We start from the raw sequence: 140,470 nt of genomic DNA, 5'->3' as shown, positions 1-140,470 counted from the left end.
GGAGAGCCGGGCAGAGCCTGGCAGAGAAGAGCCGGGGCAGAGCCTGGCTGGGTTCAGGCCTCCTGGGTCCATGGGCATGACTTGCGGTCGTGGGCGCCAGGTTCAGACCTCTCTGGTCCATGACGGACTTACCCGGCCCGGAGCCTTCAGTGGCGAGCGCCCTCAGGGCTCTTACACGCTCATCCTGCGGGGAGAGCGGCAGCCCACAGAGAAAGGGAAACCCGGACGACAGGAAGGTGCGAGAAGGAAGGAAACAGTCAGTCCTTCAGGCCATGGCGGTGAGGACGCAGTCCAAGCATCACACCATCATGCTGGCACAGAGGTTGGCCCAGGGGTCAGGCCGGGCCTTGGTTCAGCAGCCTGGGCACTTGAGTTCTGGCTGGAAAAGACTCCAGAGCCGGTGAAGGTGGCATCCCTGAGGGAAGGGGGGGGGGGGGGGGGGGAGGGGAAGGAGAAAGGGCAAAGCACCTGCAGGCTCCAGTGCTGCCACAGGGGGTGCCATTTCAGTGGCCAGACAATGTTCCCAAAGAGGGGACCTGCGCCCAGCTCGGTGGCTCAGAGGCTGAGCGTTGTCCCAAGAGCCAAGAGGTCCCAGGTTCGATCCCCAGTCAGGGCATATGCACGGGTTTCAGGCTTGATCCCCTGTAGAAAGCGTGCAGGAGGCACCAATCAATGGTTTTCTCTCATCGTTGATGTTTCTATCTCTCCCTGTCCCTACTTCTCTGAAATCGGTGAAAACATATTTTTAAAAGGGGGAAAGGGACCGGCTCTGAACGAGTCTGCCCGGGGCCCGCATGTGTGGCTGCCGTGGTGCCGGGAAGATTTCACCCGTGAGTCCAGGTGACTTTGCCGGATGCTGACTGGAGACAGGAAGGGCCGGGCAGAGGCAGCAGGAGAGCTGGGACGGGGGGGGAGGGGGGGGGCCTCACTGGGCTGCTGGGGCTCTCTGAGAAGTTGGAGAAAAGGGGGTCCTGTGGACAGGGCTGGGGTCAGTGCAGAATGAGCGGCCACTGCCCTTGCTCCCTGGGCCTTAGAATCCAGGAGAAGCGTGTTTGGGGGGAGAAGAGGCACAGCACTTGCCAGGCCCTTTGTCCTGAGGCTTTTCTCTCTCTCCCCAGGAGGTGGGGGTTTTAGGGGAGGTCCCAGGGGAGGGTCTTAAATATTCACCAGCTTTCCAGGGCTGTCCCTTCAGGGTCGGGGTCTCCACGGACTGGTAGGCGCCAGGGCAGGGGTCGCTGGTCACGGCTGCTGGCCCTGGTGCCGCCCCTGGATTCGCTGCTCTTCTGGGCCTGGAGCTGACATGCAGCTGAGGCCTCGCTGTGATCTCCAGGGAGGCGGCTTCCGTGTCCTGTGTCCTGCTGGCAGTGCGCTCAGCTCTGTCTCACTTTCCTCTTCCACTTCGCCTGTAAGCAGTGTGCCGTGTCCTCCCCCCGGCTCAGGCTCAGGCGTTTGCCTGGGAGAGCGTGCAGGCTCAGAACCAGCCAACCAAGACGTGCTCCTGTGTGTGCAGACTGCTCTGAGCTACTTTAGCTGCAGGCTCTCCCAGAAACTCTGTGCCCCTCCCTCAACTCCCCAGCTACCCAAGAGAACTTGAATCAGGGGCCTTGCCCATAATAAGAGACTGTCAGAGATTACTGTTTTGACCTGCCTACAGGGCAGGGCAAGCTTCTATTTACTCAGCATCTACTCTACTTTTTCTCAATGCTTTTAAAAAATATTTTATTCCCCAGCTGGTTTGGTTCAGTGGCTAGAGTGTTGCCCTGGGGCAATTCTGGTCAAGGGCACATGCCTGTGTTGTGGGCTAGATCCCCAGTAGAGGGCGTGTAGGAGGCAGTGATCAGTGATTCTCATCATTGATGTTTTTCTCTCTCTCCTTCTCCCTTCCTCTCTGAAATCAATAAAAATATTTTAAAGGTTTAAAAATATATATATTTTTAAATTTCATCTCCTCCTCTTGTTTTCCTGCCATTGTGGGGGCAGCAGGAATGGCACCAGGTGTCAGATCGGTGGTTCAGACCAGACCTGCATTCAGCAGCTTTGGTTCTTGAATTCAGAGCCAAGACTCAAGCTATAAGGAACATTTATTTATGAAATCATGGAGGTAGAAGTAATTAATAGAAGAAATGGGCTTAGGGAACAAGTTATAGCGGCAGAGGAAGGGCCCTTGGAGCTTAGAAGTGAGGAAGGGGGTGGGGGAGGGGAAGGGAAAGGCATGGGTGCTCCTGGGCTGAGGGGGTGGGAGGGAGAGAGTGGAGAGTGCACTGGGTTCACCATCCTAAGGGTTTTTTGTTTGTTTTTGTTTTTGTTTTTTGTTAATCCTCACCCAAGGATATTTTCCCCATTGAGTTTTAGAGAGTGAACGAGAGGGGAAGAGACAGAGAGAGAAACATCGATGTGAGAGAGACATTAATTGGTTGCCTCTCACATGCTGGGGATTGAGTGGCAACCAAGGTATGTGTCATTGACCAGAATCAAACCTGAGACCCTCCAGTCCTCTGGGCGAGACTCTAACCACTGGGCAACCCAGCTAGGGCCTAAGGATTTTAAGGATGGAGATTTTAGGGAGCGATCACAATCGAATATTCATCAGCTTCCCAGGTGTGTCCTCGCAGGGTAGGGGTCTCCACTGATTGATGATTGATGGATTGATTGGCACCATGGCAGGGGGGTCGTCATCCGGGGCAGCTGGGTGTGAGGTCAGCATGGGGCTGCTCATCTGGTTTTGCTGTTTTTCTGGGCCTGGGGCTGAGTACAGTTGAGACCTAGATGTCATCTCTGGAGAGGAAAGGTCGCCTGGGGTGGGGGCAGGGTCCCTCCCTGCAGCTGACTGTCCTTTGCCAGGCGCTGGGCTTCTACCTGTGACCTTCTGTTCCTGCCCGTCCTCGCTCTGCTCTGTCTGTCTAACTGCCCGCCACACAAGGACTCCGAAGCCCCGAGGTGCATTGCCTCATCCCTGGTTCAGAAGGACTCACATACCCATGTTCCCTGTCTGTCTCTGAATCTCTCCTGCATGCCTGCAGGGTTCCCAAACATATGTATGTGCTGAATGCGCTTATTTTTCCTGGTTAGCTGCCTCCTGTCTATTTGGTTATGAGATCAGCCACAGGAACACTGAAGGCAGAAGGAAGCTTTTCCACCCCCGCAATAAAAACCAGCCATGAGCCGAAACCGGTTTGGCTCAGTGGGTAGAGCGTTGGCCTGTGGACTGAAAGGTCCCGGGTTCGATTCCAGTCAAAGGCATGTACCTTGGTTGCGGGCACATCCCCAATAGGGGTGTGCAAGAGGCAGCTGATTGATGCTTCTCTTTTATCGATGTTTCTAACTCTTTATCCCTCTCTCTTCCTCTCTGTAAAAAATCAACAAAATACATATTTTAAAAAAACACACAAAAAAAAACAACAGTCATGAAACAGCCCCTGCTCGCTGCCGAAGGAACTGCCCTCACTGGAAGCAGAGACTGAGGAGTTCGAGCCTCGAGGTGTCCTCAAGGAGCGTGAGCTTCCTGAGACAGGCAACCCAGAGATCCCAGCGTCAGGCCGAGCTGCTGGCTACGCTCGCTGGCAGGAAAGCAAAGGACGTGGAGCCTCTGGGGTCAGAGCTGAAATCACATGGAGCCCACACAGCCTTCCAAGCAGCAGGGAGGGGCGGTTAGTGTGTAGAGCAGGTCATGCCCAGGGCATGGTTAAAAACCCAGTAGAGATCTCCCAGAAAACGGAGCGTAGGTGGGTGTGGCCAGGGAAGGCCAGAAGCCTTCCCAAATTAGCCCGTCCGGGGGAGTGGGTGCCCACCTAGTGCGGGGTCTCCCCGAGAAACACACAGAGGCTGCACCCTGCGGCTGGAGCGGCTGGAGCGGCTTTCCTAAAACACCCCTAAACAAATAAACAAGAAAACAAAAATAAAAGCCCCAGCATAGGGAAACTCACTCCCTTCGTTGCCACAATTTTTATCTGAAATGCCAATTTCTCACCAATCAGTATATGTTTGTGACATGCAAACACACACACACACACACACACACACACACACACACACACACACACACCAGCCCTAGCTGGTCTGGCTCAATGGATAGAGAATCGGCCTGCAGACTAAAGAGTCCCAGGTTCGGTTCCGGTCAAGGGCACATGCCTGGGCTGGGGTTCTCCATCCCCAGCAGGGGGTGTGCAAGAGGCAACTGATCAATGATTCCCTGTCATCATTGATGTTTCTATCTCTCTCTCCCTCTCCCTTCTTCCCTGAAATCAATAAAAACGTATTTAAGAAAAAAAACACACACACACAATAAACGGGAAACAGGACCCATATGCTAGAGGGGGGAATCAGGCAACCGAGACTGCCTGTGAGAGAGGCAGATATCAGAAAAAGACTTTTATGAAAAGTATTGGTTGATTTGAGAGAGCGAGAAACCAAATGTTCTACCAACAATTCTACCAAATGTTCAAAGAAGGTTTAAAGCTATCCTTCTCAAACTCATCAAAAAATTGAAGAGGAGGCAATACTTCCTAACACATTCTATGAGGCCAATATAACCCTGATACCAAAGCATGGCAAAGATAAGACAAAAAAAGAAAACTATAGATCAATGTCTCTGATGAATACAGATGCAAAAATCCTAAGCTAATCACTAGGAAATCTGATACAACAGTACATTCACCATTTCATACGTCACAACCAAGTGGGGTTCATTCCAGGGGCACCAGGATGGTTCAACACACACAAGTCAATCAATGTGATACACCACATCAACCAAAGGAAGGATAAAGTTTATGTGATCTTATCAAAAGATACAGAAAAAGCATTTGATAACATGCAACATCCATTTATGATTAAAACACTCAAAAAAATAGGAATAGAAGGAAAGTACCTCAACATAATAAAGGCCGTCTATATAAGAAAGAGGTAATATGCTAACTGTGTCACAGTCCCCACCAGGCTGCGAGCGCACAGGAGCTGGTGGTGGGGATGGGGGCGGGAACTTGCACCACAGGACATGAGCCTGCTGCAGGAGGCACCCCCCCTCCTCCCCGTGAAGGCATGTGCAAGCCCTCGGTACTGCCCGGGGGGCGGGGGGGGGGGGACATCAGGACAGAAATGGGTCCTCTGCAGAGAGCTCTCAGCACTCCTGTGCTGGGGTCTGAAGGTGCGGAGAACAGATGGGCAGTTAGGGGGATCAGGCCAGGAGGAGAGAGCAGATAGGCAGTTAGGGGGATCAGGCCAGGAGGAGAGAGCAGATAGGCAGTTAGGGGGGTCAGGCCAGGAGGGGAGAGCAGATGGGCAGTTAGGGGGGTCAGGCCAGGAGGAGAGAGCAGATGGGCAGTTAGGGGGATCAGACTGTGCCACACCAGCACAGCCAAGGGTGAACCTGAGTGGGGGCAGTGAAGGACTGAGAAAAGACAGACAAAAGAATGAAAGTCGCCAAAACCGGTTTGGCTCAATGGATAGAGCATCGGCTTGGGTACTGAAGGGACCTGGGTTCGATTCCGGTCAAGGGCATGTACCTTGGTTGCAGGCACATCCCCAGTAGGGGATGTGCAAGAGGCAGCTGATCGATGACTCTCTCTCATCGATGTTTCTAGCTCTCTATCTCTCTCCCTTCCTCTCTGTACAAAATCAATAAAATATATTTAAAAAAAAAAGAAAGAATGAAAGTCATTAACTGTACACAGAAAAAAATATAGCATGGCTCTGGCCGGTGTGTCTCGTTGGTTGAGCACCGAAGGGTCATCAGTTCGATTCCCTGTCAGGGCACATGCTGGGGTTGTGGGTTCTATCCCCATCAGGATGTGTGTGGGCGCAGCTGATGGATGTTTCTCTTTCTCTCCCTCTCCTCTTCTCTCTCTCAAATCAATTTCAAAAAATAGCATGGATCATGATCCCAGTCTTAATAATCACATCTGACAAGATGAGGCTGTGGACATAAAATTCTATAATGACGTTCATGAAATATAAAATCCTATTTATGATGATGACTTATTTTCTTCGTATTTTCTAAATTGCTTGGATTTTTGAGCATGCATTACATATATATAGTCATTATTTAAAGTAAAAAAAGTTTAATGAAGTAATACAACATTTCTTGCACCCCCAAGTTTGTGGGCAAATATTCACATCTTTATATTTGGGGCGGGGGGCGGGGGGGGGGCCGGGGCGGGGAAGACTGCAAAGCTCTCTCCCCCTTATTTTTAATCATACCATTTCACTGTTCACAAGCTTTCCACATCACGCACCTGCTACATAAAAATTCATTAACTTCTGGCTCATTACATGGCCCACAGCCCTGTGGGAGGTCCACACCCCATCCCTGGCGTTAGGGAAAACGAGCTTATAAACCAGGGATGTGAGAAGCACGTTGTTGCCGGGGAGGGTTAAGGGGCCGCCCAGGACGTGGACGATGCGGGTTGGGACCACGTGGCTGCAGCGCAGGACTTGAGGTTCTTCCCTGGGGCTCCACATCCCCGCAGCGCTCCTCGCCGCCTCTCAGGTGCGGCCGCCGCTGCCCCCCCGCGGCATCTCTCGGAACTACAGTCTCCATCCACTGGCCCTCATGGGAGGAAGACTGACTCCCCGGAGCCTGTCAGGCCAGGGCGCAGCCTCTCCCTCTTTTTCTTCTCTTGCCCATCTTGGATCTTCCCTCAGCTCCCTGAACTGTTACTACTTAATAAAGCTTAAAACTGTTCTACAGACAGGTGACATTTTTAAGGACGTCTTTTAAAATGCCAATAAGTGTATTAAAAGGGAACTGGCATATCACTTCTCTTCAGTGGAAAATCTGTCACTTTATACACAACAATGAAACTAAGAGAAACACAGGACGGTGTTGCCCTGCCGGCCTGGCTCGGTGGTTGAGCACTGACCTATGGACCAGGAGGTCACGGTTCGATTCCCGGTCAGGGAACATGCCCAGGTTGCAGGGTTTTTCCCCAGTGTGGTGCGGGCAGGAGGCAGCCAATCAATGATTATCTCTCATCACTGATGTTTCTATCTCTCTCCCTCTCCCTTCCTCTCTGAAATCAATACAAACATCTATAATCAAAAAAGCTAATTAGACCGGACGACCTTCCGGATGAAGCCAGAGCTGCAAGGGAAGCCTGGGTCCAGGGTGCCAACAGCTGGGGGAAGGAAGGCCTACTCTTGCATGAATTTTGTGCACTGGGCCACTAGTGTGTGTGTGTGTGTGTGTGTGTGTGTGTGTGTATAAAACAGGTGTTGGTAAGTGCTGTCCTGGATGGCAGGTCTGCTCCTATGGAGGGCGCATAGCAGAGGGCTGTCAAACACATTTACGTTCCTACCCAGGAGACAGAGAAATGAAACAGAATTTTCACAAGATAATATCCTTATTTTTTCTATTCTATTTTATTCCATCTATTTTGTTTTATTATTTTGTGAGATATCAAAGGCAGGTAGATGTAGAAATATGAAAACTGCGTGTGGGGCCCGTTTGGCTCAGTGGATAGAGTGTCAGCCCAATGACTGAACACTCCTGGTTCGACTCTGGTAGGTCAAGGCAGGTACCTGGGTCGCAGGCCTTGGTCTGGGCCCATGTGGGAGGCAACCATCAACGTGTCACTTTCTCTCTGTCTTGCCCCTCCACTCTCTAAAAATCAATGGGAAAACATCCCCAGGTGCCGATTAACAAAGCAGAAGCCCAAACACACCCCGTGGGGCTGAGGCTGAGCGGTGCTCCCTGGCCTTGCACTCTTTGCTGTTGTTTTGTTTGTTTGTTTTCTTTTTCCTGCCTTGCACTCTTTCTGGAGCTCAGAAATGGCAAATTAAAGGAAAACTGTTTGAAAAGCCACTGATGTGGACTCAGCACAGACTTTACAACTCCCCCGGGGCACCTCACAGCGAGAAACGTGGGAAGTTTCAGCTGCCCTGACCCCTGCCGGTTTCTCCCGGACACACGGTGGCTGCAGGACAGCGAAGAAGGAACGGCCTTCGCACTGCCGCTGACTCTCCCTCCACCAGTTCCTCCCCCTCCGCACGCCAGGGTGAGGCACTCCCCACGCGAGAAGGGCTTGCCCAGGCCAACGAAACAGACACACGTCACGTCCTGGGATTCTGAGTCAAGAACGGGAAGTTGAGTCCTGTGTTTTTCAGCAAGACACGTGAGCAGACCAAGGACATAGGCCCGGTGCAGGGTCACCAGGCGGGAGGCAAAGGACAGTTGTAGGAGGGACCTCACCGGGGTGCCCTTCCCCCTGGCATACATACGGCTGGTCATGGTGCGGACCCTGGCCTCTCCTCCCAGGATAACATCAGGCCTCGGTGTGTCTCAGCTCCAGGCCCAGAAAAGCAGCCAAACCAGACCAGTGACCAGTGGCCGCCTCAGGACCAGCTGCCCTGACTGATGACCCTGCCCTGGGCCGCCAATCAATCAGTATAGACCTAGACCCTGTGAGGACACCCCAGAGAGCGGCTGGATATTCACTGAGATCTTCCCCTGGACCCCCCCTAAACCCCACCCCTAAACCCCTTAGGACGGAGGGCCCAGTGGGCTCTCCCTCCAGGGAGCACTCCCAAGCCCCCTCCCTCTCCCCTTCTCCTCTCCCCTCTCTCTCCCCTCCCCCTCTATCCTCCCCCTCTCCCAGGCTGTCATCTTTACCTTCTTCACTTCGAAGCTCCAAGGGCCCTTCCTTCGCCTCTATAATTCGTTTTCTAAGCCCATTTCTGCTATGAGTTATTGCTGCCCCTGTGGTTTTGTAAGTAAGTGTTCTCTTACAGTTTGGGTCTTGGCTCTGAATTCTCTCCTAGTCAGAACCCAAGTACCGAGGTTGCTGACTGAGGTCCAGTCCGACCCGCTGGTCAGACACCTGGCCATCCTGCCGCCCACAGCACCGCCTCCTCAGTGCTGCTTCCTGGGTGAACTGCCTGCTGGGAGGGAGCACAGGAAAGACCATGGAGGAAGGGAGGCAGCTAGGAACAGCCAGCCCAGCCAGCGCCGGCTCAGGGCTCCCATCGCAAAAGGTTGCCAGGTAACCACAGGACACCCAGATGAGCTTGGTTTTCAGATAAACCGTGAGTCGGTTTCAGATATTGCCTGGGGCATGCGGACACTGAAAGTTATTCTTCATTAGCCAGGAGTTCAAGTTCAATGGGGAGCCCGGCTTCAGGCGCATGCTCAGCCCAGGTGAGGCCAAAGGCGCAAACTTCAACTCGTGAGGCCAAAGGCCACCTTCCCAGCCCCCACAGACAGCTCTGGGGGTGCTCTCCTGGCTCCTGGGCCCCAGTGGGGGGACCTGCTTTCTTTGCTCTCCTCCTATCCCTATCCACAACCCCACCCCCACCCCCCCGAACCCTGAGAGTCAGTCCCAAAGAAACGCCTTGCACCCGAACTCTGGTCTCAGGGCCATCGGCACCCAACTGAACAGCAGCAGCCAGTGAATGCTAACCACAACAGCAGTTACAGATCCCCCCCGAATTCCTCCCCCGGTGGAGGGGAGTGACCCAAATGGAACCATCCAGCTAATATTTCTGCAGCACTCACTGGATACATGTTTCCTCACCAGCACCCTCTGTCAGTAAGCCCATTTTACAGGTGGGAAAACTGAGGCATGGGGTGGTAAAGTTATTTATTCAACATCTCACTACTGGGAAGCAGCAGAAGCAGGATTCCCACCCCAGAGGTGGGGTTTAGTGCCCACGAGCTAACCACTGCCTCAATGTCTCCCCAAGCCCCTGCCTAGCCACACCCCTGTCACTTGCCTGTCTTCTCTATCTACCTCAAACCACTTGGCGAGCCCCAGGGTTCGTGCCTTCGCACTGCTGTTCCTTCACCGGGAGCAGCCTTCCTCCCTGCCGCTGTCACTTCTCAAGTCCCCGACCCATGTGCACTGCTCCCTCCGGACGGCCTGGTCCCATTCCTCGGGGCTCCATGGCTCCCAGGCAGCCCCCTGAGCACATGGGATGGTTCTGTCTCGGAGGGTGGGGTCCCCCCAGGTGCTGGCGAGAGGATGGGCATGCGGCAGGAACACACAGACATTTGGGCATATTGGTGGAGGAGTGGACTGCTCAGTGAGAGGCACCTTCTTGCCCAGGCCTGGCACGGCGCGTGGCCAGCTGAGAAATCTGTAAAGCAGCACTCTTTGGGCACCTGCTGTCTGCACAGCCTGCTCTGATGACAGATTCCCGCACTCACAGGGGACCTTCTCCTGGGGCGGACAGACGGCAACACGTAAGTCAGGTGTGGAGCTTTGCAGGAGACAGTAAGTGCCATGGAAGGATGTAAAGCCAGAGCCCTGAGCAGAGGAGGGATTGGGGATGGGGGGCGGGGGGGGGGGGGGGAAGGTCAGCCTGGGACACAGGGGACAGAGAGCTGAGCCAGGTGGGCCTGTCCGTGGCCAGGACGCGGGCAGGGCTGTGGGTCCGAATCCAGAACATTCAGAGGTAGTCAACAAGATCTGCTGGCAAACCAGATGCAGGGAGTGAGAAGAGGAGGTCTCCTGCCCTCAGCAGGAGGGCTGTGCGGGAGCAGGAGAGGACGGGGTGCGATGGTCTGGGAGCCTGGGAGCTTGCTTTCAGATGGGGCGATGTGGGAGCCTGAGCCGGAGTTCAGGGCGCAGCTGGTGTTTAGCCTCTAGGTGGAGACCACCCGGGAGGGAGTCAGTGAAGACCAGAAGGCCAGGGTGGGCCCAGGGCGCTCTGAGGTCAGAGAGGAGGCCCCTCACGGAAGCCTCTGGAGATGGGGAGGAGGGAGTGTGTGCTGCACACCTTCATCCCGGGACGGCCACGTGGGCACTGCCCGGCCCTGCCGCAGCAGCAGCTCCCTGTCCCTCCGGCTCCCGCGGCGTCCGCAGGCGTCACCTCCGCAGCAGGACTGGCCTCGCACTTGGCATTGACCAGGCCGGTCCCTCCGCGCCCGCTGCCCGGTCACCGCAGGCCCAGCCCTGCGCAGGCCAGCACCCAGCAGGAACTCGGGAAAGGACTGGGGAACGCATTTCGCAGAAACGGAAAGGGAGGCTCAGAGGGAAGGCAGGAGAGGGATTCGGGCAAGATCTGTGGTCCCGGGGCCAGACGCCGCTGACGCCTTCCCGGGCCTCCTGGGTCACCTCGCCAGCGTCCTCCGACTGGACCGACGGGTGGAGCCTGCCTGGCGCCTACGCTAGAGGGCGCTGCGGACGCGCCAGTGGCGTGCGGGGCGGGGCCGGGCGGGGCGGGCGGAACCCCAAAGGGAGAGGGAAGAGGGTGGTCACTGGGGGAGGCAGGACCAGCTTGGGGGACGCAGGCCAGAGGGGGCGCTGCGGGGACCCTTGAAAACCCCGGGGAGGGAAGCGGGGGAAGGCAGGCTGCCCAGAGGCACCCTAACGGTCTCGGAACAATTGGGGCGGGGAGTTTGGGGAGGGCCGGGTCCGGTGTTGGAGCGGCAAAGAGCCAGCAGCCTCCAGGAATGGTTACTACACCTCGCCCTGCACTCAGCCTGCCCCTCCGGGGCCTCAGTCCTATCGCCTGCAGAATGGGTTTCAGGGGAAGACATGAAGCCCATTCCAGGTCCCTGCCTAAGGCCAACAGGAAGGACTGGCCCCCCTCCCAGCAAACTGTCCCTCCTGCTCCTGCTGCAAGATATTCCAGGGACGATGTCAGTAATAATAGTGATAATAATAATGGCTCTTTTTCTAATATATTTTATTGATTTTTTAATTTTTTTATTTTATTTTATTTTTTAAATATATTTTATTGATTTTTAACAGAGAGAAAGGGAGAGATAGAGAGCTAGAAACGTCGATGAGAGAGAAACATCGACCAGCTGCCTCTTGCACACCCCCTACCGGGGATGTGCCCGCAACCAAGGTACATGCCCTTGACCGGAATCGAACCTGGGACCTTTCAGTCCGAAGACCGACGCTCTACCACTGAGCCAAACCAGCTTCGGCTTATTGATTTTTTTTAATAGAGAGAAAGGGAGAGGGACAGAGAGCTAGAAATGTTAATCAGCTGCCTCCTGTACACCCCCCACTGAGGATGTGCCCGCAACCAAGGTACATGCCCTTAACCGGAATCGAACCTGGGACCCTTCAGTCCGCAAGCTGACGCTCTATCCACTGAGCCAAACTGGTCGTGGATCTTTGTTCTCTTTAGTTTTGCTATATTCCAGGACCCTTCCTAAGTGATTAATTTATTAGATCTATTAATCCCTAAACAGTACCATGATGAGCTGCTGTTGCTCCCCTTTTGCTGATGAAGAAGCAGGCCCAGAGAGGGGATGAGCAGTTTGGTCTCTCAGGCCAGGCGAGTGCCCCAGCCCCGCCAGGAAAGAAGACCCCAAACTTCAGCCTGCTCCGAGCACAGACACCGTGTGCTCCGACATCTCCCGAGGCAGCGTGACCTGGAGGCCCAGAGAGGATCCCTTCAGCCCGGCCGCTGAGCCCCGGAGCGGCCGGATGTGGGCAGTCCGCCTGGGGGCGGGGTGTCCGCCTCCGCCTCGGGCAGGGATGGTGCCCAGCTGCCTGGGTGCTGGCAGCTGTGGGTTAAAATTCCAACTGTACCACTCTGGGCTGCCAGCCCGGGCGCCTTGGCGCCCCCTTCAGGAGGCTGGGTAGCACGGCACCTGCCTTGGGAATTGTGAGGACCCACCAAGAGCGCTGGTGGCTGCTGTGCCATGGCCCCCTTGGCTCCCGTCTCCTCGTCCTCCAATGGCCTCCTGGGTTCAGCACGGTGGGCAGTGAGCCCCGCCTCCAAGCCTCAGCGGCGTCAGGAGCCAGAGCCTTGGACCCTCCCACGGGTGCTCTGGGGTTGGCATGGTAAGTCCCACTCCCTGAAGGAGGGCATGAGGCGCCCCCGCCAGAGAAAGGGATGAGGAAGGCATTGACAGGAAGTGACCTCCGACGTAGAAGCTGTAAATGGAAGAGGAAAGCCACGTGCAGAGCAATGTGTGGTGTGTTCTCACATGTGAGTTGGAAAGGGGGCAGAGAGAGAACATAGGTAGGTTGGCCGATATGTGCACAAAACTACTCTAAAATCTAAACGAGTGATTGGAGAGGGGCCTGGGTGCCTATACCGGGCTCCGGGGCCGCCCCAGGGCGTCTGGACCGGCCTCGGGGGAAACTGGATCCCGCCCCAGGCCCCACAGGTCCCCCCGGCCCAGGCCCCACCTCCGGCCCCTCTGCTCACCGGGTCCTCCACTGCCACAGGCCAAGGGCAGCGCCCGTCTCCTGGGTGGTGCTGTCAAGACTTCCCCCCACCTCGAACCTTCCGGTGTCTGTGCCCCTCTTTTCTTTCTCCAAGGCTACACCCTTTCCGGAAGAGACCAGCTGAGGGGCAGGGCTGGGGTCTGATAACGGGACTGCTGCTCCCAGGAGGCCAGGCCGCTGTGAGGTGGGGAAAGAGGGGGACAGTCTGGGAACCAGAACGGGAATCGGGGAGCCGTGTGGGGAGGCTGCCTGGCGCAGGGGACGGTCGGTGCGGAGGGGGCAGGGTGTGACCGAGGACCAGTGTTACAGAGAGGAAGACATTTGTTCAGCAAACTCAGTCAAACCAAGTGTGCTGAGCACCTGCTTGGCCCGGCCCTGTCTGGGCCTGGGTCTGGGAAGAGGCAGCATAAGTGCGTGCTCTGGTGCGTTTTGCAGGGGGAGTCGGAGGGGAGGGCAGAGGCAGACATCACCTCCCCCACGGGGCTCCGCTCCTGAGGGAGAGCACCATCGGGGCTGGCGGAGGGGAGGGCCTGTGCTGGGCCGAGGGAGGCGGTCAGCAGAGCCTCCTCCCGGGAGAGGGTGAGAGGGCTGTGGCAGGACCGCGGAGCCGAGAGGCCGAGGGCTGGGACTGCCTGAGCCGAGCAGGCGGGCCATGCATGTAGCCCCGTGCCGCTGAGGGCCCGAGGGAACCGGCAGTGAGGGGCGTGTCCAGGGGCTCGCCGGTGGAGCTCCAGCTGCTGCCGTCCCATCCCTCAGGGCGCAGCCTGTGGGGCAGTGCTGATGGCCACAGCCAGGGGTGGTGGAGGGGCTGCGGGGAGAGGCAGCAGCGGAAGGAAGTCTCTGGGGATGGTGAAGACTGTGGTGGCCGTGATGCGGTTCCGGGCCCTGTGACGCTGCTGGGCACTGTGCCCACCGCCTGCGGCTGCAGCCAGCGCCCTCTGGGGGCGTGTTCTTGTCCCCAGAGCTGGGGCTCGGCTGGAGACTGCGACACACTGACGGCTGCGAAAGCAATGGCCTCCCTCAGGCCGAAAGGGGATGGTGTGCAAGCAGACAGCTGGCCCGGAGTCCTTGTTCTCGCTGGCTTCGGGCAGCCTTCCCCGGGACTGAGCCCCCCAGCGCCCCCCAGGCAGGCTCTCCACTACCCAGCCCGCCTCGGAGCGGCTCCCGCCCAGGCCGCAGGCATGGCTGCCGGCGCTGGCTCAGACCCCGTCTCACACCGACGGGTGAGCGTGCGTCGCTGCGCCTGCCTGTGCCGCAGTCCCCTCGCCGTGGACCGGGGCGTGATGGCTCCTCACTGGCTCGGGGTGAAGGCTAAAGAAGATAACACAGGTGGTGCCAGGCGGTGCCAGGTGAGTGTCGTGTTGTCCCTGGGCACCTCCTATGCCCGCTGACCCTGCACAGGGGAGGCAGCCTCGGCCTGGCCGCTCCCTGCCTGGGCTGACCGGGTGGCTTCCGCCCGGGATGTCTTGTCTCAGTTCTTCACTCCACACGTAACATTACATTCTGGCCATGGTACAGAGAACCGGAGAAGAACCAAGCAACACTTGGAGGGATGGAGTTACATTTATTACACGCGGGCCCAGAGGAAAATGTCTCAAATTCTGGGCTGCAACATGGAGGAACTTTCCTGTTTATATGTTTTTACCTTCTTTGTCTCCCAACATGGGGTGTTTCCAGCCCCCTTTGCAAGTTCTTTTTTTTTTTTTTTTTTAATAAATCTTTATTGCTCAGATTATTACAATTGTTTCTCCTCCCCCTCCCCCCATAGCTCCCTTCCACCAGGTTCCCGCCACACCCTCTGCCCTTACCTCCCCACCCTCGCCATTGTCCTCATCCATAGGTTATAGGATTTTAATCCAGTCTCTTTCTGCACCCCCACACCCCTATCTCCCTGATAATTATCAATCCACCCCCTTTCTTTGACCCTGATTCTATTATATTCACCAGTTTATTTTGGTCTTCAGATTTTATTTATTTATTTATTTTGCCAATGCGAAAACTAAACCACATACATGTTATTTTCAAAACTTGAATGTCAAGAGCAAAACTCTGGCCGGGACCGGTTTGGCTCAGTGGATAGAACGTTGGCCTGCGGACTGAGAGGTCCGGGGTTCGATTCTGGGCAAGGGCATGTACCTTGGTTGCGAGCACATCCCCGGTGGAGGGTGCGCAAGAGGCAGCTGATCGATGATTCTCTCTCATCGATGTTTCTAACTCTCTATCCCTCTCTCTTCCTCTCTGTGAAAAATCAATAAAATATATTTTTTTTAAAAAAGAGCAAAACTCTGGCTATTAAATAACAACAATGCCAATGCAAAACAGCAAAATTAGAAATCAGATTTATGGACATATTAATATTTTTAGCTACTAAATGAGTCTCTTTTGTTGCTGGTGTAGATTTACTCAGAGTCCTTGGACTTGCTGCACAAGACTTTGCAGAAGACTGGAAGCTAACAGATGCTAGCAGGAACATGATTAAAGAAGCAGCTTCCACTTCAGTCTTTAAGTTCTTCAGATGACTCCATGTTGGCACCTCAGTCCCTTGCGTAGCCTTCAGTTTTCTTCTCCCACTTTGCTGTCGTCTGGGCAACTCTCAGTCCTTTTGGGTGAAAGGACACAGGAACTTCTCTGATTCCATTGTGATGACGGACATAACACTTTGTTACCCGAATTGGCTGCATTGCTCCTTCTTTCCTTTCATTTTGAACCCAAGGTTCGACCCCACAACACTCCGGACCTGGCTGCTCCGGGCCTGGATGCTGCTCCTCCAGGCCTGGCTGCTCTGGGCCTGCCACTTCTCCACTTCTCCAGTTGGTCACATTCCAAGAGCCCCATCAGTCCCTCACTGCTCTCATTATCATGTTAATTGTTGACTATCAACTACCCAGTACCTCCTTCCCGTGGTTTTGGACGATAGATGTCCCTCATATCAGTTTCAACTTTTAAATTGTTCTGGGAGCGGCAGGCCAGCCACTCACCTACGCCGCCATCTTTGTTTCTCCTTCAATCGGTACTCCCTTTGCAAGTTCTTAAAGAGCCCCTAGGTGCTGGGGCCTTGAGACCTCAGCCAAAGGCCTGGCCTGGTGCCAGCACTGATAACTTCCTGTGGGGAAGGTTTAATGGCCTTTTTGAAATGGGAGTAGTCTTATTTTCCTTAGTATTTAAGCAAGCAAGCATTTACAGAAGCCAAATAGCAGGGTTAAAATGTCAAGCAGCAGTTTTTATATAAGATGGAGTTTTCAGCCAGGGCCTTTTAGGCCTGAGGAGACACAGCTAAGGGCCAGTCCCGGCCCTCAGTCCAGAAGCTGCCGGACACGGTGGCAGAATCTTACCTGTCTGTCACCACCTGGGGGGCAGGTGCTAGGATGTTGAGAGGCCAGAGAAGGCCGTGAGCACAGCTCGTAGCCATCAGAGAGGCTTCTGACAGCTCCACCCGTGTGCCACGGCCCTCTCCCGGGGAGGAAGCTCTGCTGACCGCCGCCCTCCGCCCAGCACAGGCCCTCGGCCCACCCCACCCCATAAGGTGCTCTGCTTCAGAAGCGGAACCCAGTAGGGGCGATGATGTCTGTTCTGTCTTCCCCTCTGACTCCCCCTGTAAAACGCACCAGAGCACACACTTATGCTGCCTCTTCCCAAACCCAGGGCCTAAACAGGGAGGGGACAGCAGGTGCCAGCGCACTTGGTTTGACAGAGTTTGCTGAACAAATGACTTCCCATCTGGAACACTGGTCCTGCGAGCCTTTTAGCATTCAGCCGGCCGCCTGGGGGTGGAGAGGGCGCTGGGCCACAGGAGCAGCCCGGGGACAGGGAGCTCCGTGGAGAGCAGCCCCCTCCGGTGATTGGGGGCTGCGGCCGGGTGGTGGGGAGCAGTGCCAGCAGCAGAGCCAAGGAGGGCAGTGCCTCCCCGGAGCTCAGTGGTCACCAGGAAGGGTGAGACCAGGCAGGGGGGTGGGCAGGCGCGGGCTGCAGGGCAGGTTTCTGTTGGCTCGCTCCCACCTCCCGCCTTGGAGTGTGTGGGCGGCTGGAAGCAGCAGCCAGATAAAAGCAATGGAGATGCAATTTGTTCTCATCTTTCCTCTCTGTGCCTCTCAGATCTAAGTACATTTACAAAATGTATGACAATATGTGTTTCATGTCCTCAACTTATATTTCCTTTGGGTTAAAGAAAGAGAAAAATAAGAGGAGACAGGAATGGAGGGGAGGGGGAAATAAGGAAGAGGAGACAGAGGCCAGAGAGAGAGAGAGAGAGAGAGAGAGAGAGAGAGAGAGAGAGAGAGATTGGGGAAAATGTTCTTCTTGCCTTTTTCTAGACTGAGTGGCCCAGCCTTCACATTTTCTCTCTGCTGGGAGTCCCTGGCCTCTGTCCCCTTTTGGAACCCCCAGGTCTCGTCCTCTCACAGCTGTACCCGTGTCAGCCTCCCCTCGGCCTGGCCTGGCCCCGCGTCCGTCCTGTCAGCTCGTCTCCCAAAGCACGGATGCTCAGGACCCCGGGACTAAACGGCTGCTAGAGGCGTGGGAGGAGAAGGCAGCGGGAGAACCAGTCTGAATGTGTGTTCCCAGTCTCTGGATAGACTGGTAGATCCGGATACTCCATCCTGTCACCCTCGGCCTGGGCCCCTTCCAGAGCCAGGCTGGCCCTCCCGGGCTCCTCCCCCCTGAGGGAGGGGCATCGGCTCTGCCCCGGCCTGGGAGGTGTGCTTCCCGCCCTTCGTCCCAGGACCATGAAGTGGTCCTCCCGGTCTCGGTCTCGTTTCCCAGGCCACAGAAGAGCAGGGACTAGACTGAGGCCCCCAGCTGAGAAGTGGCCACGTCTGGATTCAAACCCAGGCCTCCTTGTGCCCAGGACCTGGATTTCCAGCCGCTGGTAGAGTCCCCAGGAGAGGCTTCGTCAAGGCAAGAGCATCCAATGGGAAGGCTGGGGCATTCAAGCACTTCTCCCAACACATTAGAAATCCTCCTTCTCTCCCCATCCAAAAAGCCCTGGATTCTCTTAAGGGCAGCAGTTTTCAACCTGTGCGCCTCGAGAATTGTTAAAACATGAAATACCTCACTGTTTAGTCAGGGCACTGGCCTCTATTCCCTTAGGTAGTCAAATAAAAAAGAGACAATAGCCAACATAGCCATCTGGTGTGAATGAATCAAAATTATACCTATTTTTTTTTTTTTGTCAGATCAACAAAAAATGTAAGGTATTTTTGGTATGTGCGGAATTTTAGGAATTAGTGTATGTGTGTCCTGTGATGGAAGAAGTTCACCTGGGAGCTGAGCGGCCACGGGGCTGGCCTCCGGCCTGTGTGAGAGCATGTGGGCAGCCAGCCTCAGAGCTCGGGTGCTCCCGCCCGGACCGGGGTGGAGAGCCTGGCTCGCTCCGCACAGCCACGTGGCTCAGGCACTCCTGCTAACAACACTCTCACCTCAGGGCCTCCTATCGCCATGTGACGTAGACCAGGCAGGAGTCAGTACCCCGTTCATTTCACAGCAGAGAAGACGCTCAGGACGGTGGGGTGGGGTGCCTAAGGCCACGGAGCTGCCAAGTGCGACCTTGCACCCTAGTCTTGATCATCTCGAATCTGTGTCTTTGCACACGGCACTAAACATGTCAGCTTCTTTGCAGTCTCAGCCCCTCAGGCTGCTCTGTAATTCCCAGGCTGCAGGCTCTCTGCTCCGGCCACCCACCCGTCTTTTTGCTTCTGGGGAGTAGGGAGAGGGATCGGACTCTGGAGACAGAGGGGATAGTGAAGGGCAGATCAACAGGGCAGCCACGCACCTCCCCCATCGCCCTCGCACAGTATTCGGGCTAAGAAACACACATGGCCCTGGCCGGTGGCTCAGTTGCATCATTCAATCCTCACGTGGGGGGTGTATGGGAGGCAATTGATGTATCTCTTTCACATAGATGTCTCTCTCTCTCTTTCTCTCTCTCTCAAAATCAATAAAATAAAATAAAATAAAATAAAATAAATATATCCTCCTGGGAGGATTAAAATCTCTATATATAGCCAGGACCGGTTTGGCTCAGTGGATAGAGCATCGGCCTGCGGACTGAAAGGTCCCAGGTTCGATTCCGGTTGAGGGCATATACCTTGGTTGCAGGCATATCCCCAGTAGGGTGTGTGCAAGAGGCAGCTGATCGGTGATTCTCTCTCATCGATGTTTCTAACTCTCTATCCCTCTCTCTTCCTCTCTGTGAAAAATCAATAAAATATATTTTTTTAAAATCTCTATATATAAAAGCCTAAGTGATCAAATGACCAGTTGATCAGTTGCTATGATGTGCACTGACCACCATGGGGCAGACGCTCAATGCAGGAGCTGCCCCCTGGTGATCAGTGCACTTCCACAACCAACCTCCTGTGGTTCCTCCCCCAGCTGGCCAGGCCTGGATTGCCCTGATCCCCGACCAGGCTGAGGGACCACACGCATGCATGAATCCCTGCACCGGGCCACTAGGATATAAATAAATAAATAAGAAACATACATGACAGGTTGGAAAACTTAGGTCTTCAAAAAGGTGAAATTGCTTCATGAGTGGAGGGGCCTTCTGAGTCTCAATTTTATGCCGTTGGCCTTAGGGGGACCACACACCTAGAGAGTGGACGCCATCTCAGTCTTGATTTGGACTTTTTGCCCAAGGTGACCAGCTGATGCTGACAGAAACGTGTGATGCAGCCAGGAGCGACCAGGGACATGTCCCAGTGTGGTCACAAGTCCTCTGATTCTGCCTTTGGTATCAAAGGCAGCAGCACCTTTAGCATACAAATAGAAAGAGGCGCACTATTATGCATGAAATATAGCTGGGAGGGCCTGGATGATAAAACTAACATTTAAGAATGACTTCAACAAATATTTATTCAGAGCTGCGTTGATATCAAGAGTGATAGAGAGCACTCAGAATGGGAAGAGTGCCACCACGGCCGGGAGTCTGTCACATTCCTTTATTAATGGAGGCACAGGGCGGACAGCTGTTTAGGAATCAGTGCATGATTTGAAATAGGGATGCAGCCCAAATTCTTCTCAAAAGTTTGGCTTTGTCCTACCTAGTCCATTTGCCTCAGTGGACAGAAAGTCGGCCTGTGGACTGAGGGTCCAGGTTCGATCCCAGTCAAGGGCACTTATCTCAGTTGCAGGCTGGATCCGGGTCTGGTCGGGGCATTGCAGGAGGCAAACCATTGATGTGTCTCTCTCACATCGATATTTCTTTCTGTCTCTCCACCCCCTCCCACTCTCTCTAAAAAAAAAAAAAAAAAAAATCAATGGAAAAATACCTTCAGGTGAGGATTAACAAAAACAAAAAGAAAAAAGACAAGAGAGAGAGAGAGAGAGAGAGAGAGAGAGAGAGAGAGAGAGAGAGAGAGAGAGAGAGAAAGAGAGAGGGTTTGGCTTTGGAATCAGACAGGTTTTCCACCGTTGCCAGTTTTTAGCTTTGTGGTCGTGGGCAATGAGTTGAATGTCTCTGAACACTGTCTGCAAGTTAAAGACGTTGTTGGTCTGAAACTCAGGGTTGTGATGAAGAGGAACTGAGCTAACCCAGGCAGACCATTCACACAGTGCTCACTGCTTCGTTGTTATTTCCTACTCCTAGTGCCCCCACTTCCAGAAAGTCTGAGCCAACCACTGCCTCCCCACAGACCAGAAGTCACCTCCGTGTCCAGCTCTCACCGCCCTTCCTCTATGGTTTCCTGTGTCATTTCAGCGCTTCTGCTTCCGCTCCTGTTCTGCTCTTTCAGACTCCCAGCACCCACAGGGCCACTCAGCTGCATCTTTTTTATTTTTTATTTTATTGATTTTTTACAGAGAGGAAGGGAGAGGGACAGAGAGCTAGAAACATTGACGAGGGAGAAACAATGACCAGCTGCCTCCTGCACACCCCCCACTGGGGATGTGCCCGCAACTAAGGTACATGCCCTTGACCGGAATCGAACCTGGGACCTTTCAGTCCGCAGGCCAACGCTCTATCCAATGAGCTAAACCGGTTTCGGCTGCATCTTGGTATCTTAATAAGAAGCACTGCCAGCACCTCTCTGGCGCTTTACCGTTTCCCAAGCATTTCTGTCTCTGTGTTTTCACTCTGAACTGAAATGCAGTCCTACAAGGTGTGAGGGTTATCATTCCCACTTCCAAGATGGAGAAGCCGAGGCCTGGAAGGAGTAGTGACATGGCCAAAGTCAGGCAACCAGTCAGTGGACTAGACTTTAGGTGTTTTTGGATTTCTAGCACAGAGAACAGTGCTGGCCAGAACCTCACACAGCCCACAAGGTGAGCATTCTTATTGCCCACACTCTACAGACCAAGAAATTGAGGCTTGGGGGGATGCTGGGTCTTGTCACCCAGGCTGATTTTGCTGGATTTAAAAATATATGTATGTTTTTATTGATTTCAGAGGGAGGAAGGAAGAGGGAGAGACAGATAGAAACATCAATGAGAAACATCAATCGGCTGCCTTCTGCATGCCCCTTACTGGGAATAGAACCTGCAACCCAGGCATGTGCCCTGATCAGGAATCGAACCGGTGACCTCTTGTTTCATGGGATGATGCTCAACCAGTTGGATATGGTTTTGACTGTAGGGTTCACCCCTGGGACCTCCTTCTGCACCTTTATCCAGTGATTCTTCTCACTCAGCACGTCCTCTCTCCCTGCCAGCAATCTCCCCCATTGACTCCTCCTCCCCCAGCTCTAGAGATACCCCGGCCACACAGCGACCTTCTGCTCTGAAGCAGAGCATTCAAGCCAGTCCCTCACTCTGCCTCAGGATGCACCTGGGCCAGCCTCCTGTCCTGGGAAGGGCAGGTGAGTGTCTGCTCTGGCTCTGTGCCCTGGGACTGCTCTGGGCTTGGCTCTCCTGCACCCTCCTCTGCAAGGCTGTTTGCATGCTGTGGACTGAGCAGAACCGGGTGTGAATCCCAGCACTTGCAGTGTGCTGCCTCTGACTTTTCATCGGTAAAATGAGAACAGAGCCGCTGACCTCAGGAGCTCCTCCTGAGAATGCAGAGAGGGAAGGGGGAGAGGGCGATGTGCTTCAAAGCTGGTGCAGGGCAGACGTGAAGCAATGCTCTCCGATCTTACACGTGGGCGGTGGTCCTCCAGCCTCTGGAGACCCTCCCTCACCCCAGCCCGGCTCAGTCTCATGTCCTCCAACTCACCTTCTGGGCTGTAGTTAGCTCATCACCGCTTTATCTGCGCCCAGTTCTCTTCCCAAAGCTTGCCTCTTATCCCGGTGACTCCACCGGTGGGGAAAGGAATGGCTCTGCATGCAGCTGGGTGACAAGACCCAGCACCCCCTCAAGCCGCAAGCTCTTGGTCTGTGAAGTGTGGGCAGTAAGAACAATCACCTTGTGGGGCTGTGTGAGGTTGTAGGCCAGAGCTGTTCTCTGGGGCAGCATCTAGCCGCATGTGGCTATTTAAGTGTACCACTTAAAGCTATATCAGGTCCGACACCTTCAGATCCTTGGTCACTGGCCACATTTCAGCGCTCACATGTGGCAGCATCTCTAGAGAACATGTCCCCCATCGCAGGGCGTGCAGCCAGCAGTGCTGGTTAGACAACCCATGTAAGGTGCTCAAGCCTGCACTGAGCTCCCAGCACGTGTTCTCCCTGAAGCTGCAAACTGTTTGAGGCCAGGAGCCATGATTCCGCGTGAAGCTCTGCTCTCCTGGGAGCTGGGAAGGCCCAGCAAAGAGCTGTGGCTTTCAGGGAGTGTTGGGCTGGTTGAGGGCCCTCTCTGGGACCAGGGGCCTGGTTCCTGCCACAAGGAGGCATAGAAAGTTCACTCACCCTCCGTGGAGCAGGGACACGGCAGTGGGAGGGACGTGGAGTCCTGTGAGGGCAGCCCACTGTTGGGAGGAGCTCCCAGCATCTTTACACAGGAAGAGTGGCCCTGTGGGTTTGCAAACGTGTTGGTTTCTCTCTCTTCTCCCTCCCCGCTCCTGGCCTCCCCTCTCTCCTCCCTCTTATATTTTTTGCCGGAGAAGGGAAGTCCAGTCTAGATCCCAGCTTGTGAGACGGAAGAGATGCCTCGGCCATCTGGCCCCTTCATAGGAGGAGTATGAAGCGACCTGCCCAGTCGCCTAGTGAGTGAGGGCAGAGTGATGGTTCTGGATACAGCCTCCCTGGCACCAGAGTCTGGCACAGTGCTGATATCGCCTAGCAACAGGGATGTCGCTGTCAGCCAATCTAGCAGCCCTGATCCAGCCCAGGCTCTGCTCTGAGGGGTCTATGCAGCGCCACCCTGACTGGGGCAGGTTAGTCAGCTGGCACGTCCTGAGAGCCTCCTCAGGGCCTGCCATTTCCCAGCTTTCTTTGTCTCCTTCGGGGCCAAGCACCATGCTGGGCACATGGCTGGTGCCTCGTGGGCACGGGTTTAATCAAAGGGAAGAGGCAGTTCCTGTTGTTCCTTTGAGAGTGTGAGGCCATGTGAAGGGGCAAGGCTGTACTGGGGGCGTCTAATAGCCTCTCACCTCGGGGTTTGGGGAGCTCAGAGGCCCCACCTTTTCAGGGCCACCGTCCCTCTGGCAGCCTAAGGAAGCCTAGCATCCCTTCCCGGAATAACTATTGTTAACGGAAAAACCAATGAAACCTGTAAAGAATTTCAGTGAGTTTATTTGAGTTTATATGTCGACCTATGCTGGGAATCAGAACCTCAATAAATTGAGATAATGCTCCGGAGAATGGCGGGTTACATTTCTATTTATACATTGCAATCAAAGGAGGGACATAGGTGGGTCACATGAAGTTCATTGGTGATGGAGTAAGGAGGCGGGATAAAAAGTAAAATGACGGACACAGACTTAGGTGGGTACAGGAACAATTAACATGATAAGGAAGGAATTTGAGGCATCTGTCCTGGCGCCCACCACATTTTGGTTGTGCCCCAGGGGCTCCAGAAAAAGGGAAGTTACAAGTTACTGTAACCAGACATCTCACAGATATGTTATCTTAGAGGCAGATAGGCCAATGGGCTCGATAAAGATCTAAGTTGACCTTTGTCAGGGAAAATATTGGCCTAGGACATGACTACCTACTATAACCTGTTTGTAGTTAAATATTTAATTTTCAAACCATCATTTGTGATTATTTTAGGTCTCTGAGTTTGCAAGACTGCCACGCAGGCCTCCCCTGAGCTTGTCAGGTTGGCACGTGGCTTCTTTCGCTCACACCATTGAGGATGTTTTATTGAAGTACAACACACACACATTAAAGTACACACATTTAAAGTATACACCAGCCGGGACCGGTTTGGCTCAGTGGTAGAGCGTCGGCCTGCGGACTGAAAGGTCCCGGGTTCGATTCCGGTCAAGGGCATGCCGTACCTTGGTTGCGGGTACATCCCCAGTAGGGGGTGTGCAGGAGGCAGCTGATCGATGATTCTCTCTCATCGATGTTTCTAACTCTCTATCCCTCTCTCTTCCTCTCTGTGAAAAATCAATAAAAATATATTAAAAAATAAATAAAATAAAATAAAAAATAAAAGATCTCTCTCTCTCTCTCTCTCTCTTTCTCTCTTAAAAAAAAAAAAAAAGTATACACCAGGGAATTTTCACAAAGTGAACACTTTTGACCCCTGCACCCAGCTCAAGAAACCAGCGTGACTAGCGCTCCAAGTAGCCACCTCCCCCCTTTCAAGCACCACCTCCCAAGAAATCTCTGTCCCAGTGTTTACTGGAAGGTCAGCGCCGGCGTTAGCTTAGGATGCCCAGGTCTGTGTGTGAGGGTGGTGGTGAGATGTGTGAGGAGTTGCAGGACGTGCATGGGTGTGGGGATTTGTGGGGAGTCTGAGTGCATGGTTTGGGGTATGAATTTGCAGGGTATGTGTGGCGCTTGGGATAGTCGGAACGCGTGAGTGGGGGTTGAGGGAGTTGTTGAGGGGATTCCGGCCAAGGTTCACGGGAGCTGTGACCACCAGGAAATCTGCGCCGGGTGATAGGAACGTGGGGGGTGGAGGCCGCAGGGGCGGGGCCTAGGGGCGTGGGGCGGGGCCTTGGCGACGGAGGGCGGGGCCGGCGCTCGGGGGCGGAGCCGGGAGACGGAGGGCGGGGCCGGCGCGCGCGCACACGCCGCCGGCGCGCCCCCTCCCGGCCGCCATGTTGGCTGGTGAGTGGGTGTCAAACGGAGCTGGACGTGCTGGCGGCGCCGGCGGCGGCTCCGCGGGCTCCGGTCGCTCCCGCCTCCACAGCGCTACTGGCGGTCGCGGCCGCGAACCGGGGCCGGCCCGAAGGAGCGGAGGTGAGCCGGGTTCGGGACCGGGGTGGGCCCCGGAGCGCGGAGCGTCCCCCTCCCCCAGGGGGCGGACGCCCCCAGGACACAGGCGTCCCCGAAGTCAGCCCCCACGCGTGCCACCCCGCCGCCCCGGAGGGTCTGCCCCTCCGGCGGGACCCCTTTCCTTCCACCCGGATCCGCCCCACAGGCTGGAGCGTGGCCCCCGCCCTGTCTCCCCGCTGCCAGGACCCGCTCCCCACCCGCGCGCACACGCTCCGTTTGCCATCGGCGCTCACGGTTCACGTCCCGGGAGGCCGGACCCTCTCGCCCGCGCCTCGGCCTCAGCCGGAGGGACCGCGCCCGCTCTCCGGCGCACTTTCCGCTCCGGGCGGGCGCCCCTTTTCTGCGGAGCCGGGTCAGGCTCCCTCCCGCCCCCTGGTGGAGCTCGGGCCCAGCCCTCCTGGAATCGGGAAGGCTTCTCTGGGTCCGGGATCCCGCCCGACCCCGCTCTTCTTCGGGCCAGAGCAGGGCCCCTGCCCCTCCCGAGGGACCAGGTTCCCCTCCCCACCCACCTCACCGCCTCCGCCGCACAGCGGGGCCGGGGGCGGCAGCCGGCTCCAGCTGCCTTTTGTTCCGCGTGGGATGGCAGGGACCCCCTCCCCGCGCGGCTCCCCGGGTGGGGGAACGGGTGCGTGGGGCCCCGCGCTTCCAGCAGTCTGTGTGCAGAGGCCCTTCCCCTCTCCCCTTTGGGTGGCTCCCCGGGAGCGAGCGCTGCGAAGGAGCTGGTCCTTCCCGGAGGAGTCCTTGCCCAAAGGTTTTGTCTGCGCCCCGGAGTTGGCCAAGTGGCTTTGGGGAAAGGGCAATTTGCTCTCCCCCAAACCCTAGCATTCCTCCGCCCAGGGGCTCCGTTTTGCAGTCTGTGTTTGGAGAGAAGATGGGGTTCAACCATCTGTGGGGTTCAGATGGGGAAAACTGAGGCCCAGAGAAGCAGTGATTCGCCCAAGGTCACATAGCGATTCTGTGTCAGTGCCAAACTGGAAGCTAGAAATTAAAAAAAAAATAATTTTAATTGATTTTTAGATGTTTCTCTCTGCAGATGTTTCTCCTGCAGAGAGAAACATCTGCACACCAATCAGCTGCCTCCTGTATGCACCCTACCGGGAGATCAAGCCCTGAGCCTGCAATCCAGGTGTCCAGGAATCTTACCCGCAGCCTTTTGGTGCACTGGATGGTGTCCAACCTACTGGGCAACACCGGCCAGAATTATCTTTCTCCTCTTAACATTTAAAAAAAATTAATCCTCATTTTCTCCATCGATTTTTAGAGAGAATGGAAAGGAGAGAGAGAGAGAGAGAGAGAGAGAGAGAGAGAGAGAGAGAGAGAGAAAGAAAAAGAAAGAGAGACCACGTGAGAGACACATGGATTGGTTGCCTCCTGCATGCCAGGGACCAGGGCAGATGGAACCTGTAACATGCCCTTGACTGGGAATTGAACCTGAGACCCTTTGGTCTGTTAGGCTATGCTCTAATCACAGAGCCAAACTGGCTAGGGCAGCCCCCTTCCCCCCATTATCTTTTACATTCACAGGAGAAAATGGCGAGGAGAAGATGAGAAGTATGATTTTTTTATTTCCACCTCCAGAATATCCCTTGGAAAGAAGGGATTGGACTGGGGGTTAGAATGGTTTTAAAAGATGAATTTTAATACCCATGCCCTCCTCTCCCTCTGCAACTGCCACCTCAATTACATGTGCATCTTGTAGCTCTGGATGCCAGATGGTAGTGCTGACAAAATCGAATACTGACTGAATCCTGCACAGCACCCATTGAGTTGGAACTGATAATTAAGTTTTCATTGTATTTAAAAATTGAAAAGGACTATCATTTATTTCTGAATGGTACTTGTTCTAGTGTTTGTGTTTGAAACAAGTGATTGTGTTGGAGAAACCACCAAAATCCTCTCATCTTTTACTTATTTGTATTTTTACATTTAGAAGCTAATTTTTTCTCTAGTTGTAATATTAGGCTCGTCATCCTTCCCAGTCTCGCTGGTCTAGTCTTTTGTGAGCATTGAATGTGATACTACTATTAAAGCGTTTGAGAAGTGCACACTACTGCGAGGCAGGATTCAGGATTGCATCCCACAAACGTCTGGACCAGCAGCAAGTTTGGGTTGTCCTGTGTTTACACCAGCTTTTTGCCCCTCTGGACCCTGAGCTTGGCAGATAGGGAGTTCTGTGGAGAATTCTCTCCCAGCAAGGTGTGTGCCAAGCACCTGTATGAGGTGTGAAGAAATGTAAACCTTTCAAGTAGAGGTACCAACCCAGCACAGTGACTGCAGTCTTGAAAAATGTCTTTCTACATTCTCTGCAGAAATACAGTTGTCTCTTAAGTCTTCCATAATAAGGCGTGGGTTTCCTGAGCGTTGGGATTCTGATCCTGCAAAAGTGTTTGAACTGTTTTGGGGACTGATTTGTTTTAATTGCTTGGCTTTTCCTAAATTTAAAGGGTAGATGGTGGCAGCTTCCTCTTCCTCTTCTTCTTCCCCTTCTGCTGCTTCTGCTTCTCCTCTTCCTCCTCCTCCTGCCCCTCCCTTCCTCCTTCCTTCTTCATTTCATTCAGAGGAGTGGCGCCTTTCAGTTCTTTGTGGACGAGGTGCTAAGAGATTGTCCTGTGTGGGGGTGTCATGGTTATACTGTTGGGAAGCACATTAAAGCTCTAGCTGGTTTGGCTCAGTGGATGGAGCATCGGCCTACAGACTGAGGGGTCCCACGTTTGATTCCTGTTGGGGGTGCATGCCGGGTTGTGAGCTTGATCCCTAGTGGTGGATGTGCAGGAACTGGCCCATCAATGATTATCTCTCATTATTGATGTTTCTGTCTCTCTATCCCTCTCCCTTCCTCTCTGAAATCAATACTAATATATATGTATTTATGGTGTGTGTGTATATATATATACATATATACACACATATATATACATATATATGCATATATACACATACATAGATGTATATATTCATCTTATACATATATATAAAACCTATATATATATAAGTTTCAGACGTCTTTGGCAATTGCTCTTATTGTTCCCCAGAACCTTCCTGTTGAATTGGTGGAGTATGGATGAGCGTGGTAGTTACCATTTTATGGCATGAATACCTGGTGACTGAGCCTTGGAGAAATAAAAGGGCTTCGATTTGGGGAATTTGAGATCAGAGATGATAAAAAGAATCATCTAGTCCTGCTCCCTGTTTTCTGTTGGACATTCAACCCATGCCTTCAGTTTAAATGTCTGTCAAGCCTTTGCCAGCCAACTCCATCAGTGTTTGGGCCCCTCTAAGCCTGCTCTCTCTGCCTCACCACCCCAGTCTGTTGGAGCACTTATCACAGTTTCTGTGTATCTGCGGCTCTAGTGACACTGACATCTTTGAAACCAGTGATTGTCCTCTTTTTGCTTCTCCAGCACACGGCTCCGTTTCTGGCACATGCATGGTAGGTGCTCAGTAAAGGTCTGGGTATGAGTAAATAGTCCTGGCGACAGGGGAATGACCTTTTATTGATTTTACTACAGACTCCACTGTTCTGTCTTGTTCTTGCAAAAACCATTACTGTTTGTCCAGCAGTCATATGTCAGTCAGGTGGGTATTATCCCCCTCTTGCAGATGTTGAAAATGAGACCCAGAGGCTCAAGGTCACCCAACCAGTAAGTGATGGAGCTGGGATTTGAACAGATCTGTTGGAATCCAAAATTTACTATTACTAGAGGCCCGGTGCACAAAATTCGTGCACTTGGCAGGGGGAGAGGGTTCAGCCTGGCCTGCACCCTCCCATGGTCTGGGAGCCCTCAGGGGATGTCCCACTGAGGGCTTAGGCCTGCTTCCTGAGGCAGTCTGACATCTTTAGTGCCACCGTGGAGGAAGGGGAGGCTCCCACCAACACTGAATTCAGGATTGCATCCCACAAACGTCTGGACCAGCAGCAAGTTTGGATTGTCCTGTGGTTTACACCAGCTTTTTGCCTCTCTGGACCCTGAGCTTGGCAGATAGGGAGTTCTGTGGAGAATTCTCTCCCAGCAAGGTGTGTGCCAAGCACCTGTGTGAGGTGTGAAGAAGTGTAAACAGTGCTAGCCAGCTGCGAACCCGGCTTCTGGCTGAGCGGCTCTCCCCCTGTGGGAGCGCACTGACCACCAGGGGCCAGCTCCTGCCTTGAGCATCTGCCCCCTGGTGGTCAGTGAGCATCATAGTGACCAGTTGTTCTCCTGTTTGGTCAATTTGCATACTAGCCTTTTATTATATAGGATTATTATTATGTTTTTATTGATTTCAGAGATAGGAAGGGAGAGGGAGAGAGATAGAAACATCAGTGATGTGAGAGAATCATTAATCAGCTTCCTCCTCAGTCCTCCTTTTGGGGATCGAGCCCAAAACCTGGGCATGTGCCCTGACCAGGAATCAAAACTTGGTTTCCTGGTTCATGGGTTGATGTTCAACCAGTGAGCTACAGTGGCTGGGCCCAAAATATTATTATTCCTGTTATTTCATTTGAAAAGTCCAGTCTCACAGGAACGAAGAGACTTGCTTAAAGCCCTACTGCAAATGGATAATGGACTGAGGACTGTGAGATGATGTAATTAAGATGGGTGAGGGTGGGAGAAAGCACATTTTATTTTTGCAAAATGCATTGTTGGAGTGACTGTTCATAGCCATCTGTTAAGTTTCTGAAAATTGACAAACTTTCTGATAAGTTCGTCAGTGGAATTTTCTTTGGTCTTAATTAGCTTGTTCAGGTTGTCTAAAACTAGAAACTGAGAAAACAAAAACAGTGAAATCAGTGTGCACGTAGTTAGTAAGTGTATTCAGGGTCCGCCATCCATGGACTTGTTTGGGCACACCTATTTTTCAGTCAGGCAGTTAAGTTTTTGATGTCTTAAAATACAAAGCCATTATAGTAGCTTTTGTGTGTGTGTGTGTGTGTTTCACATAAAATTTTATTTTGTGTTCACATGGACACACTGATTCATGAGTGGAAAATCTGAGGTCCAGAGGAGATGTAACCCTCTCCCCCCAACCCCATCATCAGTATTGAGCATTTATGGTGCACTAGGCACAATAGGACATACAGGAAAAACATTGTCCCTGCTCTGGGGGAAAAATACACCTCTTTCAAAATGGTATTTTTGTTTGGTGGTTTTGCAAGGTACTAAGGATATAGTCTGTTGGGTGAGCTTTGGGTATAACAGCCTTGTTATTTAAAAAGAGAGGAAGCCTTGCCGAAACCGGTTTGGCTCAGTGGATAAAGCGTAGGCCTATGGACTGAAGTGTCCCAGGTTCGATTCCGGTCAAGGGCATGTACCTTGGTTGCGGGCACATCCCCAGTAGGGGGTGTGCAAGAGGCAGCTGATCGATGTTTCTCTATCATCGATGTTTCTAACTCTTTATCCCTCTCTCTTCCTCTCTGTAAAAAAATCAATAAAATATATTTTAAAAAAGAGAGAGAGAGAGAGAGAGAGAGAGAGGGGAAGCTTGGCTGGTGTGGCTCGGTTGGTTGTGTTAGAGAGAGAGAGAGAGAGAGAGAGAGAGAGAGGAAGCTTGGCTGGTGTGGCTCGGTTGGTTGTGTTGTCCCCTGCCAGTTCTATTGCGGGTGGGCACATTCTCAGTTTTGGGCTTCACCCCAATGGGGTGCATGTGCAGGAGGCACCTGATCGATGTTTCGTTCTCACATTGATGTTTCTCTCTCTCTGTATCTTCTCTAAAATCAATAAAAACACATTTCAATCTTTTTAAAAATAAAGATGAGAGGAAGAGGAAGGATTTTAAAGGAATGACAGGCATTCGGGATAGGTGTAGTTCACAGGGAGGTAACACAATCTCATAAACAAAGAAGAGATTTGCTGCAGTAAATAGGACCAGGGAGATAGTGTGTGCCATGTGAGCAAAGGAAGCAGGGTGTGCTTAGGCACTGAGTGGAGCCATAAAGATCATGCAGCCTTTTTTCCAAGTGCAGGCCACCGGGCAGGGATGCTTGGTGACAGAACAGAAGGCTGGAAAAGGAAATCCTGTGCACCTGACAAGTAGGAAGAAGAAAGGACCAGAGCTGGAGGCAGGCTATAAGTGTATCAATAAATTTTTAAAAACAAAAATGATTTGGAAGCACAAAACTTAACAGTTAATGCTACCTGATGATATGATGGACCAAGAATATTGTGGCTTTCAAAATTAGAAAATGCCACATACTACAATTTTAAATGGAACATGTTCCTTTCTTCCAGTCAGTCCCCCACCTCTGAAAAGAGCAACAGCCAACACCCTTTTTTCATGGGGTTTCAGGTGGAGGAGTATGGGGCATGGTTGGAAACAGAGGTTATATTAGTAGTATTTTGTTGTTACGATAAACTTGGTATTTGGTTATTTAATTTATTGGAGTGACATTGGCTAACAGGATCATATAGGTTTCAAGTGAATAAACTTGGTAAAAGCCCATTAGCTGCCACAGGGGAAGAAGGAATAAATTTCCAAAAATGTACAATTTCCTTTAGAGAAATTTCAGAACCAAAACACTAATATACATGAAAAGCTGTAGAGAAGTAGTTGAGAAGTTCATTCATAAAGTTTTTATTTTTTATTTTTTATTTTTTTTTATTTTATTTTATTGGTTTTGTACAGAGAGGAAGGGAGAGAGATAGAGAGTTAGAAACATCGATGAGAGAGTCATCGATCAGCTGCCTCTTGCACACCCCCTACTGGGGATATGCCCGCAACCAAGGTACATGCCCTTGACCGGAATCGAACCCGGGACCTTTCAGTCCCCAAGCCGACGCTCTATCCATTGAGCCAAACCGGTCCCGGCTCATTCATAAAGTTTTTATTTCACTTACAGGAACTCAATACTATATTCTTAACCATTATGCTGGGATTGTTCATGAAAATTTCTTGACATTAAAAATAGCTAAAGCTATTTTTACAGCACATGCATGTTAGGCAAATATTTTTAAAAAATGACTAAAACAAAAACCTAAAAAAAAGAAAGTCAAATACATGGGCCTTTCTTTTTGTTTTACTGCTGTGCTTGCTATACGTGAAATAATGGACGTCAGGCAGTTCATTTTACTGCATCTTCACTTGTACATTTGTTGTTAGGTTGCCTAAAACATTTAAATACAAATAAAATGACTGCAGCAGAAATAATGAAAGCAAACAGCGGTAAATTGACAAATAATGAACGTAAATCATTTCTGCCCTTTTCCAGGGTAGGCTGGGTCACAGTGTCACCCCGAGACAGAGTGTCCACAGACACCCGCTCAGCATGGGCTGTCCTGGGAAATCCGCTTCAGCCCTCTGAGAGCCCCAGGAGGTTAGGTAACTTTTGAGGAATTGGAACAGCCAGGAGTCAAACCCAGGTCTGTGTGATTCCCAAACCTGGGTTCCTCCTAGCCCACCAGCTCCTGCGGAAAGCCCCGCAGTGAAGGAGCTCCCATTGTCTCTTCATGGCAACTCAGCTGGTAGACGGAGCAGGGAAAAGCAGGCAGATGCATGGTTCGGACTTAAAAGCATTTCTAGTTAATCACTTCTAAGTACAGGACTCATCTTCCCTCACTCCCACCCCTCTTCCGTTATAGAATCATTGCATCCTGGTGGCTCAGTAGCTGAGAGCACCAAATAGTACTGGCAGTTTGGCTACAAAGGCCATGCGACAACTAGCTTTGGAAGCTGGCGGGGTGCATGGCCTTCTCGCAGTGGCCTTTGGGCATTGTATCACTGAGCTGCGGTTTCCTCCTCTCTGACGTGGGCTAAGGGCCGTGGTGTTTCTCAGGCTCCCGTGCGCATCACAATTACCCAGAGGCTGGGAGGCACATTGCTGGGCCCCTCCCCAGAGTTTCTGGTTCTGTAGGTCTGGGCTGAGGCCTGAGAGTATGCACTCCAACCAGTTCCAGGTGTTACTGATGCTGAAGAGAAGTAAGGGGTCAGCATCAGCAGTTCCTTTTTGCCTCAGGTGTGCCCGAGCTGCTCAGAAGATGGTGACGTGGCACTGGGAACTTGGTTTCTCAGATGCTGTTTTCACCTTATTCCTGTGTGACTATAATTTGGACTGGTGGCACAGGCATCACCACTGTGTGGGTTAGTCGGGATGTTTTCCTTAATGAAAGGAATGTAAGATGTCGGTGCCGTGGAAGAGGCAGTAAATCTGATTGTTTAAAAATCCATTTCAGCCGGGACCGGTTTGGCTCAGTGGATAGAGCGTCGGCCTTCGGACTGAAAGGTCCCGGGCTCGATTCCGGTCAAGGGCATGTACCTTGGTTGCGGCCACATCCCCTGTGGGGGGTGTGCAAGAGGTGGCTGGTCGATGTTTCTCTCTCATCGACGTTTCTAACTCTCTGTCCCTCTCAATTCCTCTCTGTGTAAAATCAATAAAATATATTTTTTAAAAAAAAATCCATTTCATTCCCGCACTTCAAGCAAGATGTTCACTGTGGAGGCTTTTTAGATAAGCAGCTGGGAAAGGCTGGAGGAGTGGGCTGGGCACTGAGCAAACTCCCACAGGGTAATTAGGGATGGCTGCTGGCCTTACTGGAAGTCACTCCTTCCCCCTCCAACATTGCAGATTGATTTAATATTCTTTGGTGCTTAGAGTTTGCAGAAAAAATTGTTTTTCCTCCAGTAGTGATGTTAGGTTGTCCATGAAAACCAAACATGTGCCCTGATGGTTTTAGGATGTCTCCTGTGTGTTAGGCCTTATGCTACTCTGTTTATACACAATATTAATTTAGTTTTCATCCTGACTGTGCATGGCCCGTCACTGCTTCTCTTTTTTTTTTTTATTAAATATATTTTATTGACTTTATAGAGAGGAAGAGAGGGATAGAGAGCTAGAAACATCGACGAGAGAGAAACATCGACCACCTGCCTCCTGCATACCTTCCACCAGGGATATGCCCACAACCAATGTACATGCCCCTACCGGAATCGAACCTGGGACCCTTCAGTCCTTGAACCTGGGACCCTTCAGTCCGCAGACCAACGCTCTATCCACTGAGCCAAACCGGTTTCGGCTGTTTCTCTTTTTGCTATGCAAAAACGAAGGCTCGGAGGGGCTCAGCAGCCTGCCCCTGGCTACCCAGTCCTCAGTGCCCAGCTGGTATTTGCTGCCACCTGTGTGAGATTCAAAGCCACATTGTTTCCACTGCCGCAGTCCTACCCATTCCAGGCGCTTCCATTGCCTCATTGTCCCCTCTGCAGCCCTCAGAGGTAGGCATTTCACAGATGAGCAAGTTGAGGCTCAGAGGGGGTCAGGCTTGCTCATATGCATCCACTCCGAGTTCAGTCCCACACTTGTCTGATTTTGGAGCCTCATGAAGCTGTTTCTATGACAACACCTCACCTTCCTATTCAGGGCTACTGATGTAAGTTCTAAGCCCTAAAGCTGCTTAGATGAGCCCACCAGGGACCTGAGAGGAAGTCTTTGTGGGTTAGTGAAGATTTTTGTGTTTGTAAAGCTGTGTTAAAGTAATTGCCCGGATTGCTTTTTGAGGAAAGGGGCCATTTTTCAGCCTGTAACCCCGAAGCTCTGCCCATTGGTTCTGTAAACATGACACAGGGAAGTTAAGGACTGAAAACCCTCTGGTGATGCTATGGTTTAAATATGATGAAATTCATAAAGAAGAACTTGATAGTCTTAAACAGTTACATGTAAATAAAAATATACAGCATCTCCTTCCTCAGTAGGCTACTAATGCATGACTTCTAGTGAATGGGTCATTTTTCTGGTCTTACAGTGTGGGAGCAGACTGGGGTGTGATCACTTTCCCAGGGTTTGAAAATTGCCTGCAGTTCCCAAGCCAAGGATGATAAACAGCTATGTGTCCATACCTGCCCTGCACTCCTCGGAGGCCCTGGAGGTTTGGACTCGAATGCATTGTTTCGTAAACTCTTTAAGACTCTGCGGTGAATAAATCATGAGAGCTGAAATTACTCTTCGGAGTCTGCCCCCTCCTCCCCGCCCCACCCCTGTGGTCAGAGCAGTACAGGCTGGAGAGCCTCCTTGGAGAGCAGGTCCTCCCTGAGTGCCTGGTCCACGGACACCCAGAGCGGTCCTGGCATAATAACGGTACTCTGGGTCCAAACATTGGGGAAGCGTGAGCAGAGAAATAATTTTTATGCTACTTTATGAAAGGCAGTCTGATTGATGTAGAATTATGAGCATCAAATCAAAAGGCAATTTCATGACAGCAGGGCAGAATATTTGAGATCAGTGTCAGCCTGGAAAATATGCAACACCTGGTCTCAAGAGTCAACATGATGGGTGTGAAATGCCATGTTTCTTGCCACCAAGAACTTAGTCTGACCGCGAAGACAAAGGTAACAGGGAGCAGACAGGATTGGAGCTGCACCGCGAAGGACAGGGAGTGGTTTCAGGAGTGGAAGGCAGATGGGAAGGTACTTCAGATCGAGGGGACAGCAGAAGACAAAGCTTGCGTGGGTCTGGGCTGGTTCCTGCGTGCACGTGGGGTGTGTACTCGGTGGTGCCTGCTGGGAGCAGTGAGGACCAAGGTGGCTTTAGGGTGCTCGAGTGTTCGGGGAGGGACTTCTGGCAGGGGCCTTTCAAAGTGGCATAATTTCTGTGGTTGAGGGCCTGGCCAGGCTAGCTTTCTGAGACTGGAGACAGCACAGGGGGCGGTGTCAGAGTGAGGGGGGCCAAAGTCCACTTCCGTTTGGGGAGAGGTGAGGGCTTTAGGGCTGGGAAGTGTGGGTGTGACACTTGTAGTTCTTAAAAAAAATTGTTTTTTTTTTTGTTTTGTTTTTTTAAATTTCTTTCAGAGGGGAGGAGAGAGGGGAGAGAATTAGAAACATCAATGATGAGAGAGACTCATTGATTAGCTGCTCCTGTAGGTCACCCACAGGGGATTAAGCCTGCAACCTGGGTATGCGCCCTGACTTGGAATTGAACCACGACCTCCTGGTTTGTAAGTTGACACTCAACCACTGAGCCACACCTGCAGTTCTTATCCTTGGATGTACCTGGAAACCACAAGGCCCAAAAACTTTCTAAAAGTGGGATCTGTGATGGGGCCGCACTCAGACCATGGAGGCAGGACCCAGTAGTAATTCCTGAAGTTCTCCAAGTGATTCTAATGGCTCGTGTGGGCTGAGAAGCTGAACTGTGCTCGGCCGGGCCCCTGGGAATGTCACCGACTAGAAGTGGGAGAAAAGTGAGCCAGAGAGCACAGGAAGCCTAAGGAGAGTCACCGGCAGCTGGAGAAAGGAGGGAGGGGTGACAGAGGAGTGACATCAGATGGCTGCCTGGGCTGAAGTCTGCCTTAGCTAACAGTGTAAACATGGTGAGGACAGAGAAGAGACTGTGACCACCTGTTTGGTAGCCCTTCTGCAGCTTGACGAGCCAGGTCTATGGAGCAGGCACCACAGGTGCTTGTCTGCATTCAGGCCTGCAGCCAGGTCCCTTCCTAAGACAGACACTAGTAAAATTTAAACTAAGTAATTATATTAAGATAGTTGTAATTCAGAGTTCCTAATTTAAATAGATTAACTTTAGTAAAGATCAGAAATGAGATTTTATCTGGTGCATTTAATAAATATCACAATTTGTAGTAGTTACAGAAAAAATTAATTTATAGACCAATGTATTCAGTCTTTATTTACTGTTTACTGAGCCATGTATATATTATGTGTTACAGTCTGGGAATACATAGGTGATAAGTTCCTGCCCTCAGTAGCTTATGGTCTGCAGAGAGTGGCTCCTGGTAAAGGGACAGTAGCATCAGCTCCCGGGAGAGAGGAGTGCAGACGGTGGTCTCAGGCACCGAGAATGAGCCTGGGTGTCACAGAGGCTTCGGAGGAGTGATATGTAAGTCGAGTTTTAAAGGAAAACAGAGTCGGGGGCAGAGTTGGGAAGACTGCAGGCGGAGGGAACGGAGCTGTGTCCAGGCCTGAGGGAGAAGTGTCCAGTTGGGGCTGAGCAAGGAGGAAGGGCTGGACATGGGCAGAGGCGCAGCCACAGGCTGGCTGGCAGGTCAGGTGGAAAGCTTAGTGACATTTGAGTTGGGCCGTGGTTTTCACACAATCTTTTTGTGGTCAGTGTGCAGGGACCTGGGTTCTCTCTGCCCTAATCAGAGCAGCTCCGCTCTGATCTGAATGTGGGGAACTAAAATGAGCTTATTTGGAAAGTGTTCTCTGCTGTTGAAAAGAAATCAAAGTGATCTCATTGCAGTGGGTGCTGGGAGGCACTGGGCAGCAGAGTGCCCAGGGGAGCTGGGAGGCAGGGCGGGCGAGGCCTCCCCAGGGACCTGGAAAAGCTCTCCCTTCTTGCTGTTTGCAGGGGACAGGGAGTGGAAAAGGATTGTGTTCCATCCTCTGCTCCGAGCCAGTGTCTCGGGTCCTGTGCTGAGGCTTGGGAATAGAACTCCTTTCGGTAAGCATTTTTGTTTTCCAGAACCCCCTGGACGATTTTGTGACCAGATTGTAAAGGTGAGGGGCCTAGTCGTTAACTTGGAAGGCATGTCAGGCTCTGGGCTGGGTACCCAGGAGAGGGCCCAGCCTCAGATCTTTTCAGTGCGGACTAGTCAGAAGTTGTCCATGCCTCAGCCACCCCACAGGTGCATTTTGTTTGGGTTGTACTGAGCCCCTTTAAAAGTTAAACTTGGTTCCTGTGGCTGCTGTCACAAATTACCACAGACTCGTAGCTTGAACCAATGCAGTTCTGTAGGTTAGAAGTTCAGCACTGGTCACCTGGGCTAGCATCCTGGCGTAGCCAGGGCTGAGTTCCTGTGGAGGCTCTAGGGGAGCGTCTGTTTCCTTGCCTTTTCCAGTTCCTGGAGGCTGTCCATGTTCCTTGATTTGTGGCCCTTTCTTTTCTTTTTCTTTTTTAAAAAAATATATTTTATTGATATTTTACAGAGAGGAGGGAGGGAGAGAGATAGAGAGCTAGAAACGTCGATGAGAGAGAAACATCGGCCAGCTGCCTCTTGCATACCCCCCACCGAGGATGTGCCCGCAACCAATGTACGTGCCCTTGACCGGAATCGAACCTGGGACCTTTCAGTCTGCAGACCGACGCTCTACCACTGAGCCAAACCGGTTTCGGCGATTTGTGGCCCTTTCTTCCAAGCCAGCAGTAGCTAGTCCTATTCTCCCACTGATCACCTGCTGCCGGCTTTCTGCCTCCCACTTCCACTTTGAAGGACCCTTGTGATTACCTTGAGCGGACGGGATAATCCATGATCCTCTCCCTCTTATAAAATAAACTGATCAGAGACCTTAATTCCATCGGCTTCCTAAATTCCGCTTTGCCACGTAACAGGGGTACAAGGTGGACATCTTTACCACAGTTGCCAACATGAAAATCAGATCTTACATAGCAATTCAGACTTACAGTTTCATTGACAAATCAGAACACTTGGCAGCTGGGGGCCTGCACTGTTGCCTGGCAACACTGGGTCAGTGCCAGTGCTGGCCACTGTGTCTGGATAGGGTTGCATTTACCAGTTCTCCAGAGCCCCCACCCTCCCATGGTGCCCACTCATTTTTCTTCGTGGCCTGGGCCCTGCTTTGGGGACCCAGGACCGTACACAGAGACCAGTCATGGCAGCGACAGCGCTTAGGGTGGGGAACTTGTTTACCATCCTGTGCCGTGCCCTCCTTTTTGCCCGTGTGCCCCGTCCCTGCACCCAGACCCTTTTCACGAACTCCCTCTGCCTGGCATATATCAGCCCCTCCTCTCCATGCCCCTCTCACTCCCCAACCCAAGGCCCTACATTCTAGAACATCTCTGGTACTACTCTAGGTGGTATTGTTTGTACCATAACTTCTTGTTTCCTGTCCCCTCCTTTTCTGGGGAACAGAGCTCATACATTCTGTTATTTCCATTGACATTTGTAAAAAGCAAATCTTTGTAATAGACCTTTGGGGCAGTATCCATCAAGAATCAGGATCACACAACAGACATTGAGTCAAATATGTACCGTGAACCACATTTTCCTAGACAGTAGGGAATGAGCTAGAGACACCTGCCCTGTCCCCCGCCCCCCAAATCTAATTCTAGAAGAGGAAGGAGGAGAAACAATAGGCAATTGCAATATTAACCTCCTACGACATCTAGGAGGGGTCTGGCAGCACACTGCTTCCTCGGACCCTGGCCTGAAGGGCAGCTCTGTGTGCAGTGGTCAGGGATTCTAGGGGCTCTGTGAAAGGCACTTCGGTGAAAGGTTCCCTCGTTTCCAGGCATGGCCTAGACCCCAGGTGGTCGCTGGATTGGGGTGGGCGGCTCAGAGGCCGAGACAGCGGATTGGTTTGCTGTGTGAGGACTAGGCTGGACCCCTCCGTGTGCTGCTGCCTGGCGCTCTGAATGGGGCCGGTGACGTTCTGCGGGGCCTTGGCGTGGCCTCCCGCAGACGGCTGCCCTGGTGCACCTGCACTGTAAGTCAGAGGGTGAAAGTGTCAGTTCTTTATCCGTGTTAAAGACCTGTGCAAGCTTGCTTGAAAACAGAGCACAACGTTTCTCTGTGGAGGATTTCTAACATACACAAACAGAATAGTTCCATGAGCCCCATCACTCAGCTTCAACATTTTAACCCAGGCTCCCCCTTCTCCATTGGATTATTTCAGAGCAGATTCCAGACTTCAGTGGCAACTGCTTCAGTGTGAATCTCTACCAGATATGGACTCTTTGGAAACTTTTTTAAAAGTCAGACTGACTTCCAGCAGTCCTGATTCTGACTTAAAAAAAAAATTTATTGGGTGACATAGGTTTCATGTGTGGATTTCTAAGCTACAAAGTCTGTATACAGCACCAAGTGTCCACCCCCCAGAGCCAAGTCTTCTCCTGCCACCTCAATTTAGGACCCCCCTTCCCCCTGGCAACCACCTCACTGCTGTGTGTGTTCATGAGTTTCCGTTTTCTATCCCACATCTGAGTGAGATCATATGGTTCTTAGCTTTTTCTGACTGACATATTTCACTCAGCATAACGTTCTCAAGGTCCATCACGTTGTTGTGAATGGTGGTCCATCCTTTCTCGTGGCTCAGAAGTACTCCATTGTGCATATGGACCATGTCTTCTTTTCTCAGTCCTCTATTGTAGGGCCCTTTGGCTGTTTCCATTGTCTTGGCCACCGTGAACACTGCTGCAACGAACATAGGGGTGCATATATATTTGCATAATAATGATTTTGAGTTTTTTTTGGGTATATACCCAGAAGTGGGATTGCTGGGTTGTATGGTAGCTCTGTTCTTAATTTTTGAGGAATCGCCAGACTGCTTTCCATAGTGGTTGTACCAGCAGTGAATAAGGGTTCCCTTTTCCCCACAGCCTCTCCAACGCTTGTCATTGCTTGTCTTGTTGATAAGGGCACTCTACCCGGTGTGAGGTGGCATCTCACTGTAGTTTTGATTTGCATTTCCCTAATTGCCAGTGAGGTGGAACATCTTTTCGTGTATCTATTGGCTTTTTTTCTTTTTGGGAGAGATGTATTTTCAGGTCCCCTGCTCACTTTTTGATTGGATTGTTTATTTGTTTGATGTTAAGTCTTAACAAGTTCTTTATATATTTTGGAAATTAAACCTTTGTTGGAACTACTATTTGCAAATATCATCTTCCATCTAGTTGGCTGCCTGTTTTTTTGTTGTTGTTGTCTGTTTCTTTTGTTGTGCAGAAGCTTTTCAGTTTGATGTAGTCCCATTCATTTATTTTTGCCTTTACCTACCTTGCCTTTGGGGTCAAGTCTATAAAATGTTCTCTACCACTCAAGTCCATAAGTTTGGTTCCTGTATTTTCTTCTGTGTAACTTATTGGTTCGGGTCTTATATTTAGGACTTTGATCCATTTTGGATTAATTGTTGTACATGGGGACAAACTGTAATCCAGTTTCATGCGTTTGCATGTGGCTTTCTAGTTTTCTCAGCACCATTTTATTGAAGAGACTATCTTTACTCCAATGTGTGTTTCTGGCTCTTTCAATGATCTGTCCATATACATGTGGTTTTATTGCTGGGCTCTCTGTTCTGTTCCATTGATCTGTGTGTCTGTTTCTCTGGCACTATCATGCTGTTTTGATTATCGTAGCTCTGTAGTATAATTTGAAATTAGGTAGCATGATACCTACAGCTTTGTTCTTACTTTTTAGGATTGCTTTGGCTATTCTGGGTCTTTTGTGGTTCCATACAAATCTGGTAATTTCTCATTTAACTTTTTTTTTTAATGACATTGGGATTTTGATGGGGATTTCATTAAATCTGTGTATTTTTTTGGAAATATGGCCATTTTAACTGTTGTTTCTTCCAATCCATGAACATGGGATGTTTTACCATTTTGTTGTGTCTTTTTCAGTCTCTTTTAATACTGCTTTGTAATTTTCAGTATATAGGCCTTTCACATCCTTTGTTAAGTTTATTCCTACATATTTTACTTTTTTAAAAAAATATATATTTTATTGATTTTTTTACAGAGAGGAAGAAAGAGGGATAGAGAGTTAGAAACATCGATGAGAGAGAATCATCGATCAGCTGCCTCTTGCACACCCCCTACTGGGGGTGTGTCCGCAACCAAGGTACATGCCCTTGACCGGATTCAAACCCCGGGACCTTTCAGTCCGCAGGCTGACGCTCTATCCACTGAGCCAAACCGGTCTCAGCCATATTTTATTCTTTTGGTTGCTATTGCAAAAGGAATTTTTTTTCATTTCTTTTTCTGAAGTTTAGTTGTTAGCATACAGGAAGGCAATGGACTTTTGCACATTGGTTTTATGTCCTGTAAATTGACTATATTTATTATTTCTGATTTTAATATGTTCTGGGCTTGAGGCTGATTTTTTTTTAGTTGTGGAATAATCTTTACGCAAAATCTTGATTTAGGTTGAATTTTATTAGCATTTATGTTAGGGCAGAACAATGAAGGTTTTGCTCTTTTAAGTTTTTCTCTCTAATATATATATATATATATATATATATATATATATATATATATATATATATATAATTTTTATTTATTTATTTATTTATTTATTTTTTACTGTGGTAACCATTTTAAAGTTAAAAACCCAGAGGCATTAGTACATTTACAGTGTTGTGAAATCCCCTTCACTGTCTAGTTCTAGCACTTTTCATCACCCCACAAGGACACCTATTGCCCACTTAGCAGTCATTCCCTACACCCTCAGCCCCCAATCCCTGGCAACCACTCATCTGTTTTCGTCCCTCTGGCTTTGCCTGTGCTGACATTTCACCAAGTGGAATCATGCAGTGTGTGGCCCTTTGTGTCTGGTGTCTTTCACTTAGCAGAGTATTTTCCAGGCTCTTCTGTGTAGTACCAGGGTCAGGACTTCTTTTCTTTTCTTTTTTTTAAAAAAAATAAATCTTTATTATTCATATTATTACAAATGTTCCTCTTTTTTCTCCCCCCTCCATTGCTCCCTTCCACCAGGTTCCCACCCCACCCTCTGCCCTAGGACTTCCTTATTTTAATGGTTGATAATACCTGTGGTGTGGCTACACCACAATTGGTTTATCCATATATCTGTTGATGGATACTGGTGATTGTGAGTAGTTGCTATTTTAATTTAACTCATCAGTGCTTTGAAATGTGCTGATGTGGTTTGTGGTTCAAAAATAAAATGTTTAAAAAAGAATGAAATGTCACGTATGTGTAAGCAGGGGGTAATTTACTCTTGATTTCATAGATTTTAACACATTTAAAAAACTGATCAGTATGTACTGTATGCATAACAAAAGCACACAGCACATATTCTCAGGGTTGAAGTGCTCAGGGGTCTCTTCTGGTTGTTGTGTTTTGTTTTTGTTTTTAATTGTTTTTTTTCAATGTATTTTATTGATTTTTTACAGAGAGGAAGAGAGAGGGATAGAGAGTTAGAAACATCGATGAGAGAATCATCGATCAGCTGCCTCTTGCCCACCCCCCACCAGGGATGTGCCCGCAACCAAGGTACATGCCCTTGGCCGGAATCGAACCCGGGACCTTTCAGTCTGCAAGCTGATGCTCTATCCACTGAGCCATACCTGTTTCGGCTCTTCTGGTGGTTTTGTTTTTGGTGGCCATGAGGCCTGCTTAAGAGCCTGACTTCTGGGGGACAAGCCCTTTCTTAAGTCTGAGGGAGCCCCGCGGGTTTGAGGGTGGTCAGTGGCCTTTCTGAGCACTGGCATTGAGGGAAGTGCTGGGCAGGCTCTGGGGCTTTGCTCCCTTCTAAGTATGGGCACAGATCGGGTGTTCCTGGGCTGCCAGGACCCTCATGCGGGAAGAGCTTGTTTTCCAGAGCACCGAGCCGTGGCGTTCTTCACAAAGGCAGTGAAACGGAGGCTGGGCCCTGGTGTTTTCATCACAGCTTCCGGGCTCCGGCTGGCAGGTAGATACATCGTTACCAGTGAAAAACGAAGAGGATTTGATGGCATGTTTTATCAGCAGCATAGATTTTCTTTGGGGGCTTATTTCCAGCAGGGGGTTTGCAGCAGCCCTCAGTAGCCTGTGCTGACTGTGGGCACCCTCAGCACGGCCGCGACGTGGCCTGACCAGTGGCCTGTGCCACTTCTCAGTGGCTGTGGTCACGGTGTGGGGAGCGCACTCTCTTGGAGGGCGGGAGGGAGTGCATCTCCGTCCCAGGACAAGAAGAATCTGCTGCTGTTTATCCCTGCCTCGCACTCCAGTGGTTCCAACTGGTGTGCTCAAGCGTTTTTAAAACACGCAGTACCTACTGAGTCTGGGGACTGACCTTTTCCCTTAGAATAAATAAAAAAATACAGCCAACACAACAGTAGTCTTCCAGTGTGAATGAATCAAAATTATTCCTTTTTTTTCAGATCAGCAAAAAATATAATGTATTCTTTGGTATGCCGCAGAATTTTAGTAATGTATGTGTGCATGAGATGAAAAAGGGAGAAAGTCACTGTGTAGACAGTGAGTCCTCTTTGCTTTGACCACCAGGAAGCTCAGCTCAGAGCCAATAGTTCTAGCTCCAGTGTGGCCTGCACTTTGTATTCTAACCTTGTTTTCTGGCTTTGCTTTTCTATTTTCCCGGCTGTTTTCCTATTGCCTGTGTTTTCATTTCTTTGCTTTTCATTACTTAGCAATGCAGTGGATTTCTGTAAGCTCAGTAATTCTTATCTTGTCTACTTTACTTTAATCAGAATTACCTGGGGAGATTCATTTTTAAAGTGCCAGTGCCTCGTTCCCACCACCTTATGTTGTAATTGTTCTGGGATGCGGCCTGAGCATAAGTATGTTCCCAAAGCTCCCCAGAGATTCAGACCAGTGTCTAGGGTTGAGAACTGCTGCTTTAGGCCATTTCACATATTTTTAGCAACAAGCGAGTGACAAATAGATGGCAAAAAGGAGCCTGGTAGGATAGTCGACCCAAAGCACAGTGGTCTGAGTCCAGAGAAGCTGAGTAAAGAGGATTGTGTAGCTTCCAGTGGTTTTCTGGGCAGTGGAGCCCGTGGGAAACTCTGAACCACTGGAGCCTCAGCTCCTGGCCTGGCGTGGCAGGAACGGCTAGAGGTTTTGCTCTGAAGGTCTTGGGCCTGCTTAGTGGTAGTACAGCTTTGTAACAAGATCTTAACACCATTTGCTATAGAATGTAACTACAGAGAAGACCCAGTGTGTAAAGAAAATTTAATGCATCGTCTTAGCAACTAATCTAATACCACCTGCACTTAAAAAACAACAACACTCTCCCTGCTCGAAAGAGAAAGCAGGAAATTATGAAAGAAAACACATTCTTTCTTGATTTAAGAGCATGTATTTTATTGGTAGAAGAAAATGGCAATAATAAGCACAAGAAATCACTATGTAACCTGACTGCAAGTCTTTGGTCAGATTTCACCATTTGAAGGAAGCAAAAAAATGTTTCTTTAAGAAACAAAACCAAACCCACCCATCACCTCAAAAAACAAACCAGATTCTTGCCTGGCTGATGTGGCTCAGTGGTTGAGTGTCAACCAATAAACCAGGAGGTCACAGTTCGATTCCCAGTCAGGGCACATGCCCGGGTTGCAGGCTTGAATCCCCAGTGTGGGGCGTGCAGGAGGCAGCTGATCAACGATTTCTCTCATCGTTGATGTTTATTTCTTTCTTCCTCTCCCTTCTTAAAAACAAAAGCAAATGAGGACTCCAAATTGTTACAGTTTGGTTGGTCTGAAAGGCAATTTCCTGATGGGTCAGAATGGAGCTGCTCTGATTGGGCGGTGAAGACGTTGGTGGGGGAGGGGGATCCAGCCGCACAGCTCCAGTGGAATGGGGAAGTCTCAGTCCTGTGGGTAGAAACAGACCAGGATGCTTTATAAGGCTGGCTCCGATGGAAGGAACACAGGCAGCAGGGAGGCAGAGCAGGCTACTCCCACAAGTGCCTTTTTCCTGAGAGGCCTCTGGGTAGAAATGGCTGCCAGGCTATTTTTTAAAATTGGAGCCCAGCTAGCCAGCAGGAGCCCTTAATGAGTGTCTTTTTCCTCAGGGTCTATACTAGGGGTGTCGAACTCAATCAGAGAAGGGGTCAAAATCTAAAATCCAGCCTAAACCGCGGGCCGAATGGTTTACTGAACAGTCATAAACTGACAGCGGAGTGCAGTGATGACAGCGCGGTGCGGGCCACATTGCAAGGCCTGGCGGGCTGGATTTGGCCCGCGGGCCTTGTGTTTGACACATGTGGTCTATACCATGATACGTTAAAGTCTAGTAATTTCCTTCTGGAGCCCTTGGCCTCCCTGTGAGCAGTCTCTCCTGCTGGGGAAAGGTCCCTGATTCCCTGTGCATTGGTGTTAGGCCCACCTGGCTGGGCACAGAGTCAACTGCAGTTAAAAGATAGCAACCTTCCCACAAGCCCCCCGCCTTTCCTCCCAGCCCCCCGCACCCCCCCCCTCCGCCCCCCCGGCCAGGAGGGCAGTGGTCCTGCTGCTGTGTTCTGTGTTTGGTGCAGGGCCCGGTAGTGGTGAATGGCTGAGAACAGACTTGTTAAATGAGGTTTGTATATATGTACCTTCATTCACTACCAACTGGTGATTTTTAAGAAATCCTTTCAAATAGAAATTTAAAGGCCACTATGAAGGACCTTTTTTTCATCTGGAAGAAAAAATTAGTTTAAAACTAGAAAAGGGAAAACAGATGTCTTCTTTAAAAGAAAAAGCTCATTCTTTAACACATTAGCTTCTGAATCAACCTCTCAGAAATAAGAGATTTTTATTTTTATTTTTAAATGCTAATGTCATTCTCTTTTCCATATCAGAGCTTTCTTTTTTTTTTTTTAATATATTTTATTAATTTTTTTTACAGAGAGGAAGGGAGAGAGATAGAGAGTTAGAAACATCGATGAGAGAGTGTCATCGATCAGCTGCCTCTTGCACACCCCCTACTGGTACATGCCCTTGACTGGAATTGAAACCCGGGACCCTTCAGTCCCCAAGCCGACGCTCTATCCATTGAGCCAAACCGGTCCCGGCAGAAATAAGAGATTTTTAAAAAACAGACTATCTTGTGAGCTTTAGGAGTATAACTGGGACTTGGTCAGCTTAGTTCTCTCCTTTCAGCAGATGATGTGGAAATAATAGGGTCTGGCTGTTGTTTTGTTCAATGTGAACGCAGTGCCTCATTGTTTGGCATCTTTTGGGCACTGAGTCACAGCAGAGGGTGATTTCCAACAAATGAACATCACCTCTGAGGCCCACAGCCTTTCCTTTGGCTTGCAGCTTTTGTTTTTCCTCTCACACTTCTCTGTGTCCTGCTCCACAGAGGCCGGCAGGCCGGACCGCACCTGGCTAGGAGGGTGGCTCCCGGTGAACGGCGGAAGTGAGTCTGCAGCGAGACGACCGGATTGCCTCGCCTCCCGTCCCCCTGAGCGCAGGGAGGAAGAGTCAGTTCTCTCTTACTCCCTGTTGGGCCTGTTTTCTGGCTTCACCTCTCACCACTTTCTCTCTTCACTTGCCAAGCTGGGTATTGGAACACCTTTGCCTGCTGTTTACCCACCTTGGCTGTTTCTTTGCATGGCCTTGGCCTATATGTACCCTTTAGGCTTCCATTGTAGGGTACCATCCATCTGAGTTTTTCTGCTCCCCATGGACTGTGTCTGATGGTATTGTGCCGCTGTCCGCAGGTAGCAAGTGCTGAGCACATGCTGCTGCACAAGTGACTGCTCAGGGCTTCTTGTTCTCCTTGACCCTGCCCCTGATGATGGATTGGAGAGAAAGGCCTGCTCCGGGCTGCACTGGGGAGGGGGCGGGGAGGAGTTGTGCAGGGGAGAGAGGTCCTGGCAGGCCAGCTCACACCAGTGGGCAGAGGGTTAGATGGGTGTGTGGACAGCTGGGGAGCACCATTTGCTGCCTGCCAGGTGTGAAGTCTGGAAAGGCCACACATAGGACTGTCTGGTGGTTTCTGGCCTCTGGCTGTTGTGGAAGGCTTTGATGTAGATTGTCAGGAGAAAGGAAAGGCAGGGCTGACCCTGGCTGGCGGCTCAGTCTGTTAGAATGAGGGTGTGTGTGGGTTTGATCTTGGTCAGGGCATATATAAGAATCAACCAATGAAAGCAGAAGCAAGTGGAACAACAAAACGATGTTCTTTCTCTCTCTCACTCTACCCCCCCCCCCACTCCCATAATCAGTAAATAAAAAGTTAAAAAAAGAAAGAAAAGAAAGGCAGAGTTGGGCTGACAGCTCTGCCTGCGCTGCTCACAGCACTGTTGTCTGAGACTGTTTGCCAAAGGCTTTTATGTGGCTTTGGTATTTTTTTTTAATGAGCATGGGACTTTTTTAAGTAACGCTCTTTTTAAAAATATATATTTTATTGATTTTTTACAGAGAGGAATAGAGTTAGAAACATCGATGAGAGAGAAACATTGACCACCTCCTACTGGGGATGTGCCTGCAACCAAGATACATGCCCTTGACCAGAATCGAACCTGGGACCCTTTAGTCCACAGGCTGATGCTCTATCCACCGAGCCAAACCGGCTAGGGCTTAAATAATGCTCTTTGAATATGCACTGCATCCACATAGTTCCAAAATGAGAAGATATTAAAGTGTAGTTTGCAAAATCTTACCCCTGTTCTCATCTCTTCCATCCTCCCTTCTCCCTAATACTCCTTTTTTTAGTAGTTTGACTGGATTTCCAGTGTTTCTTTGTGCAAATTAAACACACAAATTTACATTCTTATTTCTTCCATTTTGTAAACTTAAAGACAGCACACTGTACATGTACATACTGTTCAACACCTTGCTTTTTTGCTTACTAATGTAGTCTAGATTTTCCATGTCAGTATGTGGAGAGTCACTGACACTCTCTTCAGCTATTAGTATTGTGAAGCTGTTCCTCATTTGGAGGAACAAAAGTTGTTCGTTTTTGTTTTATTTTATTTTTTTAAATGTTATTGTTTAAGGTATTACAAATAGTAGTACATATGTCTCTCCCCACACACACTGGCCTCCCCTTCCCGCCTCCCCCCCCCCCCCCACTTGCTTTTGTTTTAAATCCTATCGCCTCTACAGAGGCATTGGGCATGTTTCCTAGCATACCTGCGAGGAGTCACCTTACCCCGGCACTGCCCCCACAGCTGCAGGTGGACCTGTAGGTGGCTTCCCCCAGGGGCGTTGCTGGGTCCGAGGGGAAACACATTGGTAATTTTGATAGATTTTGCCAAATTGCACTCCACAGGGCGAGTCCATTTTGCACTTCCACCAGCAGGTGTGAGTGCCGTTTTCCCACAGCCTCACCACAGAAGGTGTGGTCAGCCTGACAGGTGTAAAGAGTATCTCAGAATAGTTTTATTTATTTATTTTTGTTAATTCTCACCCGGGGACATTTTTTCCATTGATATTTTAGAGAGAATGAGAGGGAGCAAGGAAGGGAGGAAGAAAGGGAGGGAAGGAGGAAAGAAGAGAGAAATGGAAAGAGAGAGAGAAAGAAATATCGGCTGCACGTGCCCCAAGCTGGGCCAGGGATCGAACCTGCAAACCAAGTACATGCCCTTGACTGGGAATTGAACCTGGAGCTCTTTGGTGCTCAGGCCGACACTCTAACCACCAAGCAACACCGGCCATGGCTCAATATAGTTTTAATTTGCATTTTTCTGAAGTGTGAGCTGATCGTGTTGTCCTATGTTTAGGGACCATTAATACTTTTCTATGGATTTTTCTCACTTTTCTCAGGTTGTTGGTTGCTTATTTCTCAATTTTTGTGAGTGATTCATATTTTTGGAAGATTAGTTCATTGTATTATGAGTTGTTGATATTTTTTCAGGCTAGGAATTATTCTCATCTAGTCAGATTCTTTTTATTTTTTAGTCAGGCTCTTTAGATTACTTACCCCCTCACTAGTTTCCTGTGTTTGAAGGTTCAGTTGTGGCCTTGGGACAGAGTCTGGTCCCGGTTGGGACAGAGCAACACCATGGCTTTCTTCCAGGATTTTAAGTTAATTGGCCACAGACATTTTCAACACGAGCGTACGGTTGCCTGGATGTGCTTGAGTTTGTGTTGTTACATGATGCTACGAATCTAGTGTGCGGTTATCATAGCCCTCCATGCATCCAGGAAGATGGAGGTTCCATCTTTTTTTGGTTGTTGTTAACCGCTTTATTAATATATAGTTTATGTACCATGAAGTTAATTTCACTGTTTTGAAATATGCAGTTCAGTAGTTTTTAGTATATTTAGAGTTTTTCACCCATCAGCCTAATTTTATTGTAGAGCATTTCATCACCCCAAAAAGAAATCTTGTGTCCATACAGCAGTCATTCCCTCGCCTCTTCTTCCCCCGCCTCTGGTAGCTATCAGTCTACTGTGTCTCCCTCTGGATTTGCCTAATGCTGGACACTTCACTTAGACAAAATCATATAGTGTGTGGCCTTTTGTGTCTGGCTTCTCTCAGCATACTGGTTTCAAGGTTCATTCATGTTGTAGCATGTATACATTCTCCATTCCTCTGTAAGGCTGAATGATATTCTATTGTATCGACTCATCACGTTGTATTTACCCCCTTTGTCTGTTGATGGACAGAGCTGTTCCCACTTTTTGGCTCTTGTAAATAATGCTGCTAAGAACACAAGTTTGTGTGTACGTGTGTTTTCTTTTCTCTTGGGTGGGTAAGGAGGCTTTCCTCATCACCACATTGGGAAGGAAATGTGGAGAATTGCACATTGGCTTTTAAAACGTTTGACAAAAAGTGACACGCTCGCTTCTATCTCATTTTTAAAAAATATATTTTATTGATTTTTCACAGAGAGGAAGGGAGAGAGACAGAGAGCCAGAAATGTTGATGAGAGAGAAACATCTACCAGCTGCCTCTTGCACACCCCCTACCGAGGACGTGCCCTCAACCAACGTACATGCCCCTGACCGGAATCGACCCTGGGACCTTCCAGTCCACAGACCGATGCTCTACCACTGAGCCAAACCGGTTTCGGCCGCTTCCATCTCATTTTATTGGCCAGTGCCATGACTGACTTCAGAGGGATGAGAAAATGCAGTTTTGTCACAGGCCTAAAAGGAGGTGAACTGGAAATACTTATTTGGTGACTAGAAGTAATTACTGCATAAGCGAGAAATGGATGTTCCTGGGACCCAACAGAGTGATTCTGTATGGACAGGTCACTGTGAAAGGTTCCCTCGTTCGTTAGTGAGGTGGGGATGCCAGGGTAGAAATTATCTGTTTGACCTAACTGTTCGACCTCGAGAGCTGGTTGGTGGAAAGACCTTGAATCTTTCAAGGAACAGCTTAGAAGTGTGTGAGGTGTTAGAGAGGAAAGGGGCAGCTCCATGGGGTAATGCTAGATTGACTTAGCCTGGGCTCCTCTGAGTTTTCACAGGGCTTTGTTCAAGAGGGAGCACAGACCTCACCCAGCTCTGCGACTTGTTCTGTCCTCCTCCTCTCTGTCACCTGCACACACCTCCCTGGGGAACTCAGCACATGGTCACAGGCGCTCAGCCTGGTCGCCGAGTGCAGGAGGCTCAGGGTTCCTGGCGGAGCACAAACGGCTGCCCCTGCCCTGTTCTCACGGCGCTTCTCCCCAGGGTGGCTGACCAGGAGGTGGTGGCACTGACGTGGCTGGTGACTATTCCAAGGCAAATAAACATTTTTCCTCAGCCAGTGGCACAGAATCTCTAAACTGGAGTGTTTTCTGGTCCGGAGACACTGAGCAGATGTGTACACGGCTTGGTCGGCAGTGCTGGAAACACAGCCCTTTGTTATTTTTCTAAACAAAGCAGGACAAGGCAATGTAAACATCGCTTGAACAAAAGCATTTGGCTATTGGAGATAAAACCAAAAGGAAAATAACAACTTCAGGTTTGAGGGGAGGGGGTGGGTTTTTATATTTAGCAGCATTCTCATTTTTTAAGAATTAAAAAATTATATGGTATGAGAACTTCTGTTTGTTTCTGCTTATTAAAGTCGGTGTGAAATACATTCAGAAATACCGTAACTCTCCCCCGCCCCCCCCCCCCCCACACACCTGTCAGCTGGCTCTTGTGTTCTTTTGTCCTTCTTTTGGAGGAAGTGGGGGGAGACAGCAGGGCCTGCTATTCAAAAGCATGAGGGCCAACGTGGACCCTACAGTGGAAGTAAAAGGCTGCACTCCAGTTTACCCAGCTATTTCACGTCTGTTATCCGCGTGCCCCACAGGCCACCGTTCCATTCCCAGAGGAGGGAACTGAGAGTCATCCAGGCGACGACAGAGTGGTGGGGAGAGCAGCCATCTTTACAGCGTCGTTTTAAACTACAGCAGTGTCTTTAGGCCGTGTTTTATATTCCACAGAGCATTATGGAAGCTGGTGAGAGCATGGAGAGGCGCCGAGAGATTAGGTTGGGGAGGGGATGCTTCTCACAGGTGGGGTGGCCGCGGTGCCCTGTGAGTCATTCATTCCTCTGGCAGATGTGTCCCAGGCGCCGGGCCAGGTCCTGGAAGGCAGGCAGCAGTTTAGAGACAGTTAGAGCCTCTGTCCTCCGAGAGCCTGCAGTCCAGAGCGGGGAGGAGGGAGAGGTGGAGAGAGAGCCGGAAGCCCCGGGGCAGCAGGTGGTGGCTCCTCCAGCAGAGGATCCTGGCGGGAAGGGGCTGGCAGGTTCAGTTTTGCCTGAGATTGGGGCAGAGCTGGTGGGCCACCGGGTGTGGCCATCATGCAGCAGTCTGTGAGGCCTCCCTGCAAGGCGCCTGTGCCGCCGGCTCATTGGCATCTTTAGGACAAGGCATGGTTCTCCAGCAACCCCTGCTGGGCACCTCGCCAGAGCCTCTGCTCTTCCTGTCCCTGTGATTGTCAGCGCTCCCACACCTCTCCACTCGCTCTTCCCCTGCTCGAATGCTTCTGTGTCTGTACCGCATGCCTGCTCCCGCCTGGCCTGCCCAGCACTTCCTGGACTTTGTTGATGGACACTGCGCCCATTCTCCTCTGCTGCCCACGGTCCTCCTGCTTTCTCCTGGAGGGACATGCTGGGCCCAGCACCCCTCTCCACCCTAACTGCCAGTGGCACTAGGCCAGGGGTCTTCAAACTACGGCCCGCGGGCCACATGCAGCCCCCAGGGGAGTCTGATCCTGCCCGCCAGGTTTTTTGGGCAGTGAGTGCAGCCAAGGTGTTACAGTAGGAATTAGTAGTTCATATAGTCCGGCCCTCCAGCTCTCTGAGGGACCGTGATCTGGCCCCCACTTTAAAAAGTTTGAGGACCCCTGCACTAGGCCGTCTCCATTCTCCATGCCTGTCTCCACTCATGTCTGTCTGAAAAAATACTGCTTATTCTGCCTCTTTCTCCTGAGATCTGCACACCCTCCCCACCTTTACTTTCTGTGAAGGAGCCTGTGTCCTGGCTGCTCCCACCCCGTCTTGCCCCATCTCGCATTGACATTTGGTGGTCAGGGGTGATTCTCGCTTTGTGTGTTTGTCTGTCTCCTGCCTTTCCCATCTCCTGCTGCACTTGGATTCAGCGCCTTGTCTCTTCTCATGACCTCAGTGAGGGCTTCCAGGTGGGCTCCCTGTCCTCCTCATCCTCCCTTTCCCACAGTCCTCGCCCTGCTGCTGCTCTGACAGCCTCCACCCTCTGCTCCTAAACTGAACAGAAACCAGCTTCAGAGGCCTCGCTTTCGCAGTAGTTCCTAAATAACGTTAAGTCCTACACTGCTGAATGTCACTCATTTTAATAGTTCTTTATCTTAAAAATGCCATAGTACTTTCAGTTCCTCAGAAAGCTAAACAGACTTATCCTATGACCTAACAATCCCACTGCTCAGTATCTACCCAGAAGAGCTGAAAGAATATGCCCACACAAAATCCCATATGTAAATGTCTGCAGCAGCGTTATTCATAATGGCTGAAAATGGAAACCACCAGATGTTCTCTACCTGATAGATGGATAAATAAAATGTGGTGTATCCATACAGTAGAAAGGGAATAGAGATGTGAAAAGGAATGAAGTATTGATATAGTATAACAACATGGATGGCCCTTTAAAATATGCTAAGCGAAATAGCGAGACACGAGACTATTGTATGATTTCATATATGTAAAATGTTCAGAGTAGGCAGAAAGATTCGTGGTTATCAGGAGCAGAGGGAAAGGGGCACAGGCAGTGACTGCTAGCAGACGCAGGGTTTTTTTTTTAGGGAGATGAAAATGGACAGTGCCTAGAACATAGGAAGTCCCTATAAGCGCTAGTTGTTATCATTTGGAGGCTATGGCACAAATCTTGCCAAATCCAAATTTCTTAGTGTGTGAGGGCGGCCCTTAACGTGCAGCCCAGCCAGACTCCTGTCCTGGCACTCCCATACACCTCGCTGACGGTGCTCTGCCGAGTGGTCTCCTCCCGGTACTGTACAGCCTCTCGTTCTTCAGTGGCGCTGCCTTGGAGGCACCTGACGCCCCGATATTCTCGAGAGCTGCCCGGAGCACCAGTGGGATCGACTTTCGATGTCCTGTGTGAGGTTGTTGTCCCCCAGGCCAGCCTTTCTGAAAGCCCCATCTTGTGTTTTCCTAAATCCCTGAGCCTGTTGGCATTGTTCTTTACTCACATTTAACAGCAACTAAACCATTGACATGTCTTTGCACTATAATGATAAAGTGGTGTTATAAAGCAGGACAGCAAAAACATTTTAAAATGCAGGGCAGGGCCTGGACAGTGTGGCTCAGTGGTTGAGTGTGGACCCCTGAACCAGGAGGTCACGGTTCTATTCCCGGTCAGGGCACATGCCCAGATTGCAGGCTGGATCCCAGTAAGGGGGCCTGCAGGAAGCAGCTGATCAATGATTTTCTCTCATTGTTGATGTTTTTCTCTCTTTCTCCCTTTCCCTTCCTGTCTGAAATTGATAAGAAAAAATATTTTTTAAAAAATGCAGGGCAGAGAGCATATATGTACTCCAAAAATGAGCAATTTTAGGAATGCACTCTAGAAAAACATGGTGCACGTGTTCCAAGACACACATGTACACACACCAGCACTACTTGTGATAGCATTCATCTGGAAATGGTCCAGACGTCCATCAGTGGGAGGATGAGGGGAAAGTTGTTAAATGTGAACATAGTAGGCAGCTGTTACACAGAAGTGACATAGGATGAGCCACAGCTGGCTGTACCTAGTAACATGGCCGAGACTCAGACACATGATATGGAACGACAGTGCAGTTGTAGAAAACCGTATATTGTTTAGTTTTACAATATTTTTTTTCTTTATTGATTAAGATATTACATATGTGTCCTTATACCCTCATTGCCCTCCCACCATCCCCCACATGTTTTCCAACCCCCCCCCCCGTGTCTGTGTCCATTGGTTAGGCTTATATGCACGTATGCAAGCCCCCTTACCCCCACCCTCCCCGGCCTTCACTTTCATAAAATTACTATTTTTAAAGCAAGGGACCAAAGAACCCTGAACTTGAGCCGTTTTCCTGGGGCGGATTCGGGGAGAGGACCTCTTGTATGTACTGTGGTCATGCTCTAGGTCTTGAGAGGGCCATGGGGTCACAGGTGCTCATTCTGTTTGTGCCTCTCATGTAGTTTGCACTTACTCTTTTGTATGTGCCCAGCGGAACATAACAGAGGGCAGAGACCGAGAAGCAGCAAGAAGACATTGGGCTGGGCATGCCTTTTCTGGGGCAGATTCTGACGTTTGAGAGTAAGAAGGAACATTTCCTGCTTATGTAGCCAGTCAGCGTTGCAGAGTAAATAAAACACGGGCATGCCTCCAGCAGAGGAGGAGGAGGGAAGTAATATTTTTATTCTGTACCAAAAAAGGAAGTTTACCTTTCAGCATGGAGACTCGTTTTTTCTGAGTGGTATTTCAGATGACAGCTATTTCCAAAGGAATGCAGGTTTCTTAGGTTCAAGTTGATGTGACTGATTTAGTAGAAGTGTGTGTTACAGCCAGAGAGACACCATTTCTTAAGGATGTGAGTTCTGAAGAACACATTTTAAAAATAGTTTGGGGTGTCTGTGGTGTTTCAGACTCCACCAGGCTGGTCTCATTGTATTTCCAGCCTGAGGATCGCACCCACTGAAGCTCTCTCTGAAGAGCATTATAGGCTCTTTCCTTTTGTCAGCCCCCCAGGCAGGCCAGGCTCTGGTCCCCGTACAGCACTAACCTCTCCAGGCCTCGGCGCCTGCACACAGGCGAGTCCTGGGCCCCGAGAGCTCCCTCATCGTGCCCCTGCCCACTTGATTCTGGGAACTGGCGGGCAGCGCTCGCCTGTGCAGCTGAGCCAGGCGGGCTTAGGACGACATTGCTTCTCTGCCACCTCCTGGCCTCTTACATGTCTAGGCAAGAAGGCCCTTCCTAAAGGCCTGCAGACTCAGCAAGGAAAGTTCACTGTTCTTAAGACTTTGAGTGCTGCTGGGTTTTTCTAAAGCCAGACAGAATAAGAAATAGGGATTAAGAGGATGGGACCAGAAGCCAGAGTCTGGGACCAAATCCTAGTTCTACCACTTGCTGGCAATGTACCTCCTCTGTAAAATAAAGATAAGAATAATAACTCCCTGTAGGATTGTTATGAACATTTAGTGAGTAGACTTGTGTGAAGTTCTTATGGTGTGCCTGGCACATCACCAGAGCTCAAGTAGTGCTGTCTAGCTTCTGGTTAGAGAGCCTCTTATGTTTTATACTAGAGGCCCGGTACACTGGAGGGGGTCCCTCAGCCTGGCCTGCCCCCTCTCACAGTCCAGGAGCCAGCCCTCAGGGGTGGGAGGAGACCCCATCACACCTCTGCAGGTGCCACTGCCAGCAGTGCAAGCCTCGGCCGGCCCTGGTTACCTGAGCCTTGGGCGGCCCTGGGTGGCTGGGCAGCCACCATCCAAGGCTTGCCTGGTGCCGCCATCTTGTGGCTGTGGGTGATGCCATCTTTGAGGGTGTGGCAGTCAATTAGCATATTCCCTCATTGGCTGTGGGCGCCGCCATATTTGTGAGGATCTGATGGTCAATAGCATATTCCCTCTTTATTAGATAGGATTACCTTCTAAGTCAGTCTTGTTACGTCACTAGTATCTGAGAACGTTCTTGGGAATTTCGGCTGTGAGGGAGAAGAGTGGACATGGTGACCATGTTTAACAGGTTGTATGTAGGTGCAAACTGGGAGGTGATTTCAGTCCAGCAGGCTCAGCAAAGCTCATGGCTTGCCTCAGGTCACCCAGCTGGAAAGTCAGGATGTAGACCTATGTGGTCAGAATAAGAAATATCCATGTGAGCCTTGTGTGCTGCCCAAGCGTGGCTGGTTTTGCTCCTGCGCCAGGCTGTTAGGGCTGTCCCGTGGTTTCTGCTCCATGGCACGTGTGCTGCCCGTGGGGCCGGGCTTTGGTGGCTCTTTGCTCCTGTGGGAGCATTTGTTAAGCAGCAGTATGGACAGTCAGACAGTGTGTACTGGGCAGGCGGTCGGTAAGTGGGTAGAGCAGCTGTTTAACTCAGTGGCTAGAGACCAAAGGGAAGCAGGAGCTGGGAGGAGAGCCCGCAGGCTGTTAACATGGTTGTTCTCTGAGAGGACAGGGTTAAGGAGAATTATTTTTTTGTCTTACTTTTTTGCCTCTGTGTCCATTCACTCAGCACATGTTTATTGAGTACTCGGTGTGCACCAGGCTCTGGCGATTTGATGGAGTGGTGGTGGTTGCCAGGACGTGCTATGTGAACTGAGACCTGCATGACAAAAAAGAGCCCGTTGGGGAGGTGACGCTGCCTGGGGAGCAGGCGCTCAGAGTGAGGCAGGGACAGTTGGTGTGCGGTCCCTCTGAGGTGGCAGGGAGGAGAAGGGGAGGGCAGCACGTTGGTGGCACATGAGCAGTTCACCTTCAGGCCTCTCCTTCCCGGGCACCCCGGCGCCCACAGGGCGGGTGACGTGGCTTATCCGTTGGCCTTTTGCTGCGGGGAGCCTGGCCTCTAGACCTGGGCTTGGCTCACACCCTGTGCTGCTCAGTGTGGGGGTGGGGACCAGGCCTCCCTGCGAGGACTACAGACAGCAGACATCACTATCTGAGTCCGTGGCAGTAACGCCCTCAGCTGCCCTGTTCCTCCACCACCGCCATCGGGAGGGCTATGCTTGGGCTTCACACTGTACACAGCGGAAGCACCTACAAGGTTCCTTTGGGCAGTGCCTTGCGCTCCTTTTGAGAAAAATGTTAGGTCATGGTGTGCCTGAAACCAAGTTCATGGGGTCCTGGCAGAGGGGATCGCGGCTCCCACCTCCCCTCAGCGCTCTCTGGCTCTTCGGGAGAGGCTGCCAGCCACCCTCAGCGCCCCGGAGGGACCAGCCACGTCTGGGTCACACAGAAATCATGGGCGGTCCAAATGTCCCCATGCAGCTCTGCAGTTTTTCAAATGCCTCGTGCTGGAAAGTTGTCCTGATCACAGTTCCATGCAGGGCCTGCCCCATGGGCGGGGTGTGTGAAGCCATCAGGGGCCCATTCCTTGGTTCCCAGTCCTGGGTGGCATTGCCATCTGTCATTAGTGGGCATTTCTAGTAGCTGAGCCTCAGGGTTAGAAATGGAGACGCCGGCCCAGGGTCACTCACAAGCTGCGGATCTTGGAGGAGGAAGGGTTCGGAGGGGTGCTCTTCATACTTCCCCAGCCTGAAGGAAGCTGCCCTTCGGCTCCCGTGGAGCCAGCCCCCGGGGCCGAGAGAATCAGCCACTAGGCTTGGAGTTCTCCTGTGGCGGGGCTGGTGCAAGGCTTGGGCCTTCCATGGCCCCTTGGAGATGGCAGAGAATTGAGCCATTTGTCAGAAAGGGGGTCTTGGGAATTAGGGATTTGGGGAGACCATCTGGTTTACCTCAGGATTTTAGGAGTAAAGAGCCTGGTCGCTGGCTGCCTGCTGTCTGGTCCAGCGGCCACATTGCTGGACTTGGACCCCTGGTCCTGTGTCCTGGTTCTGTGCACTCTACCACAACGCATTGTTTGCTTTTGAGCAGGGTTTGTTAAGAATGCGGTCCATGGCCAAAACCGGTTTGGCTCAGTGGTAGAGCGTCGGTCTTTGGACTGAGGGGTCCCAGGTTCGATTCCAGTCAAGGGCATGTATGTTGGTTGCGGGCACATCCGGGGGGTGTGCAGGAAGCGGCTGGTCGATGTTTCTCTCTCATCGACGTTTCTGGCTCTTGATCTCTCCCTTCCTCTCTGTAAAAAATCAATGAAATATATTTAAAAAAAAGAAAAGAAAAAAAGAATGTGGTCCATGGTTTGTCATTTGCAAAGCAACTTTGAGGAGAGGCAGAGAGGTGGGGTCATGAAAGAATTCTTTCCTTTATGACATGACATGGTTACGCACCACAGTCATCAGGGTGTTGGATCCTTGACCCAGCGAGGGAGGCATAGCCCATCGCACTCCCATTTCTGGGCTGGGGGCCTGAGGCTAAGTAACCACATTACATGGCAAGAGTGGAGCTGCAATGGCAGAACTAGGTCTTCTGGCCCTGGTGCTTGCTTTATGGAACCTTTAAAAATAACTTCACTTCAACACCCGTGTAGGCTGCTCTTCCGGAAACTAAGTGGCCGGATACGTTGGTAAAGAAAATTGGAATTCCTTATGTGTGTTTTCAGTCATGGATTTCCGCTTTTAGACAAGTTAAGAACAGGTACAGTTATAGCAGATGTCTGAAATCTGTTTTGAACTGCCCTGTGCTTGCTCCTGTGACTGCTGGGTCCTGGGAGGAGCTGCCCGGTGGCTCTTGGTGGGAAGCTCTGCCTTGTGTGAAGGGTGGCATTGTCAGCACGGGGGCAGGGTGCTTCCCACCTGGTCAGCCCCTCACAGTCCGGCCTCCGCATCTCCACTGACCACAGGCCAATTTTGACATGCCTCGGGGCTCTTCTGCCCCTGGAAGGGAGAGGAGAGTGATGGGCATTTACCTACTTTATTGTCTATAAGTCAAGTCTAAAATCCTGGGTTTTCTTTGACATTTTTAAAGCATGTACATGCAGTTTTTTAAAGCCCACTTTTTGGATAGTGATATACAGTTTGATTCTTTACCCAACAAGAAGTCATTGAAATTTGGATGCCCCATTCAGTTAGTGAAGAGGACATTTCTTTCTCTTTTTTTTGGCAGAATCTTACTGTTTTTCTGGTGTGTGTAAAGGATTTTCCCCCCTTCATTCTCTCGCCTGCATGAGTAGTTATAAGCTCTGTTATTGCTAGCTTGGCTGATGCAGAGTCATAATAGTCCTTTCTCTGGAGGCTGAAATGACCACTGTGGGGAAGAATGTGGCAACTGTCCATATTGTCCTGACTAGACTGTTGTCTTTTGGAGAGTCAGCTCAGGCTGGTCATGTGAGCTGAGGTCTCAGCCGCCCCTTGACTGAGCTTCCTTGTGATGGCCGTGGTACCCTTTTCTCCTGTGGGAAGATGGAGACGTGTCCTCACTCAGGGGCTGCATGCACAGGAAAATGAAAGCCAGCTAATCGAGGTTTGCAGAGTATTCTCAAACCTCATGTCGAAGTGTGTCCTATAGTGAGTGTGGTCCACACCTTGGTATGCCTACAAATCATGCGAGCTTGGTAAGAGTATTATGTTCCCTACATGCTATCCCCAGTTACTGTGAGTCTGGGGTTTTGAATAGTATCCCCAGGAGATTCTGTATGTGTGGTCAGTGGACCCAGTGCTGTAGGAAGCAGGAAGGGGGCCGTGTCCCCTCCCCACAGCTCTCCCTGTCACCTGCCTTGAGGAAAATGAAGTGTATGCGAAGTTATAAGAGGCTGCCAGAGAGTGAGTTTGAACTGCTATCTGGGCTGAAGTTTCAGTTCAATACATTCAGCAATATTTATTGATTATGATTGGGTTGTTACAGTCAGTATTGATTGACTTGTGACTTAGGTTTAGGAGGCAGGGAGAGATGATTATTGCTATTCCCTCATCACTGGTCTCGATCCTTGGTCCCTGAAAAGCTACTGTCAAAATGTCCTGTCGGGTAGGACGCACATCTTCGCAGCACACGACCTGGTGCCACAGAAGCTCGGCAACAGAGAGTCACGTGGGCTCTGCTCAGGGCCCATCTGTGCTGCTCTGAGCCAGAAAAGCCTCCTTTTTCTCCTGTTATGGGCACTCTGGGTTTACCAGGAATTTCCCAGCCAGCTCTGGAAGCATATTTTTTTAATGGAATTCTTCTTGTCTCAAGGCTAGGGGCCTCACTTTAGCCATGGAATTTTTTGTTTGTTTGTTTAGTTTTCTTCGGCTTGCTGATTTTTAGTCTATTTTCAGGCTCCACTGTCTTTTGAATTCTTGTATTTTAAAATATCCCAGAATTTTTCTTCCCCAGCTTGACCCTGCAGATGTTCCTTGATGGGGATTCAGCTGTTCCTTGATGGCATCATCATAAGCCACTCTCTCTCTTTTTTTTTTTCTTTTTCATATTTTTATTTATTTATTTAATCAATCTTTATTGTTCATATTATTACAAAGGTTCCTCATTTCTTCCCCCCTCCACCAGGTTCCCACCCCACCCTCTGCCCTTTCCCCACCTCCCATTGTCCTCATCCATAGGTGCACAGTTTATGTTCAGTCTCTTCCCGCATCCACCACTCCCCTCCTGTATCTCTGATTCTATTATAATCAACAGTTAATATTGTTCATCAGGTTTTTTAATTTCCTTGGTGTTTTTTTTTTTAATTAATAAACTTTTATATTTTTAAGAATAAATTTTAAAATCTAATAATTTTAAACCTTGTTTTTCTGCCCTGGGAACTGAAGAAGCAAACTTGTTTACATGTAAACTTGCCCTTAGGCTATCAAAAGGGGTAGCCATTCAAATGTAAATGGAACATTGTTTAAAGATAGCTGCTGGCTGGAATTGGATTACCTGTTCTGGGTGGGAAGGGCTTGTCCTCCCCTTTCTCCATTGAAATTAAGATGTTAGCTTTAAAAACTCTTTTTGGCAAGAGTCCTTAAACTTTCAGAACTTTAAATTTTTCAGGTAGTAAATCAATTACTTAGTATTTTCTCAAATCAATAATACCTCCACATGCCCAAGGATACACTTCACACAAAAGACACTTCCAAATAGATCAGAGGTTCCCAAACTTGTTTGTGCCATAGACCCCTTGCCATGTTTTTCGGTTTTGGGTAGACCCCCTACTTACCTGATATTGATTTTTTTGTAAATTTCTAACTGTAGTGACGTTTAGTGTTAAAATTTAATAAAAAATAATGTACCTACTTTTCTCCGGCATTCTCAAACAAAATAACACTGATTCACTATAATTTGTATGATAAACTACCAGTTTATATTTTTTTAAATATTTTCTCAGCACTTTCCTATTCAAGATTCAGGAAACGAATGAACGTATTTTTCTCACATTCATATTTATAGAGTGACGAATTGAACAAGTCGGTGCAAGTTCGCGAAGCTTTGAGACAAAAATTGGCAAGAATGTTTACTGCGCGTATGCTTGTAACAAGATGATACTGGTATATCATTATGTGCAGGTTTTTATCCTACAACTTACACAATTTTATAAACATATATAATAAATTTTTTACTTCATAGGTACTTTTATAAATAATTTATATGTTTTTATATTATAAGATAATATGATGTAAGTAAATAGGTACTATCAGTGTTGAGATCCACTATCGTGGACCCCCATTTTCATTTCATGGACCCCCAAATTTTTTTCCCGCTGACGTAGACCCCTTGCAGGTTGTCATAGACCCCTGGGGGTCGATATAGACCACTTTGGGAATCACTGAAATAGATCAACCAACCACATCCAGACCCCACACAAGGCACTCACAGATCAACACCCCAGCGCTATAATAACTCAACACCTCCAGATCTAAGCCTTCATCACTTGATTCAGCAGACCCTCAAGTTCCCCCAAAAGTTTCCAGCCATGTCTGAGAAGCTGCCCTGGGGCATGGGCAGGCAAGCAGCGAGCTGTTCTGGGCCCGGCTGCTTTGGGCCTGGCCTCTGTTGCTCTGGTCTGCTCCACAATCAGCTGCTCCGGGTCTGGCCGCTCTGCTGCTCCGGGCCTGGATGCTGCTGCCCCGGGCCTGGCTGTTCCGGGCCTGGCTGCTGCTGTTCTGGTTCTGGCTGCTGCTGCTCCGGGCTCGGCTGCCAATGCCCTGGGCCTGGCCACTGCTGCTCCAACATTCTGTCTTTTTTTTTTTTTTTTTTTTTTTAAACACATTTATGTTGCAATGTTGGCTGCTGAGTTGAGTTCTGTCTTAATCTTCGATTTTTCAGGATCTTCTTTTTATTCTTTCTTAAGTAATTTTACTATCTTTTGCTATAACTTGATTTCTTCACACTGAAAACTTCTTCGGTTTCTTCCTCCTCGTCCTGGAAGCTCAGCAGGTTGGCCTGCAGCGCCCCTTTGTTTTCCGCGGCCTTCTGCGCGGCTTCAGCCTGTTGCCGGGGTCGGCGCCGCCCGGGAAGCAGGCCCCGGCCTCGGCTCCGTGGCCCACGATCAGCGGTCGAGGGGCCAGCGGCGCCTCGCCCGCAGGGGCCCTGTCACCTGGCTCCTTGCTGGCGCCCAGCTTGCTGGTGCCAGGCAGCAGCTCCCGCTTCTCATCTCATTCTTCCCAGACTGGAGTTTTTGTCTCCTTCCTGCTAGGGCAGTCTAGCATCAGAGTCTGCGCGCAATGTGCGCGACTCCGGGGGCTCTGCTTTTCGTCGCTCCCCTGGGGTTTCTCCTCACAGCTCCGTCTCCCTCTGTTTGAGCCTGGGTCCCCAGGGTCTGGCCTAGAACTGGGGTTCAGCACTGTTGGTTCTGGGGTTCAGCCCAGTTCAGGGCTTTTATTTCCTTCCTGCTAGGGAACGCCAGCCAGGAACTCAGCCTCCTCCTCCTCTCTGGCTCCGTCCTCTTCGTGTGCGCGCAGCATGTCTCTGTACCTTAGGTTTTTACAGCTCCTCTGATTTTCTTTCTGGTTTTCTCTTTCCTTCTTGTTGTAGAATTTTCAGTCAGTCGACTTCCTGTAGCTCTGGGCAGTGTTCATTTTATATTTTAGTTGTATTTTATTGAAATTGTTGTGTGCGGCTGTGGTTAGGTGTTTACCTGTGCAGCCATCTTGGATCCTCCATAAGCCACTCTCAAAAAGAGCCATGATCCCAGGCTGAGCCTGGGGTGCCTGGGCCACGGGTAGGTGTGTCAGGAGAGCCTGGCTGCTCCCCTCACTTGTGCAGAGGCCGCTGGAGGCTCTGGGAGGCAGTCAGTGCTCCCGTTGTGTTTGTTGTTTGGCTGCTGCCCGCTTCCCTCCTCCCTGGGTGCTTTGCACAGAGCTCACGGTTGCAGGTGATAGAAAGATGCGTTACTACTGGTTACAGGTGGGCTTGTGCAGCTGAGAAGTCCAGGGAGAGGTTCACAAGGATGGTCTGTCTTGCTCCTTCTGGCTGCTTGCTTGCTTCTGTGTCTGCTTCAGACTTAGGTAAAGCCTGGCCCTGTAGTGGCTTCCAGCAGCCCAGCAACCCTGCGGGCTTCCTAGTAGTTTCAGAGCCCATCCAGAGAGGTAGGTCTGAAGGAGGTCCCGTCTGGATTGTCAGTCGGCCCTTGTTCTAGCCACTAAGGCTGGGGGCTCGTGATGCTCCAACTGATAGGGTCTGAGCGGGCCTGCTCCTGGTCATTTCCCCTCTGGAAGACCAAGGCTCTTTGTTTTTTGTTTTGTTTGTTTGTTTGTTTTTTAATATATTTTATTGATTTTTTACAGAGAGGAAGGGAGAGAGATAGAGAGCTAGAAACGTCGATGAAAGAGAAACATCATCGACCAGCTGCCTCCTGCACACCTCCCACTGGGGATGCGCCCGCAACCAATGTACATGCCCTTGACCGGAATCGAACCTGAGACCTTTCAGTCCTCTACCAGTGAGCCAAATCGGTTTCGGTGACCAAGGCTCTTTGAAGACAAGGCAAACGGATGCTGCACAGGCAGAAAGAACAGATTCCATTTCGAGTAAAGATTCTTTGGCTTAAAGAACCTTTCCGAGTCCTGGGGACTAACTGCAGAAGAGTGAGTGTCTATTCAGAACAGTCTGTGGCTTTGAGATGGAGTCTCCAGAGCTCTCAAGGCCTTTGGAAGACCCAGACCAGCTTCCCGCACCACCGAGAGATTCCTTCTTCGCCTTTGGCTAGATTGATCAAGCCATCGTGGTTACCAGTACTTATCTCATTTGTGTCAGTCATTTTGCTGCCTTCACTCAAAAAAATCTAAAGCTGTAACAATTGTGTAAACTCACTTGCTTCATTCACCACCTGTGGTAAAATCCTTCTAAGTAATCCTATATAATAAAGCGTAATATGCAAATTGTCCCCTTGACTAGGAGTTCCACCAAGGGGAGGGACTGGCCAGCCAACTGCCCATGGTCCCTCCACCCGGTTGGCCCCGCCCCGGCCGGCAACGGCAGCTGCTGTGGTGGCAGGCAGCCAGGGGAAGGGAGGCCCTGACCAGCAGCTGGCAGCCGGCAGCCACTAGGGACCCTACCTGTGCACGAATTTTGTGCACCGGGCCTCTAGTACCTGATAATAGCGTTAATGTAAAAACATTCAAACCTGTGAAGAGTTTTTATGAGTTTATTTGAGCCTAACTGTTGACAGTTGTCAAGAAACAGAATCTCAATGGATTGGAAGAGTGCTCCGGAGAATGGCAGGTTTTCACCTTGTTTTATGCATTGCAATCAGAAGAGGAGTTGTAAGTGGGTCACCTGAAATCCACTGGTGACAGGTTAGGGAAGCGGGAGAAAGCAAAGCCGAGAGGGGATAAAAAGTAAAACGATAGGCACATGCTTCCTTTACTTAGGGGTACAGGCTAGTTAACAGCCAACAATTAGCACAATAACAATGACAATGAAGGGATTTATCGTCTCTCTTCTGGCACCCAGGTACATTTGGTTGTACCCCAACGGAGGGGGGCGGGAGGGAGTTACAAGTTACTCTGACATTTCATAGGTATGTCATCTTAGATGCAAAAAGACAATAGGCTCAGGTAAGGTAAAAATTGACCTTGTCAGGGAAAATACAAGCCTAGGACATGACTACCCACCATAACTGCTTTTAGTTGAAGTTTTAATTCCAGACATCCTTGTGGTTACTTTAGGTCTTTAAGTTTGCAAGACTGCCACGCAGGCCTTCCCCGAGGCTGTCAGGTTAGCATGTGGCCCCTTTCCCCTACAATGGAAATATTTCTAAAGGCATTTCTAGTTCCTGATGTCCTAGTGGCATTTGTCCCTTCAATTGTCAGCATATGGTTTATGAAAATGAGTCCTGCCACTTTTTTTCTTCTAGTCTATATCTTACAAAGTTTATTTTCCTTCTTGTTTTAACAGTGTCCCCACTACCCTCCCATATCTGTCTTGGAGGTCCTCATAAATGGCTGCATGTTTGTGAACTTACCATATTGTCGCACGCTTGAGTGAAGAGCCCAGGAAGGTAACAAGTTACCCTCATTTTAGTTGCTTTTGCATATACATTAGTTCAGGCTCAGCAAGTTGGAGAAAAGAAACCTGGCAAATTGAGAAGGCAATTTGAACCAGGAGGTCAGGGTTCGATTCCTAGTCATTGGAATCACAGGGTTTGATTCCCAGTGGAGGCATTCATTCAAAAGAGAGTGAGAACAAGACACAATTCAGATTCTGGAAATAACACCATGTGTGTATTTGAGGATGGTGTGTTTGAGGCTGGCTTTGGGAGGAGGTACCTGGCAGATGTTTTTGGGGAGGGGGAGGGGTTTATTTACTGCCCAATCTGAGGTTGAGAGGACGATGCTTTAAAAATGGGAAAACCGAGGTCTGAGTAGGGACAAGTGCGACAGTCTTCAGGCTGGAGGAGCCTAGGAGAGCTGGGCTGGGCTGGCGCTGCTGTGTCCCCCAGCCTGCTCAGCTCACAGGTCCTCTTACAGATGGGCTTTTTGTTGTGTGTGTGTTGTTTTTTTTTAATTCTCACCTGAGGATATTTTTAAATTGATTTTTAGAGAGAGAGAAGACATGAATGTGAGAGAGAAACATCAATCGATTGCCTCCTGTACGTGCCCTTACTGGGAATTGAACCTGCCATCTAGGCATGTGACCTGATCTGGAATCAAACTCAAAACTTTTTTGGGGTACAGGATAACACTCATCAACTGAACCACCTGGCCAGTGTGGAATTGGTAGTTTTGATCTGCAAAGATTTGAATGAGATGGGTAACCCATTTGGCCATGAAAATAATTTCTCAAAGGTGCCTTTGGGTGTTTTATCCTATCAGGATTTTTTTTTTAATGTGTTTTTATTGATTTCAGAGAGGAAAGGAGAGGGGGAAAAAGATAGATACATCAATGATGAGAATCATTAATCAGCTGTCTCTTATGGAGGATGGAGCCAACAAGCCGGGCATGTGCCCTGACTGGGAATGAACCCTGACCTCCTGGTTTATAGGTTAAATACAATTCACTGAGCAGTGCCAGGCCTATCAGGAATTTCTTATCTCCACATCTCAGCCTTCCCACATTTGTTAGTCTGAAAATGGCTCTTGTCTGTAGCTTGAAGAAAATGGCAGGCAGCCATTCATATTACATAAACCTTATATATATCTTTTGAATATAACAAGCATTTTATTAGCTTTTTCCTTCTTGAGGCCTATTTCAGAGAATGCTAACAGATGTCTCTGAGGTGGAGCCTATGAGGGCCGCCCCTGCCTTGGTCTGTAGCCCATTTCTCTTCCCAGCCTGCACCTGTCAGCAGTTTCACCCTGACCTCGCTCACAGGAACTCTGCCCTCTCTCTGCTACCAAAGGCCTGGGAGACTGCATGGGTGCCCTGGCTGCCCCTCATGGCCTCTTCCTGGTCTTTCTGGGAGGACACCAGGTCCGGCCTTTCTGGCCCACCCCCCAAGGTGGCAGGACTAGAGAAGGACAGCAGAGCCCAGCATACCACGTCTCCCTCCGGGAATTGTGGTGTTTTGTGTGTGTTTTTTCATTATATTGTCAACCATTTGGGGCCTTTTTACCAGGATGGTTTGCTGTCATGCTTACCTGAAGCTGCTTTCAGACCTGGAGGAAGCTGATCCCAGGTCTCCCTGCTTCTTGAGAAGTGGGACAGTTTACCTGCTGCACGCCGGATGGAATAAAAAGGAAGTGCCATGTTCTTGGCACATCGCACAGCCCGGTACTGAGTGCCTCTGAACGTGTTACTGCCGGTTTTGACGAGTGTGCTTTAATCTGGGAGATGCTTATTAAAAATCAGAGTCTTTTTTTCTTTTCGAGGCCCAGCCCATCTCTGCCAGCACTGAGTGTTGCTGTAATGAAAACAGTTAAAATCAGGTGTGCAGGTCACTGGGAGGGTTTCCGTTCCTGGCCCTCTGACAGGCCTGAGCGAGCTCAGGGAGCCGCCAGGTAGTGGAGAGGCCGAACTTCCTGCTTTAGCGGGAGCTCTGTGCTGTGGAGGCAGAATGCGGACAAATTGGAGGGGCCGCGTTGGCCAGAGCAGAGGACTGGTGTCACCAGGATGAAATTACGAGCTGTCTTTCTCATTCGTATGGCAGCATGTGCTGCGTGGTCGCTGATTGCATATCCTGTGGCTTTCTCCGCCGAATACCTTTGGCTGACTTACTCTTTCGACTGCCCACTGCCTGCCGGGCTTTTGGTAAAGGGGGTCAGGCACTGTTTGTCTGGCAGAAGCCTTGCAGCAGCCTCACAGCAGCTTGATAGAGAGAAGGATACGTGGGGAGAAGGGAGGAGGCTAGCATGGTGGTGGCCTTAGACTGCTCAGGCTTCAGGTTCCTATCTGTAACGAGGAAGAATAATCTTTATCCAGAAGGTTTTCATGAGCTTTCAGTGAGACAGCCTGGCCTGAGAGACGCAGCAGGCATAGGCTGGGGATGTGGCAGTGGGTGGTTGGGGGCAGTAGGTGGTTGGGGGCGGGGCAGTGGGTGGTTGGGGACGGGGCAGTGGGTGGTTGGGGACGGGGCAATGGGTACAGGGCAGTGAGTGGTGGGCAGCTTTGTATCCAGACACCAGCTCTGCTGCTCTGTCTTTGGCAGTCCCTGGAGTCTCCTGGACTTTTCCTCACTTTATAAATGAGGAGTAACCTATGTCACTACTTCCTGTGTATCCCCTCAGGTCTCCTCAGCTTTGAAGACCACATTGAGGGTAATTTCTGGCAAAAGTTCTTCCCGTGCCTGCCTTTGCTGCCCCAACAGCCAGCTGAGCTGGCTTTGCATCTTCAGATCCGGCTGCTCCATCCCCTGGCAGACTGGCCTTCCCGAGGGAGGGGATTGCTTTCCGTCTGTTTCATAAGTTTATGCAACAGGATTTACATGATGTCAGGCCCAGCACTAGGTGCTGGTCTTCATCGATGAAAAGACTAATGGGTCACCACACCTGTGCACAGCGCCATTATCAGACACATGGCCTCCCTCTAGCTCAGTAGATGTTTCTTCTTGGAGAGGGAATGACGTGTTTGGGGAATAGGCTGGGTGAGCCAGCTAATGCACAGCCCGAGCCTCAGTGTCCTCCTCTGGAATGAGGGGCTGGGCTAGAACCACATTACTTCTGAGCTGTGTTATACAGCGCGGGCCAGGGGCTGGGGACTCGGAAGTCCAGCTGTGCTCCAGAAGGGGAGCTGGGAACCCTTATCCACAGTTCGAGGAAGGGTTGCTCATGGAGAAATCCGGGCAGTGTTAAGCATGAGGACCAACGCCCGGTGTTACAGGTGCAGATAGGGGTGAGATCTACTGAGAGGAGAGGCTTTCTTATTCCCAAAGATCATTTAAAACCAGTCAGGACCAGCCTTCCCCAGCGTGGCTTCAGTAGTTGCCTTTTGCTGTGCAATGAAGACAACCCATAGGAGAGCCGTTTCAATGGAAGCCTTTTGAAAATAGAAAATAGTGATAATGTTTACTTCTTTCTTTCCAAAGCCTTAAACTTTAATTTTTACTCACTATTAACCTGCCATACTGATCTTTTAGTTTGAAAGGAAGATGGAATCTCATCCTAAGGAGGCTGGAGTATGTCCAGTTTGCCCCCCTCTCACCCCCATGTCCCAATACCTGCTGTTCACAGAGTGTCTGCTCCGAAGCCGCCTGCTGTCGGAGGCGCTCATGCACAGTGAGTGTTTTTCTTTCTTTCTCCAGGTCATGGCTTCCAGCTTCTCAGAGCTGAGTCTCCAGCAGAGGAAAAAGAAATGACTGTCGGGGGCCTTGCTCCAGGTCTGTTACGGGGACTGAACCTTCGCTGGGTGCGAGCTTGCTCAGGACAGGAAAGCTTCTCTCTTTGAAGGGCTTTGCATTTGTTACAAAGAAAATAAAGATGACGACTTCGTCAATCAGACGGCAGATGAAAAACATTGTGAACAATTACTCAGAAGCAGAAATAAAAGTGCGGGAAGCCACCTCCAATGACCCCTGGGGCCCGTCCAGCTCCCTGATGACCGAGATCGCGGACCTGACCTACAACGTGGTGGCCTTCTCGGAGATCATGAGCATGGTGTGGAAGCGGCTCAACGACCACGGCAAGAACTGGCGGCACGTGTACAAGGCGCTGACGCTCCTGGACTACCTCATCAAGACGGGCTCGGAGCGGGTGGCTCAGCAGTGCCGGGAGAACATCTTCGCCATCCAGACCCTGAAGGACTTCCAGTACATCGACCGCGACGGCAAGGACCAGGGCATCAATGTGCGGGAGAAGTCGAAGCAGCTGGTGGCCCTGCTCAAGGACGACGAGCGGCTGAAGGCCGAGAGGGTCCAGGCCCTCAAAACCAAAGAGCGCATGGCCCAGGTGGCCACCGGGATGAGCAGCAACCAGATCACCTTTGGGCGCGGCTCCAGCCAGCCCAACCTCTCCACCACCTACTCAGAGCAGGAGTATGGCAAGGCCGGGGGATCGCCAGCCTCCTATCACGGCTGTGAGTAGTGGGAATGCGCCTCACCCCTTGCCAGGAGCGCTGGGCAGCAGCTGGGAGGTGCCCTCAGGCTGAGCGAGATGGTGCGTCATCTCAGCTTCGGGCCGCCTAGACAGCAGTGTTCCTTCGTCCGCTCTGAGTCACTGTCACAGAGGGCTTTCGGCCTGTGGCTGCTTTGCTCCAGTGTCTCAAGAGCCTCTGCTTCTGAGTTGCTGCCGCACATGTAGGCAGGACTGCCTCCGGGAGAAGGGGAGGAGGCAGGCCTCCCGGGTCCTGCTGGGAGGGCTGCGTGAAGGGCTGCCTGCCGCACACACGGGGAGGAGGCTGTGTTTGGTAGCTGGGAGGAAACAGGTGATTTTTCTGGATAATCTTGTTTCTTTAATCTCATATCATTGTTTTTTAATGATTGGGCTACAGGTTTCCTGACCGGCTCAGTGTACTTTCTGCTTTGGCATCACAGGGCACAAGGTGGTATGTCTCTGTGCACTGACACGGAGAAAGCAAGGCCTCCGCAGGTGTTCCTGTGGGCAAGGGCTCCTTTTCCCACCTGCACACGAGAGTTCGTGTGGTTTGCTGGCATGGCTGGGTCTGTGCGGGGGCTGCTGCTTCCTCATTTTGCTTCGGATCGCCCTTGGCCCAGTGTTCGGAAGAGGTGGCAGGATCAGAAGTGGCGTTGAGGCCTGATGGAAGCTGGCCTCTGTGCACAGCATGGCGTCCGGGCACTCCCTGAAAGGGGTCTCCGGGATCGCGCCTCGGCCTTCACAGGGCGGTGGAGAGAGGCGGCCATGGCCTGCGGTGGGCTGCAGTGGGGGATGCAAAGATAAAATATAGGTCCCTATGCTCTTTCTTTCTGGAATCAGTGACACTTGGGTCAGCATAACAAAAAACTTTTTCTAAAGGAAGCTTTAGCAGACCCTTGCTTAATCAGTGGTCTGCTAACATTTCCTGCTTTTGCAGGTTTCAGTTTGACATTGCACAGCCACCAGGAGCATTTTGAGACGTGTCAGATAGGAAATTTGCATAGTAAAGCCAAAGTCCCTGCCTCTAGAAATTGTAAAGTATTGCCAAGCTGGGAGAGGTTAGCATTTTCTTGTACCGTCAGTTCCTCACTTAGTTTGAACTCTGCTCAAGCAAAGGTTGTGACCTTCATGAAAGCCTGCATCTTGGAAAAAATATAACCTGCGTCTCCAGAGTCCAGGCGAGGTTGCCCAAAAAATACAGACTGCCCTTCAACAGTGAAGTTGCTTGTTTCTCTCAAGTTACCTCTCTCCATCCTCCAGAAAGGCCTCCTTGGGTTGACTTGGTCTCCAGGCCCTTGGCTTCCTCTTGGGAAGTGGCTGTAGTTGTGCTGTGTGGCCACCGGGAGCTGCCCCTCTTCCTACCTGCCCTTTGAGCCATTGTTCTCAAGAAGCCAGAGGCCACAGAGCGAGGGGCTGGAATATGCTTTTGTTGGTAGTGTGTAGGAGGCTCCAGTGGCAGGGAGGTCATGGAGGGTGCAGGTGGGTGCCTGGGCGGGGCCTCTCATCACAGGTCCTGCCGGCCTTACACTGGGCTGCCTGCTGCTGCCGTGTCCCAGCTGGACGGTTTCTGGTTCCCTCAGACCTTGAGCTTGAGCAGCAAGTTCAGGGTCAGAATGTGGTGGGTCAGCAGGCTGTTCACTGCCTCTGAGAACGCCAGGCAGGCACTGGCCTCCGCTGGAACCTCTGCCACTCCCACTTCCTCTAATGGCCTGTCTTTTTCTGTGTGTGTGTGTATGTCCCTGCCCAACAGCGCCCGAGACCTCGCTGTGCCCCCAGCACCGCCCGGGGGTCCCGCTGGGTCAGAGCGAGGAGCTGCAGCCGCTGAGCCAGCATCACCCCTTCCTGTCGCACCTGGGGCTGGCCTCCCACCCAAATGGTGACTGGGCCCAGCCCTGCCTCACTTGTGACTGCGCAGGCCGAGGTGGGATGGCAGTTTGCTTTTTCCTTCCTAGAAATGCTGGGCAGCTTGCTGGGGGGTGCGTGTCATGTCAGTACAGCCAACTCTCCCCGTGTCCTCTGGGCCTCATGGGCCAGACTCCAGAAGACCAAGGCCTTTCTTCCTCTCCCCAGGAGCTCAAGGCCTGGCCATGCTCCCCTCACACTGTCATGTCACTTCTAGAAGTTCTGCCTGAGGCCTAAGAGGGGAGCTGCTGTTGGGTCAGCCCGGGTCGCTGTCCATGCTGTCCTGTGTCCCCATGCCCTGAAAAACATGGAGGGGCCTTCCTGTCTGCCAGACCCAGGTGCGGTGGCGGACCAGACCACGCGGCTTGTTGAGCCGGAAAGGTGTGGCTTAAGCCTCCCAATGTGGTCAACCCGGGGAACGGGGAGGATGGTCCTTGGAAGCCACCGTCCTTGATGCAGTGATACGTGCCTGGCTGAGGACAGATGGGATTGTTTTTGCTTCTCAATTAACTGCTGTTCTTCCTAAAATCCCCATTACAGTGGTGAACAGAGAGTTAGCTGTACTGTCAATTCTAGGTCACACTGTTTGAAGATACCTAATTCAATGGGTAATTAAAAATGGGGCTTCTCTTTTGACTAATTAATAATGTATCCTGGTCAGAGACTACAACTGTTACAGGTTAAACCAAAAACAGATTGCTGTGTTGCCTACAGGAAAATGCTCTCAATCTACCTGCCTCAGGTCCCCCGTGGGGCCCCGCCACAGAGAAGAAAGCTTTATTAGAAGGGTGCCAACAAAGAGGCTTTGTGAGCCGCCCAGTAAGGTGTGGCCAGCCTGTATTCAGGCTGGAAATAGGGACTGTTTATTCCTGCTCATTAATTCTACAGGGTTTGGGATGTGGGCATTTGGTTGATCACTGTATTTAGCTCTGGGACATTTTCCTTTGTGCCCTGTCTTCCTCAAACAGTTTATAGAGGACTTTGTAAGGAGGGCCGGCTTTGCACCGTGTTCCCAAGGAGCTCCCAGAGTGCTGAGCTGCAGGTCTGCCTCCACCAGACCTTCGGGGTGCTCCCAGCAGGCCCCTCGCCCTCAGAACTCCAGGATCTCCCTTTCGTTTTCCAGGTTCTACCCTTTCAGTAACGGGCAGGGCCTATGGTGTGCTCAGTGGTCAGCTTGGTATTCACTGGCCCTCCAGCTCCTCTGTTGGCAGGCTGCCTCTCCTGGGACCTGGCATTACAGTCAGGTGACACGCCCCTCCACTCCTCCCACCATGCCGGGACCAGACACCCTGCTCCACCAGCCCCTCTGCCCCTCTGCCCGCAGTTCCTTCCACGTGGGGGCCTCCTCGCATATCTGGCAAGGTGGATTTCTCTTCTTCAGCTCTGGAAGGAATTAAGGATAAAAATGAGTTTTATTTATTTTTTTGAGGATTTCTCCCACCCTAGATGAGTTTTGGGCAAGCAAGTGTTTCACAGTGTCATGTGTCATGCTTCACCATGTGTTCATCCCTCTCTACACTTCGCACGCTCCAAGACCGGGGCTGCGGGGGCAGGGCCCTGTACCGTGACTCCTCTCTTCTTTCTCGGCACCTAGCAAAGTGCTGAGTGGAAGGTGAACGCTAACATAGGCATTTTGGCAGACTTGCTTTGGACACACTTGCTAGGAACCCAGCAGTGGAGAAGTCAGACTGACCCAGAACTTCATGGCAGGCTCCTGACATTTGTGAGAGGCACACTTGGGACCCAGACCCCTCAGGGAGGCCTGGGAGACACGGTGCAGACTCAGGCAGGGGGCAGGGAAGGCAGCTGTGAGAAGACCCCTTGTGTTCGCACCCACAGTAATGGTGGCGTTTGAGGAGAGCTTCCTCTTCCTTCCATACGCATGTACCCTTCTGTGCGGCCTCCCTCCCTCATCTCCTCAGACACCACAGGCCTCCTCCAGGAGCCTCTCCAGTGCTGCCCTTCAGCTCTAGCTCCTGCCCTCCGCTCCCTGCCAGCTTCTGGCTGGCTTCTTCCCCATTCTTACCCGCCCTCCCGCTTCGTATTGTACACCAGGTTCTGATCTCGGGTCGCAGAAGGCTCCCCTGGATCCAGGGGTCCCCAGAGGGCCCAGCTCAGAGCCTTCGGCGTGGCGGACAGTTCCCTCTCTGGTGGTCTTTGGTTGTCCCTGCCAGCTTGAGTCTGCCGAGGTCTGCCTTGGCTACCACTCTGGGTGAAGCCTGCCCCAGCTGCACTCGAGCTCCATGTTTCCTTGTTCATTCAGCAGATATGTATTCAGCTCCCACTGTGTGCCAGGCACTGTGCTAACACAAAGCAGGGCCCTGCCACTACTGGTGGAAGAGAGACAATACACATAAGACAGTATTCAGCATGTTACATGATGAGTGCTTTGTGAAACAGCAAACAAAACCCAGAGCAGCCCAGCCCTGGCTGCAGAATAGGGAAGGAGGTCTGGAGTGTTCAGGAGGGGGTCAGAACAAGCCTCTTTGGGAAAGTGATGCTGGAGCAAGGCTGAAGGAAGAGGAGGAATGAGCTGTTGAGATCTGGAAAAGCACTCCAGGCAGATGGCAGGAGCTGCAGTGCAAAGGCCCTGAGGTGGGAGCTGCTCAGGGTGTTTGTGGAGCAGGAAGGGAGACAGGAAGTGGCCAGTGTGGCTGGAGCTGGTGAGGGAGAGGGTGAGGTCAGGGTGGGAGTACAGCAGAGGGTGGGCCTGGAGAAGGGGTAGGTCCACTTCTCAGACTGACTCAGGCGAGGAGCAGTTCTTTCCAACCTCATCCATCTCAGACTGGTCCTTTTGTGTCAGCGTTTCGTTTGTAGCAATGTCAGGTGGCTTCTTTCTCTGCCTGTCCTTATGCTGTCCTGTGCCAGATGCTAACCAGACTGGCGGTGGGCTTTTGGGTCATTACAAACCCTTGGCTTTCACTCAGTGAGCTCGGGAGGTATGGGTGGGTTTGGCACCGAGGAGGGACTTGATCCGGTTTAGGGATGAGCAGGCTCAGGAGGACCCTCTGGCTATGTATGAAGCAGGGCGGGCCCAGAAAAGCCAATCAGGAGTCCACTGCCCTCCTGCAGGTGGGAGACGGCATGCCCAGACCTGACGGGGCTGTGGAGGTCTGGGTGAGAGTGACAAGGCTTGCTGGAGGACTGGACCAGGTGAGAGGAGTTTGGGACAGCTCTGATGACTGTCGTCCCTGGCGAGAGGGCGCCCGTGAGCAGAGCAGATGTGACAGGCGGGATTGTGTTCTGGACACGCTGGCGTGCCCAGCAGGCTCGCAGGTGGAGGCGTGGAGGAGGTCTGAGGAGTCCAGGGCGAAGGGAGCATCCAGGCTGGAAGGTGCCTTCTGCACTCAGACCTCCCCGCACTCACATGGTTTCCTCGTTCCCGGGGGGCTGGCTGCCCTCCCATCGAGGCTGGCTCCTGGGCCCGCCTGTGCCTTGGTCACGGGGAGTGGTCAGGACTGCTGTGTGCAGGTGGAGCTGTGGGGCCCTGAGGAGGGCTCTTGGGTTGTGAGGGGCTGGGTTTTGCTTAAGACGATCTAGACTGGGTAGACAGACAATCTAGACAAGGTAGCCAGCTTGTATGGAGTGAACAGGCCACTTGCCCCCCTGCCCAGGGCTCTGTCCACCCTCCCACATTCTGCAGAGCCACTCACGATGCTCAGCAGGCTGTGGGGAAAGTGTAGCTGTTCTGGGGTGGCGGGAACCCATATCAAAGGCACCACAGGGTTGGGAGAATTGTCCCTGTGAGTCACTGGAAGCCTAGAAGGAAAGATCGCTGCTGTCCTCTGACATCGATGCTCCAAGGTCCAGGGCTAGACCTCCCGCTCACCCCCCTCTGGGCCTCGGTTGGCCTCCACAGAGGGAGGGCTAGTGAAAGGAGAGAAGGCCCACTCCCTTTGTGGGGCTCCTGCGTCTGTGTCCGAGCCAGGCCCGCACTTGCCTTGCTGCAGTGTGACCGTGACCATGACCGTGTCCGTGTGGCTGGTGCTTTGGGTTTCTGGGTGTCAGCTTTCCCATTCTTAGGAAAGGGGAAAACGGAAGGAAGGGGGAGGATAGAAATCCTCATTGCTGCCTGATTCCTTCAGGTGGAGGAGAACCAACCTGAGGCCCCAGAACCCAGTGGGCAGTGGCGTGCTTTGCAAGGGGTGGGTGCTGCTGCCTGTGCCAGGTCTCGCAAGCTGTCCGATGAACCCTGCTGGTTGACACCTGCAGCACTCCGGCCGGTGCTGTCCTGTGCCATATGCCGCCTGTGGGGGTTCAGGTCTGTTCCCAGGGGGCGCCAGTGTTCCCGTCAGGCCAGCCTTTCCTTTGGCCTGGGCCGGGAGCCCTGCACACAGGGAGGTCCCCTTGCACACTGTGGGCAGTGATTCACCATATTCATTTCATGTATTTGCCCTGCTTCACTCTAGAAAGCATTGCAGTTGGCATTGTCAGAGGATTATATAGATACCAGAAGAAAATTGGGCGAAAGGAAAATAAGGATAAGAAAATGAGACAAGACAAGGGTCACACATAACTGCTGGAGATTTGGCTTTGAACTTCTCAGCCACCAGCACAGAGAGGACAGTTCCTCTTTGGTTGCTGAACAAGAGTCCCGGATGCAGCTGAGGTCCGGGAGGCCAAGTGCTCCCTGTGAGGAGAGGCAGGGCCGGAGCCCAGGCCTTTGCGGGAGCGCTGGGCGCTCTATCCTGGCTGCTCTCACGGTCTGCCGCAGTCTCTCGCCGGGAGTGGAGGGATGGATGGCCCTCCCACTCCCTCATGGAGATCAGACATTCTTAAACGTTGGAGAGATTCTGAAAGCTGTTGCATGCATGGTTTCTCACATGTGTTTGAGAAGGCCCTGGTAACAGCCTGCCCTCCAGGGCTCCAGGGAAGCTGGTCTCTGCAGCCCGGACGTCAGGGGTGCCTGACGCCGTGGCACCGGCTCTGCCAGCGCACTGCGGAGGAGAGCATGCACACATGCAAGAGAGCGTTTCCGGAGCACCGGGCAGCTGAGAAAGAGGCTTCTGTAATCTGTTTTGAAAATCAGAGGATGTGGGGGGAAATGTTAATTGCTTTAAAACAAAAATCAAACTTAGCCAGCATGTGGCTCAAGCCTTTCTGGGCCCTGGCTAGTGTGGTTAAGTGGTTAGAGCATCGGCCCAAGTGCTGAATGGTCTCGGGTTTAATTCCCAATCAAGGGCATGTATCTGAGTTGCAGATCTGATCCCTGGCCCGGTGAGGGCACATGCAGGAAGCAACCGATCCATGTGTCTCTCTCACGTTGATGTTTCTCTCTGTCATTCTCCCTTCTCCCCTTTCCTCCTTCCCCTTTCCTCTCTCTAAAAATCAATGGAGAGCCCTAGCTGGTTTGGTTCAGTGGATAGAGCATCGGTCTGCGGACTGAAGGGTCCTGGATTCGATTCCAGTCAAGGGCACATGCCCTGGTTGCGGGCTTGATCCCCAGTGGGGGATGTACAGGAGACAGCCAATCAATGATTCTCTCTGGTTATTGACGTTTCTATCTCTCTCTCACTCCCCATTCCTCTCTGAACTCAGTAAAAATTTCTTTTTAAATTAATTTCTTTATTGATTAAGGTATTACATATGTGTCCTCATCCCTCCATTAACCCCCAACACTTCCCTCCACCCACCCACTCATGCCCTCACCCCCCTGGTGTTCGAGAATAGGTATACTTTTGATTCATTCACACCGGGGGACTATTGCTGTGTTGGTGGTTGTCACTGTTTTCCTTGATAGTCGAAGAAGTCAGGTATTGCATGTTTTAAAAATTCTTGCTGCACACTTATTGAAAGTTGCTGCTGTAAGAAGCTGCTATAGGCATTTAGCGTCTTTAGGTTTTGGTTGAATTAAAACATAGATACTTGTGTCTTTGTTGAAATTCATGTCTTGCCCCGTGCCTCCTCACAAATGTGAGTGCCAGTGTTCAGAGCCCCACCTTCCCACTCCCTCCTCCCTCCCACCTGGAGAGCTGTGTGGCTCCCAGCTCCCCCCAGGAGCAGCTCTCACAGGGGTGGAGCGGCAGGAGCCACGGGGACCCCGGAGAAGCAGCAGTGAGGACAGTGGCTCCATGTTTTGGACAAGCCTCCCTCCACACCCCTCAGGCCCCCCCCCCCCCCCCCCCCCCCCACACACACACAGGTTTGTGGTCTTAGGATGCAGCCCAAGGAGAGAGCTTAGCCTTGCTCTTGGTTTCAGATGGAGGTGGGCTGTGACTCCTGCAGACAAGTAAAAGGGCTGCCTTTTATCTGTGAGTTCCTCCCCCCTCGCTACTTCCCCTGCCCCCATGGCTCTGGCTCTGCCTTCCTCCTCCCTGGGTGTCAGCTTCTGTGTCTGTAACCAGAGGTGGCAGCACCAATATGGTGACGAGTGTGTGAGGTGTGTCCTTGGAAGTCACAGCCACTGTTTCATTCTAATGCATGTGACAAGCAAGACTAAACTTGGAAATAAACTGACACGTGTTTGAACTCTGCTCTGTGCCTGGAACAGGGCTGCATGGCTCCTACCATCTTGGGGAGCTGGCTGCACCGCCAGCAGGTCCGTGGTGCAGAATGCATAAGTGCCAGGGGTGAGGGGCAGGCGAGGCCCCGAGGGACCCACGGAGCAGCTACCTCTGTGTGCTCACCGAGCACCGGCCTGCTCTTGGTGCCCAGGGGTGGGTGAGGGCATCTGGCGAGGGAAGCTGTCGGAGCCCCTGCCCTGTGGAGCATTCTGGTGGCACAGTTGGGGAAGGCTTTCTAGATGGATGCCAGCAGTGGAGCTGACACATGAGGAGAATGGACAGTCCCCAGGCAGAAGGAGCTAGGGAACTCTCAGAACTGAAAGTGGGCTGCTGGGACAGGTGCCCAGGGGCAGGTTGCACTCATGAGCAGGGCAGGGCCAGTAAAGAGCCGGGGTGGCGGTCCATTCCCTGCTGGGTGAGGGTGCCTGTGTGCAGGGAGGTGGGGGCACTGCGATGTGCCTGGGCAGGCTTTGACCAGTAGCTTCCCAGGAATGCTGCGGTAGTCAAACCCGGTGGCTTTAGGTTGTCCACCCTTCTGGCGCCAACCCTGTCTGCAGCCGTGCTCCCTCAGAAACCGGAGGGGAGGCTCGGCCCTGGCCTTCCCCGGCTCCTGTGGCGGCCACCGGCCCTGGCGCCTTGGCCAGCAGTTGCAGAGCTCTAGCCCCCGTCCCCATCAGATGCTGTCCTTGGGCATCTGTGCATGTGTCTCTTGTCTTGTAAGGACACCAGGGCCCACCCTGCTTCAGTGTGGCCTCATCTTACCGAATTACATCTGCAACATTTCCAAATACAGCTCCGTGCGGAGGTGAGGTCCTCAACCTCTCATCCGGGGGCCAGTGCTGAGGGCCCTGGTCAGAAGAAGCACTGCAGTGCCGAGTCCACTCGCCTGGCTGAGGTCACAGCTGCCCCTGTTGGTGGGGAAGCAGGGAGTCTTGCTGCTGAAGGTCATTGTGAGCCAGGCCTCTGACTGGATGGTCCGCAATGTCTCCAGGTGTCAGAACCTCAGTTAATCAGAACCTGGCCCCTTTTCAGCTCCTGCAAAGCTGCAGTCCTGGCCTGAGAGCCCACATTGCTCCTGGACGGGGCCTATTGCATCACTGCTCTGCATAGACCTTCCCAAAGCCTCCGGGGCCTCTGGAATGACCAAGGCTCTTCCATGTGACCCCTGGGGCTCCTTCTGCCCATACCAGCCTCAGAGCCCCACCCCCTGAGCAGAACTCCCACCTGCTCTATGTTTGGCCTCTGCTTCCCCCTCCTCTGCTCCAATAGCTCCTGTCAGAACAACTCCCTGACCTCTGAACTCAGAAGCCCCCTCTGTCCTGGCACTCCCTCCCCCTCGCCACTTAGGTAGGCACCTCCGTGTGGAATGCACATTTGCTCGGGAGAGGGGGGCATTGCCCAGGCCGAGTTTGTGTGGAAAGGACTGTGGTCTCCGAGCCCCGAAGGTGGTTAGGAGCAAGCGCGAGACCCGGCTCTAAGACTTGGCTTTGAGTTCTGCCAGCTGTGAGAGTCATTTAACCTTTTGGTCCTGTGGGAAGGGTTACTAATAAAGAGCAAGATCTTCAGGGTCAGACTTTCTCACTGGCTAGGTGACCTTGGGCAAGTTCCTCACAGCCCCTCAGCCATAGTCTATAAGTTAGGGCAGTGGCCGGCAAACTAGTCAACAGAGCCAAATAGCAACAGTACAACGATTGAAATTTCTTTGGAGAGCCAAATTTTTTAAACTTAAACTTCTTCTAATGCCACTTGTTCAAAATAGACTTGCCCAGACTAGACTTGCCCAGACCGTGGTATTTTGCAGAAGAGCCACACTCAAGGGGCCAAAGAGCCGCATGTGGCTCTCGAGTTGCAGTTTGCTGACCACGGAGTTAGGGGGTTTGAGAGCAGTATCCCCTCCTAGACTGAGGGTTCTTTGAGATGCTAGTGAGTATTGTATGGGTGAGGCGGTGGACTAAGGCCTGCTTGTCACATATTAACTCATTTAATCCTCACTGCCAGCCTACTACCACCTAGACCAAGGTCACGGATTGAGAAGTAGCAGGGCCCAAGTCTGAGCCCAGGTGTTTGGGCTTGCCCTCCACATTGGGCTGCCTCTCATGCTGAAAACACTCTGCCTAGGTCAGCCAAGGCAAGACACACACACACACACACACACACACACACACACACGGCATTACACACACAGGGAATGGACAAGGTTCCCTGCGGGGACATGCCAGAAAGGCACACCCACACATCCACACGTGGAGCGTGCATTAGAAAGCTTTCCTGGTGGAACCACAAGAAAGTGTCAGCAGTGTTTCCTCTGGGAGAGGAGTGGCTCTCGCTCCTTCGGTGCTGAGTGTTTAAGACGTTCTCTCAGCAACACTGCCGCTGCCTCCTGGAGGTGAGCCGCTGCCACCCACCAAAGTCTTCCGAACTGCGTCTGGCTGTATGCAAGTGCCTTCCAGCTGTTCTGTCTACCCAGACCACCGGGACCACGCGCTGCACTGCTCGTCCTGTCCCTTTAGGCGCATTGCGGCGAACTCCCTGTTCTCTCGAGCCTACTGCACAGGGGACCCGGCAGTTGCCTTGCAGCGTCCCTGGGTCGGGGTTGGTTCATGCGCTGCCTTGTGCAGTGCGTGGCTCAGTTCTCATTCTACACGGCTGTGAACTGGAAACAGATCCAGGGTCAGGATTGGAATCAAGTTAGAGGTGTTCCCAGGAGCATCATGGGTGGTGGGGTGATGTCATCTGGTAGGCAGGGATTGCCATAGCATCAGGTGCCTTCGGTGTGTCCCTCTGTTGTACAGTCAGACCTCCCTGGCAGCCTGAGAGAGCGCTGGTGATGGTGCTTTGCTACACTTCTCATCTTGTGCCTTGGGCCTTCCCCCGTGGGTTGATATCTTTTTTCTCTTTTCATTCTACCTCGGGCAATCTGAACTTACTTCTCGTAATTTGCCTCATTAAACTAAAAGCAGCCTTTCCTGCTCCTCCCTATGAAGTGGCAGTGCGGCCTGGAGCTTCTCCCAGGGGAGCGGATGTGAAGCCTCTGCTCAGGCCCAGCCGAGGGCGGGGTGTCCTCAGCACCCTCGGTACTGGCACAGGAAATGGCTGTGCAGCTGCCGGAAGGTGCTGCCCCTGGGGACAGACTGCCCGTGGGGACAGACTGCGCGGGCACTTGGCTGCCCTGTAGTCATGAAGAAGGAACTTGGCTGGACTGGGAACGGTTGCTGGAGGCAGATGCTGGCCCTGGGCTCGGTGTGGGCTCCCAGTCCCTCCCCTAAGGACCACAGCAGCGGAAAGAGGAGGTGGAGACCACAGCCTAGGTTCCCGTGCAGGCCTGGGCCACCACAGCTACCATTTATGGATCCACGATGTGAGATAGGAGTGCCCAGAGGAGCTCCATCCCAGGTCTGTGGTTATGGGTGGGACAGAGCGCAGGGCCGGGCCAGGTACATCCTCCCGGGAGAGCCCGCCGTGTCAGAGGCACTGCTGACCCTCCCGCAGCCCCACTGGGCTCCGTTTCACAGAGGAAGGAGTCCAGAGAGGTCGGGCCGTGTGCGGTGGTCTCCCTGCTAGTGAATGGTGGTGACAGGATTCGGACCCTGGTCAACTGAGTGGTGGCAGCAGTGCTTGAGCCCAGTGAGGTCTTCTTGGGCCCCTGAGGCCTGGTGAAATGTCTTGTGTGCCTGTGTGTCCAGCTTCCACTGGGGACACATGGACTTGAGCCCCTCAGCCTGCAGGAGGCCCACATGCCGGAGAACTTTACCCGAGTCATGCTGTCACCTCAAAGAGCCACTTGACAGTCAAGTCACGTCCCCCTGTGTGTGTTCCCGTCCATCAGCATGTGTGATTGTAGAAGCTGCAATCTTTCTAGGAAAATAGCAAAACCTAGCGATGCGAAGCAGCAGCTTTCTGTTTTTCTCTTACCTTGACTGCTTTGCCTTCTTTCTTCAGAATGACCCCATCCTGACCTGCTGAAGCATCTGTGAGGGCATCTCCCGGTCTCTGTTTGGGGAGCATGTTGGGGCACAAGGGCCTGCTCGCAGCACAGGGCCCACAGGCCCCGGGAGGGAGGCGGGAGGCCGGAGGTGCTGGCCTGCTGCGCTGGGGCCTCTGTGCCTGTGCTTCAGGGGAGTGTGGGCTTTCCCAGCTCCCAGGCTCACCTCTCCCGCAGGCTCTCCTAGGCAGGCACTGGAAGGGGAAGGACAGGGTGGGGCCAGAGTGGGGCCTGTGCTTATACCTCTGGCTTTGAGCTCTTCCGGTGGGATCTTAGCGGCAGGACAGGGCGGTGGTGTGCTCTCGCTCCTATCGTGATTCACTAACTGGGATGGCAAGTGCTGCTCTCCTTCCATAGGCGCAGGCTGAGCAAGCACTCGCTCACCCGAGGGCGGGCAGTTCTCAGCACTTGTCTTTCCCACTGGTCCCTCCCTGTGAGTTGTGGACCTTCAGAGCCTCGGAGTAGGCCCAGCCACACTCAGGTAGTCAGAGGGTCCATTCAGGCCATCAAACAACCATGTCTGTGTTCACCGTCATGTGCACGGCACAGAGGCCCTTTGTGGGGCCGAGATGCTGTCACTAATGCAGAAACATCTCTGTCAGGGTCCTCCTCACAGCTGAGACCTCTGTGAGCTCAGCTGATGCTCAGGGCTAGTGGCTGTGCATTCGGCCACCTGCGGAACTGAGAGCTTGTGCCTCATTCATAAAACCACAGCATTTAGGGGAATACCCTTTGTCTCTGTTTCCACATTGATGTGGGAAGCTGTTTCCGGTGGCGGCTGTGCGTTGCTCTCACAGCGTCCCTCGGTGGATAGAGCAGGTGCATTTGCATGTGAAGCCAGCCGGGCTCGCAGATGTGCGGAAAGGGCCGAGGACAGGGAGGCTCTTTGCTCTGGGAGTCAGTGTTCGGAGCCCTGGCCATTCATCCCGTGCTGAGCGGCCTGGGCGCCGCTGCCAAGGCCGCTTTCCCTGCCAAGACGGGGCTGTGCTCTGAGCTTTTTGGGATGTGAGGTAGGATATGAGGTCTTCTCTTTTCACTCGTCGTTTCCATGTGGTAGTAAATGCAGGGTGTCAGGTGCACTGTGTTGGTTTCAAATGGAGTGTTTTGTGAAGCAAGCTGAGAGACGCTTTATCAGGAAAGAGGCTGGGAACGGGCAGTCTGAATGGCTAGTGGTCTGGACAGAAGAGCTGCATTCAGTCCAGTAGAGTCCCCCAGACCTGTCTCCCAGACGCCTCCGGAACTGCCCCCCACAGGCGCCCCCTGAAACATCTGGCTCTGTGTCCACCGTTTGGATGGAAACGGCTCTGCTTCCAGAGCACAGTGAAGCCCTGACGCAAGTCCTGGGGTGGGCTAAGTGATGTTTGAGAGCAAAATAGGTGCTTTTCTTTGGTATGTTACTAAGAAATCAAATTATTAAGATGGACCTGACATTTGGATGCCATCTAGCTTTATTTCTAAAGAAATGCTTTGTAAAATTGTGGTGATGCACTAGGTGGGGATTTGACTTGATTTTATCCAGAAGAATATCTTTTTTTATAGTGGCAGCATTTTTTTGGATGGTTCTTTGGTTGATAATAAATCATAGCAAACACCACTGAATTGTTCTGAATGAAATCTTGCCGAAGTATGGTTTATGTGTTGTTGTTTTGTTTTGTTTTTAATTGTGTGACAAAGCAATGCCGCTTAGAGTCTCCTGTGCCCGGAGCAGCCCCGGCCTCACCTGGTTCTGAGAATTCCTCCCCGACCCCAGCTGTACCCAGCCCTCTTCTCCTGTCTAATGCACTACGGCCAGAACCCAGCCATCTAGAAACCTGATCTGTCAGAAATCACCCCCACTCTTACTTTCTCCCAGAGGCAGGTCCTAAGCGCTGAGTTAAAATTGGAGAGTTAGGCAAAAGCAGGGTTTTGGTGAGTCCTGATGATTGGGTTTGTTAGAGTGGACACAAGGAAAGCAGGAGCAAACTAATACACAGTTAAAGCATTTTCAAGCAGTTACCATCAGCCATGAAGTGAGTTCTCTACCTCTGTCTGTCCATCATGTGCGTGCAGCATCTGTCCGCTCAGTGGCTGTGTATTTGCCAGCTGCTCTGTCAACCTTGTTAGTGGATGTAATAGTGAGGAGGCTGGCCTGGGGCTTCCCCAAGAAGTGTGTCTTCTGGCATCCACCTTCCAAAGTGCAGGAGGGGGGTGGTGCCATGGGAGAGGAGGTGATGACCCAGCCCCAGCGGGAGGGCCTCCCTGGACTCCCTGGCACCGGGGAGCTGAGCTCTGAGACCAGGGGGAGCGTGTGTGTGGGGGGCGCTGAGGAACCGCATGCACGGAGGCCCAGAGGGAGGACAGGTGCAGAACCGTCTATGGCTGGGGTTCCAGTCCTCTCTCAAATGGCAGACCTCCCTGGAGAATTTCAGAGAAGTGTGGTCCGTCCTGGGGAGAGGGCAGAGATGGCTGCACACTTAGCACATGCTCCCAGAGCTTTATATCCAATTTCTGGAGGCACTGAGACGCCCTGACGCACAGACACTGTGATAGGCTGAGAGCCCAGCATGGCTTATTGACAGAGAGACGAGCCTCTCTTACGCTTCTTTCCCTGGGCTGTGCCACACCAGCCAGGAGCTGTCCCATCCCTTCAGTAAAAACTGTCTTTCTAGGAGCTGCTCACAGGAGTTTAAAGGAGCATATGCTTGTGTTGTTGTTTTTCAAGTCAGTGTACAGTTTCACTTAAAAACCCAACAGTCTTCAGGGTTACTGCAGAAACGTTTAGCTGTCATTGCCCATGACCCTTAAAGCCGTGAGTGCACAGGGAGATGCTCATGCTATGATGCATAGTGCCCTGCACGTGTTTGATGCTCTTTGATGCAGGTTTTCAGGAGCCATTCTGTCCATCTTCTACAAAGCGAGCTCCACTCTGGAGCAGGGCCGCTCTGCGATGCAGGCTGAGGGGCGGGTGCTTGGGGGCCCGAGGGCTGGGTGTGTGCCTGAAGCATCTTCTCTCGGTTGAGGCCGCGTGGCGGTTGTGAAACCACATTTGACATTACTTGATTTAAACCTTGAAATGTTCACAAACCTTTCAATCCCCATATTGCCGGGGCATTGCCAGGCCTGTGGGTGTGCGGTGGGAGCGGGCTGTGATTTGCCTGGGTACCTACTGAGCATGAACCTGTGCTTTACCTTTCCCACAGCCACTTCCCCTCGGGTGTCCTCCGAGCTGGAGCAGGCTCGGCCCCAGACTAGCGGAGAAGAGGAACTGCAGCTGCAGCTGGCGCTTGCCATGAGCAGAGAAGTAGCTGAGCAGGTTGTGCCCAAGCCCACTGTGCGCTGCCCTGTGCGGGGGGGCAGGGACCCCAGGGAAGACAGACACTTGCCCTGTCCCACACTCTGCAGATGACTTGTGTTGCCACCTGTGTGTTCTGTCACCTCCTGCCTCCAGTTAGGGCGGGGTCCTACACAAAGTACATTTAGGAAAGGTCTTCGGGGAAGGAAGGCTTTGCCAAGGGACAAACCAGTCAAAAGTGCTTCCCAGAAACCCTTTTGCCAACCTGGCCAAGCCTCACGGGCTCGCTCTGCGCAAGCTGAGTGTCCACGGCTCCCCGGCTGGTGTGTGGGCTCCCCGCCGGCTTAGCCCCGGGCAGTCTGTGAGGACCCAGCAGCATCTGGACACGGAGATACTCAGACAGGTAGATGGAGGCCAGGCGCATCCTCTGGGCCGCTTTAGTTCATAGCATGCCTATGATTTGTTATATTTACAATAAATGTAACGGATCTATTTACTAATATTTAATCATTATGTAATCATTTAATCATTAGGATGACCCAGTCTTTTGCATATGGTGGCTATAATGAATCATTTTTATTAGAAAGCGTAGAAAAGAAATAGTCATTTCTGGAGGAATGCACAGCGGAGGGGAACAATATGTGATTTTCCTCTTGAATTCCTTTCTGGGTTGTCGGATTTTCTACTTTTATAAACTGACCTATTGCTGCTATATTTAGGATTATAAAGCCATTTTCATTTTTATAAGAAACATTTGAGAATAAGTATCTTGTGGTGCCAATTTGTGGTGCCTGTGCCCCAGGCTCCTGGGACCCCAAGGCGGGTGTGGGGAGAGCAGGGAGTCACAGGAGAGTCTCTGTGTCCTGCAGGCTGTTTCCCAGTCCTCTTTTGAAATAGCACATGATACAATCTTGCGTTTCCTGGTTCTGGCCCGGTTGCTTTGTTCTGTAGAGTGATGTCATTGCAGTTACCCCAGCTTCAAGTGCATTGTCCTCTCCAGGAAGAGCGCCTCCGGCGGGGCGATGACCTCAGGCTGCAGATGGCGCTGGAGGAGAGCCGGAGAGACACCGGCAGGGTCCCGAAGAAGCAGGAGGTGAGTGCCGCGCCCGCCCGCCTGCCCCGGCAGCTGCTGAAGGGCCAGCTCACCCGCAGTGCCGTGCGCGCGCCCTGCCCTGTGGAGCGCTCCCACGGCGGCTTCTCTTCCTTCTGCAGGTAGTCCTGAGGCCTGGAACGAGCAAGAGCGAGGTGAGGATGGAACTGACAGTATGTTTTGGCCTCCTGAGACCACCCGAGAGAAATGGGCATGGCCAAGGGGACTAGGTGCCTAGGTTCCCATTCCCCGGGCTGGTCTGTATGTACCTCAGTCCCCCCGGTGACACAGCAGGGAGTAGAGCCCACCCCATGCAGTGATGGAGGCCGTTGGTTACATAGGCTTAATGTCAGGTGCTTCGGAACCATTTCCTGGCACAGGGTCAGCCCTCGTAGTGCAGGTCTTCCTTGCTGTCATCCTTTCTATGCCAGGCTTCCTGCTTCGTACTTCAAGGTGACCAGGACATGGCTCTGCTCCCAACAAGCTCCTCATCCAGCCAGGAGTCAGCCCCCCCCAACCACAGGGCCAGGGGCTCAGTGGCCAAGCATCCTGGCAGCTAGGGAGCAAGGCGGTGGGTGTGCGCTCTGGAAGGAGGAGGAAGCCTGGGTCATGCCGGAAAGCCCTCGGCCTATCTGAAAGTGGGCATATCGTTAGGCACATAGTAAATACCTCCGTGTGGCTGTGGTAATGCCGGGGCCAGAGGGACATGGGCAGGGCAGGGCATGGGGCTGCTCAATGCCAAGGCTTCATGCCCCTCAAGAGGGACTCTGCTCTAGTAAGAAGCACGGGCAGTGTTTTTGCTGACAGGTGGATGTTTGCTGGACCATAGCAAAGTAAAACTTCTTCTCCTTTTCTCAAAAGCCCAGCTCCTACCCACAGCAGACCACTCTGTTGGATTTAATGGACGCCCTCCCCAGCTCAGGCCCTGCTGCCCAGCAAGCTGAGCCCTGGGGCCCGTCAGCCTCAGCTAGCCAGACCAACCCCTGGAGCGGGCCCGCAGCCCCCGCCGGCACTTCGAGTCCCTGGCCGTGCGGTAAGGACCCCCTCCTCCCTCTCCTGCGTGCTGCTGACTGGGTGAGGGCAGCAGGGCAGAGCTGTTGCTCTCGCTCATCTGGCAGAGGTGAGGTGAGTCTGCCCCTGGTGGGGACCCAGGCTGCTGCTCTCCTCCTGAGGACTCTCCTTCTGCTTTGGATGCTCTCTGCTTTGGCGGAGGGAAAGTAGCCTTCCTCTCTGTTTCCCACGTGATCAGAAATGGCTGGTCCCACCACTGGGACCCGTCAGCGCTTTCAGCCTCAGAATTGCACTCAGCAGCCCAGGTTAACAAACTGAAATACACAGCACGAAATGTGGAAATCAAGTTGCTATGATGTACTTACGTGACTGCTAATGAAAAGGGATACATTTGCTGTAATTGTTCTTACTAGTTAATACAATAGTAAATCAGTTTACTAGGCGGCATGAACACTGTGAAGTTCTGTTTAATGCCAAATGTAAGCGAACGTGCAGGAAGAGCTCTGAAACCGAGTGCAGCGTGCTGGGTTTGACGTGGGTGCAGATCCTGGGCACGGGTTTGCAGATCGCTGGGCGCACGCTTGACCGGCAGGCGATGGCTTCCCAGCCCCCCTGCACTCTGGCCGGCAGCAGCACCTCACTCTAGGTGCCTGGGCCCCGCAGGCCACGGCGGTCTGTGCTTTTCTGCCTAGGAACTTGGAATTGTGTATTTTGTGGCAACTTGCCTATACCTGTTGGGATCTGTTTCCCCAACTAGAACCATCTTTGTACTCAGCTGGGATTCCTGGGTGCTTGCTGAAGTGTACCAAATGCCAGGCTCCATCCTGTCATGCAGGGGCCCAGACATAACCAAGGTTCCGGTCAGGTGTTGGCTGGGCCTTGGTGGCAGTGGAGAGCTCAGGCAGTGAGGGCAGGGCTGAGCTCAGAGGTGGGGCTTATCAGGAATTGGGGTGGGGGTGAGGCAGGCCTGTTGGAAGAATCTTCAAGGGAGAGCAGGATGGCCAGGCCAGGAAGAGGCCCGAGTGTTCCCAGCAGAAGGCTCCCTGTGCGGGGCAGGAGGGCATGCAGTGGTGTAGCTGGTGCAGGCATGGGGGCCTTCCTGGTGTACGTTAGGCAGCAGGGGGTTGAGGTGGGGATGCGGGGAATGAGGGCTGGAAGGCTGGGATGGTGGCTTCCTGGTTACTCAGGCCCTGGCAGCTTTGCCAAGTACTTGGACATGTCCAGAAGACAGTGTTGGCACCAGGTGTCCTTGGGTGATGTTGTTGGCTTCAAGGACTTAGACAGAGCCCCACCCTCCCTGGCAGGAGCCCTCTGGGCCTGGGGACAAACCCTAGGCCAAATGGTGCACAGTTCCTGCTCCCTGACGGCCAGCACCACGGCTGCCGGGAGCTTGGTTTGTGTGGTCCATGGTCGTGTGCGGTGCCCAGCCTGTGGTGGACTGTCTTCCTGAGTGCACGTGGGCAGCGAGGCGGGACTGCGGAGGTGCCACGTGGCACTGCCTGTGGGGACAGAGTGGTGGTGGCCACCCTAAGTTATGGACAAGGACATTCTTCAGGAAAGACTGTCAGTCCCTTTCAGAACGGGAACTGAGCATTGAACAAATGGGCGGTCTTCTCCCGAGGAGCCTGGGAGAGAGAGGCAACTGAATGGTGCTGAGTCAGCGGCTGATTCTGGGGCGGGGCTTGGAGACCTGTGGTTGGACGGAGGCAGCTTTCCCTTCTACCCTGTCTCTCCTGTTTGTGTCACCTGGTTGGAAGCGGTAGAATACACATCTCGTAAATGAACAAGTTTGCACAGCCCATCCTTTGGCAGGTGGACAGGGCCGTGTGCTGGAGCTGAAGGATTGAGCCAGGAAAGTGACCCTCACGGGGAACTGGGGAGTCTCCTGTTTGGGGGGACCATCTCTGGCAGTCTGGTTCTCACACTGCAGGAGCACAGACAGGCTGACAGAGGTGGGTGCAGTGGGGAAGGGCAGCTGGTGCCCAGAGGCAGATGTTTGCTCTTCCAGTTCACTTTTAATCAAGATAGAACTCATATAGCGTAAGATTCACTACTTTAACCATTGAGTGGCAGTTCCGTGGTTCTTAGCCAGTCATCAGCATTGATTGCAGAGCGTTTCTGACAGCCGGTCACTTTCAGCAGTCCCTCTCTCTTACCCCTCCCCCAACCGTCTCTGGATTTGCCCATTCTGGACATTTCTTATGTGTAATGGGATCACACATGTGGCTCTTGTGACTGGTTTCTTTCACTTCAAGTGTTTTCAAAGTTCACCCACATACTAGCATGTATTCCTACTGCATTCCTTTTTGTGGCTGAATAATACCCCATTTTGTAGATAATACCACATTTTGTTCAGCCATTTAGAAGTAGATGGATATTTGGGTCACTTCCACTTAGGGGCTGTTATGAATCTAATTTTTAAAAGAAACGATTGACCAAGTCTAGTCGAATAAGGCTGTCTCCTGGCATAGATACAGCTGATCCTCCCACCCTACCAACTCAGGGAAGCAGCGAAAATGCCGAGACAAGGAAGCAGATCACAAACGAAAGAAATGGAGGACAAAAAGTGACTGGATATAGAGTTCAAAACCATGCTTATAAGGTTTTTCAAGAATCTCCTAGAAAAGGCCGATAAAATAAACAAGACCTATGAAGATATGAAAAGGGATCAACTAGAAATAATAAAGGATCAACTAGAAATAATAAGGGATCAATAAGAAATAAAGAATACATTCTCCGAAATAAAAAATATTATACAGAGTCCTAAAAACAGAATGGAAGATCGCAAGAATCAAGTCAAAGACTTGGAACACAAAGAGCCAGAGGACACTCCTCCACAGAAGCAAGAAGACAAGAGAATCCAGAAAGTTGAAGATAGTGTAAGAAACCTCTGGGACAACTTCAAGCGAACCAACATCAGAATTATGGGCATTCCAGAAGATGACAGAGAGCAAGATACCAAAACATATTGAAAGAAATAGTGACAGAAAACTTTCCCCACCTGGGGAAAGAAATAGACTTGCAAGTCCAGGAAGCCTGCAGAACCCCAAACAAAAGGAATCCAAAGAGGACCACACCAAGACACATCATAATTAAAATGCCAAGAGCAAAAGACAAAGAGAGAATTTAAAAGCAGCAAGAGAAAAGCAGGTAGTTACTTATAAAGGAGCACCCATATGATTGTCAGCTGATTTCTCAACAGAAACCATGCAGGCCAGAAGGGAGTGGCAAGAAATATTCAAGGTGATGAATAGTAAGAACCTACAGCCAAAGATACTCTACCCAGCAAAGCTATCACTCAGAATTGAAGGCCAGATAAGAGCTTCACAAATAAAAAAAGCTAAAGGAGTTCATCACCACCAAACCAGAATTATATGAATTGCTGAAGGGGGTTCTTTAGGAAGAGGAAGAAAATAAAGATAAAAATTATGAACAACAAATATGTAACTATCAACAAGTGAATCTAAAAACCAAGGGAATTAAAAAAATCTGATGAGCAATATTAACTGGTGAATATAATAGAATCAGAGGTATGGAAGGAGAGTGGACTGACAATTCTCTGGGAAAAGAGGAGTGGAGAGTGCGGGAAGAGACTGAGCATAAACTGTGCACCTATGGATGAGGACAATGGGGGGGTGGGGAAAGGGTGGGTGGGGTGGGAATCTGGTGGAGGGGAAAATAATGAGGAGCTTTTGTAATAATATGAATAATAAAGATTTATTAAAAAAAAAAAAGATGAGATCATCAACATGAAAAAAAAAAAGAAACCATTGAAACCTGCATTTTTGAAATATATTAATATTTAAATGTTGACAATGTTTGGGGCTAATCAAAATATATCTGCAGGCACCCACAGGTGGTTCACGGACTGCCATCTGTCTCCTGCTTCCTGACCCCAGGCCTCTCTCTGGTTCTGACACATTTGGCATTTTCCCAGGGACTTGGGGAGAGAGGCTCTCTGTGCTGTGGGATCACACAGCGCGTTAGCGGCCGGCCCTGCTCTGGTCCTCGGTGCCCGGCTTGTCACATGGTCCGAGGCTGCTGCGAGGCCTCCTGGGGCAGGGCCTGGAGGCATCTCCGCCCCAGCGCTGGCCATGGCTGGGGAGATGCTGCTGCTCTGCCTCCTCTTTGCTCTGGGCACTGAGGTTTTGACGTGGTTGGGTCATAGTGTATGTACAATTGTGTGTGTGTGTGTGTGTGTGTGTGTGTACATGTATAATATATGTATGTATGGGGTGGGAGAGAGATGGAGAGAGAGAGATTGAGGTTTCCATTTGTACCACATGATGAGCATTTCCAGGCATGTGAACACCCTACACAGCGTGGCTCCAGGGGACCGTGCCGGGCTAGACCCGTGGACGGGGTGCTCTGCCCTCTCAGCACTCCGTTCCCATGGCGCTGCAGGAGAGGCTGGTGCCCCCGAGCATGGGAGCAGCCCCCTGACTTTCATCTCCCAAGACACAGACACAGCCGAGCGCCCTGCGAGGCAGGCTCACGGATTAGTCTCAGTGAAGGCTGCTGGTGTGTTTTCAGGGCCGCCCCACTGCCCTGGACACCCTCACAAATTAGGAAGATTAGAGGGTCTTTTTCAGACACTGTTAGTTGCATCCTCTGGATGAAAGAAACACTGTTTTGAAAGCCTCCGTTTGTAGCCAGCCCTGCATTCCCATTGCTTCCCCAGTAGCGTGGGGCAGCCTGGCCTTGGAGGAAATCCTGAGGACTGAGAGGAGGAAGCTGGAGCCTGCCAGGTCCGCGGGCACTTCCCCCACCTCCCACACAAAGCAGCCTGCCTGGCAGGAGGCGGGCGCACGCCTGTGACTGGGCCCTGCTGGCTCCTGCCAGTGGCAGGTGGTGCTGCTGGCTTCTCCGTGATGCCCTCCGCCCTCCGAGGGGGCTTAGCTCTTCCTGTGACTTCCCCCTGGCGCACATGAATATTCATGTGCGGGGCTGAGGCCGTGAAAGGGCCCTCAGAGAAGCCGGCTGGAGGCTGCTTGATCTTTCCGCCCTTGGTCCATCCCCCTTTCCTGCACTCACGGACTTGCCCAGCATTTACTTGTCAGGGGTGAGCACATGGAGGACAGCCGCCGCGCTGCGAATCCCTGGTGCCTCCAGGAGGAAGGCCGGCTGTCAGCAAGCCCTCCCGGGGACTGTGCCCCGCTGCCCGCTCTCAGCCCAGGTGGTGGAGGGCGGCGGGAACATGGTCGGAGCCAGGTTAGCTGAGGAGCGTGCGGTGCCTCCTGCAGGCACCTGTCTTCCCTCGGAGGAGGGCCTGGCCTGGGCCTGCTGGGTGCTCTCAGGTGCTCAGAAAGCGTGAGGAGACTCCACGGGTCACCTGTCTGGGCGGCAAGGCTGGACCCATAGCTGTCCCTCCATTCCGGCCTGTATGTCTGTGCTGTGGGCCTCGCGTCAGAGGAGGGCGTGACCCAAAGCGTGCGTGCTCCCGGAGCTCAGTGCTGCTCCCCATCCAGGCTCCCATTCCAGTCACCGGGCAGCTTCTAAAAACCCAAGTGCCCTGTGTTCCCATCACCCCAGTCAGACATCTACCTGGAACGCTGGAGGTGCTGCTGACCTCAGTATTCAAAGCTGCCTCTCTGGAGGGGGGATGGAGGCAGCATGCGGGCCTGTGGTTGCGTTCAGCTGTTCCCATCAGTGCCCGGGAGTTTCTGAGCTCCTGGGTGTCAGGCTCAGGGAAGCAGATGGCAGAGCAGAGCAGCCTGTTCCTGGGAACTCGGCTGTAGCTGGGGAGACAGGCAGACTCCCAGGAGGCAGGCAGGGGTGCATAGTCCTGTGAGGGCTCTGGCCTGAGTATAGACAGGAAAGTAAGTGTACCCTGTGGCAGACAGGATGGCATGGAGGCAGGCAGTAGGGTAGAAACCGTGCCTTCCCAGCAGGTCCCATGTGTGCACACATACATGTACTCATACATGCACACAATACACACACATACACACATACACGGAATGAGCTGGGATACAGCCTGGTCTGGACGCTGTGTTGTAAGCAGTTGAGCAGGATTCAGTGCTCAGATGATTACCAGGACTCCAGTCCCCGCTCCCTCCAGCCTCAGAGCTGGAGGTCCTGCTGCCTAAGGTGCCCGCCTCCTGTGCCAGGTCACAGCCCGGGGCCGGGGAGGGTGTCTCTGCGCTCTGTACTCCCCTAGGGTTTGCGTGAGGTTGGGGCTGGGGGCTTTGCAGGACTGTAGCTGGTGAAAAGCCGCCCCTGCTGCCAGGGCAGGTCAGCCCTCAGAGGGACTGGGAGTGGGCGGGGTCCTCCTGAGGAGAGTGGGCCAGCCCTCCAGGAGGGGATGGTGCTGGAGAGGACTGAGTGCCTCCTGAGGGAGGGCACGGAGGAAGGAGAGCAGCTGTCTGCAGGGGGTGTGGGCCCCATGGGGCCCCTCGGACCGAGCTCGTTCAGTTCATACTGCCGCGGGGAGCGAGGAGCGGGTGTGTCGATTCCTCTGGCTGCCTCCAGGCCGGGTCCGCCCCGTGTCATTGTGGGGCCTCTGAAGACACTGCCCAGCTCTGAGACTTGCTGTCCAGCTGCCACCACATCACTTCCTCCAGTCGAGTTGGAAACCAAGGCCTGTGAGGCTGCGGTTCCAGCTGGGACCAGGAGCCGTGACCTGACAGGCCCTTGGTGCACCCGCGAGGGGCCTGGGGAGAGGGGCTCCGTCCCGAGCTTGTCCTGCGGGGGCTGGGAGACCAGGAGGGGCTTCTGGAGGCTGGGCTTGGGCAGCGGATCACACAGGCCCGCGTGCCCTCGGGGCGGTGGGAATGAAGCTAGGAGGAGTATTTCCAGCTCGCAAGCTGGGAAGTAGTGAGAGCAGCGCACTCCTGCGCTCCCTCAGCGGCTTGGGGCTGCGTGGTGAGTGCTCCAGAGGAAGCCGGTGGAGAACCAGGAAGAAGGGAAAGGTGGAGGGACTCGGGCCCGAGGCGGCCGATACTGTGGGTGCCCTTCGGTGTGCTTGGGAACCAAAGGGAGGTCAGTGTGGCTGGAAGCGCGGAGGCAGAATGATCTCTGGCACACATCTGTGTGAGTTCCAGGAAAGTTAATATTTGACAAGATGTTGACACGGGCTTTTTAAGGTGCTGCTTCTCAGCTCCGGGAAGCCTAGCGAATCATAAGCAGGACAAGAGAAATCCCCAGAAAACCAGAGTAAGAGGACACCTTAAATGAACCCAGAGCGATGGCAGCCAGACGACGGCTGGCCTCCGAGCGACAGCAGGGCCCGAGGACCACGGGCGGAGCTCGCTGGGCGCTCCAGGAGCCTCTGTCATCTGGAATTCCATCCCGGCAACGCCGTCTGTCCTCCAAGAAGTCTGTTCTGTGCAGGTTTCCTTCACCGGTGACGGCGACAGTAACCTTCCGAGTGACGGAGCGAAGAGAGCCCGCTGCCAGCACGTCTGGGAGGCAGTGTGGGGCTGTTTGCCAGTGAGGGCAGAAAGCAGTGGGACAGGCGGGCATGGGGACCTCAGGATGGCAATCATGTGGAGGGACCTCTTTATTTATTCATTTTTTAATCCTCACCAGAGGACATGCTGCGGAGGAGAGAGAGAAACATCGGTCAGTTGCCTCTGCCCGCCCCCTGGAGAGCAAGCCCCAAACCCGGACATGTGCTCTGACTGGGAATCTTACCCCTGAGCCACACTGGCCAGAGGTGGGAAAAGGGTGTTACAGAACGTAAGAAAACATGAGCAGCGTGATTCCGAGCCTGTGCACTTGAAGAATACACATTATTTTCAGTTACATCTTTGCCTAGCGTATGAATCCGAACAAAAATTGATTATGGACTAGGCAAGGATGCTAGTTCCCACAAGTTTTAGAAGATAGGGATTACATAGGATGTATTTTCTGACCATAATACATTCAATTTAAAAGTCAGTAACAGATAACTAGAAAAACTCCATACACTTGACATTTTAAAACATTTCTAAATCCTTGGGTCAGAGAAGAAAATATGAAAATCAGAAATATTTAGAACCAAATAATATAAATATTTCCATATCAGAATTTGTGGGACAACTGGAGCAATAATACAAGGGAAATTTACTGCTTAAGGTGTTTACGTTCATCCAGAAGAAAGGCACAAAGTTAATGAGGTGACATTAGGGGTACATATCTACATGTACCCAAATGTGTGTGTGTGCACATGTGTCTACACTTGCACAAATGTGTGTGCACATGTGTTTACATGTGCCTGGATGTGTGTATATAGGTACACATGTACCCAAAATGGAGCCTCATGCAACAGGATTGACCCTTAGCTAGTTTGCTCAAGTGTTTTCTGTCCTGTCCTTCAAAACCCGAGGTGGGCGGGCTGTCGGTCGGTGTGACGGTGTTTCCGTGCACAGGCACCCTCACCTTGTGCTGCTCTCTCTGGGCAGTTCCCTCCTTCAAAGGCAGAAGCCACTCAAGCAGGTGGGACAGCGCTCCAGCAGAGCCTGGTCCGAGGCCTGTGCGCTCGGGGAGGTGGGCCTGCCTTCGCAGGAGGCCTCTGGCCCGGAGGGCAGCAGCTTCTTGGCTGGCCCCTTCCGGGGACGGGGATGTGCCGGTGGCCTTGCCGGGCTCTCGCAGCCCTGGCTTCGGCTCTGTCTGGCGTTGCTGGGATTGCTCCCTTTGGGCGTTCACGGGCACAGACCCTCGTGTGGCTACATGGCCCTCTCACCCCAACTGCCCAGAACTTTGTGAGGCCTCTCTGAGCCCTACCCGCCTTCCTCCAGGTGCCCAGCCAGCTTCCTCTGTGGACCCGTGGGGAGGGCCCCCCGGAACCAGCACACACTCCAGCTCCACGAGCTCGGATTCCTGGGCGGCCCCGCAGCAGCCTGTCCACGGTGCCGAGAGGGCAGCGGACGCCTGGGCAGCAGCCTCTGCCGCCAAGCCTGCGGCCGCCTCTGGTGAGCCCGCCCTCCTTCCTCCTGGGTCCCGGGAGCCCCTCGCACCCGCCACTCTCCCTCCTGCCTCCAGGGCAGGGGGCCCTCAATTTGCCTTCAGGCTACCTCCTCCCGCAGCCTCTGTCCAGTTCCCCAGCCACACCCCCGGTGCGCTCACAGGCTCTGCTCCGCACCTCCTCCAGGGGGAGCCCATGGGCGGTGCCAGCTCCACTGTGTCCGGGAGATGGTGGGCAGGCGAACACCCCCGCTCTGCACCGGAGGCCAAGTTCAGTCCAGCCCCCGTGACCCTGAACCGAGCAGCCCCTTGCTCTCAGCGTCTCCCCAGAAGGGACGTGGGACATGGAGAGCCCCAGGTGCTCACAGTCCTGGCCTTGTATTCACTCAGGGGCCTTCGATGTCTTCAGTAATGTGAATGGGACAATGAAAGATGACTTTTCCGAATTTGACAACCTCCGAACTTCAAAAAACACAGGTATGTGAGGTGGGGTGGTGCCAGAAAGTGCTGCCATTGGACGGGCCTGTGGACTGCAGAAATAACAGCAGCGTCCAGAGCCTGGCAACACCACGCACTCTCTGCGCTGCGATCTGGAGCCCGGGTGTCTGACCACAGGAAACCACACGCACAGTGGACAGTCCTAGCTGCGTTTCCTTTCTCCCTCTCCTTGTACTGGCCCATGCTTCCTCTGGTCACCTCCCCCTAAGGCTCATGACTGCCCTAGGACCCCCCTCCCCCCAGCCCAGAGTGGGCTCCCCACCTTCAGGGTCTAAGCCATGGTTTCCATTCACCTTCATCCTCCCAGCATCCCACACCCCATAGGGCCAGCTTTTCCAGGCTGCCCGCTCTGGGCATCCCCATGCCATCCCCAGCTTGCCCGTCAGAGCCCCACAGGAGACCCAGCATTAGGGCTGCAGGCCCAGCTCGTCCCCGGATGCCCGGCTGGGAGGGCCGGGAGGGGCAGAGCGGCCTGGACGCACTCTCCATACCCCTCGGCGTGGAGCCTCTCCGTGTCAGGGCTGCGCCTGTCACACAGCAACTTCTCTCCTCTCTCTCCTCCTCAGCTTCTCCCTATTCTCCACTCCTCCCTCCACCTCTCTGCCTCCCCCTGCGGCAGCCATAGGCCTGGCTGGCCTGGTCTAAGGTACGAGCAGCTGGCCCCTCGGCTCGGGTCAGAGGCAACGCAGAATGTGCGCTTCGTGGGGTCGGTCTTTGCTGCGCGCAGAAAGCTGCAGGCCCCATGTGTCTGGTGCAGCCAGAGTGCAGCCTCGCTGCCCTCGGCCGCCTCCGTGAGGCAGCGGCTGGGGCTGGGGCCTCCGTGGACTTGCAGAGCCCATCCCAGGCGCGTTCCCGTCGGAGGGAATTTGGAAAAGCTTATGGGGAGAAAATGAAAATCCCCTCTGATTCTTCCTGCCCTCAGCCACCGTTTCCTTCCAGTGCACCTCGGCTCTTAAATCCAGTTCGGCTCACGCTGTGCAGTGGAACCCCTCCCACCCCCTCTTGTGGGATAGCAGATTGAGAACACGTTCTCATGACATTGAGTCTGAGAAAAGATTTCTCATCTCGGTGCCCCTCCGCCCGCCAGCGGAGACGTCCATCTGCTTGGGGAGACCCTGGGTTGGCTGGTCTGGGGGGATAATGCTGCGGGAGGGTGCTCCCGCGCCCACGGCCATTGCTTCCCGCCGGCTTCCTGGAATGGGCCCCGCGCGCGGGTGCCCATTCTCAGCCCCTGCACCACAGCGCCACCTTGCACCCGGCCCAGCAGCACGTGCCCACGGCCTGTCTCCGCACACCCTCCGAGCAAAAGATAATTTGCTCCCTTCTAGCTATCAAGAAACCCATGCTCATTGTAGACGTTCACTAGTAGAAAACGAAAACATTACAGAACAAACGGCCCTGCCTCGGCGCCAGCCCAGAGCAGCGTCTTCCGGAGCTCGGAGGACTGAGCTGTCTGCACTGTGTGTCCCGCCTCATTGGACGCACGGAGTTGCTCTCCTCACCCGGGCCCCGTCCCTGCCTGGGGGCTGGTGCCCGGGAGGCAGGCTCTGACCAGCCGGTCTCCAGCTCGGGGCATTGGAAACAACCCTGCAATGAGCATCCCACCCGCAACCCCACGGGGAGCTGCGGGTCCGAGCACTGCGTGGCTCGGGGCTCCTGGCGGCTGCAGCGTGGGTGCGGGAGCCGCGGGACCTCCCTCCCCTCACCGCACTGTGCCTGTCATTTCTCGTAGCCGAGGCGGTGGCCTCTCTGCCTTCCCAAAAAAGCGGAACTACAAGCCCCGACCCCTTTGAGTCTCAGCCCCTGACCGTGACCGCGAGCAAGTCCAGCAGCGCCCGGAAGACCCCCGAGTCCTTCCTGGGCCCCAACGCGGCCCTGGTGAACCTGGACTCCCTGGTGACCAGGCCAGCCCCGCCGGCCCAGTCCCTCAACCCTTTCCTGGCACCAGGTAAGCGGCTTCCCAGCGCTCGCGGGCTGGCAGCTCCTCCCGAGAAGGGGCTGAGGGGGGTGAAACAGCAGAATCTGCCCCTGGCCTGTGCCCAGCCGGGGAGAGCCTAAAGCAGGCGCCCACCCGTGGTGCTGGGGGTGGGAGTGCAGTTTGCAATGTCACTGGGCCCTTAGCTGGACCATCCTTGGGGACCCAGGGACCCTCACGGCACCTGCTGCTGGGTTCTGTCTTCCCTGGGGCTGGGAACTCCGCCCTCCCTCCCCTCCATTCACTCTCCCTGCGGGGGGCGGGGGGCTGGGGGGGTGTCTGTGTAAAGACCTGCGCTGCCCCCACCCCTCCAGCGCTCAGGCCCTCAGCGCCCAGCTGCTGACACTCCTCATGCGGACACCCTGCCCCCCTCCTCCCATGGAAGTCCCGTCTGTCCCTCAGCCCATCCCAGACAACACTCCCGGGACTGCCCTCCCTCCCCACAGAGTTCCCAGCGGGCCTTGGGCTCCCCGAGGGCAAGAGCTTGTCACGTTCAAGGAGTTCAGCCCCTGACCTGTCCCATGGTGAAGGGATCTGAAGGCCGGACCGCAGCCCCCGATGGGACCTGCAGAGAAGGACCAGGACTTAGGGGCAGGGGTTGGGGGTCCTGGGCAGAAGTGGGGGGTGTGGGAGCCTTGTTCCCGCCCCCCTGCACCCCCCAGGAGGCGGTTCCAGGGCCCCTTGCTCCCTGGAGCCAGATCAGAACCCAGCTTCCTGAGCAGCATGAACTCTGTCCCTCCCCCAGAAGGCCTCCTGCCACCCCTGGCAGCTGTGGCACGCGTCTGCCAGGCTCTCGGGGAGGGCTTGCCGGGAAGAGCTGTGCTGTCGGCAAACAGGCCTGTCTCCGAGGCCCACAGGGGCCTGGGCTGTTGTCCTTGGTGGGGTCAGGCTCTAACCCTTCTAAGCTGAGCCTCAAGCGAGTCCGTCCTGTGCTGGAGTCTCGGTTCGGGGTCTCTCACGGGGGAGCTCCCCTGTAGTCACAGGGCGGGCTGATGCAGGGCGTGGGTGCCCTCCTGAGCAGGAGCCGGGCTGCCTGCGCTTGGGGCAGAGGATCAGCAGATGTTTTACTAAAGGGAAGAGGCTTTCTGTGTGAGACGAATTCCGGAAAGCCTGGGAGAGACAGCTGCATCAGTCTCTGGCCTGCAGGACTTCTCAGCCTTCGGAGAAGGGCACAGCGTGGGGAAGGCCACTCAGGCCACGCACTGTGGCTCCCGCCTCCCTCCGGGCTCTTCTCCCTCCCGGCACCCGTCGTCACAGGGCAGCCCAGTGGCTGGCTGCTGAGGAGTCCCGGCCAGCCCGGGCGGAGCTGGGCCTCCAGCCTGGCACATTCCCGGCTCTGCCTCGCTTAGGCTGTGACCTCGGACAAGGCGCTTGGCCTCTCCCGGTGACGGCCGCAGTCTCCTCGCCCCAACAGCGGGTCGTCCAGCAGGCGTGTCCCCGGGTGCCGGGCTGCCCAGCAGGGACCGGGGCGCCCAGCCCGGCCTCGGGGGCGGACGCTGCTCTGACCACTCCCTCTGCTCCCCCAGGTGCCGCTGCGGCTTCGGGCCCCGCCAACCCCTTCCAGGTGAACCAGCCCCAGCCGCTGACGCTGAACCAGCTGCGGGGGAGCCCCGTGCTGGGGACCAGCGCGTCCTTCGGGCCGGGCCCGAGTGCGGAGCCCACAGCTGTGGCCTCCGTGACCTCCACGGCCTCACTCCCAGCCCTGGGGGCCGGCGGTTCCGCCCTGGCGCCCCTGGGCCCTGCCACAATGAACATGGTGGGCAGCCTGGGCATCCCCCCGGCGGCAGCTCCGGCCACTGGCACGACCAACCCTTTCCTTCTCTAGTGCCCACGCGCCTGTGCCAGGACGCCGGCAGGACTCACTACAGAGCGGTGTCAGGCCAGGGGGTCGTTCCAGCCCGCTCCTGGTGGAAGGGTCTCCTGTCAGCCCTGTCCTCCGGCGGGAGCAGGCCGGGCGTGCGGAGCCTCGGATCGGGAGGGGCTCTGCGCACCTGCTGCCGCCTGCTCGCCCTGACCCCCCGCACCCCCCGCCTCCCGGGCAGGGTCCTGGCTCCTGGGTCCTCAGTGCTGCCCTTGCCGTTAGCCTCAGCCGGAGGGTCTCCGGGACGCGGCCTCGCCCAGGACCCGGGACGGCGCCTTGTCTCTGCCCTGCGCCCCGGCCCTGCCGCCAGGTCGGTGGGAGGACCTGCTGGCTCCACAGACAGACCTTTGGGGAAGTGGTTGTGCATCTTTGACTCGTGTGTGAGTTCAAAGGAGACGCCCTGGGACGACTCGCGTTCAGCCGCCAGAGCGAGCTTTAAACTAACCCGGCATAACCCGCCACGCGGCTCGAGGCTTGTGTACGTTTGCACATGTTTTGTTTAGTACCGTTTCATATTTGAGTTTGCAGAATTATCTAACAGTCCTTTTTGGCTAATATTTTTATAACGTGGTTCTTATTTAACTGTCTAGTTTTGATAGAATTTACCAGGTCTGGCTGAATTAAGATATTGGCACATGTTATGTTAGTAGTTTCAATTCTCTTATTTATGGTTTTAACTCTATAAGAAAATTTAAATAGGAAGAGTCAAAAAAATGCCTTATGGAAAACTAAAGCAAATTCTTTATAGGAAAAAAATGTGAGAGTTTGATTACACTTAAAAGATGATGTTTATTTAAAAAAAACACTACAACAGCAACAAAAAAACTCTAGCCTCCAGTTGCCTTTTCCTTTAATTCCCTTTTTTGGTAAATTACCAAACTGATTAACTTTCAGCCTTTTCGGCTAGATGCTAAGAAGAAACTATTTTTCTTACTGATACACCAGCATCAAGAAAGTTAAGAAAAAAGTCTACTGTCTGAATGTGACCCCCCGTGTTATCAGCCGACCCCCTTTAACTGGGCGGCCCGGCCAGCGGGACGTCCTCACGTGGGAGCGTGGAGGAGGAGACATCCGGACCACTGTCTGTGATCTCCTGTCTGATTCTCGCTCAGGTAGAGGGGGCGGGGGCGGAGATGGCAGGTGGCTGGGGCAGTGGCACCCTGGGGCTTGTGGCTGAGATGGGCGAGGGACCAGGGCTGGCCCTGACTCTAACTCCAGACACAGCACAGACTTAGAATCCGTCATCTCTTATTTTGGAGAAGAAAACCATCCTCACCCAGGATAGACGTTAACAAACGTGCCCTTAGGTCACCTCCCTCCCCCTCCCGCGCCCCTCACCCAGCCTCCACGATGAACAAGTATTAGGTCATAAACCACGGACCAGAACAGACTGCCTTTCCTAGGGGAGGGCATTCTCCCTCACATTCCACCGGGGGTGCCCTGGCCTCACCCCAGGGCAGCCACCGCCGCCAGCCCTCTGAGCAGGGCCTCGGCCCCTGCCTGCCTCTCGAGGGGTCTGCCCGGCCCTGGGTCTGGAGACACACAGGCCGCGTGACTGCCCTGGGCCCCTCGCGTTTCCTGCTTCCTGTCGCCAGTGCTGCTCCCTGAGGCTCCCGGGCTCAGGCCGGGCCTGGGGTGGGAGAGGCAGTGGCCTGGGGCAGGTGCTCCCCCAGGTGCGGCCTGGCTGCCTCCCAGCCCCCAGCACGGTGATGCCCCTGCAGTACGGCCCAGGACACCCGGACGTCTGCCCAGCACGGCTGTCACTCTGCCAGCTGCCTGCACTGATCATGCCACTGCCCGCCGCTGGCACGCGAGCTGCACACAGGCCCTCGCTCCCCCCTGAGGGCTCCGGGTGGGTCCCCCCGCCGTTTTCTCAGCCCCAGGGGCCGGCAGCTGGTTTTGAACTTGTGTCACTATTGATATTTACTGTATAAATATAATTTATCGTTTGTATCATGATGCGGTCTCTGGCTGTGTCCTTTGCCCTCCCCCGTCTTTTCAGTCCCTGACACAGGAGGGTGGGCAGGCTGTGGAGCCAGGTGCTGGCCAGAGAGGAGCTGGAGGCAGGGAGGTGGAGGTGCGGCTGGTCCTCCCCTCACTGGGTCTTGGGGGTGCGCTCCCTGCCACCAAGCTGCCACCTCAGGGGCCGCCAGCCAGCCGCACCCTTAGGGTGACTCACGGCCGCCGGTTGGAGGCTGGTGCAGGGCCCTGTCCCCTTCCAGGACCTGAGATCAGAAGAGGAAGAGTACAGCAAGGGCGGTGACGGGCGGGGAGCACAGGGGCGGTGGGGAGGGTGCTGGCCAGGCTGTGCTGCCCTGGGCTGCCTGCCACCCACCTTTCCGTGCTGAAGCCCGGGCCGTGGAGCCTCAGGGAGAGGACTAAACAGGGCCTGGGTGGGTTTGCAGGGCCTGCAGCAGCTGGGGATCCACTCGGGACAGGTGGGGGGCCTGGGCTGCTCTCCCAAGACGTGTCTGGGGACCTCGGCGGCTTCCGGCTGGGACACCGCCCTTCCACCAGCAGAAAGGGGAGGGGAGGGTCCTGGGGCCAGGCCTGCAGCACATCGCTTCCTTGTGCCCAGGGGACCGGAAGTGGGTCTGGCCAGTCAGTCACATGGCCCTCTGGCGTCACCACATACTTACTTCACCGCTTCCCACACATGGATCACCCCCCGCCCCCCATGGAGCGGTCCGTGGCCCCATCCAGTCAGTCACCTGTGGGGCCATGAGAGGGAGAAGCTGGCTAAGCAGCCAAGCTGGGGGGTCGTTAGCAGCAGCAGGTAAGGAGCCCTCCCAGCAGCCTCTTCTCTCTGCTCCCTCACCCCTCACCTCGGTGCCAGCGGCCATGCCGTGCCGTGTGGAGCCACGGCCAATGCCCTGCTCCTGGGACCTGCCCAAGCCCAGGGACCTGCCCGTCAGATCTCAGGAGGCTTTACTGCCAAAGCCTGCTTCAGGCTCAGCCCTTCCTGTTTAAGTTCTAGGAGTTTCCTTTGCCAGACTTTTGATAACAGTTTTGGATCCTCTTCATTTCCTGTCACTTCCGCTTGCAGACTGGCCACTTGGCCGAGCACATCCCTTGGCGGTGGTAGCTTTCCAGTGGCCCACACCTGCCTCCCGGCGAGCACGGCAGTCTGTGTCTGTCCTGCTGTCCAGGGTCCCGTCCGCCTTCTTCCTGCCCCCCACCCTCCCGCCAGCCCACACACACCGGCTGGTTCGGTCAGATACCAATTTCCACGTCAGAACGGGAGAGTTCCCGGGGGCCGAGTGCCACGACTCCGGCGGCAGCATTCCGGCAGCGCCCGCGCGGTGTGCCGTCCTCACCCGCCGGCCTCGGCGCCGGGGGAAAGGAGGGGTGAGGGCATCGCCCGGGCGGTTTAAGGGTCAGATCTCTACCTGGGAGCACCCTTCCCACCCAGTGTCCTAGCCAGCTGGTCCCATGGGCCCACGTAGACGCAGGGCCTGGGGGCGCAGACCCCATCGGCCCAGGAGAGGCGGCGGCCTGTGACAGCTTCCTCAGGGGGAACGGGATCGACAGCGAGGGGCGGGCCCGGGCCGTATGCCCTGGCTGTGCACGGTCAGGGGTGGGGAGCCTTTTCCTGCCAAGGGCCATTTGGATATTTAAACATCATTCATGGGCCATACAGAACTATCAGCTAAAAAATCAGCCTGCTCTGTTTGGTCAAACGTTTAGTTAACAAACCCTTACTGCCTTGGCAGGGCCAGACCAAGTGATTCCCCCGCAGACCTGACATTCCCACCTCCGGTGCAGCCGGTCACAGATCCCGCCCTCCCCCCTCCCCACGCCCGGGCCCAGCGTCCCTCACCGGTATTCCCGATGGGCACAGGCAGCGGGCGCCGGGGGTGGGGGGCCCTGGGCCTGCTAGGCGAGGGCACTGCCACGGTGAATGCATTTCATGACAAACAGCACGCTCTGGTGGCGACCAGCAGGGCGTGCCCGTGTCCGGCAGGCACTGAGAGCGGGAAGGCTCCCGGAGGGAGCGGGCAGAGGGCACACCAGGGAATGGGGATGGGAGACAGTGGTGCGATGGTGCTCACTGCAAAGGTATTTCAACTTTCCTAGGTTTAAACGTTTTAATAAAAAGTTGAAAAGTAGAAAATTAAACAGAAGCGAATGAACTGCTGTGTTACAGGTGCTGCAGGCCGGCTCTGCAGCCTGAAGCTGCCCTGGACGGTCTGGCTGTGACGGGAAGGGGCGGGCGGGGATGGCGAGGTGAGGGGCAGAGGCCTGGAGCACGCGGGGCCCAGCATGTTGGCTGGCTGTCCCCTCAGAGGGCGGGTGGGAGCTGCGGAGTGGCCGCGAGGAGGCGGTCCAGGGCCTCACCCCAGGCATCTCTGCCCCAAGGTAGGGGCCACCAGGAGCTCTGATCGCCCATCTCAGTGAGGGCGAAGGAGACGGGAGGTTGGAGAGCAGAAAAGGGGTGAAGGAGCTTCCGCAGACGGCGAGGGGCTGAGGAAATGGGGGGAGGCGGGGGACGGTTGGCGGAGGCGGGAGGGAGGCCTGGCTCTGGACACGGTGCGGCAGCCTCGCGTGGACGCTCTGCCCGCCCTGGTCCTCAGCAGGCGGCCCCGGGCTCCGGCCCAGGCTGGCCAGACGAGAACGGAGCCGGGCAGGGGGGCTGAGGGTGGAGGGCCTGCAGCGTCCACGGTGAGCAAGCGGAGGTCCGCCCGGCTCCCCCTGCAAGTTTGACTGAAGAAGGTCCTGCCGGAGGGCCTGCCGGGGGTGAGAGTGCTGCCTCTGCTCCCTCAGGCCACCCGTCCGCTGTGAACCAATAAAAAGTGTGCCTATTGTTTTTGTCAAATGTTTATCTGTTGGTGGCCATAGAATTTTAGAATTAGTTCCTATGCTATGGGATGAGAGAGGTCTCCAAGCCTGGCGAGGCCTGCCCGCTGTCCAGGGTCCCGTCTGCCTTTAGGGTTTTAGGGTCTCGCCAAGTCTGGCGCTTTCGCTGACACTGCCTGTCACCACAGCGACCTGATGCGTGTCAGTACGGCCGCACCCGACGCCTGTCACCAAGGTGCCCTCCTCACTCGCTGGTTTGTTGTCCATCCACCCGAGGACGGTTTCCATTGGTCTTCAGGGAGTGGAAGGATGGGGGACAGAACGGCCACGTGAGACACACCGAGCGGTTGCCTCTACCTGTGATCCCGGGATCCAGCCTGCAACCGATACGTGCCCTTGACCTGAACTGAACCTGGGACCATTCAGTCCACAGACCCCCATCGTGCGACCGAAGCACACTGCTAGGCAGATCTGTCACCTTCACAATAAACCTGCAGCCTTATTTGAAAGGGGGGAGGGGGTAATGACTGATTTAAAAATATATATATTTTATTGATTTTTTACAGAGAGGAAGAGAGAGGGATAGAGTTAGAAACATCGATGATGAGAGAGCAACATCGATCAGCTGCCTCCTGCACACCCCCTACTGGGGATGTGCCCGCATCCAAGGTACATGCCCTTGACCGGAATCGAACCCGGGACCCTTCAGTCTGCACTGAGCCAAGCCGGTTTTGGCATGACTGAATCCTAAACTGGGATACATCCCAGGAGGAAGGAAGGGCCGGCTCAGTGCACCGGCACGGCGGTGGGCCCGAGGACAGGATGGCGGCGGGCTGGAGGGGGCCACGGGGGAGGGACGTTTTGGAGAGGATTCTCACTGGTCACGAGAACGGCTCTGACCACGGTGGCTCAGAGGACCCAGGCTGAGGACAAGCCGGCAGCGGCGTTGCCATGACAGCTGGAGGAAGACCAGGCCGTGCCCTCTGTGGACCTGAGGTGGGGCCGGGGGCGGGGCGGGGAGCTGCGGTGGGAGGAGGAAGTGCTCCCGGGGAGCAAGGGCACAGCCCACGTCTGAGCCGGGGCCGTGGAGCTGGAGGGCTGCGGGGCTGCGGGCCGCGGCGCAGGAGGGCCGGCGGGAGGCACTGTCCCGTCAGCAGCATCGGCCGGAGCCGCTGGTGGAGCTGCAGAGCGCGGCGAGGGGGGCGGGGCGGGAGGTGCCCAGAGCAGAGGCCGTGGTCTGAGGACAAGCCCACCGCAGCGGGCCGCAGCGCACCGGGGCCGGAAGCAGCACCGGGCTCCCCTGAAATCCTGGGGTGCCGCCTGGGCATGGCCCGGCCCATCCCACCCCACCGGAAGCCGGGGGCGGGCGGCAGTCCCGGCGGCCGGGTCTGTGCAGGGGGGGCCTGGTCTGGCGGTGGCAGGTGAGACGGCGCCTGGAGGCCTCCCTCGGCCCGGGTGCGGGTGGGGTGCAGACCTCCTCGCCGGGAGGCGGGCAGGGCTGCGGGGCAGGTGGAGGGCGGGCGGGCGGGCCCCTCCCCACCTCTCCTAACGGCATTGTCCCGTCGCCAAGGAAGGCTGGAGATGGAGGTGACGGTGACAAGTGCCTCCCGGGGACGGTGACAGCAGTGGGAAAGGGCAGCTCCCGCCGGTGCTGAAGGGGCGAGGAGGCAGCCAGCCTGGGTCCTGTGACAAAGCAACCATTTATTTTATGAAAATCCCGCCCCCCGGGCACTGAGGCAGGTGGCTGGGCGGCGGCTGCCGGCCTGGGAGCCGCTCCGTCCGGAGAAGGGCCGGCTTCACGGGGGGAGGCCCTGGGGCGGGCTGGGCCCCGGGGCCCCCTGCGTGTCCGAAGGCCCCGTGTCGTAGCCCAGCTTCCTCATGTCCTTGGTCACCACGTTGAAGAGCAGAGTGACGAAGCCCTGGGAGCGGACGCGGGTCACTGGGGGCAGAGGGGAGGTCAGCGCCAGGCAGACAGCCGGTCGCGCGGAGCCAGCACCCGCCCCCCAGCCCTCGCCGCTCCGTGCTGGCAGGTCCTGGCACCCCAACTGTCCCCAGGGGGTCACCTCGCCCCTCCCGGGCTCCACCTGTCTGCGGGGCTGGGGTGGGGTTGGGGTCAAGCTTTACCTTCCCGGCCTTCACCCTGGGCCACCACCTTGGGGTCCGTGTACTCAGGCCTCCGTCCCATGAACCAGCTGAGAGACAGGACGCCGGGTGAGCCGCAGTCCCGGCCACAGACCACTAAAGCGGGCGCAGCCTCCCCCGTCCCCCCGCACCCCCACCACCGGGCAGGCCTGTCTGAAAGCAAGGCCACCACGGGGCCGACACCCACTGAGCCCAGGACACCGCACCAGCCGCCGGGCGGGGCCGCCTGCCCTGGGGCCACAGGCCCCCCGAGGGGACGGCACGAGGCACCACGGGCGCGAGGTTCCTGCGTCCTGAGAGGCCCGTCCTCGGCCTCCTGGGCAGCAGCCGGCCTGCAGGAGGGGCTCCCCACCTCAGCCACCCTGGCGCCCACGGCTGCCAGCTCCACAGGCTGCAGAGGCCCCGTGGAGCATGGACTCCCAGCCCCCGGAAGGGGACAGGGAGGGAGCCGGAGCCCCGGCTCTGGCTGGGACTGACAGGTGTCACGCTCTGTGCCTCAGTTTCCCCATCTGAGGAGTGGGGTGAGGGCGCTGTGGGCTGGGCCGGGCGGGGCGCTGGCCGGGGGGCGCAGGGAGCCTGACGGCAGACATGTCTCGGGTTCTGAAGCTCAGGAGCCCGTCCTCGTGGCTGAGACCGGCGAAGGGACCGTCCCAGGCTGAGTGCCGGCCCTGTGAGGGTGGCCTCGTCGGGAAGACGGGACCTCGTGCGGGTGGCGGGAGCTGAGCACGGGCACCTTCGGCCTCCGTGTCACCAGAAGGTCCCGTGAGAGGCAGGACCAGTGGCGTGGCCACAGCCGGGGCGGGGAAGGGCCTCCGGCTGGAGCGGGGCGCAGCCCCCACACCTCCGGCCGGCGGAGCCTGCGCTTCGGGGTCCGGACCCGGAGGGGACCCTGCGGCTTGGGCCCTCCAGGTCGCGCAGTTTGGTCGTGGGGACCACGGGGAACACTGGGCGGAAGAGAGTGCAAACCGCAGGCCCGGGGAGCGGGGGACGGAGGGCGGAGGGCGGAGGCGGGAAGAGCCGGGCACTGAGAGCGCCAGGGGACCCGCCAGCCCGGGTCTCGGCCTGAGCAAAGGCGGCTGCTGAGCTGGGCTCCCGGAGGGCTGCCCTCACCCTCAGACCTCCCGCTCGGCCTCGCCCGGCCCGGGCTCCTGCACCGAGGCACCGGGAGGCGAGAGCCTCGCCGGCCTGCGAGCCGCCCCTCAGAGCTGGGAGCTGGGGCGCAGCAGCGCCCCCAGGCAGGACGGCTGTGCTCTCGCGCCCCGGACCTTCCTGTGCCCGCTGATGGGCACTGCCTGCTTCCCCAGCAGCCCAGGGACGGTGCGGTCCCGCCCCCACCCATCAGGGTGGCCTCCCAGGGGCCTCTAGGGGCAGGGGGCACCCAGACTCCCCTCCGTAGGCTCAGAACTCACACGGCCTGCTCGGGCCTGGTCCAATGCAGCCCCCCCGCCCCGGCCCAGCCCCAGCCCCACTTCCATGTGCCCTAGGGGGGCAGCTGGGCGGCCCGGCAAGGCCCCTTGGCACAGAGAGGGCAGATGTGGCAGGAGGGGTGGGGCGACGTGTAGAAAACCCACCTTGTGAACTTCTGCAGCTTCGATGTGGACTCCGGGACGAACATGGGGATGGTCCTCTTGTGTCTGCGCAGAGGGGAGAGGTGCCGAGGGCCAGAAGCCACTCCGCTGCCGGAGCCCCCAGCGAGTGGACAGCCGGGACAGCGGGCAGCGCACCGGTGGGCGTGTGCGGCACGAAGCCAGCCCGGCAGAGCTGTCCCTGAGCCTTTGTTCCTTAAGCGTCAGGATGCTCGGCCCCGCGCCCGCGTGCGCCTTGGAGAGGCTCCCGCTGTCCCCCAGGTCCAGTGCTCTGCCGTCCTCAGATGGTGCAGAGCACGGTGCCCTCCCCCAGGAAGCCCTGCACACCTGGCCCTCGGCCCGCCCTCGGCCTGCCCAGCCAGCTCACCCTCAGGCCCGGGGCCTGGCCCCCCTCCTCTCTGGGTCTTGTTTTAACAGAACTCGGAGCAGCACGCCCGGCGCCCCCCTCTCGCCTTCCCCAGACCCACTCCCGTCCTCAGGCCAGCAGCCTCAGCCTGCTCTGTGCCAGCCCTCAGTCTGCCCCGCCCCACGCCGACGGCGCGCTGCTCCACGGCTCCGTGTCCTCTGCTGCCAGGAGCACTGGGCTGAGGCACCGAGGGAGGGGGAGATGCAGGGCTGAGTGCACTCCGACCCTGATGCCCAGGCCCCACGGAGTGGGCGCAGCCCCTCAGGGTGCCAGCACCCCTCCACCCCGTGGTGTTCAGGCGGCAGCACTGACCTCGCCCACGTATGAGCGGCCAGACCCCGGGCAGCAGCACATGCCTGGCCTGGAGGTGCAGTCCGTCCCGGAAAGGCCCTGCTGATGCCCGAGCCCCAGGCAGACGGCCCAGCGAGGGCGGCTGGCCGGCGGGCGGGAGAGGAGGCCTACCTGCCGGGCGAGAAAGGCACGTGCACCGACCCGTAGCCGCGGACCACGTCGTTCCCGAACACGTCCGGCCCGTACACGCTGAGCACGATCTGCGGCCCTGGGGGGACAGGCAGGTCAGCCACGGGGACCGCGGGGGAGAGGCAGGCCGAGGGGGCAGGGCCTGGCAGCAGGTGCAGACCAGGGGCCCCTGCAGCCCAGGTCCTGGGGAGGGAACCAGAACCTGCAGGGCAGGCCCCTTGCTTGGCCGACGCCATCAGAGCAGGGTGCTGCCCACGCCTGTCATCAGACACATGCAGTGGCTCTGGAGCCCTTCAGGGACGGCCAGGAGGCTGGTTTCTGTCTGGGGAGACGGCAGAGAGCAAGCAAAGGCCTTCCTGCAGCTCCCTTTGCATGTTAGCAATTATGCCCAGGCCGGTGGGGCTCGGTACCAAAAGGTTGCTGGTTCGATTCCCAGTGCTGGGGTTGTAGGCTTGGACCCTGGAAAGGGGTGTGCAATATGCAGCTGATGGATGTTCACTCTCACATTGATGTTTCTCTCTCCTCCTCCTCCTCTCTAAAAATCAATACAGAATATTAGCAATTACACCTGTTTCCTATTCACATCAGGCCTCTCCTCACGGCCCGAGGATGGCAGTGGGGCTGGCCCGGCGGCCACCAGCACTACTCGCAGGCACCTCCCGCCTCCCCAAGGCCTGGACCAGGGCCTGAGGCTGTCAGCAGGTGTGCGGGAGGCCTGTGCCCTCCTGTCACTGCCTTAGAGCTCACCACTACGAGCTTCATGAAACCACTCCTTCAAGGTTTCCCTGCCAGAGAATGCTCCCAGCAGGCAGGGCCTCTGGTTCTGTCCCCTTCACTGAACTTTCTGGAAGTGACTCTGTATCCTCTAATGCAGCGTGTTTGTGAGACTCGCTCTCCCTGACGTCGGCTGGAGACCTCGTCCTGGCTCTTGGCCTGTTTGTCTCCCGCCCTTTTGCCACAGGACGGCCTTTCTCACGGGCTTGGAATGTGTGTGAAATCTGCGCTCTCCTCACTCTGACCGGAAGCCAGTTCCGCACGTCCGCAGGGCTGAGGCATCTGGGACGGCTGAGGGCATTTCCCAAACCTGAAAGGGATGCACTAAATGACTGCTTGCTGCCAGACAGCTCAGGGCATCTTAATCTACATGCCATTGCCTCCTGTTGGCCAAACACCTGAACAGCCATAGGCAAATTCTTCCATCCTGACAACGGACCCTGTAAAGGGAACCCCCCATTTGATGTCTATATCTACCTCACCTTAGAACAAACGTGTTAAAAGCAAGGGGTCCCGAGACAAGGAGAACTTAGTTCCTTTAGCTAAGTCTTCTCTGACTCCCTATAATGCCTTTCAAAATTATGTTTCATCTTTGGACTCTTGATTAATTTATGCACAGCCCTTCTCCAGATTGCTGAACCCTTTTATATAAAAAATATATTTCATTGATTTTTTACAGAGGAAGGGAGATATTAGTTAAGAACATCGATGAGAAACACCCATCAGCTGCCTCCTGCACACCCCCTACCAGAGAAGTGTTCACAACCAAGGTACATGCCCTTGGCCGGAATGGAACCTGGGACCCTTCAGACCGCAGGCTGATGCCTCTATCCACTGAGTCAAACCGGTTTCGGCTGCTGAACCCTTTTAGATGCTGGACCAGAACCATTGGTGTTAGCCTGCACCCTTCCCAAGGCTCCCGTCCGCGGCCTGGCGCCGGCGCCGTGCTGTCCTGAAGGAAGCTGGTTCTCCCCATGGGCATGAGCAGACCCGCTGGAATCAGTGTGTGTGACCGAAGTGGGGTCTGCTTCCCGCCTCCACCCTGTGCACATCCGCCCATCCCAGCACTGCTTAGGACCCTCACTCTCACTCACAGACAGACTCTCCCTGCGGCTGGGCAGTGCCAGTCCGATGGCTGCCGCCAGGTGCCAGTGCAGGCCAGCTCTGTGCTGGTCAGTCTGCCCTGTGCCAAGGCCACTGCCTCAGCACTGCACTTTGTACCTTGAGAGCTTGTGTGGAGGTTCTCGCAGGGGAGCGCAGTACTCGTATACCCTTGACCGAAGACCGGTCCTCTCCTCTTGGGGGGAAGTCGTCCTCTTCGACCGAGCCCGCAGCTCCAGGAGGGACGCACATGGATCGGTGAGGGAGGAGGGGGACACCCGCCTAGCCAGCCAGATCAGCCGAATCAACCCTGGCGATCAATGGGGTGACAGATGTCGCAGCCAGATCGCCCTCACATCCATCAGCACTGCACTTTGTAATCAAAGCTTCACATCTGGTAGCACCAGCTGTATCTTGATATTTTACGTATTTCACTTTTCAAGTTATCATTTTCTACTTATTATATAGAATATTTATGTATTCTATTTATTCTTACACAAAAAGCAACTGATTCTTTATTAATCTTATCAACGGCATGCATGACAATACACTACCTCTAATAATTTATTTGTAGGTTACTTTGGAAATTCTACGTGATCCTGTCACCCGGGGGTAGTTCTGTTCTTCCTTCCTAATTCCTATGCCCTTTATGTGAACAGTTGGTGATCTCAGAGGGAGATCCTTCAAAGTTCACTAACAGTATGTTTCCTCTAAGTTTTTGTAGTTTACCTTTACTGATTAAGGAAGCTTCACTTGCCGAGACGCTCAGTGGATAGAGCGTCGTCTTGGGGACTGAAGGGAACCGGGTTGGATTCCGGTCAAGGGCATGTACCTTGGTTGCGGGCATATCCCCAGTAGGGGGTGTGCAAGAGGCAGCTGATCGATGACTCTCTCTCATCGATGTTTCTAACTATCCCTTCCTCTCTGTACAAAATCAATAAAATATATTTAAAAAAATAAAATAAAAAATTGTCTTAAAAAAAAAAAAGGAAGCTTCACTTTATTCCTACTTTGCTAAATATTTATCATGGATGTTCACTGTCACATCGATGTTTCTCTCAGTGAGGCCCAGTGGCTGAGCATCAACTCATGAACCAGGAGGTCAGGGCTTGAATCTCAGTCAGGGCACATACCCAGGCATCTTGTCATTGCTCAGTCTCCAGTAGGGTGCATGCAGGAGGCAGCTGATCAATGATTCTCTCTCATCATTGATGTTTCTCTCTCTCTTTCCCTCTCCCTTCCTCTCTGAAATCAATAAAAAGAATGGATGTTGAATTTCATTACACTTCACTTATGGGGATGATCACGACTTTTCAGTGTGGTGGATCACACCAGTTGATTTTAGATGCTGAGCTTTGTATTTTTAAAATAAACAGTCCTTGCTCATGTGTTATCATCTTTGTACCCTGCTGGTTCAGTTTGTCAAGATTGTGTTTGGTCAGGTCTGGAACGGTGTGGATCTGTGGGGCTGGCCTGCCTCCTCTCCTCATTCCAGGCCCAGCTCTCCGAGGTCTTGGCCCAGGTTGGGAGGACTTGGCCTTCCAGAGTTCTGCACACGCTTCTTGGGCCCTGAACCAGGGAGGCTGTCAAGTCTTGATACCCTGGCCAGCTGTGCTCAGTGGGTAGAGTACCAGCCTGCACACCAAAGGGGTCACGTTTGGTTCCTGGTCAAGGTATGTACCTGGGTTGCAGGTTCACCAATCGATGTGGCTCTCATACAGTTGTTTCACTCCCCCCCCCCCCCCCCCCAGTCGCTTGCTGGACTGGTTTCCTCCTAGATCCTGGCCTGGTAACTCACTGCTCTGCTCGCCACCCGATGCCTTTAGGGGTGTGTCGTTTGCCTTTCCATGTTTCTCTGCCTCTCCTAGCCGTCCTCAGCAAGAGGGAGCTGTCACTATCCAGGCCGCGGAGGCAGCGTGGGAGTTCCTGCTCGGGAGGATGAGGGCAGGAGGCCGTGGTGCCCAGGGGGGCCGCAGGCAGCTGCTCCAGCCCCCGCCCAGGAGCCGGCCGGCCGGTGCAGCAGGAAGGCCTGCGCTGTGAAGCCGAGCAGCTGCATTAAGTCATGCTCAGCTGCAGGGTAAGGCTGGAAGCAGAAACGGCTTTGGAGTGTTTCCTAACGTGAGTGAGAACGGAGAGCGCTGTGCCCACGCGGGACGGGCCCACCCTCAGGAGACAGTCACGCCGGCGCCAGCCCCGGCCTCGCACACCGCGGGCGGGAGGATCCTGTAGGCAAGGAGCTCCGGAAGGGGTCAAAGTAGGATGTGGGGAAGGGGTCCTGGGCAGGGAAAGCACGAAGCATGCCCAGAAGAGGCCACGCCAGGGACTGCACGGAGGAGCAGGAGTTGGGGGTCCTGGGCGCAGCCTGTGCGGAGGCCGAGGCAGCACCCAGCACCCAGATCCCGCAGCCTGCGCCCCGGCTCTGCCCTTCACCGCAGAGCGGCCCGGCTTCAGGCTGGGGCGACCTGACTCCCTCCGGACCTCGTGGAGGCGGACTGGGGTGGGAGGAGGAGGAAATGAGGGAAAGGGCCAGCTGGCACAGTATGAGGCTGGTTCGAGGCCCAGCGGGTGGACGTGGTGGGCAGGAGGCGGAGGCTGCCCGGGGGTGCCCCTCCGCCCTCCGCCCTCCGCCCCGCAGACTCACAGCCGAAGGGGTTGGTGCTTTTGAAGGTGACGTCGATGGGGAAGTTCCACACCAGGGCGTGCGGCACGTCGCGGCTCTTGGACGTGATCTGGGAGATGCCCTCCTCCAGGCCCTGCGGACGACACGGCCTGGGTCCCGCCGGCAGCCAGGCCCCCGCCGCGGCCCCCTCGCCGCCGGCCCCTCGCCGGGCAGCAGCCGGGAGGGCTGTCTTTTCACCACCTCCTGCCAAAGCACTAACTTCCAAACAACGGGAACTGAGACACTGGGCAGCTCCTGGCTGATGGGCCTGCATTTCGTTAGGCTCCTCAGGCACCTTCCGGAGCCGCCTTCCCGCCTTCCCAGAGGAACCACCTCCCACTGCCGAGCCTGAGGGTCTTTTCTCCACACAAACACCACCTCTGGCCCCACGCCCTGTCAGGCAGGCCGCTCCCCTCCCCTCCGGAGCAACCTTGAAAGAGCTGCCAGACTCCCGGCTCCAAGCCCTTCTTTGCTTTTCTTTCGCGAACCCGCTCCAATCTGACCACCGTGTCCCCCCCCCCCCCCAAAGGGCTTCTCTAAGTAATGTCCTCGGCTTCGCTGGTGACGTCCCTCCTCATTTTGTCCGGCCTCTGGGCATCTGACACAGGCAGCCACAGCCCGCCTTCCTCGCTGCCTCCCAGCACCTCGCCTCTCGGAGGAGGGCCCCGGTCTGTCCTCCTCCAGCCCCGGCCCCGCAGCCCCCGCACAGCCTCCCTCGTGCGGAAGCACCTGGGCCTCGGTCTGGAGGCTCTTTCTCTGCACTGGGTTCCTATCAGTCTGAGATTTCAGTGTGGTTTGTGGTGGTGATTCCTAAGCTCACCACCTCCAGCCTGGTCTGCCCTCTGCACTCCCATCAGCACCGCCTGTCTCCACAGCAACTCCCGGGCTCCATCCGGACCTCTCTCGGGAGGGACCCTTACACGCCCGCCCAACGCGGGAGAGAACCCAGTCTGTTCTACAGAGCTCCGAGCCACGCTGCCAGCTCCTGAGTGTGGCCTTGCTCTGTCTTTAAATCCTCACCGGATTTAAAGAAATCGATTTCGAGAGAGGGAGGGAGGGAGGGAGGGAGGGAGGGAGGCAGGGAGGGAGGGAGGGAGGGAGGGAGGGAGGGAGGGAGGGAGACAGCGATTGGTTGCTCTGCAGTGGGGGCCAGGGACCCGAGGTACATGCCCTTGGCCAGGAATAGACTTGGTGACCCTTTGGTCTATGGGCGGACGCTCTAGCACTGGGCCAAACAGCCAGGGCAAGCGTGTGTGACTCCCGGCTCCTCTGTCTCATGCCCACACCTGCCCAACAGGAAAACCTGTTGGCACTACCTTCAAAATATACTTGAAATTCAGCCACCGCTCACCCCTCCCCCTCCCCATCCACACTGCCATCGCCCACCTGGTTAGAGTGGTGGTTCCCTGCTTTGGCCCTGGTTCCCCACGTCCCCTCCCAGAAAGGATCAGTCTCTCAGGAACACAGGTCAGATGGCCTTTCTCTCCGCTCACAGCGCTCGGACGGAAGGTCCATGGCCCTTATTCCGAACCACCACGTCCTCAAGACCCGCTGGGACCTGCTCGTCCCCAAGCTCACTGTCCACCCGCCACACCGGCCTCCTCCTGTTCCCACCGCCAGCACTCCTGCCCGGGGCCTGGCACTGCCCCGTCTCCCGCACGCTCTGCCACAGTGTCCACGGGGATGGTCCCCTGGCCTCCTGCTCAGCGAGGCCCTGCCCCCCCACCAATGTAGATTCCCCCCCTCCAGCTCCCCCTCCTAACTCGCTGTCTCCTCAGCACTGCGCCTTGCTAACACGCTACGTGGTCTGTGCCCAAGGAGTGCACCCAGGAAGACAGGACCAGCCCAGCACAGGCCCTTCATAAAGCTGCCGGCCAGCAGCCCCGGAAAACATGTCCCCTCTCCTCATCTCTGCAGACCAGTAAGCCACTCCGGGCGAGTGAGCCACGCTGAGAATACGTTAGCCCTCCGTGTCCTCAACTGCCTGTGGCCAAACGAGAGTCTGCCAACAGTCAGCTGGGGGCGCGGCCTCGGCCCTGGCCTGGGGGACAGGCTGGTCCTGGGGGACAGGCTGGTCCTGGGGGGGGCAGGCTGGTCCTGGGGGGGGGGGACAGGCTGGTCCTGGGGGGGGGGACAGGCTGGTCCTGGGGGACAGGCTGGTCCTGGGGAAGTCTTGAAGGGAGAGCTCCGGGTCCCCACAGGCTGAGAGGCCAAACGGTGCAGGACCAGCCCAGAATCACAGCTCAGCCAGCATGCTGACCGGTCTGACTGCCCTGCACTTCTGTGTGCTGCCCGGTGCAGAGCCCAGAGGGTCCCTGAGCAAGCACAGCCTTGGGGTGGGGCCAGGAGCCAGTGGTGTCTGCACTGCCCACTCAGCTTTACCAGGAACAGCTCATTTCCAGTGCCCTCTGAACTCCATCTATCTTTCCAACGGTTCTGAACTGGAAGGGAAGGGGTGTGTCTGGCCTTCAGAAACTCCAGGTCTCAAAGGTGTGAGGAGGGCCTGGGACCAGCTGACCGCGGAGGGCCCAGCTGACCGCAGAGGGCCCAGCTGACCGCGGAGGGCCCAGCTGACCGCGGAGGGCCCAGCTGACCGCGGAGGGCCCAGCTGACCGCTGAGGGCCCAGCTGACCGCGGAGGGCCCAGCTGACCGCGGAGGGCCCAGCTGACCGCGGAGGGCCCAGCTGACTGCGGGGGGGCCAGCTGACCGCGGAGGGCCCAGCAGACTGCGGAGGGGGTCAGCTGACGGCGGAGGGCCCAGCTGACCGTGAAGGGCCCAGCTGACCGCGGAGGGCCCAGCTGACCGCGGAGGGGGCCAGCTGACCGCGGAGGGGGGCAGCTGACCGCGGAGGGCCCAGCTGACCGCGGAGGGCGCAGCTGACCGTGGGGGGGCCAGCTGACCACGGAGGGGGCCAGCTGACCGTGAAGGGGGCAAGCTGACCGCGGGGGGGCCAGCTGACCACAGAGGGGGGCAGCTGACCGCGAAGGGCCCAGCTGACCGCGAAGGGCCCAGCTGACTGCAGAGGGCCCCGCTGACCGTGAAGGGCCCAGCTGACCGCGGAGGGGCCAGCTGACTGTGGAGGGGCCAGCTGACCGCGGAGGGGGGCGGCTGACTGCGGAGGGGGGCAGCTGACTGCGGAGGGCCCAGCAGACCGCGGAGGGGGGCAGCTGACTGCGGAGGGGGGCAGCTGACTGCGGAGGGCCCAGCTTACCGCGGTGGGGGCCCAGTCGTGGCCGTACACAAAGCAGTACTTGCAGTAGAGGTCATCGTACTCAGGAAACTGTGGAGAAAGCACACACAGGTGGTTCAGGGAACGCATGCTGAGCCAATAGCAATTCTGATTGAGGTGCAGGCTGGGATCTGAGTGGCTACGGATGTGGACACGGGGTTCACGCGGGGCTGGGTGTGGGGTGCAGGGCAGAGTCCCAGCTGCCACTGCCCCTGGGCCTGTGCTCGCTCTGCCCTCGGTCTGACACCTCTGGCACACCCCTGCTCCCCGCAGGGAGCTGTCCGGGCTCCCCGGCTATGTTAGCCACCTCCTGGCTCCTGGCCCCCGGAGCGGCCCTGCACCGAGGCATTTGCCTGTTTGTTCCTGTTCACCCATCAGACTGTGAGCAGGGAACAGATGGCTTTCTGCACCCCAGCCTGCCACGGTGGGCACAGAGGAGACGTAAGGAAATGGTGGGAACTGAGCGCAGGCGCTGTCAGGACAGCGGATGCCCTGCTACAGCGGGACGACTGCAGAGTGGGGGAGGGGCAGGGGCTGGGCGGGTGCTCAGAGTGGACACATGACCCAGCCCAGTGAGAGCCCCTCAGCAGCCCGAAAGGGCAGTGTGGCCAAGCTCTGGCGCTGCGAAGACCCGGTTCAAATCCCACTTTTGCCACTTCCTTTGGGCAAGTTTTCCCATCTGTAAACTGGGATGTCAGTGATACCTACTTCACAGAGGCATGGTGAGGCTGGAATGAGCAGTGCTGAGCACAGAGCTTGGCACAGAGCAGACACCTGGTGAACTTTTAAGAAATGTATATATACACACATATAAACAAATGGTTCTTACAATGGAGGGGGGTGGAGTGGCGTCCCCTTGCGTCTGACAGACACATCCTCCCTGGACCATTCCAAGGCACTGCCACCACAGGTGAGAGCAACCAAATCATCTCTGTTCTAGCCCAGGGTGAGGATCTGGGGGTTCAGCGCGGGGGTGGGCGCTCGGAGCGCACGGGGCGGGGCGCAGACGCCCGGGCTCCCTCGCGGACCAGGCCCAGCGCGGGCTCCGCCGCTCCAGCCCCGTGAGGCTCCTCCCCCAAGTGCACCCCGAGCCCGGCCACACGGGCCGAGGGTGGCCCCGCCACCAGCCCGGCTCTCGGTGTCACACGCCCGCACGTCAGGTTTAAGGATGGCCGGCAGCCTCGCCAAGCTTCTCAGATGCTGGCGCTCCCCGCCTAACGGGAGTGAGGAGCCTCCGCGGGCAGCCCCAAGGGGTTTGGGGGGCGGGCCCGGTCGGACCCTGGCCGCTCACCTGGGCGCTCTCCACCTGCCCGCTGACCATGAGCAGGAAGACGCTGGGGCCCGCGGCCGCCATGGGCGAGGGCGCGCGGAAACCGCCCGAGCAGCGCGGCAATCGCCAAGAGGCGCCCTAGTTGCCCTGGAAACAGACGGCGTGGCACCGGGCTTAGGCGCGCGACCTTCTGCGCAGCCGCGTGGGCGTGGTGGCGGCGCGCAGGCGCAGACGGCGGCTCTCCTCTCAGGAATGCTGGGAGGCGGGCGGCGCGGGCGGGCGGGAGGGAGAAGTCGGCGCGGTGCTTCGTGGGTGAGTCCCCTCGGCCTCGGTCTGCGCGCCCCACGCGGAGGCGCGGCCGGCGGGAGGACTTTGGAGGCCCAGTGGTGCAGGCAGCCCCCGGCCACGAGACGGCGCTGCGGCGCTACAGCGAGGCGGGGCGCGGGCTCTGCCCCGGGTCTGAGGAGCACCAGCAGCGCCCGTTGTGGCTTTTGAGACCTTCATCTCGAGAAATTTATTATTATTATTTTTTAATGAACAGCACGCTACTTTTCAAGAGGAACACTCTTTTTTTTTTTTTTTTTTTAAATCCTCACCTGCATTTGTTACCAAACCCAAGGGGTTTGCTGCTTGGGGTGCTCTATTCAAAAACAAGACATAGCCGAGACCGGTTTGGCTCAGTGGATAGAGTGCCGGTCTACAGACTGAAAGGTCTCAGGTTCGATTCTGGTCAAGCGCATGTATACATTGGTTGCGGGCACATCCCGGGTAGGGAGTGTGCAAGAGGCAGCTGGTCGATGTTTCTCTCTCATCGACGTTTTTAGCTATCCCTCTCTTCTCCTCTCTGTAAAAAATAAATATATATTTAAAACAAACAAGACACAGTTGCCACAACTTACACACACTGTTTGGTCAATTATATGTTGATTTCTTCTTTGCAGTTGACTATACTTATCAGGTCGAGTTCCTGCCCAGCTCCTCCTGTTCCCAGCTGGTCTGCAAAATACTGTGCTACATTTTAGCATTCAGCAAGAACAGCATTTAATAAGAATGGCCTAGGCTCTTACCCTACCCAACAAAGGGGTGAGCACTTCCAGACGGAGCACAGTAAATGCAAAGGTCCTGAGGTCCAGAGGCAGACCCGCCTGCTTGCACTGGCTCACAGGAGACAACTTGCTTTCAGTGCTGTCACGGTGGTGGCTTGAGGTCAGCCATGGAGGAAATATTTACACCATGAAAATCAGCAAATGCTAAAATCAGGGCTTTGGTTTTTTTATGTTATATATATTTTTTAGAGAGACACTTTACCAGGAGATGGGATTAGAGAGCTCACCAAGCCCAGATCACCCAGGACCTTAGAGTGGGTGGCTAGAGGGTTGTGAGGCAAAACACTCAGGAGGGATGTAAAACAATTGGGTTTTTACAGGGTCTCTTTGGCGACCATGTGGGGAGCCAGGGGATAACTGGGAAGCAGTAGTCATCCAGGTAGGGTTATCAGATACAGCAAATGTAAATACCGGTTGCATGCAATATTTGGGATATACATAACCAAAAAAAAAATGTTTATGTGAAATTCTAATTGAAATGGGCATCCTGTATTCTATCTGGCAGCTCTATCTGTAGGAGCCATGTAAGAGAGACGATGTCCACATTGCTTCTGGAATGCTTATTGCTTGATTATGCCTCCCCCAACCCAGTCCTTCATGGCCATTCCCTCCTCCTGGGATGTTCAGAGAAAGATCTGTACCAACCCCACCCCACAGCCCACAGCCCACACCCAACTGACCCTGGACCTGCACATACCCCTCAGCCATTTCCTCTGTGCTTCCCAGGGTATCTGAGCCAAACCAGTTAGGGCAAAGCAAGCAAATTTATTAAGAATACACTTGGGGGAAGAACCAAGATGTTAGCAGCATGTAAACGAGGTACTCACTTCCTCCCACAACCACATTAAAATTACAATTAAAACACAACAACCATTATTCAGAACCACCTGAAATCTGGCTGGATGGAAGTCTTACAACTAGAGAAGTAAAGAAAGCATATTGAGACTGGTAGGAGGTGTGTAGGCGTGGAACAGGCTGTTCCAATACCCACATGGGATGCTTTTTTAACTGGGAGGGATATCTTGGCTGAGGAGGTCTCCCATGAAGAGCAAACGACCCTAGCCCCACAACAGACCCCCCAGCCAAGGGTTCCAGAGCTGGTAAGAGAAGTCCTCATAACTTCAGGCTATAAAAACCATCAGGGACAGTGGTTTAGTGGACGGATTTTTTTATGGAGTCCCAGGCAGTTCCTCTTAAAAGGCCAGCACACGGACTTACATGAACTTGCTACCTCTGAGTTCTAGTACTGGGACAGTGGCTCAGGGGGATCCAGGAACCTATGGGGAGGAACTGGATTGTCTGGCATCAAAGCAAGAACAGGGGGCAGCATCCTTCCAGACAGGGGTCCTCACAGCGGTCCTTGTTCCCATACAGAAAGCTCCTGTGTCACAGAGCTGACTGACAGGGGCCGTATCTGAATCTCCATCAATCTAACTCACACTGTTCACCCCACCTGGTGATTCCCTGAGACCCCACCCCACTAAATTTGCAGCCCCACCCAAGCTGTTGGCAGTGGCTTTCCCATATGAATGGCCTGTCCTAGCTCAGGCTTCACACTTTGCTAAAATCTCTCAAACAAGCAGCAATTGGTGTCAGTGTACCTCATTCCATTCAAAAAGAGGCTCCAGGCTTGGCACTAGCAGCAGCCTGCCTTGGTTCACAGCTTGGCCTCTCCTGGGTACTTCCAAGCCCAACACAAGTAGCAAGGCCTGGCTCTGCCATGTTCTGTGTCCTATGGGCAGGTCTGCCCTACCATTGGGCCACACTGCCTGGTTGCTGGGTCCCAGGCAGCAGTCCCTTGGAGCCCCTCCTGGCTCTGGGAGTTTATAAGCTCTGGTCTCTCCATGTTAAATAGTGCCCACCATAGTCTCTGTTAGGATCACCAAAGGAGGAATGCACGAGGCCAAAGTGATAAGTGATTATAGATTTATTAGAGGCCCGGTGCACAGAAATTCATGCACTGGAGGAGGGTTCCTCAGCCCGGCCTGCTCCTTGTCACAGTCCAGGAGCCCTCAGGGGCGGGAGGTGACTAGGTGATCAGGGGAAGGCGACGCCCCATCACACTTCTGCTGCTGCCACTGCCAGCAGCACAAACCTTGGCAGGCCCTGGTTACCTGAGCCTTGGGCAGCCCTGGTGTCTGGAAAGCCACCATCCGAGGCTTGCCTGGGCCTTGGGCCAGCCCTAAGCAGCTGGGGGACTAAGGGGACTGGGGAACTCCAGAGACAGGAGTGGGGATCGGGCCCAGCCTGCTGCCCTCGAGGGGCTGGGCTGAGGGGAATGGGAGCCATCATCTTTTTTTAAAAATATATTTCATTGATTTTTTACAGAGAGGAAGGGAGAGGGATAGAGAGCTAGAAACGTCGATGAGAAAGAAACATCGACCAGCTGCCTCTTGCACACCCCCTACTGGGGATGTGCCTGCAACCAACGTACATGCCCTTGACCGGAATCGAACCTGGGACCTTTTAGCCCGCAGTCCGACGCTCTATCCACTGAGCCAAACCGGTTCCGGTGTTGCCACCATCTTTGAGGGTGGGGCAGACAATTAGCATATTTCCTTTTTATTAGATAGGATTAGGTTATCTGCATACCAGATGGGTTGAGCCCCAAAATGGCACCAGCCCCCAAAAGACAGGGTCAGAGGTTTTTGTTTTTTAAATATATTTTTATTGATTTCAGAGAGGAAGGGAGAGGCAGAGAGAGAGAAACATCAATGATGAGAATCATTGATCGGCTTCCTCCTGAACACCCACAACTGGGGGTGGAGCCCGCAACCCAGGCATTTGCTCTTGACCGGAATCAAACCTGGGACCCTCAGTCCACAGTCTGACACTCTATCCAATGAGCCAAACCAGCTAATCAGAGGTTTTTTTTAAAGGACTCTAGGTGGACTTTTTCTGGGCAGAGAATTCTTGGGATGGGTCTAGATTCTAGGAAACTCCTAGAGGAGAGATAATGATCTTGGGAATGAGGTCTAGGCAAATGGAATGTCCATTGTGAAGTGTCCTGAAGGTCAGTTCCCAGGGGAGGGGTATCAGACTTAACAGTCTCCTGTGTGGACGGCACTTCCCCATTCCTTCCTCTTTCCCTCAGGACTGTGGGGAAAGGTTGTTCTGGGCACTCCGTGTACTGAGGCAGAAACAGACCAAGAGGAAGCAGTGGAGGGGAGGAGAGGGTGTGTGTGTGTATGTTCTACCTGCATGTGTTTCTGTGTACTGTTCCTGTGTGCAAACCTCTGTGCAGGTTTGTGCAAATCTGTGTGTGAGTTGTATGTTCCTGACTCCCCATGCAACATGCACATGTGAGCATAGTTATGTCCCTGAATTTTGCGCACTGTGTGGGTATGAGCATGTCCTTGTTCCTATGAACCGGAGTGGACTGTGAGCACTGTGGTGTGACTGTGTCCCAGAGCAGAGAGACAGGCTGAAGCTGCCAATCCTGGCTCTCACCCACCTGTGGCCACATTGCCTGTCACCGGGAAGACACTAAGCTCTGGACTAAGTGAAGCCTTGTCACCCGCCACCTTTACAAAGAGCATGGGAGCCCCATGGCAGGGGGGGATGAGGAGGGTGGCTGCACTGGGAGAAGACGGACTGGGGAATCTACCCTAACCCCCACCTCCCTCAGCCTGCCAGCCTTCAGGGTCTCCTCCCTCCTGCCCTCCTGACCGATAGCTCTGACTTTGCCTTTTACCCATTCAATATCTGTTCTCCACGCATTCCTTCCTACACACCTTGATTTGGGGGGCAATGTATGCCGGGGCTGACAGCAGACCCTGAGTGATGGGTGAGCAGATAGCTCTGACACACATTTCTGGGAAAGAGAGGCTGAGGGACTGTTTTACTTTAGAAGTAAAAAGCACCCCTGTTTGCCTGCCTCCTTTGGCTTTTATTATCCTAAAAAGCTTGAACTCAAATTAACCTCTAGATACAATCAGCAGGGCAAGCATCCTTGAGAAACTATGTGCTTCTACAAGGTCGGTATTTAAAGACTAAACATAGAAATTCTAGCAAAACACCCCGGGGGATCGCACTTGTTTGGAAAAGTCAAGGCAGAGGCTGCTGCCTTCGGCAAGGTCCTCCAGAGACCCCCGACCCCTCGGAGAATCCTCCTCACAGACATTCCAACCACGTCCCGGGCTTTTCCACAATGTACTTGTGGAAGCCCTTTCTTTCCGGGCCTCCCTGGCCACTGGTGGGGGGCATAGATCTAAGGAGATGTCAGTGCATGTCTGCTGGGGGCACCGGAAGGGGTGCTCCTGTGATGACAGAGGACAGACACAGCAGCCGCCCTCCTTTGTTGTGTTTGTAGCTTGGATCTGGTGGCGGGAGGGCAGCAGCCATATTGAGCCCTGAGTTAGGAGAGGCCAGCTGTCAGTAGGACACTGGCACTACTTAGTCCCTGACAAGCATTGCTGAGCAGGGTCCCAGAAAGTGAGAGAGAGCAAGATACCGAAAACATACTGGGAGAAATAGTGACAGAAAACTTCCCCCACCTGGGGAAAGAAAAAGACTTACAAGTCCAGGAAGCCTGCAGAACCCCAAACAAAAGGAATCCAAAGAGGACCACACCAAGACACATCATAATTAAAATTCCAAGAGCAAAAGACAAAAAGAGAATATTAAAAGCAGCAAGAGAAAAGCAGGTAGTTACCTATAAAGGAGTACCCATATGATTGTCAGCTGATTTCTCAACAGAAACCATGCAGGCCAGACAGGAATGGCAAGAAATATTCAAGGTGATGAATAGCAAGAACCTACAGCCAAAGTACTCTACCGAGCAAAGCTATCACTCAGAATTGAAGGCCAGATATAGAGTTTCACAAATTTAAAAAAGCTAAAGGAGTTCATCACCACCAAACCAGAATTATATGAATTGCTGAAGGGGGTTATTTAGGAAGAGGAAAAGATAAAGATAAAAATTATGAACAACAAATACATAACTATCAACAAGTGAATCTAAAAACCAAGGGAATTAAAAAATCTGATGAACAATGTTAACTGGTGAATATAATAGAATCAGAGGTATGGAAGGGAAGTGGACTGATGGTCTCAGGGAAAAGGGGAGTGGAGGTGTGGGAAGAGACTGAACAAAAACTGTGCACCTATGGATGAAGACAATGGGGGGTGGGGAAAGGACAGAGGGTGGGGTGGGAACCTGCTGGAGGGGAGCAATTGAGTGGGGTAGGGGGAGAGGAACACATTTGTAATAATCTGAACAATAAAGATTTATTTTAAATAAATAAATAAATAAGTAAATAAATAAATAAAGTTCTCCATGTGTCCCAATCAAAAGAGTGACTCTATATTCTTAGTGCTTTTCTAAACATTTACTGTCCCCTGCAATTCATTTGCCCTGTGTGCTGTCTTTTACCCACGCCAAGTCTTTAAACTTGTAGATACTTTATATAATCTACCAGATGACTCTTATGATTCATGAACATCCTGAAGTTACAAGAAAAAATACTTGCTTACACTTGCTAATACAACTTAGTTCCCAATATTTCAGAAGCAATATTCTAAAAGACCATAAGATGGGGGTATTCCTGCATACAAGTAAAATGCTCAAAGCAGTGCACTGAGCTCCCAAGTTTCAAGTTCCGCTTTGACCAGGAAGGTAGTCATTACCCACACATGGCTGATTTAAAATTAAGTAAAAGAAGAAATCACACTCCTAAGTTGCACTAACCATATGTCAAGAACTCAATAGCCATGTAGGCTACTGGCTACTCTACTGAACAAAATAAAAATTTCTATTCTCACAGGACTTTCTAGTGATTTTAAAATTAGTTTTCTTTAATTTAAAAAACAGAGGTAGTTTTAGAAAGTACTGATTCTTTCTATTATTCATAATGCTGAACAAGTGGAAAAAGACTTAAAGGACCAGTGATAGCACAGAGGGGAGAATCCAAGATGGCTGCCCAGGTAAACACCTAGCCACAGCTGCACACAACAATTTCAATAAAATACAACTAAAATATAAAATGGACATTACCCAGAACTACAGGAAAGTTGAATGACTGGAAATTCTACAACAAGAAGCAAGGAGAAAACCAGAAGGAAGCGCGGAGGAGCTGGAAAAGCCCAAGGTACGGAGACCCGTGGTGCGCGGAGAGACGGAGCCAGAGAGGATGGACGGCTGAGTGCCTGGCTGGCGTCCCCTAGCGGGAAGGAGATAAAAGCTGCCACTGTGCTGGGCCCCAGTCCGACTGCTCTGAACCCCAGTTCTAGGCCAGACCCCGGGGACCCAGGCTCATCCATAGGGAGCTGGGCTGAAAGGCAGAACCCCGGGGGAGCGGTGAAAGGAGGTCCCAGAGGTGCGCACATTGCACGCAGAGAAGGGACGGTTGGCTGTGCCTCGGGATTGCCCTGGCAGGAAGGAGACTGGGGCTCCAGACTGCTCTGAACGCCACCTCCAATCCCACTACCAACTGAACTGAACCCCAGTTCTGAGCTCATTGGGGGAGAGCCTAGACTGTTTGGTAGCAGGCGAAAATCGAGGGCACCTTTCTCTCAGAGGCACTTGCAACGAGTACTGAAGGACCCTGAGACCCAGGAGCCGCATAGGGTGGGGTTGACGGAAACCAAGGCTGTAGGCTCCACCCTGAAACCCTGCCCCATCTGTAGCTGCGAAATGCGACAACGAAATAGATCACAAAAGAAAGAAATGGAGGACAAAAAGCATCTGGATATAGAGTTCAAATCTACGCTTATAAGGTTTTTCAAGAATTTCCTAGAAAAGATCGATAAGACCTATGAGGATATGAAAAGAGATCAACTAGAATAAGGAATCAACAAGAAATGATAAGGGATCAACAAGAAATAAAGAATACATTCTCTGAAATAAAAAATATTATACAGAGTCCTAAAAACAGAATGGAAGATCGCAAGAATCAAGTAAAAGATTTGGAACATAAAGAGCCAGAAGACACTCCTCCACAGAAGCTAGAAGGCAAGAGAATCCAGAAAATTGAAGATAATGTAAGAAACCTCTGGGACAACTTCAAGCGAACCAACATCAGAATTATGGGGGTCCCAGAAGATGAGAGAGAGCAAGATATCAAAAATATACTGAAAGAAATAGTGACAGAAAACTTCCCCCACCTGGTGAAATAATTAGACTTACAAGTCCAGGAAGCGCACAGAACTCCAAACAAAAGGAATCCAAAGAGGATCACACCAAGACAAATCATAATTAAAATTCCAAGAGCAAAAGACAAAGAGAGAATATTAAAAGCAGCAAGAGAAGAATAGGTAGTTACCTATAAAGGAGCACCTATACGATTGTCAGCTGATTTCTCAACAGAAACCATGCAGGCCAGACGGGAATGGCAAGAAATATTCAAGGTGATGAATAGTAAGAACCTACAGCCAAAGATAATTTACCCAGCAAATCTATTACTCAGAATCGAAGGTCAGATAAAGAGCTTCACTAATAAAAAAAAAAGCTAAAGGAGTTCATCACCACCAAACCAGAATTATATAAATTGCTGAAGGGGGTTCTTTCAGAAGATAAAGTAAATAAAGATAAAAACTATGAACAACAAATACGTAACTATCAACAAGTGAATCTAAAAACCAAGGAAATTAAAAAAAAATCTGATGAACAATATTAACTGTTGAATATAATAGAATCAGAGGTATGGAAGGGGAGTGAACTGACGATTCTTGGGGAAAAGGGGAGAGGGGGATGTGGGAAGAGACTGAACATAAACTGTGCACCTATGGATGAGGACAATGGGGAGTGGGGAAAGGGCAGAGGGTGGGGTGGGAACCTGGTGGAGGAGAGCAATGGTGGTGGTGGGGGGGGAAGGAACATTTGTAATAATATGAACAATAAAAATTTATTTAAAAAAAAAAAAGGACCAGTGATAGAAGTTTGGTTATTTGAATTGGGATTTAAATGTATGCTGGAATATTACAAAACCATTAAAATAGTATTTTCTTAGAATGTGTGGGAAGGTTTATGATATACTTTTAAGGACAAGAGGAAACAAAAAGTATGTGTACATATATTTTTATAAATACCTGTACATACACATTTGAATATATAATTCCAAATTTGAAAGTTTTATACTGTGCATACATATACATACCTATATAAAAAGAAAGAAACAAAGGGAAAAGATCATACTGTTAATTGTGGGATGTGAAATCATGAAGGATTTTTTTTTGTTTGTTTCTTCTTTCAACATGCCTTTATTTTTAATTTTTTTCCAATATTAGGGAGAAAAAATCAATAAAAGAATAGACTATAAAAAGAATGTGGAATGTTTTGATCTTTTGCAAAAGCCAAAATAAGTCTCAGAAGTTTCAGTAATTCACTTTAAAAAAAACACACAACTAAAGATTTTTTTGATTTATATAAAGTTTGGAATATCTGCTCAATCTGTCTGCATAATTCTTGTCACCAAGGCAGCTGTCAAGGCAAATGTCATTCATAGGATGCTCCCATGTCTACAGAGCAGCTGAGGGGTCTCTGGAGTCTCTCTGTAGCTGCCTCTGTCCAAATGCTGAGCCCAGTGTGACATTCATTCATTTATTCGGAAGCAGTTCTGTCAAACATTTCCTATGGTCAAATTGTTCTGAATGAAAGTCTCTTCTGTGTCCCTATTGCTAGTCCTAAACCATAAAAATTCTTTTCCCACTGGTGCTTTTGGAAATTGGTTGAATTAATGAAGACACCAGTATGTGTCTTATGAAGAGAAGCTCAGACTCTCCATCAGGGAGGACGAGGACACAGGAGGCAGCTTGCTCTGGGGGAACCGACTTGGCTGGATCTGGCCTCCTGTCTTCAGTTCTGACTTCAGTTTTCTGCCTTCTAAAAGGGGAGGCACATGGGGGACCACTGTGGGATTAGAACCATATATGTAAAGTGCCTGAATTATGGGAGAAAGCTAGGTGTTTTTTCTGTTTTTTTACTTCCTATTATGCAGATGGTTTTTAACAACAACAAAATAATCAATTTTCCCATTTTATCAATTATTTTGAGCATTGTGAGATTTTATACTGTCTGGCCAGGTGTCAGGCTGTGTTTAACGTTTGTGAAGCTGGAGGTGTCAGAGGCTCCAATTTCCTCTGAAGTCTCTCTCTCTCTCTCTCTCTCTCTCTCTCTCTCTCTCTCTCTCTCTCTCTCTCTCTTTTTCTGCTGCCTTCAGATTACCCTAAGAATTCCTTCTCAGATAGTTTGCTTTATGGACAATTAGTTGGCATGCACTCATGGTTCAGAGGGCTGAGAGCGTCACACCCATGGCAACAGGGGCAGAGTCTTCGCATCTCCTATGGTCTTACCAGGGGCAATGGTAAGGTCACTGCGAGGAGGTGGGGAATGAAATGGGAGGAGAGACTGTGAAAGGTGAGATGGGAAAAATAAAAATCACAGATGACTCCTCAGGCAGATCAAATTTGAAAAGAGCACCTAAAACAAATGGAGCATTAGTTTTCTCAAATACTTTGCATACACTGACATACTCTTGAAAAGTCTTATTGTATCCTGTTTTGCAATTGTTCTTAAATTTTCCATCAGGGAAGGTCTGTATGGATAGGAAGTAGAAGCAACACCTTCTGAGCTCTGGTAACTGTGAGAAGAAAGAAAGAGATTGAGGACAGAGCTGCAGATGCCCCCTGTTCCCTCCTCTGCAGCCAGGACTCTCAGAGGGGAGAGGGGGACATACAGACACTGGGGTTAGTATTGGAAGGTGGAGGACTGCTCCTCTGGGATTATCGGGGCAGACAGGGAGACCCAGGAGAGATGCTGCATGTCCTCACTCCCTCTCTGGGTGAGTAGAACTCCAGAGGTAAACTTGGAGTAGGACCCCAGGCCTGGACCCAGGCTAGCTTCTCCATGAGAGACCATAGGAGACACAAAGACTCTGCCCCTGTTGCCATAAAAACAAAATAGCTCCTCCTCCAATCCCCATATAACATCAATGCAGAAGGGACTGTACATTTAAAGACAGTAATCAATTCATGAGACTGAACTCAGATGACCAAATACTTTCTTTTGCTCCTCTCCCCTCTATCCTCTGGTGGGGGGCAAGAGAAAGTTCATTTAGAACAAAATAAATAAATAAGCAAGCTATATTTCCTGTGCACATTTAACATAATGAATACATTTGCAACTTTGATCTGTACTTATCTTTATTCATACAAAACTGTAACTATATCTGACATTTATTCTTAAAGGTTTTTCTTCCTAGCTACAATGTCCAAAGGAAATGTTTTATTATAAATATAGCACTGTGGCTTCAGCTGTTGTATTTCTATAAAAGAAGCTGAGCTTCCTTTCACCAGATATTGGGCAGAGGTCTTGAGAGAATAGCATAAAAGCTCTTATGAGGAGAGAACACTTCCCAGTGTCCTAATAAAAAGAATAATATGCAAATTGACCATACCTCTACTACTTCCACACACCATGCCCACCAGCCAATCAGGAGAGAGTATGCCAATTAACCCAACCAAGATGGCTGTGGCCACAGAATGAGCAGGAGGCTTGGGTTTCCCTGGTAATGGAAGACGCCAAGCTTTCTGCACACCCTGACTGGCGTAGGCTTCCACTCAAGGCTACAAAGTTTCAATTCTATAAGATAAATAAATCTCAGACCCCAGGGCCTTCGCTTGCATCACTGGGGGCGTGGCTGGCCTGTAAACTACCATAGGCCCCTCGCCCAGGCTGCCCTATATCCCAAGGGAATTCCCACCCTGATCCAGGACACCCTTCAAGGCAAACCAGCTGGCCATTCATACACCAGGCAGGCCTCTATCCTATCTAATAAAAGAGTAATATGCAAATTGACCAGCACTCCAACACACAAGATTGCTGCTCCCATGTGGTCAAAGATGGCTTCCTCACATGGACACAAGAAGGCTGCCACAAGATGGCCAACAGGGGAGGGCAGATGGGAGGGACCAGGCCTTCAGGGGAGGGCAGTAAGAGACAAACAGGCTGGCAGGGAAGCAGTTAGGCATCAATGGTGGTTAGGGGGTGATCAGGCTGTCAGGCAGAAGCAGTTAGGGGCAATCAGGAAGGCAGACAGGCGAGCAGTTAGGAGCCAGCAGTCCTGGATTGTGAGAGGGAAGTCTGACTGCATCGGACAGTCAGATCTCCCTCAAGTGGTCCCAGATTGGAGAGGGTGCAGGCTGGGCTGAGGGACCCATCCCCCATGCATGAATTTCATGCACTGGGTCACAAGTCTGGTGATAAAAGTAAACTTCAGAATGTGTGTATATTTCTTAAGAAAAAAACATTTAAATGTAATCGCTGAATTCTTACTCAGCAACTGAGACTCTGGTCCTAGCAAAGGCCTAGCAGCCTTCTGGGAGGCAGATCTAGTACTGAAAAGATCGGTTCAGAAACATTGATAGAGTAGATGTTCCACTCTGCTGATTTAAAGTTTTCTTTCAAAAGGAGATTTGAATCTTCCTGCTGCTTTTGTTTTGTTTTGTTTTGTTTTGTTTGTTTGTTTGTTTGTTTTTTAGCTTCTTTGGATTTTTAAAAGGCAGCACCTTTGAAGTTTAATGAGAGAAAGACAAGAAAGTGCTGGGCTTCAGACCATGGATGTATTGGGGGACCTCCGAGCAGACATTTCACTGAACCAGATTCAATCTGCAAAATAACTAATGTGTGATTTTTTTTAAAAAAAATATTTTTATTTATTAAATCCTTTGGGGTGACATTGGTCAATGTGAACTTATAGGTGTGGGTTTCTGTGTTACTGTGTGCCCAATGCAGGAAGCAACACCAGGCTGGGGAACACGAGATGAGGTGTCAGGCCCATCATGGGTCAACAGGCCCCCAGAGGCCGAAGGGCTGGCCTGTGAATGACAGGAGGCACAGCCCAGATTTGTAATAAATATTTATTTATTATGCAGTCAGGAACCTCTCCCTCCAGAGGCAGTTCGCAAAGCAGCTACTGCATTTCTGAACAAAAAATTGAGACACGGGTTTTCACAATAAATAAATAAATAAATAAATAAATAAATAAATAAATAAATAAAGATTTTAAAAAATTCATGAATCTATGTGGGATGTCCTAGAGAGGTATAAGATATCATATGTATGTGCACGTTAATGAATCACATTTATTACATATACAAAATTTATGAAACCATTAAAGAGCTCTTTGCTCAGAAATTCATTCAACAAATGTGGGCCTTCTACCTGGGTCTCGGGGGCCGAGCCTTCACAGGTCACCTTTCAGGTGCTGAGAGGGGCTGGGAGACAGACAGGCCAACAAGAACCAAGGCAACGCTTGATTTTAGGACACAAGAAGGGCCATGAGGAAAACAGACTTGGCTTATGTGACTAGGGAGCTATAGAGACTGCAAGGATTTCTATTGGTCTCCTAACCATTGACATCAAACACAATGGCTCCAACGACAAAGTGTGGGATCCCAGGTCGTGTGGGTCAGAAACCCGAGGCAGTTCATTTGGTGTGTTCCTCCAAAGAGGCTCTGGGGAGGCCTGGTCCTGGGGAGCGGGCAGAATCCATTCCTTATGGGACAGTTCCCTGCTGTGTCCCTGCCAAAGTCACTGCCAGCTTTCTCCTCACAAAAATACTGACCTTTGGTCCCTGCCTCCAGCCGCAAAGCCAGCCAGCCAAGTTGAGTCCCTGGTGCTCCTCTAACCAACCCTATTACCAAGTTGTCACTTTCAAGAACCGCTGGTCACTGAGGGCCACAAACTCTGGGTGAGAAACACCTCCAGTGCTTTCTGAAGAGGGCCTGGGGTGTGTTGGTATCAATAAAAGTTTATTCACTGACTTTGAACAACAACAACACAAGAAAAACTTAGGAGGTTGGCCCACCTGGCTGACCTCGAAGGGTTACTAGGTTACCTCTATGACCTCTCTTACCATTCTGACCTCTGTTAGTACTTGGACCTATTGCCATGGGTACCCCACAGGGCTCTAAAGGGGCTCCCCAGCACTGTGAATCCCCATCAGGCTCAGGGAAGAGCTCCCCAAGATATTTAAACTGAGACCTAGCTGTTGAGACAGAGCTGGCTTGGAGACCTGGGGAAGCCACCCCGAAAGGAGAGCCAGTGCCCCTGGGCAAGGACAGCCAGGCTGGATGGATACAGTAGAGGGAAGGGGGAGCAAAGAAAAAGTCACAGTGTGGGTTGAAAATTCTGTCACAGCATGAAGGCTTTTAGGCATTAGAAAGGGTCATAAGATTTATGCTTCTAAAGAAGACTCGGTGATTTGACATTTGAAATGATATTTGACATGTGTCCTGAGAGCTAGGCAGAATTTAGGCAGATGAAGACGGTGAGATGTGCTTCAGGTACAGATAGTGGACACGAAATGGAGGCAGGAGAGATGAACACTGGGGACCGGAGCATATACCTCTCAGAGCCTGTGAGTGATGGGACAGGGCAGGGAAACAGAAGACCCAGCATGGAGGGACCAGGGCAGGGGGAGAGGGGACCTTCCATGGAGGGGACAGGGCAGGGGAGGCAGTGAATCCTCCATGGAGGGGTTGGTTTGGTAAGGGAGGAGAAGGTACCCTCCATGGAGGGGTCAGGGAAGGGGATGTGAACACTCCACTGAGGGGTGAGGGCAGGGAGGAGAGGGGACCCTCCATGGAGGTGACAGGATAGGGGATGGGAACCCTCCATTGAGGGGTGAGGGCAGGGAGGAGAGGGGACCCTCCATGGAGGGGACAGGGTAGGGGATGGGTACCCTCCTATGAGAGGTGAGGGCAGGGAGGAGAGGGGACCCTCCATGGAGAGGACAGGGAAGGGGATGGGAGCCCCCCATTGAGGGATGAGGGCAGGGAGGAGAGGGGACCCTCCATGGAGGGGACAGCGTAAAGGATGGGAGCCCCCCATTGAGGGATGAGGGCAGGGAGGAGAGGGGACCCTCCATGGAGGGGAGAGCGTAAAGGATGGGAACACTCCATTGAGGGGTGAGGGCAGGGAGGAGAGGGGACCCTCCATGGAGGAGACAGGGTAAGGGATGGGAGCCCTCCATTGAGGGGTGAGGGCAGGGAGGAGAGGGGACCCTCCATGGAGGGGACAGGGAAGGGGATGGGAGCCCCCCATTGAGGGATGAGGGCAGGGAGGAGAGGGGACCCTCCATGGAGGGGACAGCGTAAAGGATGGGAGCCCTCCATTGAGGGGTGAGGGCAGGGAGGAGAGGGGACCCTCCATGGAGGGGAGAGCGTAAAGGATGGGAACACTCCATTGAGGGGTGAGGGCAGGGAGGAGAGGGGACCCTCCATGGAGGGGACAGGGTAGGGGATGGGAACACTCCATTGAGGAGTGAGGGCAGGAGGAGAGGGGACCCTCCATGGAGGGGACAGGGTAGAGGGATGGGAACCCTCCATGGAGGGGGCAGGGCAGGGAGGAGAGTGGATCCTCCATGGAGGGGGCAGGGTAGAGGGATGGAGGAAAAGGACAGGGAGGAGACGGGACTCCCCATGGAGGGGCCAGGGCAGGGAGGAGAGAGGACCCTCCATGGAGGGGGCAGGTAGAGGGATGGGAGAAAAGGGCAGGGAGGAGAGGGGACTCTCCATGGAGGGGAAGGCAGGGAGATGGGGAACCTCCATGGAGAGGGCATGGAGGTAGGGGACCCTCCATGGAGGGGGCAGGGCAGCTTGATGGGGAACCTCCATGGAGAAGCCAGGGCAGGAAGGAGAGAGGACCCTCCATGGAGGGGGCAGGTAGAGGGATGGGAGAAAAGGGCAGGGAGGAGAGGGGACTCTCCATGGAGGGGAAGGCCAGGGAGATGGGGAACCTCCATGGAGAGGGCATGGAGGTAGGGGACCCTCCATGGAGGGGCCAGGGCAGGGAGAAGAGGAGACCCTCCATGGAAGAGTCATGGCAGGGAGGAGAGGGGACCCTCCATGGAAGGTGCAGGGTAAAGGATGGGAACCCTCCATTGAGGGGTGAGGGCAGGGAGAAGAGGGGACCCTCCATGGAAGGTGCAGGGTAAAGGATGGGAACCCTCCATTGAGGAGTGAGGGCAGGGAGGAGAGGGGACCTTCCATGGAGGGGGAAGGGCAGGGAGAAGAGAGGACCCTCCATGGAGGGGGCTGGGTTGGGAGGAGAAGGGAATCTCCATGGAGGGTACAGGGCAGGGGGTCAGGGAACCCTCCTGGGAGGGGCCAGGGCATGGGGACAGGGAACACTCCATGCAGCGGGGAGGGCAGGAGGAAAGGGAAACCCAGTTAGAGGGGGCAGGCAGGCAGGGAGAATGGAAACAAGGAACCCTTTACGGAGGGGGCAGAGCAGGTGGCCCTGGAACCCTCAATGCAGGGGGGAGGTCAGGAGGAAAGGGAGCTCACTCTGAGAGAGTAGGCCAGAGAGGAGACAGCAGGGGGCAGGGCAGGGGGACAGGGGTCCTAACTTGGAGGGGAAAGGGGCAGGAAGGAGAGGGTTCCCTCTATGGAGGGGTGAGGGCAGGACGATAGGAACCCTCCATGGATGGCGCAGGACAGGGAGAGAGGGGACCTTCCATAGAGGGGACAGGGCAGGGGGACAGGGAACCCTCCAAGCAGGAAGTGTGGACAGGGAATCCTGCAGAGAGGGGTCAGAGCTGGGGGACAGCGAACCCCACTTGAAGGGACAGGATAGTGGGGGCAGGAAACACTCCATGCCGAGGAAAGAGAAGGAAGATAGGGAAACCCAGTCAGAGGGGCAGGCGGGCAGGGAGAATGGAAACAAGGAGCCCTTTATGGAGAAGTCTGGGCAGTTGGACAGTAAGCCCTCAATGCAGGGGGCAGGTCAGCAGGAAAGGGTACCCACTGAGAGCAGGCCAGAGAGGAGACAGAGCTACCCATGAAGGGGGCAGGGCAGGGGGACAGGGATCCTAACTTGGACAGGGAGGGGCAGGGAGGAGAAGGTACCCGCCATGGATGGGGCAGGACAGGGGGACAGGGAACCTCACTTTGAGGGAGAAGGGTGGGGAGGAGACAGAACCCTACATGCAGGGGACAAGGCATTGAGGAATAGGAACAGAGAACCCTTCATGGGAGGAGAGGCTGGGAGATAGGGAATCCTACTTGGAGACAGCGAGGACTTGGGCTCATGTCCTTAAATAGAGGGCAGGGCAAGGGGTAAAGGGAACCCTCCATGCAGAGGAGAGGCTGGGGAGGGGGAGGAGGGAGCCCTACTTTGAGGCAGCGAGGACTTAGGCTCAGGTCCTTAAGTAGAGGGCAGGGCAGGGGGCAGAAGGCACCCTCCATGATGGTCGGAGGGCAGGAAGGAAAAGAGACCCCACATGGTCTGAGCAGGAGAGTGGGCTCAGGGCACCATCCATGGAGGGGCCAGGGAAGGGGTACATGGGAGTGGAGATAGGTAACAGGGGAAACACCCTCCATGGAGAATCCCCTGTTTTCCCATGGTGGAGCCCTTGTTCCTCAGCCCTTCCCCTTTCCCTGGTGGCCCTGTCCTCCTGCCTGTCTTCCCATGGGGGCCCCCTTTCTCCCTTGCTCTGTGGTTGCTCCCCTTTCCCTCTGCCTTTTCCCTCCATGGAGGGTCTTCTCTTTCCCTGCCCTGACCCCTCACTCACAGGCACCTGAGGGGCATATGCTCTGGTCTCTCCAGTCTTCATCTCTCCTGCCTCCAGGCCGAGTGTCCACTCTCTGTACCTGAAGCACATTCTCCCCCTCTTCATCTGTCTGAATCCTACCTGAGCCCTCAAGTCACATCTCAAATATCATTTCAAATGTCAAATCACAAGCAGGGGGTGGGGAAGGGGGGTGGGAAGTGGGGGGTGGGGGATGGGGTTAGGGAGGTGTGAGGGGTTGAAACTGGGTGGTGCAGAGTGTGGGATGTAGGGTGGCGGATGGAGGTGGTTGGTTAATGTGGGGGTGGGCTTGGTGTAATTGTGGGCATTGGGGGCTGGTGGGAGCGGGTTGTGGGGTGTCAGTTGGGGGTGAAATGTGGGGGGTGGGAGGTAGGGTTACAGAGTGTGGGGTTGAAAGAGGGAAAAGTGAGCACAAAGGGGATAAACAGTGATGGAAGGAGACTTGAAGGCAGTGAGCACACAGGACAGTATATAGATGATGCATTATGAAATTGCACACTTGACCTATGCAATTTTATTAACGAATGTCTCCCAAATAAGTTTGATTAAAAATAAATAAAAGCTGTAACTTTGAGGTTGATTAGGTTATGAGGTTGGAGCCCTCATGAATAGGATTAATAACCTTTTAAATGATACTTCATGCTAGACTTATCAGGTGATCACTTTATATGTTATATGAATGTCTAACCAATATTTTGTACACTTGAAACTAACATTGAACGTCATCTTTAATTGAAAAAAAATTAAATTAGTAAAACAATTCAAAGTAAAATAAAAGTGCAAATCAGAGTGATCTTGAAAAGATATGAGATCATTTCGCTCTGTGCCTAAAAGCCTTCAGCGCTCACTCAGCAGTGGTAGCTCTCCAGGCGGCATCATGCCTGCGATGGTGTTGCACTGCTGGGAGGGGAATGCCCTGTCTTCTTCCTCCAGTTGCTCCCTCACTGATCTGGTGACATGGGGCACTGGTGCAAGGCAGAACTGTGCTTCCGTGAGAGCGAGCTAAGCACTACTTTGGCTGCTTAGGTCTAGAGTGGGAGCAGACACAGAAAAAATAAATTTAAGCCTTAAAGGTCCTAGTAGCATTTCAACCCACCAAACAGACCTCTATCCTCCCATTCCCTACACTCCAGCCAGCCTGGCTCACCCAGCCTTCAGGAAAGAAGGCAGAACAGTGCTGCCTGGAAGCCAGTGAGCGTGCCTGTGGTGGGAAGGTGCAGAGAGCTGCAGTTCTCTCGGGATGGAAATGGAGGGATGACTCTGCTAAAATCCGCCAAGAACGAGGGGACTCTGCTTTTCACAACATGATGATGGAATCACACCTGAAGGATCACACCATGCTCTGGCTCTCCTCCCAGGGGACTCGGGATCATCCACAACAGGAAGCAGCTCTCTGGCCTTTGAGAATCCACAGAACCTCTGAAAAACACTGAGGCTCACACAGCTGATCTCAGATTACAGACCCAAGACATCTTAAATCCTGGGAAGCAGCCTCTTTTGACTTTTTCATTCTCCTTCTACGAAGAATGCCAGGCGTGCATCTTCTGTACACTGCTCACAGATGTGTGAGGACCCAGGGCGTGGCAGCTGGACCTGGTGTACCCTGGGACATTTGCTGAGTCGCCTCAGACCCAACACTGACACTGAGCTTGAACCTGCATCAATCTGGTAAACACCACTAAGCTCTACCTGGGGACTCCCTGAGAACCGTCCTCCTGCAACTTGAGTGCTTGCAGAGGCTCTGTCATTGACTGAGGCTCACAGGCACCCAGCAGATGGAGGCAGACAGAGAGGAAGACCACGGGATGCTCTGGGACTTTTGCTGACCTGTCCCCAGGCTCAGTGCTAGTAAAAGCCAGCTTGGGTGCCCTGCTTGGACCTTCCTGAGCTCATTCAGCCTCAGCAGTGGCTGTCACAAAATGTGACTTGCTTTGTAGATCCAAATAGATTGCCCTGGGCCAGTCACATAAAGCATCTGACATTGGTCAGCACCAGAGTCCCTCCCAGGATGCCCAAGGACCAACACTCCCAGGTGCCAGCCTCACAAGCACCATATCCAAAGAGACATCTAAGCAAGCACCAGACCCTGCTGAGGTGAATTATGCTCCACGTGGTCAACACCTGTTAGCAGCTCATACACTGTAGGCAGGGTCCACTGTGGTCACAGCCAAATTGCCTGAGCATCGACTCAATACATGCATGGGCCAATGGTAATCAAGAATCAACCGCCACAGGAAGGTTCACATAACACACACAGGGGACATCCCTGGGGCACTCAGCTCAGGTGATCAAGAAGATTCTGCCACTGGGTTCCACGGGACACCTGCTACACAAAGCCACACTACCCAGACGTGGATTCTCATACACAGAAACAAACACACAGAGGCATGCAAAAAGTGGAGACAAAGATACATGCCCCAATTTCAATAACAGGAGATACACACAGAAAAAAATGCTCAATGAAATGAAGGCAAGCGATATACCAGATGCAAGATCTTTTTAAAAATGGTTTTAAGGATGTTAATATCAGTTAGTTGAAGAATAAATGAAATCAGTGGGATCTGGAAAACTGATAGTAAGCATAAAAAAAAAAAATTAAAAAAAAGAACCAACACACAATTAAGCAACATAAAAGATCCTGTCAGAATTAAACTACAATCTCTGAAATGAAGAATACACTAGAGGAAATAAATAGTTGGATGAGGCAGAGAATCAATTAGTGATTTGGAAGACAAAGTTGTAGGAGACAAAAGTAGCAAAAAAAAAAAAAAGTTTTAAAAATGAGGGACTTTGGGGACAACAGGAAGCATAGCAACATTCACATTAAAGGAGTA

The 140,470-nt window shown here is 53.3% G+C and overlaps 2 protein-coding genes across 7 annotated transcripts; one reads left to right on the top strand and one right to left on the bottom strand.

Annotated features, from left to right (window-relative positions):
* The first annotated feature begins 25,198 nt into the window (after nt 1-25,198).
* Nucleotides 25,199-103,512, top strand: EPN2 (epsin 2). Of its 5 annotated transcripts, XM_084861521.1 has the most exons (12): nt 25,233-25,346; nt 47,053-47,109; nt 69,788-70,557; nt 72,325-72,495; nt 86,141-86,253; nt 87,233-87,325; nt 87,445-87,477; nt 88,184-88,355; nt 97,054-97,227; nt 97,610-97,696; nt 99,450-99,665; nt 101,219-103,512. In XM_084861521.1, exons 3-12 carry the CDS (start codon nt 69,963-69,965, stop codon nt 101,515-101,517), a joined length of 1,953 nt encoding a protein of 650 aa, XP_084717647.1. In that variant the 5' UTR covers nt 25,233-25,346; nt 47,053-47,109; nt 69,788-69,962; the 3' UTR covers nt 101,518-103,512. The 5 variants fall into 5 exon arrangements, with proteins under 5 accessions (XP_084717649.1, XP_084717646.1, XP_084717648.1 ...); XM_084861520.1 differs by lacking the exon at nt 47,053-47,109 and having other exon boundaries at nt 25,209-25,346; XM_084861523.1 differs by lacking the exons at nt 47,053-47,109; nt 72,325-72,495 and having other exon boundaries at nt 25,199-25,346.
* A 4,519-nt stretch (nt 103,513-108,031) lies between these two features.
* B9D1 (B9 domain containing 1) lies at nt 108,032-120,201 on the bottom strand. 2 transcript variants are annotated; one of them, XM_084861600.1, is made up of 8 exons: nt 120,020-120,201; nt 119,558-119,626; nt 118,711-118,779; nt 115,481-115,592; nt 110,947-111,043; nt 110,064-110,126; nt 108,475-108,542; nt 108,032-108,289 (listed from the first exon to the last, which is right to left on the bottom strand). In XM_084861600.1, exons 1-8 carry the CDS (start codon nt 120,080-120,082, stop codon nt 108,147-108,149), a joined length of 684 nt encoding a protein of 227 aa, XP_084717726.1. In that variant the 5' UTR covers nt 120,083-120,201; the 3' UTR covers nt 108,032-108,146. The 2 variants fall into 2 exon arrangements, with proteins under 2 accessions (XP_084717726.1, XP_084717727.1); XM_084861601.1 differs by lacking the exon at nt 119,558-119,626 and having other exon boundaries at nt 120,020-120,199.
* Between the last annotated feature and the right edge of the window lie 20,269 nt (nt 120,202-140,470).

Source organism: Pipistrellus hanaki, assembly GCF_964339955.1.
Source record: "Pipistrellus hanaki genome assembly, chromosome: 16".
Taxonomy (NCBI): domain Eukaryota; kingdom Metazoa; phylum Chordata; class Mammalia; order Chiroptera; family Vespertilionidae; genus Pipistrellus; species Pipistrellus hanaki.
Note: the sequence above shows the minus strand (reverse complement) of the source record. Positions and strands in the feature narration are given on the sequence as shown.

Coding starts and splice junctions, on each gene's coding strand:
- EPN2 (XM_084861520.1), top strand. CDS start 69,963: ATGACGACTTCGTCAATCAGACGGCAGATGAAAAACATTGTGAACAAT. Junction 72,496..86,140: donor TTGTGACTGCGCAGGCCGAG/GTGGGATGGCAG, acceptor CCTTTCCCACAG/CCACTTCCCCTCGGGTGTCC. Junction 97,697..99,449: donor CCGAACTTCAAAAAACACAG/GTATGTGAGGTG, acceptor CATTTCTCGTAG/CCGAGGCGGTGGCCTCTCTG.
- B9D1 (XM_084861600.1), bottom strand. CDS start 120,082: ATGGCGGCCGCGGGCCCCAGCGTCTTCCTGCTCATGGTCAGCGGGCAG. Junction 110,127..110,946: donor GTGCCTTTCTCGCCCGGCAG/GTAGGCCTCCTC, acceptor CCCTCTGCGCAG/ACACAAGAGGACCATCCCCA. Junction 108,290..108,474: donor CCAGGGTGAAGGCCGGGAAG/GTAAAGCTTGAC, acceptor CTCTGCCCCCAG/TGACCCGCGTCCGCTCCCAG.